General features: G+C 35.6%; 1 protein-coding gene and 1 pseudogene across 1 annotated transcript; one reads left to right on the top strand and one right to left on the bottom strand.

Annotated features, from left to right (window-relative positions):
- Positions 1-34334: 34334 nt before the first annotated feature.
- TACR3 (tachykinin receptor 3) lies at positions 34335-112896 on the bottom strand. The gene is made up of 5 exons (XM_039223755.1): positions 112349-112896; positions 82960-83148; positions 79739-79889; positions 36833-37029; positions 34335-34647 (listed from the first exon to the last, which is right to left on the bottom strand). Exons 1-5 carry the CDS (start codon positions 112894-112896, stop codon positions 34335-34337), a joined length of 1398 nt encoding a protein of 465 aa, XP_039079686.1.
- Positions 112897-116748: 3852 nt separating this feature from the next.
- Positions 116749-117244, top strand: LOC120225567 (annotated as a pseudogene).
- Positions 117245-144179: the final 26935 nt, after the last annotated feature.

Raw genomic sequence — 144179 nt, 5'->3', positions numbered from 1 at the left:
TTTCCCTCTCTCTTCCTCTTCTAGGATTCCTATGATACAGATATTATTCCGTTTGATTGTATCGCTGAGCTCTCGAACTCTTCTTTCCTGTTCCTGGATCAGTTTGTCTCTTTTTTTTGTCAGCTTCTTGTTTTTCTATAATGGTGTCTTCTAAATCACTTATTCTCCTTTCTGCCTCTTCAAGCCGTGCATTGGAGGCCTCTAATTTATTATGTATCTCATTTATCGCATTTTTTAATTCTTCATGCCTATTTTTATTTTCCATTCTGTCTGTAGCCATAGTTTCTTTGATGTCCCCTATGGTTTTTCAAGCCCAGCTATTAATTTTACCATTATTATTCTAAAATCTTGTTCAGTTATGCTGCTGATATCTGTTTTGAGCAGTTCATTAGCTGTCATTTCTTCTTGGAGTTTCTTTGGAGGAGAGGTCTTTCGTTTTGTCATTTTAGTTAGCTTTCCAGCTCTTGTTGGTTTTAAAGACCTGTTATGCTCTCTGTATGTATGAGTGCTGCTATATCCAAGAAGACTCTTTGACTTTCCAGGGCCTATCCTTTCAGAGAGTGTTCTTTGAATGGTATCTTTTGGTCTTTCTTGTTGGGACCTTGGTTATTTTATTTTCCTATTCGTAGTGATAGTTGGGACTCTCCACCTTTTGTACTCTGGCTTGTTTCTTGAGGTAGCTGTTAGAAGGCTTTCTCATTGGATTCTGCATCCTTTTTCTCCCAATCTCTCAGGTTTTGTATGGTTTCCAATGGCTTCAGATCTTTTCTGTGTGAAGTATGGGTGCGAGTGCAAGTACGGAGCTCCTTACTTCTCCGCCATCTTGCCCCTCTGGCTTATAATATTTCTATTCTGTTCTTCCACTGTCCTGTGAGCATGACTACACAGGACAATGGACCCCAATTAGGACTATGTGACACTGATGTCTACATCCATTTGAGATGAGATTTTGACTACTCTATGTGTGAACATAAGTTTATTTCTCTTGCATAAATAGCCAGGAGTGGGATTAGCACATGTGTTTTACTTTTATGAGAAGTTGCAAACTGTTTTCCAGAGTGAAGAAGCTTCATGCATATTCTTCATTACTTGGATCGTTTTCTCTGTACCAGTCATATGCTGATAACCAGGACCTCCCAAGAATAAAAGGATTATGTTAATGAGGACTATTTTGGGAGTAGGATGAAATTAGGAGGAAATAGCTTTCCAGAAGTGAGTTCCTCGAGTTTCAAGGAGCATAGGTGTGGAATGTATACATCCCTGATTTTCAGTTTAGTCCAGATTTCAGGTAGGGACGTAGTCACTGTGGCCAGCATTCAAAAGAATGCTGCTAAATTTTCTTTTATAATAGTAAATAGCATATGAAATGTCATCAAGTTCTATGTATTGTTTTTTAACTCAGTGTCTCAAGGCTTGGTTCAAGATCTCACCATACATATTTAGCAATAATTAGGGTTTATCTTGGGATTTATTAACCCAAAGCATTCAAAATTTGTAATTATATAAGTATGCATAATTTATAGCAGGGTTACTTTGCATGGGGATCCTTTAGCTCAAATTAATGAATATTTGTATAATATTCAATAGTTTTACCATACAAAATAGCTATTTTGTAATTATCTCCTCTCATAGGAGAAGAAAAATTTTGGCTCAAGTTTACTTCCACTTGGGAATCCTTTAGCTCCAGAGGTCTTGGGATGCCTCACATGAGGTCTAGACAAATGAGAACTAAGTACCAGTTGTTCGAGTTGTGCTCTCATCTATGGGAATAGGTTGAGAATGATTTCGGCTAAATCCCACCAGAGTTATCCATGAAAGATTGCTGAATAGGGCTTAAGGCATAAACTCAAGGCCATCAGCATCCTTAAGCCTTTTAAGGATGTTAAACTGTTTTTACTTCAGTTTTCTCCCAATTCTCTATGTTCATTTGAAGTTTCAAGTCACTTTGTTTTTGTTGCACTAATGCCTTTGCCTCTTCTTTCTGGCTCATTCCTTATTTACCATGTTTGGGGCAGAGCCCAAGTGAAGCTTCTCAGTGAAGCTTCCAGTAGCTCCTTTGAATCATATTAGGAGTAATGTATTTTGCAAACTAATCATGTGATCTAACTTTGATGTGCATGTAGTAACATTATTAAGATAGTATTAAGATACCATGTAGTAAAAGCACATAAAAGCCATTATGCACATGTAGAACTAAAGAAAAGATACTCTTTTCCAACATAATTTTTAGCTCTTCTTTCCTTTCTGAATAACAGCAAGTTGGATTTGGCAAAAAAAAAAAAAAATGTTGAGGATAGGGAGTATTTCTGTCTTACTTTCAGGTTTTGCTGCATGATATGGATATTTAAGTTTAATAGCTTTCCTTATCTTGACTCATTAGACTTCATAAATATCTTTATTCTATCCTTGAAAATCCATGAGGATTCTAGAAAAGCTCCTGACTGGAAATGGCGTAGTATTTGGTACTTCAATCTAACTTCAGGTTTTCTGTGCCACTGTGGCTGCCTGATTTCCTTTCCTCTTCTTTGTAACTCTCCTAAAGGTCTTGGCAAACTGCATCTTTACTCCGATCTCTTTAGAGTCACATTAAGTTTAAATACCAAAAACTCTTTTCCCTAGCAATTATTTTCCTGTCTCAAAATTACATCTTTTACAGAATGAGGTTACGTAGGGAAGTATCTGTTAATACATATCAGCTCAGATCAATATGCATGCTTAAGTAGTTTTCTTAAGAGTGGTAATTAAAGGAGTAACTTTTAACTTTCTGTAAAGAAAATGGTTGCTGAGTGAAGTTGAGTAAACGCAGAGAAATAATTGTGTTTGCAGCTATTAAAAGTTTTTAGGTATTAATGTCCACGTAGTACAACTATGACTGACCAGATCTGCTTAAAAGGGTATCCTGTAATTCTTTTAGTAGAGACTGTTTTGGTACAAACTAAGTATAATACTGATCCTAGTGATACGGCCTAGGTTAATCTGCAAAGATCGTACATCTTAATTCAGTTTTAGGGCATCCTCGGCAAGATGATTTTGATTAATTAACATCAGCTTCTTGACGTTAGGTCTGGAATTTAGTGCTCTGAATTTTAAATACCAGTAATTTTGTGATTTTTGAACTATCCCATTTCTCTGCTCTAACTTTTGTTTTTCTGGGGGATAAATTACTTGATATAATGATAGTCTTTAAATATTGTTTTCCTTCAATAAAACTGCTCTCCTGCATGAATAATTATTTTTTATTTGGAGGTTATAATTCAATGCCAACATTGTTTATTTTATAGCTCATATTTTTTATCTTTAGCCGTTGGGAGCTTTTTTAGGTTGTCTTCCGTATATTTTTTGAAATATCAAATTTTCCAAGCTCATCTTGAATTTTCTCTGCCTTTAGCCTTAGCATCGGCTATTTTCCAAGGAGAAATAAATTATTCATTTTAATGAAGAATGATATTTAGAGAGCGTTATCTGGGCACTGCGTGTGCTCATTGCTGCTGGGGGGGGGGGTGTTACTGCCACCAAGGCCTCTAAACGACAGGGTAAGCATATATTTGTACGTATATGACTATGTATACACATATATCTGTGCTTGTTTGTCTTTGTGTATATAATAATTATGAATTTATAATAATATATCTGATTCTAATGTAGTACCATAGGGTTCATTCTAGCCTTCCTTCTTGCTTATTTGTAACTTATGTTTTTCTGACAGTGAGTACCCTGACTCTTATCTATCTATCTATCTATCTACTATATATAGATAATATACCATATATAGATAATATACTATATATATATGGTATAATAATTCCAGAATTGTTAACCTGTATTCTGATTCTGTGAGAATCAGATTTGTCATCAAGAATATAGTGTTTAGGGGGGCGCCTGGGTGGCTTAGTCGGTTAAGCGTCTGACTTTCGCTTAGGTCATGATCTCGCGGTTCGTGGGTTCGAGCCCCGCGTTGGGCTCTGTGGTGACTGCCAGCTCAGAGCCTGGAGCCTGCTTCGGATTCTGTGTCTCCCTCTCTCTCTGACCCTCCCCTGCTCACGCTGTCTCTCTCTCTCTCTCTTAGAAATAAATAAAACATTAAAAAGAATTAAAAATAAAAGAATATAGTGTTTAGGGGCGCCTGGGTGGCTCAGTTGGTTAAGCATCCAACTCTTGGATTTGGCTCAGGTTGTGGTCTCATGGTTTGTGGGATCGAACCCCATGATGGGCTTTGTACTGATAGTACGGAGCCTGCCCCTCCCCGGCCCCTCCCCTACTCTATCTCAAAATAAATAAATAAACTTAAAAAAAAAAGTACAGTGTTTATATGTAGTTTTGGGGGTCTTTAATCTTACAGTATCCGGTCAGTACACTGTTTTTCAAAGTTATTTAGATAAACTTCTCCCCGCCAAACCCCAAATTCCCTTCAGCGAAGTTACACCAGATATTTGTAATGCAGTTAGATTAATTTCAGAATGAGTTACTGTGTGATAATGAAGTTATAGACATTATAGCTTATATAACCAAAGAACATAGTAGCAATGCAGTAGAGGTACTGAGAAAAAATGAGTTAAACCTGAACATGTACACTTTTATACCTTAAACTGTACTTTAGAAAATTCTAGAACATAACAGAATGCACAAGCATGCTTTCCATTAGCTATCAGAGTGATGATGTCATCATACATCGTTTAGTCTCTGGAAAATTGTACCATACATTTATGAAGAATGGGAGTGAAAAGGACAACTTACATTTTAGCTTATTATGAAAATAGCCATGTGTCTGTCCACTGCCACACATTGAGAACTACTGTATTAGGCTGTGACTTGTCACTGACAGGTTGGATTAAAGGAGAAATATAGGAAAGAGTAACTAAAGGTTCAAATTCTTAGGTGTCTCAGTCATGGAACTTTAGCAAAGTGAGAACATCTTAGTCTTTGTTAAAATAATTGAGAGGCAAACCAGAGCCACTCTGTATACCTTTGCTATTTGTTTTTACCAATAGGGCCCATGAACTTTTTTTTTCTTCCAAGATTTTATTTAGCTTCAAGTTAGTTAACATATAGTGTAGCATTGGTTTAGGAGTAGAATTTAGTGATTCTTCACTTACATATAACACCCAGTGTTCATCATTAAAAGTGTCCTCCTTTATATCTATCACCCATTTAGCCCATCCCCCACCCACATCCCTCCATCAACCCTCAGTTTGTTCTCTTAATTCTCTCTCTTAAGAGTCTTTTATGGTTTGCTTCCCTCTCTGTTTTATTTTATTGGCCCATGAACAGTTTGATAAACATTTATTATCAAAATTTGGTAATGCAGTAGAGTTTTGTCATCAGTGAGCAGGGAAGCCAATAATCAGTTATCTAAATAGAATGAAAGGGTTGCTACTAATTATTATTCAGAGCGAACAGATGCAAAACAGGTTTGTTCCAGGGGACAAACCAGAATATAAAGTCATCTTATATTTGAAACATATGTTCTGGATCGTGGTGGGTTTCCAAATCTGTGAGCACTGTAGTTTATACATTTCTCACATTAAAGACTCAGTAAAGTTTAAATTCCTGAGGGTTGCTGAATTTGTATGATAAATAGCAACATTCAAGCAAGGATGAGATTTGAATGATGAAATTTTGGTTGGCTCACTCAGTAACCAAGTTACTTCTGTGTATCAGTTTTGACATAATGCAATCTATTTTATATACGATGGAATTGAATGAAATGAAATAATGAAAAGCATTATCTGGTCCTAAATTATATGTAGTTGCTGTTAGTATATTCTCTTGACGGTACGAAGGCTTCTCATCAATGCCCAACATATAAAACAGGTACCTGTTTTCATAAAGAGGTTATGAAAAGAGTAGGAGAACGAATCTCTAGCCCAATAGCTTCTTATTATTGGTGTTATAATTTTGGTTATATGTAAATGTGTTATATTAAACAGGAATAATGTTGACAGTCTTATGAAGAAAAATATTTAAGATCGTATCTTTATAAAGGTATATTTGGTGGCAGAGATGGCCAATGAAAACACATTTGATACAGTTTATCTCTTTTTTTATCTACTAGTGGCTGAAGACCAATGCAAATACCTTGAACGGAAACAACAGAATGAAATATTTATGAGGATTGGTTTAGAAAAATCTTTGGGAAGTAGTTACTCTCTTTACAATGTTTTCATTTGGGTTTTGCAATGCTGAGGGATTGTTATGTGTGGTGTTTATTCTTTTAAGAGAGAAAGAATCCTCCCCAGACAAGCAGAGAGCTGACACATGGACATGAAGGAGTGGTCTCAGAGCGGCCACTGTCTTGCTTTGGGTAGTCTTGAGGCAGCTACCCCAACTTACCTTCAGTTGGTAAAGAATGGATTATAGTAATACTGCACTATTCCCCAAAAGCCTTTAACAAGAGTAATTAATATGAATTATTGCAAAGCAGCAAGTTTCTATTTTATGGCCCTCCATGGGCCTGAGTATTCAGTTTCCAAGTTGTTTAGGATCCTCACATTGCCTTCTTTCTTATGCTGCATGTCTTTTTGGATATTTCTTCCTGAAATCATGCTTTCATGGAGAAAGGGAAAATTGGTTAGTCTTTTTTTTTGTAAGCTTTTTTGTTAGTAAGTCAGGTTAATATCCAACATTTACTGAAAAACTATTTAAGTGTGTTTAAAATACAATAGCCATTTCTTCCCACACTCCTGAAAGACTATGTTTTCAAGTCACATTCCCCCAAAACTCCCAGTCACAAAGTACTCCATCTGCAAAGCACTTTATTCTGCCAAGCTTTGGATTGGGGGATGCTGAGCTCATTTCTTTAATAGAATGTCACATTTAAAGCCTTTATAAACAAGTTCTAGCTCTGCGTGTTTTCTTTAAATTGTAAAAAGTAATAAACTGTGATATATAATTATTTCAATATACATGGCTTCTAAAAAAACCTTTTCATTAAAATTCTATTAAATTAGTTCAAAGTCTCTATAGTTTGATTGAATCTGTGGAGCTTGTCTTTCTTTTAGTCACTGTTTTTCCTTTTGTTTGTCTGTTTTAATTGTTTTTTTGTCTAAACCTCCTGAAGTTGCTTTCTTTGGGAGACATTTTATTACTCAATTAAAGATGTTTATTTATTGTGTGTGTGCGTGTGTGTGTGTGTGTGTGTGTGTGTGTGAAAGAGTAGGGGAGGGGCAAAGAGTGAGGGAGAGAGAGATTGAATACCAAGCAGGCACCCTGCTTCATGGAGCCCTACACAGGGGTCCATCCCAGGAACTGTAAGACCGTGACCTGAGCCAAAATCTAGAGTCCTACACTCAACTGACTTGAGCCAATCAGGTGCTCCAGGGAGACATTACCTTTACAATGAAGAAATGTAGGATGGTGGTAAGGATGTGAGCTTTGGGTCTGCTTAGGTTCAAGTGAGGATAATAATTGGGCCTTCTTCACAGGCAAATTACAAATATTAAATAAGTTGATTCATGTAAAGTGCTTAGAATTATGATTGATATGAAGTAAGTATTTAATACAATTTTGAGGGCCTACTATAATTCAGCGCTGGTGGTAAACACTCAGGGATATAGCTAAACTAAAAAGAGAACAGGTCATTGAGAACTGAGTTTAGAAGGTGAAGTGCACCTTGAAACAATAAATGGAATGGAATGCAAATGGAAACTGCATTGTACTGACATCATACTGGTTACAGAGGTGGTATAAATGTCGGGTAGTTCTTCAAAGTCTTCCTAGAGGGGTAGTATTACAACTCATCTTGAACTTAGGCTGGATAATGAAGAACAATCAGCAGGCCTTTGTGACTTTGGAAAGGCAGCAGGTGGCATCCTGGGCAGGTGGGGTCCCGATGCCCTTGCTGGAGTCCTCCCTAGGGGCTTGCCCGGGGTCATCTTCTCAAGGCATTCTAATGATTTAGAAAGTTCAAGGAATTAAACGGCTTTTTGCCCAAACTAGGTAGAATAGATTTATATATTTTTTTCAGTAGAACCGTGATAAATATAGTGGCTTATATTATTTTTTTCCATATCACTTTTAAGAAATCATATTCCTGACAGCTGTCTGCTTCTAATCTTGGTCATCTGTTTACTGTCAGTCTACAAATAAGGTAGGCATCACATCTATACTTCTTTTTTTAAAAATTTTAATGTTTTACTTATTTCTGAGAGAAATAGAGACACAGTGTGAGCAGGGGAGGGTCAGAGAGAGAGAGAGACACAGAATCTGAAGCAGGCTCCAGGCTCTAAGCTGGCTGTCGGCACAGAGCCCGACGCGGGGCTCGAACCACGAACTGTGAGATCATGACCTGAGCCGAAGCCAGACACTTAACTGACTGAGCCACCCAGAGACCCCACATCTATACTTCTTAAATGCCAAGTCCATCCTTTTTTGGATCATATTTTTAAAGTGTATTTTAAATATACATTAGTATCTATTTGTACATTTCAAAGAACTTAACCTTAATGAACTCCAACTTGCTTAAATGTGAAATATAGACACTAATATCTATTATATATGATATATATAATATACATGTTACATATATGCTGTGAAGAGACAAAATAATTGTTTTCATCAAAATGCTTTGAAAACTGCAAAGGATTGTGGTAAACATTAGACACTAAACCTATCTTTTCTATGATCAAATCTTCAGTATTTTTTTGTAGTAAAGCACATAAAAGGTACTGTTTCTGAGATCACATAATTAGCGATAGAAACAGGCATAAAAGTACATACATTAACCTAAATATTTGGTAATCTAAGTGGAAACTTAATGCACATCTCTGTTATACTACCATTTTTCTCTGTATGCTTGTTTGGAAAAATACATTAATGAAAGCATTATGGTGCAGTATGATTTTTTTTCTAAATAGATACTTCAAGTCTTTAAATATTTTGCATTTGTTTTCTGATCATTCTAGACATTTTCTCATCTTGAAGTGTTAAAGAAACCCTCTGAATTTGTAGGATTTTCTTGTGCTTCTATTGTGTGAATTAGTTCTTTTGTAATGTGTTTTTGTAAAGTAATGTAATGAGGTTTTGAGAACATTTTTATGGCCTAAGAATCATCTTAACATGTTTGTGTGGTTCCTTTAAGATTCTTATTGTTTTTAACATTTTGTAATAGACTAAACAGGATTATATTCAAGTCCCTTACTGTTGAACACAGGCAAATGATTTCACTGCTACAAGAACCTTAAAGGACTTTCCAAATAACTTTCTAAATAAGCAGCAAATATGGGGCACTTGGGTGGCTCAGTCAGTTAAGCGTAGGACTTCTGCTCAGGTCACGATCTCACAGTTCGTGAGTTTGAGCCCCACATTGGGGTTTGTGCTGACAGCTCAGAGCCTGGAGCCTGCTTCAGATTCTGTCTCCCTCTCTCTGCCTCTCCCCTACTCATACTCTGTCTCTCTCTCTCTCTCAAAAAATAAACATTAAAAAATTAAATATATAGCAAATGCAACCAATAATTGAGTTCTCACTTAGATTAAAAAATAGTATCAGTGATGTCAATATCTTCAGTATCTTTTATCTCATTTTACAATTTTTTTTCTTTTTCTAATGTAGATGCAGCCATATACATCCTTATTATCTGTTTTCATTCCAATGGGAAATATATAAGCACCAAGAACCAAGTTTGGATGAAACTGTTATTGTATTGAATCCCTGTTAGAATATTTAATCACATAGTTAATCACAGATTGACTCAAAATACTAAAGTTATGAGTTCCTTTAAAAGAATACTTTGAAAAGGATTTTGGATATCCTTTTATGTGGGCAGCATTCAAGGAATGCAAAAACTGTATGTGACAGAGACCATATATTTCCCTTTAATAGTAATAATTTGTTTCCTTAAAAAATCAATAAGACAAAGATAAACAACCACCACTATATCTACTAGTAAACTTTTCTGTAAAAAACACAACATCCAATAGCTCTAAAATTTTCTTAAAATGACTGTTTAGCTCCCATTGCCTCTGGGCTGTTCCCATCTGGGTTGGCCTTGCTGATCACAGCTAGGTTTACTTACGTATCTATCATCATCATCTGGTGTGGTGGCTAGGCCTGACTGGTTCTCCATGGCCTCAGTCATATGTTTGGCAAATGCCTGGAATGACCAAAGAGCAAGTGGACCACATATCTCTCAACATGGGTTTTAAATGCAGCAATATGGCAAACCCTATTCTTGTTCCAAGCATTAAAAACAAATTCTTGGTAACCTTTTGCTTGCATAATAATACTTGCTAAAGTTCCATTAGGTGGATTAAGTCACATGGCTAACCCAGATTCAAGGACTGGGGAAATGGACTCTTCCTCTTGATGGGAGGAGAAGAGTTGGTGGGCATTTATGTAGTCTGTCTCAACATCATTCAATACCCTTTGAAAATATTGGGGCGCCTGGGTGGCTTAGTCGGTTAAGCATCCGACTTTCGCTTAGGTCATGATCTCGCGGTTCGTGGGCCCCGCGTCGGGCTCTGTGCTGACTGCCAGCTCAGAGCCTGGAGCCTGTTTCAGAGTCTGTATCTCCCTCTCTCTCTGACCCTCCCCTGCTCACGCTGTCTCTCTCTCTCCCCTAAAAATAAATAAAAATATTTAAAAAAAAAAAAAGAAAGAAAATACAATCACTCTCCAAATTTCTGTAAAGCTACATGCACAAAGCTGCAATGATCAAAGTATTAGTAATAAAGTAGATGACCTTCTATGGACTAAATGTTTGTGTTTCTAAAATTTGTATGTTCAAATCATACCCCTTAAGGTAATGTTATTAGGAAGTGGGACCTTTGGGAGGTAGTTAGGATTAGATGAAGTCATGGAGGTGAAGGCTTCATGAATGGGATTAGTACCCTTATAGGAGTCACCATAGAGCTCACATCTGCTCTCTGTTCTAGGCCATGTGAGGGTACAACAAGAAGTCAGCAGTCTGCAACCCAGGAGAGAGCTCTCACCAGAGCCTGACCATGCTGGCACCCCAATTTCTGACTTCCAGCCCCCAGAATGGCAAGAAATAAATTTCTGTTGTTTATGAGGTACTTAACTGTGTTACTTTGTTATAGCAGCCTGAACTGACTGAGAAGATGCCCTTACTGCTGAGAAGTACTTTCTGTAAGATTAACAAGACACTTATTGTAGAGAAGCTGCTATTAATGTGCACATATTAATGTGCACACCCTAAGAAATCATCTAAATCTTAATTCTTCGCAGAGGTTTGGTCAGAAGTTAGTTTTTCAAAAGCTAATGTAGGTTAAGCCCATAAAAAGATAAAGGTACACTTCCTGGATTGTATTTTCTTCTGGAATGAAAATATATTTAATGATAATTGTATATAGAGATCTCTATGTAATATATTAATGTATTATATATAATATATAATAACATACATATTTTATTTTCTCTAACAATTATTGGTATATTACACTGCAGGGTTTAATTTTTTAAAATATCTATGTTTATTCATATTGGTGGGAACATGTACAAAGTGGCCATGATGACAGAGATGGAGTCTATGCCTAGGCGTAACATCATAGGTCTTGACTTATCTAGGTGGATATAGCTTTGTGGCTGTTGAATGTCTAACCTTCCAACAACCAATGTTGAGCCCCACATATGGGAATGGTTGAACAAATTGGGTTTTTTCACTGCCAAAAGGCCAATACCTCTTTTGAGAGGAATATAAACATACTGCAGGTAATGGTTTGCCTGCAGGGTCTCAGCCATCACCTGTATCTGAGAGTATTGTGTTTGAACCACTGTCATGGAATTCTCAGAAAGCATTATATCAGATGAAGAGACCCAATTTATAGCAATGATGTATGGAAATACACCTATGAACACGGAATTCACTGGTCATATGACATTTTGCACCATCCAGAAGCTGCTGCCTCATAGAGGGTTAGAATAGATTGCTGAAGGTCTGGTGAAGTTTTGTTTAAAGGTAATATTTTAGTAGCATTGGGAGGCATCCTCTAGATCTCTGTCTATACTATAAGTAAAAGACTTTTGTATGATTTTGATCCTCAAAAAGGATAGTACTTGGATCTGGGAAACAAGGGTGGTATAAGCTGGACCCATCATTGCCATCATTCCTATTAACTAGGTTGGAGAAATGTGGGTGCCTGGTTTCTAGAACTCTGGGTTATTGAATTATAAATCACAAATTCCACATCTTCCTCCTGGCAGAGGTAACTGACTCTTATCATCAGGGGAGTGTATGGATATTATTACAAATTGAGGGCAGGAAGAAATGTATTTGGCTAGCCAGCAATCCACTGAGTACTGCCCTTCTTAGTACTCTCCTGCACAGTTTTTTAAATAGTCAAAATAATTTATTTTGTTTATGAATATGGGGCTTGACTTGGCCCAGGTAGGCTGTTCTTACTCAAGTTTTCTCCTACTGTTGTGTTCATATAGTGGCTAGGACTAGAGTCATCTCAAAGACTTCTTCACTGATGTTTTTGGAGCATAGTCTGGGGAGACTCAAACAGCCGTGGGCTGAAAAAGCTGGGAGTCTTCTGGCATCTCTCTCTCTCTCTCAATAGCTCATTTATTTTTGTTGCTGTTCGAAAAATTGCTGTTGCAATACTTTGTTGAATGAATATACTACAATTTATTGATCCATTCTACTGCTGACGAGCATTTGCATTTTTTCTAGCTTGGGGCAATTATGAATAGTACTGGTATTAGCATTCTTTTTAAAAAATGTTTATTCATTTTTGAGAGAGAGAGAGAGTGGGTGGGAGAGGGATAGAGAGGGGAAGACAGAGGATTTGAAGTGGACTCTGGGCTGTCAGCACAGAGTGGGGCTCAGACTCACAAACTGGAGATCATGACCCGAACCAAAGTCAGACGCGCAACAGACTGAGCCACCCAGACACACCCCTGGTATAAGTATTCTTAAATGCATTTCGTGGCACACATATGTGAACATTTCTCATATATATACCCACAGGTATATATTACAGGTTTAAACTGAAAATTAATATCTTTCAAAAACTGTTCTAGTATATGTTTGAACAGAGTAGTGATAAAAGTTTCAACTGCTGTTCCCTTTGCTTTCTTTCTTTCAACTGTTTCTACTTCTACTATGAACACAAGGGTTTTTAAATATCTCTGTGATCTGGTGCTAACCACAATTGTGAAATGAATCATTTGCCTTCTTGAATTTGGCCATCTTTTAAATATAAATAAATCCATCATTCTCTGGATGAAATCGTTGACTGTGTCAACAGTTTTCTGTAATTGAAAATCTTTGAGTTGTGCCTGGAATTTATAAAATCTTTTTCTTAGGATGTAGTCAATCCATCCATCATCCATCTATTCATCCGTTCACTATTTAGTTCAGTGGGCCCAATGAATCCTAAGAATCTTATAAAAAACAATATACTTAATAGTGACTACAACATCATTCACCCCTATGATGGGAGCAAAACAAGTATGACCACTATCATTACTTCTGATATTCAGTATTTTGGTTGAGTTCTTAGCAAGTGTAAAAAGGCCAGAAATGGAAATAAATGTTATAGAACTAGGAAAAAGAAATAAAATTGCTATGGTTTGCAAGTGATATAGTGCTGTTAATAGAATATCCAAAAGAATCTGTAGACAAATATTTAGAACATGAGTGAATTAATAAGGGTATCCAGATTCAAAATCTACATACAAATATCAATTTAACTCCAATGTACCAGAAACAGATGGGTATAAGATAAAATTAAAAATTGATACCATTAGCATAGTATCTTAAAATACCTAATGTTTATGAATAATTCTAATGATTTCTACACAGAAACTTACAAATTATTATTGAGAAAATGAAACTAACTTAAAGGAATAGAAGTGCATATGTTCAATAAATGAAAAACTCAATGTTTAGGTGTCAATTTTTCTCTCAATTATTTTAATATTCAGTGCAATCTCAACTGAAGGTGAACAGACTTTCCTGTTAAAAATGACAAGCCAATGCAAAACTTTAGTGAACCTAGGGTAGGCAAGACCATCTTGAAGAAAAGGATTGGAGGGATTTCACCTAACACATATCAACTTACTAAAAGCAATGGTATTAAGACAGTACTGAACACAGATAAACAAGTACACCAATGGAATAGAATAGAATCCAGAAAAATACCTACACATATTCATACTGCCAAAAAGTGGCATTTCAATGTAATGAGGCAGGAGAAAGATGGTTTTTTTAATAAGTGGTACTGAAGCAATTAGACATATGTAAGATAAAAAAAAAAATCTTGACTCCTACTTCACACCATACACAGAAATCATTCCATACAGATTGCAGATCTAAATGTCAAAAGTAAAACAAAAAAGATTCTGAAAGAAATCCAAGGAGATTATGTTCATAAGTTTGAGGTAGACAACCATTTCTTTAAAGACACAGAAAGCGCTAACCATAAAGGGAAAGATTGGTAAGTACTAGTGTATTGAAACTAATAACTATTATTCATCGAAAGATATTAGTCAAATGTTAGAGAATTCAAGCCACACAGTAGAAGAATATATGTAAATGCACATAACTGACAAGGTACTCACATTTAAAATGTATGGATATCCTACAAATCAATTAAAAGAAACACGTAATCCAACAAAAAATTGAGCATGTGTCTCAAGTAAGCACTTCATAAAAGACTAGATTAATATGACCAATACATTTTTTAAAAGGTACTTAACTTCACTGGTCCTAAGTAAAGAATTAAAAGAATAATATAACTTAATGTCCTGGCAGGGGCCAGGTCAGCTATTGTGAAAAAGACAGACAACCCAAAAGTTGTTGAGGATGTGGAACAACCAGAAACAATAGAAGAATAAATTACTGCAACCACTTTTGAAACTTGTTTGGCAGCATCTACTAAGGCTGAAGATACATATCACCTACAGCTCTATGACCAGTGCATCTGAAGACAAATGTAAGAATACCTCATAGCATCACTTTTCATAATGACCCAATACTGGAAACACCCATGTTCAACCACACACTGTAATATGATAACCACATACAATGGATTACTATATCACATTAATCTAACATACCAACTTTCAAATCTCATACAGTAAAAGAAGTTCCCAGTGACTCTTTTCAAATGTTACTTAAAGTTTTGATTCCAATTTTATTTTTGGTGATGAGCTATGGATTTGACATAGTCTTAGAATAAGAATAGAAAAATTTCTGTCATCATATAGTAGATCATGTGTTATACATTAGAGATGGTGTGTAGGGAAATAACTTGGGTGAAAATGTTCAATGTCTGTTTCTGATAACTGGTTTAAGTGTTGTACACAATTTTATAGAAAAAGTCATATTTCATATAAAATTAACCTTCCTCTTATTAACAAAAGTTTGCTAGATACATGTCATGATCATTTCTCAATAAAATGAAATGTATAGCATTTGTAGCTCAAAAGAATGAGACAAGCTGAATTGTGTTTCAGCTTTTTAAAACTGCATAATATTTTTTCTCCCTTGTAATACCAAGCACCTACATAAATTTTCAGTGTAGCATTATAGCGCTGTGATTTCTGATATATATACATTCTATACAATGTCCTGAGCCTTAAGCATTGTTTGAGAGATAGGATTTAATATAAATAATAAGGTTATAATCCAGGCAAATAAACTGTAAAGGGAAGACTTTCTCTCATAATGCTTCTAATTAATAGCTTACTTATTTTGCTATAAAGGATGGATTTTAACTAGAAGCTGGCAAGGAAATTATACAACTTCTATTCAATCTTCTTAAAGCAACTGTCTAGCAATTGAGTAATCTAAATGAATTGGAGTTTGTGATTCTGATTTTACTTCTTTCTGTGTGTTGTCTCAAATTTTATTAGAAGCTGACTGAAGCAGATAGTTATTATTATTATATTCTAGGAATTGCTTAGAAACTTAAAACTCATCATATCTAATTTAATTCCTAGAAAACTCTTGTAAAATAATTATCATTCCCATTTTACCAAAGTAAACTAAAATTCAGCGAGATCATACACTGGGATTTGAACAATGGCCTCTATGAATCCAAACTTTATGCTTTAATAATTGCATTCCTTTGTTTAATTCCTTTGTTATTTTAACCATTAATTTCTCATTATATGTCAGTCATGGCCTTGGATTTTGAGATTGCATTTGTCAATAAGCCAACCAAGATTCTTGCTTTCATCAGCTTTCAGTCTGATAGTAGAGACAGATATAAAGCAAATGAGCAAATAAATAAACAAGAAGGATATCAGATAGTGATAAATGTATGAAGGAAATTAAAAGAAGATGATATGATAGAGATTGAGAGATCAGGGACTGTATCTAAGAGGATACAATTGTAACTGAGATCTGATTGACAGTAATTACCTACCCATGGCAAGATCAGAAGGAACTCTTTCCAGGCAGAGTTCCTGGAAAGAACAAAGGCATTACAACTAATGTAAAAGCCCAAAGGCAAGAATCCAGTCCTATGGACGGAGGAGGGTTAATATGGTTGAATTAGAGTGGGTGATGTAAAGCATAAAGCAAAATGAATCAAGGAGGCAGGCAGAATACAATCATTTAAGACTTTGTGAACTAGGGAAATAATTTATATTTTAAGTGTGATAGAAAACCACTGGAGTTTTTTTAACTGGCTGTTGTGTGGATGATAAATTTTTTATCAGAGTAAAGCCTAAGGATCCAGCTTGGGGATCTCTGTAGTGATATAGATGAGAGACAATGTTAATTAAATGTAGGAGGTAATGCAGATGGAAAGAAAGTTTTTAAGGCAGAGTTGACAGGACTTTTAAACTGATTAGATTGGTGGGAAGGAAAGAAAAGAATCAAAGTTAGCTAATTGGCTTAAGCAACTTGTTGGATGGTAGCACCATGTATTGAGATGTAGATCAGAGGAAGAGTTAGTTTTGGGGGTGTTATGACCACCTCCTATTGGTCCCATTGGTGAAGGAAAGATCCTATCCTGTAAAATCTAGGAGATGGTCAAACACATAACACCTGATACTGGACAGATGAGATTGACAGAAGTTTCTGAGTCATGTATCCTCAGCCCAGGGGAGGAGGGCACTGCATGCTGGGGTAGGCCATATAGGTGTTGTACTTGAGAGGCAGGTGAACCAGGACTCTGGAAGGCAGGCCTTGTAGTAACAGGTGGGTTCAGGGCCCATGGTTCCTGCAGAGGATATGATTAGCTTGTTTGAAGAATTTCATGGGTTAGCAGGAGGTGAATCTGTCAGGTTGAGGACCACGTGGCAGAGCCCAGGGGGCGGGTGGTGCAGCTGGTCCACCTGATAGGGGAAGTACTCAGAAGGGGAACCTGTCCCACTGGGTAGGGACACTTCTGGCAAGAGCAAAGGAGCTCACCGTTAGACTTTTGGGACCCTGTGAGACTCAAAGACATCAAGACAGCACTTAAAATTTTATTTTATTTTATTTTTTTAATAGTTTATTGTCAAGTTGGTGTCTTTTGTTTTGTTTTGTTTTTATTTTTTATTTTTATTTTTATTTTTTTCTTGTAATTTTTTAAAATAGTTTATTGTCAAGTTGGTTTCCATACAACACCCAGTGCTCATCCTCACAAGTGCCCTCCTCCATGCCCATCACTCCCCTTCCCCTCTCTCCTACCCCCATCAACCCTCAGTGTGTTCTCAGCATTCAAGAGGCTCTCATGGTTTGCCTCCCTCCCTCTCCCCAAGACAGCACTTGAAATTTTAGTTCTTTTTTCTAAAAAAAAATTTAAATGTTTTATTTATTTCTGAGAGAGAGGGAGAGAGAGACAGCATGAGCAGAGGAGGGTCAGAGAGAGAGGGAGACACAGAATCGGAAACAGGCTCCAGGCTCTGAGCTGGCTGTCTGCAGGGCTTGAACCCACGAACCATGAGATCATGACCTGAACCTAAGTCCGACAATAACTGACTGAGCCACTCAGGTGCCCCTAGTTCTTATAATACAGAGGGATAATTGAGTTCTTTTGGCCATATTATATTTGAGATGCCTGTGTGAAGATTCTGTTCTCTTGGAAATATCAAGTTGGATAAACAAAACTAGAACTGGAGTTAATGATTTAGGAGATAGGGATATGTATCTAGTGGTCAGAATTGGAGGTAATGCTTTAAGATATATAACTAGAGATCAGTATTGGAGGTAATGATTTAGGAGATAGGGTTATGTTAAATGATAGGCCTGGGTGGGAAAGTATGTAGACAAAGAAGAGAAAAGCGCCCAGGATTTAGCTTTGGATACATTTCCACATTGAGAGGAATATCAAAGAGACCAAGAAGAATAGCTGGAGGGAGAGGGAGAACATGGGAGGGTGAAGTACTGTGATCCAAGAGAAGCACTTCAAGCACTTCAAGAAGGAAGCAAATGCTCCTGAGTTGTCTTGTAAAATAAGTAATCTTTGGATTAACAATCTGATAATCTTGAGCAGAGAGTATCTGTGGAGTTGTGGGAAATGGAGAGAACATTGGGCATTATTTGCTGGTCCTCATTTATAGTTCAGTGAAACCATGGTGTTTACTAGTCTCTAGCATTTTGTTATTGTTTAATTTTGACAGGAGCAACAACAAAAATCCCTTATGGAATCTGAGGCATGTGCATATAGAAAATAAGCATTCATTCTTTTTTCCATAGGAAGTTCACCTTATTTCTCTTTCAGAGGCCACTGTACAAATTTGTGGGGTGTTTCTTATCTAACAGGGTAAGTGCTTATCACCTAAGAAAATGCAATAGGGCAGAAAACTACCACAAGGCCCTGCCTCCTTGCATGTCACACTCCCTCAATACCTATGCTGAGGCCTTGCTAACCTTGTAGTTTCACAAACAAGACAGGTTCCTGCTTCAAAATATTTGCATATACTTTTATCTGTGCCTGAAAAAATAATCTCTCATTTTCTTCTGGATAATCAGGATCATCCTAGGTTTCTGTTTAAATGTCTGTTTCTCGGGAAAACTTCCCTGGCCTCTCAGATTAGGTTATGTTTCCTGGCTAAGCATTCTCCTTGTGATTTTTCCCCTTTACAACTTTTTGATAGTCATAATTAAATGCATATCTAGGTAATTATTTGAGTACCATCTCTTCACTTGTGCATAAGTTCTAGGAAGTCCTGATCTCTACTTTGTTCTTAATGATATTTCTAGCGTTTGGCACAAATCCTGGCATAGCATGAATGAACACTACATATTTTGCTCTCTTCTCAGTCAGAAGTAGAAGTGGAAGGGATTAATTTAACAGTAGGATAAGAACAAAGCCCATTTCAATTTTTTAATTTTACCTATGCTTAAGATAGCTTATTGGACTAGTTTTTTTTAGAGTATTAGTATTGTGTGTTCAACTTCGCTCTTAAAAAACTATTCAAAATTTGAACTGTCATATTAACTTAAATAATAATAATTCCAAGGAGAGCAACACTAATTAATATATAATTCTGCAACAAAAATATTTCTATCATCTATCTATCATCTATCTCTTATTCTAATATTGCATATGTCTCTTAAATAGTAATAAATGACAAATATGGGAAGAGCTTGTTAGTAATGGAATAATGCCTCAGAGTTACTTCATGCATGATCTTCACTACAGCTTTGACTCATTTGAACTTGATGTCACTCTGTTCTGATCTCTCTATATTTCTTTCTTCCACCTTAAGCCATTTATCTCTCCACTGAAACTTGACCCTTTTCTTTTCCTTCATCTCATCCTTGACCTTAAGAGGTTGGTGTCAGACATTGAGTGAACACATCTGTTTTAAATAGTATGGTAATAAAACAAAGCTGAATGTTTCATATTAAAGTCTTCCTGACATAAAAATAAATTATTGCATTACTGTTTCTGGGTCAAAATAAAATGTTTTGTACTCAATAAGTCCAATGGCTTATACCAATAGTGTAGAATAATAAAAAATTATTTTCACTGCTTGTAATGATTCAGAAAATTCACTGCACACTGAGTTTGGTCTGAAATATTATAGACAGGAAAGTCCTTGGTCATTTGTAATCAGATTACTGTCCATTCCTATGACTTTGATGCATGGCTGGAAGAACCTAAGGAGAATGTGAGGAAGATGTGAGCACTTCTTTGGTTGCGTGAATCTAAATTGGTATTATAAAAGATAACTGGCTCTATCTGGCAGAAGTAATTTATTATTTGGCATATTCAAACCTCAAGGCAATTTTAGTGTTGCCTAATAATGTACCATTATCTTTACTTTTTTTAAAAAAATTAACGTTTATTTATTTTTAAGAAAGAGAGAGAGAGTGTGTGTGTGAGCAGGGAGAGACAAAGAGAAAGGGAGACACAGAATCTGAAGCAGGCTTCAGGCTCTGAGCTGTCAGCACAGGGCCCTGATGTGGGGCTTGAACCTATGAACCATAAGACCATGACCTAAGCCAAAGTGGGACGCTCAAATGACTGAGCCACTCAGGGCCCTCTATCTTTCTACACACTTAATTTTGAAAGTAATTCAGAGTTAGTGGGAAAAACATTTGTGGATTATTTAGGCCTCCTTGCCTCTGGGCACTGTAAGGTTAAGATAACAGAGGGTGGTGAACCAAAGACGCTCGAAAACGAGACAAAGGAGTCTAGGGAATGGACTGAGCACACCTTTATTGTAAAGAGCTCTCGGGTGAGGTTCCACGGCTTGGGGGTAGAAGCAAGCTGGGAAAGTCGCACCCTGAGACTGGAGAGAGGGGTATACATAGGACTGTAGTTCTGGGTTGAAACCCGTGAGGGCAGATTTCGCTTTTCCTGGGTTGGGTCTCATTTCTGCTAAGGTCTTCTGAGAAACCAGTGGCGGGAAACTGGGAGCGGGAAGCTGGTGGCAGAAAGTCCTGAGGCGGTCATAAGATGGAGTCCGATCCGCGATCTTGGTGTCTTTTTCCAGACCCGTCAGACCCCACATCTTGGTGTCCTTCTCCAAACCCACCAGACCTGTCAGCCACTCTGTTTTCTATGCTTGACTTTTCTTTCTTTGAGAATGCCTATTTATCCTTCAAGATACAGCTCCAACATCATCTGTGAAAATTATTCTCTATCCATCTCTTCTTTCCTTGTAACGTTTCCATTTAGGCAGAGGTGCTCTCCTCTGTTCTCCATGACATCTTACCATATATTTTCAAACAATTTATTATGTTGTGGTGAAATTATTGTTCATAAATGACTGGGTTTAACATTTTGGGGATTCAACAAGAAAGATGCTACATTTATACACAGTGTCTTAGTCACAGATGAGAATTACAGTCTGAGAAAAAAAAATAGAGAAAACCAATAAAAGAAAATGACTGTATAATAGTCTTTGTTGTGATTCTCCATTCTTCAGTTTCCTGAATGATTGTTTTTCCATGGAAGAAATTAATGTGCTAGTTAGCCAATATTCCGGCGTTTTCCCTAGTTCCCTGTGAATTTAGCTAAAATAACTCTCCTGATTTGGAATCAGCCCTGGGATACCCTCAGGTTTAGAATAAGAGCCAGGACTGGAGTTTATTCATCAGGATAACTAGACCTCATGAAATATCTTAACATCTCTGATCAGTGTCTTCTCTGAAAACACTATATATTTGAGATGCTTGGAAGTAGTAGTTCATTTACTTCAAAACTACCACCTTAAATGCATAATACTCATATTTTAAAGGTTAATATATCAAAATGTGTCAGGGTTGTTTGTTTCTTAAGATTATTGTCAGCGACAGACATAGGCAACCTTTTCTTCACCAAGTTCATGTGGCTGGATCTCACAGCCTACTAGTTGAAGGCATAGGTAGTTTCTGGAGTCAAACTGCCTGGGTTCAAAGTTAAGTTTTACCAGTAGCATACTGTGATTTGGGCAACATGTTTAAAATCTGTTTTAATTTTTTTATTAAATTAATTAATTTCTTTATTGCTTTATAAGATTGTGTGAAAAATTAATAAGCTATTTATGACTTTAAAAATATATGGGGCGCCTGGGTGGCTTAGTCGGTTAAGCGTCCGACTTTCGCTTGGGTCATGATCTCACGTTCATGGGTTTGAGCCCCGCGTCGGGCTCTGTGCTGACTGCCAGCCCAGAGCCTGGAGCCTGTTTCAGTCTGTGACTCCCTCTCTCTGACCCTCCCCTGCTCACGCTGTCTCTCTCCCTCTCCTAGAAATAAAAAAAAAAAAAAATATATATATAGACTAAGTGCTCTAATTGGTAATAAGGAGGGTGAGAGTGATTGAAGTTGGTGATGAACTTGATTTGCTGAAATAAACACATTAACTTAAAAAGAAATCCCCTACTAAATCGGCTTCTCACAAATATTTGCTGTTCAAAGCAGACAAAAAAAGAGGAATAAATTGAGCATTCTCTAAGTCTACATGGAAAGGAAATCTTCATGTCCTTAGTAAAATACTTTGGACATTTGGGAATGGCCTATGCCCTAAGAGTCTATATACTCACTATATTCTCTGAGTATGATCATAATAGTAAGCTGAATTATTATTATATAACATATAATTACATTTATGCTAATTATAGAATGCTTAGGTATTTTTAGTAGCTTTCACTTTTATCTATAAAGGGTTGTCCTTCATAGTCTGCTTTTCTGTTATCATATGAGGTAGGTGGGGATTACATTTTCTATTTGACCATGATCTCCATGGACTCTGACAGGCATTAAAAGGAAATAGCTGATTCATGGTTGCAGGAGCTCCTTTGATTTCTGAAAGAAATCAGGAGGTGAAATCTGAGAGAGGTTAAGTCAGGAGAGGAAGCAGCCATATCTAAATTTAAGGTAATGTTTTTCAGCCTGAAGAGAACAGCTAGCATGTAGACTTTAGTTGTCATACTCAGGGTCAAAAGAACTTGAAAAGAAGTTGCTTAATTTTGGTTCACTAAGAATTTGAACCTCCAGGTCTGAAAGAAGTTTTCCCATAATCCAAGAACAAAGAAGGATACTTCCTATAAAATATTTCTTGCATGCATATTCACTTGAAACTTGAGAACAATTTTTTATAAAGTACTTAAATCTTCTATATTAAAAGTTCCATTCTTCAATGTTCATGCAGGACTTATTAAAATATTTGTTAATTGCCTAAGAAAATACAGCACCTTTCAGTATGTAAGAGTGAGCAATTGAATTACAGACCAGAGTATTAAGAAAAACTTATGTGCAATTGGTAAAAAATAAGTGTAATGATTAATGGTTTTGCATACTTATTTGCTTATAAAGAGCATTTTTACTTATTTTATGCGTTAATATCCATAGTTAATAGTAAAGGAAGCTAATGATGTTTCATTTTTCCATTTGAGTACATACATATGTTTATGGTGCATGTGTTTTTAGATATGACAGCCATTAAACTGTGATATTAAAAGAGTCCATTGCCAGGAGAAGAGGTATACCCAATACTTATCCTCTAGAATTTAATCATTGCTAAGGAACAGTGCTGGCTGTGTGCTTCTCATATTCCCTTTTCTGAATTTGAGTTTGTAATTATGTTTATTCTGTCCCTTCTCCACCATTGCATACTGGATGTGGAGTGGGGCAGAAGGCTTAGATTTCCGTCAAAGAATTATGCTGCCCTGTCACAGTTCAAAGTTGTTGCTAAGAAGCAACTGCCTAGCCAAGGTCTATATTTCTATATTTCCATTAAAATAGGTAGCTTCACCTTTTTTCTCAGAATAATGCTCTTGAAAATTTTGTAAAATATGGGTAAAAATAACCACAAAGATAAATGGAAAATTGCAAACTGTGCTTGTACTAAATAAGATATTTACATAACATTTAAATACATTTTCTTTCCCCAAGCACCTGTAGCAGACATCTGTCATTCTTACTGAATACCTAGTGTGTGTATTTGGGGAATTTCCACCTAGAAGGCAGAGCCTGTCTCCCATTTTTGAGGCAGAAAATCTAATACTCATTTTCAACTGGGCTTGGAGCTAAGGGCAAGCACCCAGCCTAGGCTATGTCAATCAGATGCAACCACTGTGGGCTTTGGATTGAAAGCTAGTGAAGCAAAGCAGCAGAGATGCAGGAGGACCCATTCCAGTGGAGGTTGTGCTACAGTGGCCCTGACATGCGATTTCCAGAGGCTAAAGCAGCAGTGATACTAGCAGCAGCACTGGGTGCCTGGTTTTGGTGATGAAAATTTTGCCAATAACAATGATTGTGCTCAGAATTTCTGGTGGGAGTATTGCTACTTTAACAGCTCTGAGATGTTCTTTTGTCTATTGCCAGTGACTGCATTGCCCCAGGCCTGTAGTTGCAGCTCTGAAAGAGAGTTTGTGAGTTACCTAACATGTTTTACAAAATTCTTTTCCACGAAGATTAACTGAGTTCATTTCTTTCTTTTTTTTTTAAATTAAAAAAATGTTTTTAATGTTTGTTTTTGAGGGAGAGAGAGAGACAGAGCACAAGCGGGGGTGGGGGGTGGGGGCAGAGAGAGAGACACACACAAAGAATCTGAAACAGACTTCAGGCTCTGAGCTGTCAGCGCAGAGTCCAACACAGGGCTTGAACTCATGAGCTGTGAGATCAAGACCTGAGCTGAAGTTGGACGCTTAACCAACTGAGCTACCCAGATGCCCTGAGTTCATTTCTATTGCTTGTAACTAAAAATACTGAATCAGTGGATTACTTTTTATTATATGATTAGAAGCTTATTGCAACATCCTTCTGAGTTTAGGGTAAATTTTACCTATGTTCTAGGATTCTCTGAAGGAAATACTTGAGTTCAATTTCAAGGTCTTTTGGGTTCCTGGACTCAACCCCAAAGTGTGTGTGTGTGTGTGTGTGTGTGTGCACGCGCGCACGCACTCACACACAAATGGGGTCTTCCCACACAATATGAAGCAATTCTCAGACACTAGCAGGGGTGTCTGAGAATTCAACTCAATTATGATATTGTCGACCTGGAGGTAGCATCAGAATCCACAGGTTAGAGGCTAGGTCCTGTAAAACTGACGGCGTCTCCAACGGCCTCCACTTCACATGCCAGTCTCCAGCCAAGGTTGCTACATCTGTTCCTTACCCTTTGATGACAGATTGGAGTTTCTAACAACCCTCTCCAATTCAAGATGTCAATTGGGAGTCCAGGTTGTTACCTATACTTCTGACCAACCCCAGGAGGTTCCCATCATTTCCTCCTGGGGTTCAATTACTTTGCTTGAGCAGCTCACAGAACTCAGAGAAATAGTTCACTTACGAGATCACCAGCTTATTATAAAAGGATATAACTTAGGACAGCCAGAGGGAAGAATGCAAAGGGCAAGGTGTGAGGAAAGCAAGTGGAATGTCCATGCTCTTTCCATGTGAGCCACTCACCTAGTGGAGAATGTATTCACCAACCCACAAGTTCTCTGAATCTAGTGCTATTGTGTTTTTATGGAGATTTCATTATATAGGCATGATGGGTTAAGTTATCGGCCATCTGCAGTTGATTCAACTTCATTCACTCTCCTCTCTCTGGAGATAAATAGGTGGGACTGAAAGTTCCAACCCTTTAATCATGTGGTTAGTGCTCATGGCAACCAGTCCCAAGATTTATGTGGGGTCCAAAAGTCACTGCATTAACAAAACACCTCATTATTGTCCAGAATTTAGAAAATTCCAAGAGGTTTACCAGCTTTGTGCTAGAAATGGGACATACAACCAAATACATATTTCTTATTATAAATCATAATACTTCATAGGATAATGTCCACAATAAAGGCAAACAATATAAAGAAATTCAGTTGCATTTGTAAAAGAAGAACCAATCCTTCCACTATTTTGTAAGGTCCTATTAAGATCTGTTCAACCAACAGTTTTGCTTGCTGATTTGATGGGTTTTTCCCTTTGGGCTCTTTTATGGATCTAGGATATTGATATTCCCATTAGATTTGCTCCTCAAAATCTTTCTTCCTTTCTGTTCAAACAGTTTTATTGATGTATAATTTATACCTGGTTAAAGCATACAATCCAATGTTTTTTAGCTTATTTTCAGAGTTGTGTGGCTAACACAAAAATGTAACATTAGAGGATTCTCATCATTCCCCAGAGAAACCTTGTACCGACTAGCAATCACTACCTTTTTCCATTCCTTTCTCTCCCCTCCAGCACTAGGCAGCCAGGGAACAGCAAATTTACCTTCTTTCTTTCTAGATAATCTATTCTGTTCATTTCATATAAGTGGAATCATACATACAGTTTATGGTCCTTTGTGACTGGCTTCTTTACTTAGTATAATCATTCTGAGGTTCACCTATGTTTGTAGCACAATTATTATCTCATTACTTTTTATAGATTGCCAAATATTTCCTTTTATTGAAATATCATGTTTTATCTATTCATTTATCAGCTAGTAGGCATGTGGATTATTTCCACTTTTTGTGAATTATGAATAATGCTTCTTTGAATGTCTGTGTACAACTTTTATGTGGACATATGTTTTCACTTCTCTTGGGTAGATCCCTAGGAGTAGAATGACTGGAACCTAGGGAAACTCTGTTTGACATTTTGGGGAATCACTGAACTCTTTTCCACAACAGCTGTACCATTTTTCACTCAACTCAATTTCAGTATATCCACATTCTTGCCAAACCGTGCTGTTGTCTGAATTTTAATGATGGCAATCCTAAGTGGATATGAAGTGGTATGTGGTTTCCCTAGTGACTAATAATGTTGAACATTTTTCATATGCTTATTGAATATTTTTATATCTTCTTTGGAGAAATGCCAATTCAGACCCCTTATCCATTTTGTTTAAAAATTTTTTAACGTTTTATTTTATTTTTTTAGGGACAAAGAGAGACAGAGTGCAAGCAGGGGAGGGCAGAGAGAGAAGAAGACATAGAATCCCAAGCAAACTTGAAACTTAACTGTCAGCATAGAGCCCAATGGAGAGCTTGAATCCATGGACTCTGAAGTCAGATGCTCAACCGACTGAGGCACCCAGTCACCCCTTCATCCATTTTTAAACTGAGTTGTTTTGTCTTTCTGTTGTTAAGTAGCAGACAAAATATTATTTATATATTTTGAGTATCAAACCCTAATCAGACATATGATTTGCAGACATTTACTACCATTCTCTAGGTTGTCTTTTTCCCTTCTTGAGAATGTCCTTTGATGCACAAAGGTTTTAAATTTTGCTAAAGTCCATTTTATCTACTTTTTTCTTTCTTGTTCATGTCTTTGGTGTCATATCTAAGGAACCATTGCTAATTCTATTGTCATCAAAATTTACCTCTATCTTTTCTTCTAAGATTTTAGTACTTATGTTTAGGTCAAGCACGCATTTTGGATTCAGTTTTGTATTTTGTATTGTAATTCTTTGCAACTTTATTTTTTTATTTTATTTTATTTTTTTTTTTGTGAATCCATTTCTCCTAATTCCCTTTGTTAAAGAGATTATTCTTTCCCCATTGAATGGTCTTAGCGCTCTTGTCAAAAATCAATTGTTCATAGATGTACAAGTCTGTTTCTGGACCCTTAGTTCTATTCCATTGGCCCAAGAATATGTCTATTTTTGTGCCGGTACTCCACTGTTTTGATTATTGTAAATTTGTACTGAGTTTTGAAATTGAGAGGTGTGATTGAAGCCCTTCAACTTTGTTGTTCTTTTTCAAGATTGTTTCATCAGTGTGGCTACCCTGTAATTTCATATGGATTTGAAGATTGACTTTTCCATTTCTGCAAAAAATGCTTTTTATAATTTTATTTTATTTTATTTTATTATTTTTTACAAATAGTTTATTGTCAAATTAGTTTCCACATAACACTCAGTGCTCATCCCCACAAGTGCCTTCCTCCATGCCCATCCCCCCTCCCCCCCACATCCATCAGTTCTCAGTTTTTGTCAGCATTCAAGAGTCTCTCATGGTTTGCCTCTCTCCCTTTCCCCCACCATTTCCCCCCTTCTTCTCCCCCTTGGTCCTCTGTTAAGTTCCTCCTGTTTATAATTTTAATAGGGATTGAATTGACCCTTTAGATTGCTTTGGATGGTATTGACATGTTAATACTAAGTTTATTTATATTTGTTCAACCCATGAACATAGAATGTCTTTTCATTTATTTGCTTGCTTTTAACTTCTTTTGGCAATGTATTGCAATTTTTGGTGTACAAGATTTTCACTCCCTTTAGTAATATACTATTGGATTTAGTTTCCTAAGATTCTGTCAAGAATTTTTGCAACTATACTTATAAGGCATATTTGTAATTTTATTTTCTTGTGGTGTTTTTATCTGGCTTTGTTATCAGGTTAAAGCTGGCCTCACAGAATAAGGTAAAAAAGTAAAGCTTCCTCTTCTATGTTTTGAAAGAATTTGAGAAAGCTTGCTGTTATTTTTTCTTTAAATGTTTGCCATCTGGTCTTAGTCTTTTTGTATTTAATTTTTTTTTTTTAGAAATTCCGTCTTTTTACTTGTTATAGGTATTTGAGATGTTCTATTTCTTCTTGAATAACCTTAGATAATTTGTATGTATTTAGGAATTTGCACTTTAGCTAGATAATCTAATCTACTAGTCTTTTATCATACTTTATCATTTTCATTTCTAGTTTTAGTTATTTGCATCTCTCTTTTTTCTCTGTCTAGCTAAAAGTTTGTCGAATTTGTTGATCATTTCAAAGAACCAGCTGTTGGTTTTGTTGATTCTATTTTTCTGTTCTCTATTTCTTTTATCTCTTCTCTAATCTTTATTATCTCCTTCCTTTTAGTAGTTAGTTTAGTTAGTTTGTTCTTTTTATAACTAGAAAGTGTGTAAGCTTGAGCAATTAATTTGAAATATCTCCTTTTTTTTAATGCAGGCATTTACACCTGAAAATTTCCCTCTGAACACCACTTTCACTGCATCTCATAAGTTTTGGGATATGTTTTACTTTCATTCATCTCAAGTATTTTCTAATTCCTCTTGTGATTTCTTCTTTGATCTTTTGATTGTTTAACAGCATGTCATTTAATTTCTATATTTAATTTATGTCCTGATGCTTTGGTTATGTGGGGTCTTGTTGAGATATCTTGCTTCTTTTTTTCTCTTCTGTTTATGGTAAGTTGGTAAGATATGGTAGGGAATACTTGGGTTGTATCTGAGTAGGGTAGAGGAAATGGATCAGAGAAGATGTCTTTGCAAATCTTGGAAATGGATAGGTAATGTGGGCCATTGCTATCACCTAACACAGAATTGTCTTTGGGTATTCTTCTCAGAGCATATGGGAGAAGGCACTCAGAGAACAGTCAAGGACACCTACGAAGAAATTTTTCTGCATTCTCTCCTTCATCTATTTTGAAGTTTATCATTCTTATTTTTCAACCTAAAATGGCTGCATATTTCCTATGAAGTGAGTTTAGCTTCACATGTCCAAAGCCACTACTTCTATTAATTGGACATTTCTAACCCTTCACCTGCACAGCTTTCCCAACATGGAGCCCAAGGCCAGATAGCAAACTCCCAGAACACTGATCCACAATCCATGAGATCTTGTGCAGACTCTGGAAATAGTCCATGGCTAAGTGATAGGAGGCCATATGACTATTTATGCCCTCAAAGAGCTTTGGTTGGGAGCAGAATGATACAGGCATGAAAAGGTTTCTGGAATATTCTCTGCATGCACACAGTGATACTAATGATGTTTTGGACATTTGTTCAATGCTTGGCTCTGCCCTATTCATGCATTAGCTTAATCTTCACATCAGCATTCTGACGAAATTATTGTTTTCTCTCTCTTTTTTTTTTATTGATGAGTTAAATGAGGCTCAGTGCAGAATCACTTGCCCCAGGTCCTTCAGCTATCATTTGGTGGTACTTAGGTTTTAAACTTGTCTGTTAATTGTTAGAGCCCTGAGGTCATGGCTCTAAAATGCTATGCGATATACTGAACTTCACACTCTTTCCATTCCACATTCCAGTTCACTTGTTCTTGATCTCCACACCGAATATTTTTCTACATTTTGATAACTTTTCTTTCCGTAGATGCTTTTATCCTGCATAAGGTTAGCTTAGGAAAACTAGATATTTTTAATGAGAAAAGATAAGGAAGGATATTTCTGAGGGTGAGTGTGCTCAAACAAGACAGAACCTTCCATAATATATGTTTTGTTAGCCAGTAGGAAAATATTAGGGCTGCTTTCATTTTTAATCCAATTTTTAATATTTTAAAGGGAAAGAAAAGCAAAAGCAAATCTGTCAGATAATACCACATACACAAAGGGTATGAATATATTAAAACTATTCAGTACAATTGCCGCAACTTAAAAATACTTTATTCACTCACTACAAACTTTATATTCATTTATTTCTTATATACACAGAGTTTTCACCAAGCTATTTTACAACACACAGTCACTGACCTTGTACAGAGAGCTGTTGTACTTCATTCTTCATTCGTGCTTGGCCCTAAGGGAAATTATTACAATATTATCAACATGGCCAGTGTCTTACTTCATTTCTGTAACTTTTGGAATACTATCAGCAACAAGTGGGATCTCAATTTGTTACCATTAAACATGTGAGAAATTGTAACTGTCCTGCTCTTGCATTTGATGGAATCATTTACCAGACACTAATCAGAGGCTTTCTGCTGAAATTCTGCATCAACAAAATTCAAGTTCAAATCAGAGCTGGCCAGCATTGATTTTTCATATTTATTTTGTGCTTCTGAGGTTTGATATTAAACTTCTTGGCATTCTTCTGTGTGCTTTGTAAGAGTGGAGGTCACTTTGAAGTTGGCCGGATCTCTGTTGATAAGAAATTGGCAGAATCTGGAAAGGAATACAAATTTGGCTGCTGGGTCAGAAATGTCACCATCATGAAATTGGGAGATGGAATAATGTCGCAGCATACTAAGCTTGCTAAAAAAATAAAAGCTGTTAGATAGGATTCTACAATAATCATGTTGCTTTAATTTTTTCCTATACAAATAATTTCAAAAACATTTTTTTCCAGATGCAAAATAATGAAAATACAACATTCATTATTTATTTTTTTGTCTTTTAAAAATACTTAAAATGATGCAAAGCTTTTTGATTCTCTCAGATTTTTCTCAAAATATTTTGTATTTTTTTCTGTCACTGATCTAAGTCCAAAATATCCTAGGATGTTTTAACTATTTGCCTAGGATTTCTAGCCAGTTGTTTACCTTCAAGCAATGAAAAAGATTTGCAGTGAACTTTAACCTCAGAAGGTAGGGTGAATTTTGGAGACAAATTATTCCAAGCCCTGACAAACGTGAAAATATCAGCATAGCTTTATTTAAAGTACCTCTACTGAAAGTTATTTCTATGTGTATTATTCTATAATGTCAGTGTCAGAATTCAGACAAAAAGGTTAAAATCTTCTCTCTTTCATACTGTTCTTGTTTTATGATTATTTTTTAAACTAATGACCTTAAAAAGTTTCGTTTTACAAGTTTTCATTTAAGAATCACAGATAGTGTGTTAATGATGTCAGTTTCCCCTTCAAAGTATTAGAAGGTACTATCTGGACCACAGGTATATCTGTCACACTCAAAGGATGATACTTGCTAAGCACAGCAACAGCAAATCTACTGAAAAAGACCAAAAATCAAACAAACAAAAAAACACAAAATAAACCAAACAAACAGCAGATTGAAGCAACATTTTTCCTTCGATGTTTTAGCAAATTATATTAAGTGTTCCTACCATGTGTGAAGGCCAGAAGGTATGTTTTTCAACTTGTACGTGGTGGTGGCTGACTACCGTGAATCTGAGGGCCAAACTTCACATCCACATTCTGCAGCTGAAGGCGGGCCTGGATACCTAGAATGTTAATTAATGCTAGTCTCATAATCATTTGTAAGTTCAAGGAGATAGTGTGTGCTTTAGAATATTAGACTTTTCCTTGACACTTTCACATTGTATGATAAACATTTACATGTTTTGGAATGAACATTTAAAAACATTATATTCAACAATGAGATAGTAAATAATAATAAATTTGCTTATCCAAAGCACGCACACAAGCTTCATAGTCTAGTGAACTGTTTGTGGCAACTCTGTAATAACCACTTACTATTTTAGCATTCAATTTTGAATTTAATTCTTCGAAGCTACATGCATTGAGATGATTGTGTTTGCACACTTGTGTGTGTATGCATGTGTGTCTGTTTATTGGTGTAATCAGAAGAAAGCAGCGTAAGTACATGGTGGAGTTGTTTAGACTTTTAACACTTTGTAATAATCAAATATTTCTGGCTTTGGGTTCAAAATAGGAAAGAGGATTGGCAAATTGTTTTGAAGAACAAGATAAAAGCAATTTTCAAGAGGAAATCATAGTCTATTGCTGTCACTACAGTAAATCCTATTCAAAACAATTGTTGGTTCTATACTGATAGAAGTATAACAATTCATTAAGAATTACAGGTAATTATTTTAGACAGATAGCTTTAAAAAAATCTAACTGAATATTTTAAACTTTCTGAGAAGTTTGTGTTGTACATCCACATTCTCAGAAGGTTTCTGCTTTTTTGAAGAAGATTGATACCTTTAATTCAAGGAATTAATTCACTGAGGTCTGGAAGATAAATCTAATACTTAAAGTATGTCTTATTTTGTTACGGCTCTCAGAAATATGTGAGTAAATTTTTTTTATAGTAAATAGATGCTTCCTTAGGACCATTAGCTCACTTCTCTCTAGGGGGCTTCTGAATTATTTTAACAGACAAAGGAAAGATCTCTGTGGAGAGGTGTATATTATACTCTTGTTTGCCTAGTATTCGTTCACATATATGCAAAATATTTTCCTGCTTTCTATTCTAACAGTTGATTCACCTTTCTATATGTGTTTATTAGTATCTACAGGTAGTACATAGACTTCCTTTTCTAAGGACTTTCATTTGAGTATATTTTCTGATATTTTTCCCTAGTCCTTACAGATTTTTCAGTGGGAGGAGAGAGAGGATAAGGATGCTACAGAATTGATGAAGTTGATGTCCAACTTAAACTTTCTTTTCCTTTGAGTTCTGGAAGAGAAACACTTCTTTGGCTCTGGTAGATGTTCCTGTTTGCCATAATAATTATGAGTTGCTATCTTTAATTCTTGCCAACAAAAACTGGTAACCCAGTTTCAGAGACAATTGGGATTTTTCCTTCTTCATTAGAAGGCATCTAAAGATGCTTTATAATCTGCCTATTTTCTTTAAAAAAATTTTTTTTTAATATTTCTTTAAGTTTTAGGGAGAGAGGCACACAAGTGCAAATGGGAGAGGGGTAGAGAGAGAGAGAGAGAGAAAGAGAGGGAGACACAGAATCTGAAGTGGACTCCAGGCTCTGAGCTGTCAGCACAAAGCCTAACATGGCGCTTGAACTCACAAATGATGTGATCATGACCTCAGCCGAAGTCAGATGGTTAACTGAGGCACCTCTATAATCTGCCTATTTTATAAAAATTTTTAAATATTTGTGAAAAATAAAGATGATCATATTTACTTTGTCCTTTTAAGCTCCTAACTTTGACTATTTCTTAGCTTGGTACTTTAAAATATGTAATGGTCAAAAAGTAAAGGATTTTTTTTTCTTTTGATGCCACCTTCTCAAAAAAAAAAAAAACATGATATGTCTGTTGTATAATAATTTTACTAGATTTCCTTTCCAGTTACATTTCATGGAGAAAAATCTTAAATCTTTAAAATTTTTCATTCTACCAAATGAGTTCATTTGAGCAAAGATTTTCATTAATTCCTACTCTTTGAGGCTAGTTTTCTTTCCTTGTAATGAGAAAAATGAGTCATTTAACTTTTTTCTGTTTTATAGCTATAGATGAAAATATTTCATTTATATAGATTTTGTTTGTAGTCACAACATTGTGTTTTTAAAGCTTCTTTAATCTCTTGGAAAAATCATATGTCACTTTAGTGTAATAAATACATAATGAAATTTTTAAATTTCTTTTATTTTTTAAAATTTATATATTTATTTTGAGAGAGAGAAAGAGAGAGAAATCATGAGTGCAAGTGGGGGAGGGGCAGAGAGGGAGAGAGAGAGAATCCTAAACAGGCTTCTCACTCTCCATGTGTAGCCTGACTAGGGGCTTGAACTCACTAACAGTGAGATCATGAACTGAGCAAAATCAAGAGTCCCATGTTTAGCCAACTGAGTCACCCAGGCGCCCCTATGTTACATGTTATAAATGAGAAAAATGGAACACTTTAGGAGTATTTTTCAGATTTGTGTTTAGTTTGTTGCATGTAATAGTTTAGAATTTTCAAAGCATAAACTGAGAGCCCATTTTACTTTTGAGGGGGTCAATCTCTTAACAGTGTCTTTGTTACATCTCTATGCTACCTTTCTCAACTGGAGCATAGCTGCTCCAAAATTACCCTCTGCTTCCAGAGAGTAGGTAAGACAGGACGGCTAAACAGGAGAATGGGGACTTATGCGGCACCATGATACCCTAACACTACTCTTGCACGTCAGGAAACGGATTTACGAATATTCATCCACGGAGGTATAGGGTGAATTTATGAAACTTGAAGTGGTGGAGGCAGATTTGGAATTCCTGCGGGGGCAGCCACTGAAGCTTGGGTCTCTTGGGGTCGCTCTCTTCTTCCGACTGGATTTGGTGTTGTCGGCGCCGCTGGGCTCTAACACCACCGTCATGGACTCCATCCTGGTCACCGTGTAAAGGCTGCTTTGCCGAGTCGGGTGAAACCTGGTGGTCTTGAGCTCTAGCTCATCATAGCTAGAAACTTCAATGAAAGGACACCAACGAAACGCTCTCTTGAAGCCAGCTCGAAATCTGAAGAGAAAGAAGCAGTCCACAGAAAGCAAAAGCCATGTTTTCAAGTGGAAATTTCCTTCAATTGCCACAAAAGCCCTATGTAAGGCAATTAAGTCAGTTTTTGAATTTGAGTTTCTAGTCAAACTCTTAAAGTGTTTGCCACAGTGTTGGTACTAATCGTTTAAGTTTTCTTCCTGAATTGAGTCTTAACTTCCTCTCAGTGAGAAGCAAGTCACTGAATAGTAAAAGTTGTCCAGCATCAGGTAATCCATATGCCAAAGAAACAGTGTACATTTGTTCAATAATTTTATACATCTGCATAAGCATGCTTGTATTAGGCTTGCCAGTTAAGGCACTTAAAAATGATGTATTTTCAACATCGTTTCTTTTAGAAGTGATTACACATTTATAAATTAAAGTCTCATTCAATGTTAGAATTAATTACCAAAGTTGATGGTTCTATTCTAATCATATATGAAAATACACAACCCTTTGCTTTGTAAACCATTAAATGAAGTTGATTAAAAACAGATGTATTGCTTGTGGGGTGGCTTGAATTGATATATGGGTTATGCAGTTAATGAAAGAAAAGAAGAATTAAGTAATTAACAAACTTAAAGCACAGTGTAGTGAAGGCCAACTGGAAAGAGAGCTTAGAATTTAGATCATAGTTAATTACATGAAGTTCTCTTTCTAGTTGTGATTAAAACACATTGATTTATTTATTTTTTTAATTTTTAAATGTTTCTTTATTTCTGAGAGAGTGAGCACACAAGCATGGGAAGAACAGAGAGAGAGAGAGGAGACACACAATCTGAAACAGGCTCCAGGCTCTGAGCTGTCTGCACAAAGCCCAACATGGGGCTCGAACTCATGAACAGTGATATCATAACCTGAGTCAAAGTCGGACGCTTAACCGACTGAGCCACCCAGGTGCCCCAAAACACATTGGTTTATTAAGGGAATTATCAATCTTACAAAATTTAACCCTGCCCCTCCATGTTCTGACCATATAACCGAGATGATTTTATCTGGAAACCACATTTTACCTTTCTTTCCAGTCTTAAATTTGACTACAGTCAAATATTGCTTTTTAAAAAGTTTACTTTAAAAGTAGCTTTTCCCTGGGGTGCCTGGGTGGCTCAGTAGGTTAAGCCACTGACTCTCCATTTGGGCTTAGGTCATGATCTCACAATTTTGTGAGTTTGAGGCTGCCAGTGCAGAGCCTGCTTGGGATTCTCTCTTTCTCTCTCTCTCTGCCTCTCTCCTGTTCACACATTCTCTCTCTCTCTCAAAATAAACTTATTTAAAAAAAAAACTTAATTGTGGGGATGAGCACTGAGTGTTATGTGGAAACTAATTTGACAATAAACTATTTGTAAAAAAAAAAAAAAAAAAAAAAAAAAACTTAAAAGTAGCTTTACCCTGACCACCTTCATTTCTTCACAACTCATTTCCCCAGAGGCTGCACCCCCGCCTCTTACTCACTGACCTCATCATATAGGAAGGAGGAATTAGAATTCTCCTTGCCCTGACTGTTGCTTCTAGAACCCTCACAGCAACGTCTCCTATTTTGAAGTCTATTTACAAAACATCCTTGTTAGTAGAGTCCATTCACATATGCCATCATCTCTCCATCTTATAGAAATTATCTGTACAGTTCTATGAATTATCTTCATTACTTTGAAATGGGCATTTTTTTTCTGTGCAGACAAAATTCTGAAGGGTTTCAAGGCAGAAATAAAAATATCCCAGTTAGAACTTCTAAGCACATTGTTTTGAGAATGTAAGTGCTACGGTGGGATATTTCATAAAGTAGGAGGATATCTAGAAAAAAAACCATGCTCTGTACTCCTCTCAGTGAACTTTTCAATTTTCCCTTCTGTTTACATAAAAAAATTTTTTTTTAATGTTTAATTTTGAGAGAGAGACACACAGAGTGCAGACGGGGAAGGGGCAGAGAGAGAGGGAGACACAGAATCTGAAGCAGGCTCCAGGCTCTGAGCTGTCAGCACAGAGTCTGATAAGGGATTTGAACCCACCAACCATGGAGATCATGACCCGGGCCAAAGTTGGATGCTTAACCAACTGAACTACCAAGGCGTCCCTTCCTTTTGCATTTTTAATTTGAAGGTGGAACAACATATGCTTTCAGCTAAGCCAGGAGTGAAAAGAAACTTCCATTTGGTAATTTTGTTTTTACCTTTTATTCAAACAGCAGTAGATGATGGGGTTGTACATGGTTGAGCTCATTGCCAGCCAAAAGCTAGCCAGGTAGACCTGTTGGATGTATTTCCATCTATTCAGCTGTTGGTAGATTGCTGTGAGGATGAAGTAAATATGATAAGGCAGCCAGCAAATGGCAAATGTCACCACGACAATTATCATCATTTTTACAACCTGGAAGGAAAGAAGGAAAGAGGTCAGTTTTGGAAAATTCTAAAGTCATTACATATATTAGGTACAGTAGCTTACTGCAAATCATATATTTCTGCCACTATAGTTAAATACGTAGCATGCTCAAGTCTTTATATTAGAAAAGTGGGAGGTGATAGAGGGAGGGCTACCTAAGGTAAGTCTCAAGAAAGCCTGCTAATGTCACTAATCCTTCGTTACCTAGACCACGTGGATGGGTGGCACTAACTCAAACAGAAACAAATATATCTTAACTGGCCTGAAGAAAATAAATGTTTACAAAAATCCAAAGAGCTTAGGGGAGAAAAGAGCAAGATATGGCTGTGTTAGCCTGCACAGTAAACTAGCAGAGATATTATACTTAGACAAACTGACGGCTAAGTCACTGTGGCATATTAGGCTGTAAGGGCTGGGCTGGTTCCTCAGTAATTTCTACAGCCTGACTATAGCTGAAGACTATTTGGTTTTCCGTGCTCTCGTACCATGCTCACGAGGCAACCTTCTGAATATTAATATGGTTTCTCTTGTAATCTGATATTGGGAAAGTTTTCTCTGGATAGTGAGGATGAATAGTCACATTAGTCTGAGAAAATATCATTAACTTTTAATTTGTAAATGGGCAATAGGCTGGTTTATACATTAGGTATAATTAGATATAGAATGAATGAAAAAATGAATGATTTCGCAATAGTGGGCTGAATGGGAGGATGTTTTATGTGTCCCTCAATGAAATAAAATCTGTCCATTGTCTGTGACTATAAGAAAGGTAAACTCAAAGTAGCTTGGCTTTGTGTGGAAAAGGAAAGAATACTACTATAGTATGATTATGTCATATAACATTTCTCATTAACCATCTATCTACTAAATTTGTTCATACTTCCTTCGGCAATTTGGAAATAGTAAACTGTTTAGAATAATATATGTTAAATAAACTAACAGGAGTTTATCCATAGTCAGATCAGAACTCAAATCAGAGAAACTCCTGACATAAATGGCCTATGAGGCTTCTTAGAACTATGGAAACACACTATTTATGGCCTGGACTTATCATTTCTCTGCAAGTTAGGGATTCAGATGAAATGTTGGCAAGAGATATGATTCTAGAACAAGGCAAATCATGAAGTGGATCACTGTGGAAGGCAAAGCTTTCCCTAGGGCTTCCCTTTAACATCAAGGTGACTGGCATTGAGCTGATGAACATCGGTCATCAGAGCTGAAGATTCAGGTCAATAGTTCACAGAATGTCATCACTGGCTGGACCATCTAAAATGCTCTTTAAACTGCATTTTCCCCCTGAAAAGCTATGTTCAGATTTCTCCATTTATCTCCTATTTCTTATTCACATATTTGTGGAATACAAGTAAGACTCATATTTTATTAGAATTTACATTTATACAATGTTTCACATATTTAATAACTTATTAATTGGTTTTCAATTGTGCTTTAGGAAACTGAGGTAAAGACCAAGAGATCTGACCACTGTGATTCATGAAACTAGGCTAGAGTTTTCTTTAATTTTTAATTTTTAAAGTATATATTTTTTATTTCTTTTATTTTGAGAGAAGGGCAGAAGGAGAGACAGAGCATCCCAAGCAAGCTCCATACTGTCAGTGCAGAACCTGGTGCAGGGCTTGAAAGCCTGAAATGTGAGATCATGACCTGAGCCAAAATCAAGAGTCACCAACTCAGTCAACCAACTGAGCCGCCCAGGTGCCTCTAGGCTAGAGTTTTAAAACTAAGTTTTTTTCCCCCCTGCTTACAGTTAACATTTATTGAGTGTCTGGTAGCTCTCAAAAACAGCATAGAGAAAAATAATGAATAGAGGACCAATTTCTTATCCTGAAGAAGCTTACAATATAAGGAAAAATGTAAATTAAAAAATGCATGGAAATGTGGTGAATATAAAAATGTATATAAAATTGAAATAATATTTATGAGAACTTACTAGTTTATTATAAGCAAGAATGATTCAGTGCTTGGTGACTGTAGGCTCAGGGAATATAAGACAGAATGAAATGAGTTCTATTGCCTTTTTATCTTGAATATATGAACATTATACTATTCCTTGAACATGATAGGCAAGCTCCTGCCCCAGATCTTTCTCCCTCTAGAACATTCTTCCCCTGATTATTCCCACTGGGTAACACCCTCATCTCCTTCACGCCTCTGCACAGCTGTCACTCTCCACTCTCTTTGCGACTCCTATTCTGATCAACCTTGTGAAAATTGCAGTCTGCCTTTCCAGCACCCAGCCCCTTAGCTTGCTCTTTCTTTTCAGTTTTTTATGTTTATTCTTTACTTTTTGTCTCCACACGCTAGAATATAAAAGAGCAAGAATTTTCTTCTTGCTTTGTTTGCTTATGCATTTCAGACTCATAGGCTGGACCTCACATATAATCAGCTCAAAAATTTTTTGAAATTAATGAATGAAAACGAATCCAAAAAGAAAGAAACTAAGGGGAATATAGTTGGTTATGAGATGTCCATAATTTTATTCAGTCATTGATTTCTGCTATCATTTATGCTCCAAGTTTAAAATGGGCATGTATATATAAACTGAGTGTGATATTTTATTGCTGTTTTTTTTTTTTTATATTTCTAGGCAAACAAATTCAAAAGAGTATGAGCATATGAACAATATGTTGTTCATACCAAAGTATTATTTTGGGTGCATGAAAGCATTAAATTTTATTCTGAATAAGTGTTAAAGGCAAAAAAAAATCAGTAACCATGTGAACAAGATACAGGCTACTATGTTAAATATGGTATGAGCAATATGCAAAAACATTAGTTTTTTTGCAGGCTGACCACAAACGCCCTATGCATGAAATTGTTTTCCAATAATAGTTAAGGACCTACAAAGGCTTTCAGAGTCTTTTAAGTGACTTCCACCACATGGAAGAAGTCCATAATGAGGAAAAGTTAAAGCGTATGTGGAGAATTAAATGAAAATGCTTCCGGAAGAGAAGTTTCAGGTAACTTCTAATTCGTATAGATAGAGCCTTACGGACTTTGTTATAAAACATTTTGAAACTTATTTGACAGTGTTTAGGAAAAATCTAAAAGACTCTAAAAGAAAAGATCTTTAAAATGAAACACGTCTATAATATACTTCATTCATCTATTTCTATAAAATATATTTTGACTGTTACCTTCAGTCTCTGCTCACAAAGCATTGTGGAATTATTTCCAATATCCGACTTTCAGGACCCAGGTATAATGTAAATGTAAAAGTGGGCTCTTGAGTGGGAGTAACTGCATTATTTGTGAAGTGCCCAAATCATGAAATTGCAATGCTACTCTTTAAATTGGTGAGGAAAAGAGCACTTTGAGGCACAAACTTTGAGTGATGACAGATGTGCACATGCTGTGAGCAGTTCCCCTGTGTCTCATGGCTGGACAATGGGACTAGCACATAAATACTAGGCAGGAAAGGCATTTAGTTGATAGACTTTCTAAAAATGCTGAAAGTTTTAGGCAAGATAAAGAGACTGGGATAGCAACGATTCAAATCTTTCACCATGTCCTAACAAATTTTGTTATGACTTGATAAAAAGATTGATTGATGTTGAGTATTTCATGAATCCAAGATATGACCTAGCCTCTGAGGCAAGGGGATCTGTTTTCCGTGGCAACATGGACAGTCGAGGCTACCCACCACTGGCTTTGGCACAGACACTTCCTGGAAGGAGGAAGAAGAGAGGTGGACAAGCAAACATAGACAGGATTGAAATGCGTGTCTTGGTTAGTGAAAATAAGCTTTAGCCACCTTTTCATAGGGTACCAAAGGGAAAAAATAACTTTGATTTTTATATCCTGTACAGGTTAGGCTGGAATGCCTGCAGCTGTCCTTATCTTTCATATTAAATTAGTGTAGGATGGATGATTTTGAGGTTTAGATCATAAAAGAAAAAAGAGGTAAGTCTAGGAAATGAAATAAAATACTGACTACCATAAAAAAAAAATCTAAGAGTCATATTCTTGAGTGCATTCTCCAAGACAGATCACATACTGGATCACAAAACAGCCCTCAATAAAAATGAAAGAACTGAGATCATATCATGTATATTTTCAGATCACAATGCTATGAAACTTGAAATCAACCACAAGAAAAAATTTGGAAATACTCCAAATGCATGATGGTTAAAGATCATCTTACTAAAAAAAATGAATGGGTCTACAAGGCAATTAATGAAGAAATTTAAAAAAATATATGGAAGCAAATGAAAGTGAAAACATGACAGTCCAAACCCTTTGGGATGCAGCAAAGATAATCCTAAGGGGAAAATACATTGCATTCCAGGCCTATCTCAAGAAACAAGAAAAAAATCCCACATACAAAATCTAACTGCATATGGCAAAGAAATCTCAAATCCAGCAGAAGAAGAGAAATAATAAAGATTAGAGCAGAAATAAACAATATAGAATCCAAAAATAAAAACCCCAAAATGAAAAACAAAGCAAAATTTAAAAAAATAGAACAGATCAATGAATCTAAGAGCTGATTTTAAAAAAAATAAACAAAATTGATTAACCCCTAGCCAGATTTCTCAAAAAGAAAAGAAGAGAACCCAAACAGATAAAATCCTGAATGAAAGAGGAGTGATCACAACCAACATCCCAGAAATACAAACAGTTATTAGAGAATACTATGAAAAATTATATGCCAACAAACTGTACAACCTGGAAGAAATGGACCAATTCCTAGACACACACACACTACCAAAACTCAAATGGGAAGAAATAGAAAATTTGAATAGACACATAACCAGCAAAGAAATTGAATCCATTATCAAAAATCTCCCAATAAATAGGGGCACCTGGGTGGCTCAGTTGGTCAAGCATCCAACTTCCACTCAGGTGATGATCTCATGGTTCATGGGTTCAAGCCCCACATCAGGCCCTGTGCTGACAGCTCAGACCCTAGAGCTTGCTTCAGATTCTGTGTCTCCCTCTCCTGCTGCCTCTCCACCTCTCGTGTTTGTGTAAATAAATTTTTTTTTTAAATTTAAAAATTCTCTCAACAAATAAAAGCCCTGGGCCAGATGGCTTCCTAAGGGAATTCTACCAGACATTTAAAGAAGAGTTAATACCTATCCTTCTCCAGATGTTCCAAAAAATAGAAATGGAAAGCTTCTGGACTCATCTATGAAGCCAGTATTACCTTGATTCCCAAGCCAGACAGAGACCCCACTAAAAAGGAGAATTACAGGCTATTCTCCCTGATGAACATGGATGCAAAAAGTCTCAACAAGAATACTAACAAACTGAATTCAACCGTATATTATATTATTATAGTGAAAAAAATTATTCACTATGATCAAGTGTGATTCATTCCTGGACTGTACGGCTGGTTCAATATTCACAAATCAATCAATGTGATACATCACATTAACAGAAGAAAGGATAAGAACCCTATGATCCTGTCAATAGATGCAGAAAAAGCATTTAACAAAATACAGCATCCTTTCTTAATAAAAACCGTCAAGATAGTTGGGATAGAAGGAAAATACTTAACATAATAAAAGCCATATATGAAAATCCCACAGCTAATATCATCCTCGATGGGAAAAAACTGAGAACTTCCCCCCTGAGGTCAGGAACACAACAGGGACTTCCACTCTCACTCGTGTTGTTTAACATAGTGTTGGAAGTCCTAGCCTCAGCAATCAGACAACAAAATGAAATAAAAGTCATCCAAATTGGCAAATAAGAAGTCACACTTCCACTTTTTGCAGAGGAAATGATACTCTACAAGGAAAACCCTAAAGAATCCACCAAAAAGCTGGTAGAACTGATACATAAATTCAGTAAAGTCTCAGGATACAAAATCAATGTACAGTAATTGGTTACATTTCTATACTCCAATAATGAAGCAACAGAAAAAGAATCAAGAAGTTGATCCCATTTACAATTGCACCAAGAACCATAAAATGCCTAGAAATAAACCTAACCAAAGATGTAAAATATTTGTATGTTGATGAAGGAATTGAAGAAGACACACACAAAATGGAAAAACATTCCATGCTCATGAATTGAAAGAATGAATATTGTTAAAATGTCAATACTACCCAAAGCAATCTACACATTGAGTGCAATCCCAATCAAAATCGCACCAGCATTCTTCTCAAAGCTAGAACAAATAATCCTAAAATTTATATGGAACTACATAAGACTCCAGACAGCTAAAGAATGTTGAAAAAGAAAACCAAAGCAGGAGGCATCACAATCCTGGACTTTAGCTTCTACTACAAAGCTGTACTCATTAAGACAGTATGGTATTGGCACACACACAAAAAAAGACACATAGATCAATGGAACAGAATAGAGAGCCCAGAAATGAACCCACAAATGCATGGCCAACTAATCTTTGACAAAGCAGGAAAGAATATCCGATGGAATAAAGACAGTCTCTTTAGTAAATGATGCTGGAAGAACTGGAGAGGAACATGCAGAAGAATGAAACTGGACCACTTTCTTACAATATACACAAAATTAAACTCAAAATGGATGAAAGACCTGGATGTGAGACAAGAAATTATCAAAACCCTAGAGAAAAAACAGGCAGCAATCTCTTTGACCTCATCCACAGCAATTTCTTACTCATCACATCTGCAAAGGCAAAGGAAACAAAGCAAAAATAAACTACTGGGACCTCATCAAGATAAGTTTCTGCACTGCAAATGAAACAATCAACAAAACTAAAATGCAACCAATAGAATGGGAGAAAATATTTGCAAATGACATATTGGTTAACGGGTTAGTATCCAAAATCGATAAAGACCTTACCAAACTCAACCCTCTCCCACCCAAAAAAATAATCCAGTGAAGAAATGGCAGAAGACATTTTGAATTGATTTTTGTGCATGGTGTGAGAAAATGATCTAGTTTCATTCTTCTGCATGTTGCTGTCCAATTCTCCCAACACCATCTGTTAAAAAGGCTGTCTTTTTTCCATTGGATATTCTTTCCTGCTTTGTCAAAGATCAGTTGGCTGTATACTTTTGGGTCCACTTCTGAGTTCTCAATTCTGTTCCATTGGTCTATGTGTCTGTTTTTGTGCCAATACCATACTGTTCATAGCAGCACTCTCCACAATAGCTAAAACATGGAAAGAGCCTAAGTGTCCATCAACAGATGAATGGATCAAGAAGATGTGGTTTATCTATACGATGGAATACTACATGGCAATGAGAAACAATGAAATCTGGCCATGTGTAGCAACATGGATGGACCTTGAGGGTGTTATGCTGAGCGAAATAAGTCAGGCAGAGAAGGACAAATACCATATGTTTGCACGTATAGGAGGATTAGGAGGAACTTGACGGAGGAACAAGGGGGAGAAGAAGGGCGGAAATGGTGGGGGAAAAGGAGAGAGGCAAACCATGAGAGACTCTTGAATGCTGACAAAAACTGAGGACTGATGGATGTGGGAGGGAGGGGGGATGGGCATGGAGGAGGGCACTTTGGGGATGAGCACTGAGTGTTATGTGGAAAATAATTTGACAATAAACTATTTGTAAAAAAAAAAAAAAAAAAGAAATGGCAGAAGACATGAATAGACACTTTTCCAAAGAAGATATCCAGATGGCCAACAAACTCATGAAATAATGCCCAATGTCACTCATCATCAGAAAAATACAAATCAAAACCACATTGAGATAACCACTTCACACAGGTCAGACTGGCTAAAATGAGCAAATCAGAGGACTCTAGATGCTGGCGAGGATGTGAAGAAACAGGCACCCTCCTACACTGTTGGTGGGAATGTAAACTGGTACAGCCACTCTGGAAAACAGTGTGGAGTTTCCTCAAAAAATTAAAAATAGAATTACTGTACAACCCAGTAACAGCTCTACTAGGAATTTATCCAAAGTGTACAGGAGTGCTGATTCATAAGGGCACCTATACCCCAATGTTTATAGCAGCACTTTCAACAATAGCCAAATAATGGAAAAAGCCCAAATGTCCATCAACTGATGAATGGATAAAGAATATGTGGTTTATATATACAATGAAATAATACTTGGCAATGGGAAAGAATGAAGTCCTTTGATTTGCAACAATATGGATGGAACTGGAGGGTGTTATGCTTACTGAAATAAGGCAGAAAAAAACAGATACCATATGTTTTCCTCATATATGGAACTTTACAAACTTAACAGATGACCATGGGGGAAAGGATGGGAGAAAATAGTTTCAAACAGAGAGGGTGGAAAACTCATAAGAGACTCTTAAATACAGAGAACAAACTGAGCATTGATGGGGGTGGGAGGAAATGGGTGATGGGCATTGAGAAGGGCACTTGTTGGGATGAGCACTGGGTGTTGTATGTATGTGATGAATCATGGGGATCTGCTCCAGAAACCAAGAGCACACTGTATACAAGTTGTTAGCTACCTTGACAATAAATTATATTTAAAAATAAAATTAATAAAAGAAATTATGTCAAGGGACACCTGAGTGGCTCAGTCAGTTGAATGTCAGACTCTTGATTTCTGCTCAGGTCATGATCTCCCATTTCATGAGATTGAGCCCCATGATGGGCTCCATGGTGACAGTATGGAATCTGTTGGGATTTCTCTCTCCCTTTCTCTGCCCCTTACCCACATACATGCACTCTCTCTTTCAAAAATAAATAAACTTAAAAAAAAAAAAAAGAAATTATGTCAAGCCTAAACAAATGGAAAAAAACTCTATGTGTGTATGTGTACAAATATGGAAAACATTTTTGTCTGTGTCTGTGCATGTGTGTGGTATTGAATTTGGATTCTACTTCTTTACATATTATTGGTCATGCTTCATTTTTAGTGTGTTTTCATTTTTTCCGCTGGAAACTTAGACTTTGAAATTGTAAGAATTTTACAATTGTAAAATTGTAAGATTTTAGCCTATGATGATCTAAAGCCAAAGAAAATGATGCAGCCATAAAAAGGAAGTTGAGGTGAAATTAGAAAAGGAAGTATATTAAAGCAAGAAGAATAAAGACTGATGTTAGGGGATCCTGGTTAGAGATAAAAATGTATGGAGGCTTCTTATGGACCAAACTGTGTTCCCCCATTTTTAAAAAATTTATGTCTTATTTAGTTAGTTAGTTAGTTGGTTAGTTAGTTATAGCTTTATTGAGATTTAATTGATATATAATGTGTATGTTTAAAGTGTACAATGGGATGATTTGATGTATTGAGAGATGATTACCACAATAAAGTCCCTCTCCTCACATATAATTAACTGTTTTTGTATTTTTGTGTGTGGTAAGTACATTTAAGATTTACTAGCAACTTGCAAGTATATAACCCATTATAGTTAGCTACAGTCACCATGCTTTCCATCAGAGCCTCAGAATGAATTAACTTGATAACGGTCAGTGGGAGACATGTAGGAGAGGTATTCCCAGCTGCTTGTGTCCACAAGCCTCCGGTGGAGTCCGTGATGGCTTAGTAGAATCCAAGTCCCTTTGATAGGTTCCATTTTCCCTGATTGCTGTTTTCCCAATCACTCACCAGCTTCTTAGTTCTGCAGCTCGTGACCCAGTTCCCTGGATGGAGAGAGACATAGCCCTTTCTGGCAGCACCTTGAAGAGCTGGGGCAGTGGATACTCAGTCACTCAGGTGCTCTCATTTACCCCCTCAGGAGGAATCACCTCTGAGAAAGACTCCATTGGCATTGGGCTGGGTCCCTTTCAGGGAGGGGCAATGTGGGTGCAAACTGTTTCTCTTAACTTACAGCCAAGGGAGCTATAGCCAAGTTCTCAAGGGTATAGAGATGTTTCTGGGTCTATAGGTGGGACTTGTTTCAGCCTCCTGGATGCAGGCCTGCCTTCTCAAAATGACTCTCCTCTTTCTTGGACTGCACCAGAGCTTCACAGTGCCCATTTGGATCCTTAAACTCCCAAAGAGGCACTTTTGCCTGTGGATAGATGCCAAATTGTTACTGAGTAGGGATATGACAAGACATGTCTTTATTTGGTCATCTTGCTGATGTTACTTTTCAAAATTCCTGTTGAAGTCCTAATCCCCAGTACCACAGCATGTGAATATATTTGGAGATAAGGTGTTAAAAGAGTTAATTAAGTCAAATGAGGCCATTAGGTTGAGGCCTAAATCAGTATGACAGGTGTTCTTGAAAGAAGTGACTAAAACACTAACACACAGAGGGAAGACCATGGGAAGGCAGAGGTTAGCAGCGATCTGCAAACCAAACAGAGAAGCCTGAGAAGAAACCAACCTTGATGACACCTTCAACTCAGACTGGTCGTCTCCAGAAATGTGAGAAAATGCATTTCTGTTGTTTAAGCCACCAGTCTATTGTATTTTGTTATGGCGGCCTGAAAAGACAATAACGGTGTTTGAAATGCTGAGGACGCTAGGTGATATGACTTCACACCAGCAAAATAGAAGGCAAAATACTATGCAGGGTCCCAGAAAATAGAGATTTCTAGAGAGGGTTGTATTGCTTGTAGAATTGCTTTTAGCAAATCAGAAAAAGACTAGGATCTACATTAACATCATTGAGCCTCTCTTAGGTTATATATGGTCTTCCTTATGAGCACTGTTTTCCATGATAATTCCCTTGCAGCAGAAATAAAGTCAAGCACATAGAAAGCTTGCTTGCTGAATGAGATGATAGATTTTTCTTGGTTTTTATGCAATTCAAAATCCAATGGATTGAGGCAAAACTTCTTTGTTATCACACTTAGATGTTCACCTCTGAAGAAGCAGGGCCATTGTAGCTTGTTAGGTTAGAGGAAGAGAATTAAAATAGAAAATAGCCAGAAAACAATTTCTATGGTTTACAAAAACAGTAGAAGTAGATTTCTTTACCAGAATTTCATGGGTATCCAAATAATCAAGAGCAATTTTAACGAAGTGTTGTTTTTTTTTTTTTATTTTTTAATATTTATTTTGGAGAGAGACGCAGTGCAAGCAGGGGAGGGGCAGAGATGATTACATTACAAAAATGTAATAAAAGCATACTATTCACAACATATGGACAAAACATAAAAATACTAATTCATAATGGATTATGAGAAGGTGGGAATGGCATTCGAAATTCTTTGATCAGTATCTTGTGCTCTTACCTACGAGAGGGGCTGGGTTATTACATCTTAACTGGAGTGCAATAAAGAGCCTGTTCCTGACCCTGCATTTCAAATTTCTCCCTTATAAACTCTAGAAGGTACCGCAGTATTTTCAAACTAATCCTGTGCTCTACTTAATGACTTTTTCATCCTACTTTTTAAACTTCTATTCCCTTATCTTTTCCCTTTTTACCTTCCTGTGCCAGTTTCTGTGGATACAGACTGTGTGCTCCAGAATGCAATGCCCAGCATGAGTGCTGTACGGTATGCATTGGCCAGGTAGTTCTAACACTCAATTTGAGACTCAACAAAAGAAAATCGTGCTGATAGCAGCATTGTCCTTGAGAGAGTCAAGGCCAGCAGATGCATTTGTGGGTAACACTGATGGATGACTCAGTGGAGTTGTGTTCATTTTTTTAGTAACAGGCTTAGTGTTTTTTATACTCATTTAAAAAAACTTTGAAATGTATGAACTTATCTTACCTTCATAATAAACCTTTGACCATATAGCTTATTTATTTTATGGATGAGAGACTTAAAACCAAGGAGGTGGAATGTTTTCTCAAGATCCCAAAGACAGGTTCAGAGCTAGGACTCCTGGGTCTCTTAATTCTTTACTGGCTAAGGACTCGTTTTGCATACATTCTGGTTCTCTAGACCTTTAGAAAAATAGCCCTTGCTTCTTTCTCCATTTTGATGCTCAGGGGATGCGTAAGTGAAGGGTAGTCAAACAACCGTAGTTTGCTAAGGATCTACCCACTTGAACTTGATGTGAAATGAGATATTTTCCTAAAGCTGGAAGATGAAAGAGTGAGAAAAGAAGTTGGAATGGTGGAGTGGGCTGGGAACTGGAGATTGGAATTCGGTTTGTCTAATGCTATGTGGATATGGGTAGATTTATGTGCACTAAAACTATGAAATAGGGACTCAGTACTTTAACTATTTTATGTGCTCATGTGATACTTATTTCCATATACTTCATTTATGTAGAGTATGTTTAAAGACAAATGGAAAAGTATAAGTTCTTAACAATCCTATACTCTTTATACCTGGTAGCCATAAAGCAGGTCTACCGAGAGGACTTCTTTAGTCCCAAATCAATAGTTACTGTTAGGATTTAAGATCCTTTGACATTCACAGACGGAGAGAGAGTGAAGAGGATTTCTGCCTCAATTACCTTTCCAGGGAAGTGAGTGTAAAAGAACAAACAGCTGCAATCAGCCACCACCCTGCTGGCAACATGGCATAGGGTTATTTCCTTTTCTGTGCCAGGAGTTGCTGGGGGAGATCTGGTAGCTTGGGGGCATGCCTGGCCAGGAAAAATGGCTAGGCTGACATCATTTGCCAGACTGAGAGATTTTATGTCTTGCTCTATGTTGACATAACTTGTCTTTTTAAAACCACACTGTTATTAATATATTGTCTGAAATGTGGATCCAGCCGTGTTTTAAGATACTTTTGCAGTTGGTTTTTTATCTTGAAGGTGCACATACTTTAATTGCTTTTTGAAACCGCATAAGTCTAGAATGTTTAAGATTATGCTATTCTATACCAAATCTGGTAGAAAATAAGATCAGCACTGAAAAATAATATTTTTCTCTATAATATATGACAAACTAAGAAGGCATGGCTTATAAATAATGTTTTTATCTTTATGTGTGGTTACCTTGAAATAAATCTATGTGATTTGCACATGCTTATCACTTTGCCTAGAATGCCCTGTTCTGATATCTTTCCACATAAACTTCTCTACTTATCTTTTGGGCATAGTACTTGACATTGAATGTATAATTACTTGTTGACTGAAGGTATCTGATTTTCCCACTCATTGTATGAACACTTTAATTGCAAGAAGCATCATTTATCTTTGTTTTACCAGTGTTTTGTCCTATTATGCATGTAATAAGATTTCAAAAATATATGTTTTTGAACAAAGAAGGCAGAATCTAGTTTTTTTTTTTTCCTTTCCCCCTTATGCTGTGCCTTTTATTCCTAAGACTTTTGCATTCCATAACTGGAAGCCTGTATCTCCCTCTTTCCTTCACCTAGTTACACATCTCCCCATCCCTTCCCCTCTGACAACCACCGGTTTGTCCTTTGTAATTACAGGTTTGGCTCTGCTTCAAAAATGTTATTATTGCCCCCGACTTTTGTGTTTAGCAAGATGTTTGAAAAGAGTAGCTATTTGAACCCTGTGATGGCATAACCTTCAGAAAGAAGTCAGTTATTTTTGCTTACTTATTGTACACTCAGATTATAGTTGTTGTACAATAATGCCATTTTTCTAAAGAAACCAAGGTCCTAGACTCTAGAGATACAGTGCTAAATTAAAAAAGAAAATAGTTATCTATTTTCACAGCATTTACATCCTATTAATGAGATATTTATTAAATAGTAAATATAAAAACACTATGAAATGACAAATTATGATAAATTCTATAGAAAAACAATAATCAGGGGCACCTGGGTGGCTCAGTCAGTTAAGCATCCTACCTTAGCTCAGGTAATGGACTTGCCATTTCTGAATTTGAGCTCTGAGTTGGGCTCTGTGCTCACAGCTCAGAGCCTGGAGCCTGTTTCATATTCTGTCTCCCTCTCTGTCCCTCCCCACTCACTCTCTTCTTTAAAAATAAATAAACATTAAAAAATTTTTGGAACGAAAAAATAATCATGTTTAGATTTGTAGAACATTATGGAAGATCTACTTGAGGAGGCACTATTTAAGCTGAAACCCAGAGGATCTACAGTTAGAAGAATAAAAGGCACATCATTTTAGGCTCTGATAATAGTGTGTAAAGACCAAGATGTGGCAGAAAGCTTGATGTGTTCAAACAACTAAGAGCCAGTGTTACTGGAATATGGTGTATGATGGCAAAGTGGTACAGAGCAAGGTTGGCAGAGTAAGTGACAGCAAGGTTCTGTAGGACCTTGTAGCTTATTTTCAGGGTTTGTGATTTCTTTTATTTATTTTTTTTGCAATTTACTTTATTTTTTTCGTAAGAATATTGGGAAGCTACTGAAAAATTGCAAGCAGACTGTGTGAGTTCATTTACATTTTAATGCTTATTTACTTATTTTGAGAGAGAGAGAGTCCATCTGGGCTTGCATGAGTGGGGGAAGGGTAGAGAGAGAAAGAGAGAGAATCTCAAGCAGACTCCACATTTACAGCTTGGAGTTGAGTTGATTTATATTTAAAAAAACACCATATATTTAAAAACACCATTTGTCACATACAACATGGTGGCTGTAGTTACTAACTGTACTGTATACTAAAAGATACTAAAGGAGTATATTTTAAAAGTAATTACAGGAAAAAATAATTTTTTTACTAGAAAATAACTTTTAACTCTGTGTGGTGATAAATGATAAACACAATGTAGTGAACATTTTGTAATACATACAAATGCCAAATCATTATGCTGTACATTTGAAACTAATATAATGTTGTATGCAAATTATTTCTCATTAAAAAATCATTGTGGCTGCTGAGCAAAGAATGAGTTTGGGGTGAACAAATGCAGACCTGCCAAAGTGAGCGAGAGAGACTGTTGTGGTAGACCTGTTGACCATGATAGAATCTTGGAGAATTATTTCAATGGACATAGAAAAAAGTACAGATATGGGAGATATTTTAGGGAGGAAAACCATTAAGATTTAGTAGTGGATCAGGTGAGGGAGAAAGAACAAGGGAGCGTTTTAAGAATGACTCTGCTTAGGAATCGGATAAATGAAGGTTGCCATGCACTGATATTTGGTTGAATGTAGGAAAAGTCAGACATGGAGACTCAGAGATCAGTTGTGTATCTTATATTTTTAAAATACCTGAGAAATACCTGAGATCAGTTGTGTATCTTATATTTTTAAAATACCTGAGAACATCAAGTATGTAACTGATCATATAAACTTAGAGCTTACGGAAGTAATATTGATTTATAATATGCACTTCAGAGTCACTGATCTATAGTTGATACTTAATGTAATGGGGCTCAATGAATGAATATAGGAATATAAGAATGAATGAATAATATATATTAAACATATTCATATATATGAATTAATTATATATATGTGTGTATGTAAATATATATGTAAATATATATATTTCTTGTTGGTTCTGTTTCTTTGGAGAATACAACTATGATATCCATTACACTGCATAGCTCCCTATTATATACTGCAGATTTCCACATTTTTGGCTTTTCTAGAAGCAGCCAGTTTCTAAGCAGTTTCATATAAAAATATATTTGATCTAAGAAAGAATATGTTTTTTCCCTGATTATCCAACTCTTTCCTCATCAGTGTAGCTAATGGCATTATGGCATTGCTTCATACTTATTAATTATTTCTGCAAATATTATTTTGTTTATCTAAGGGGTCTTTCTGCTCTGCTTGAATGCAAATCCCATGAGGGTCTTGAACATTCTAGTTTTGTTTATCCATGTATCTCTAGAGTTTAGAACAATAATACACACAGCACATGGTTACTCTTTTTCAGTTAAATAAATAAATCTATATGTGAATGGAATAGTATTTAATATATAATATAAAATATAAAAAATAAAATAAAGTATAACATATATTTTAGAATTTTTTCAAAAATGAAATAATTGGCATTCTTATACATAGTCCAAGGCTGTGATAGTCCGAATAAAATATACCTTTATCTTCCTACAGAGAGAACGTTATAAAGTTTCTCTTTGGATTCTCTCTAGATTGCAAAACTAATTAGTATTATATGGACAATTTTGCACTGTGCAAAAATGGTCTTTGGCATTGTCATATTTTTTTAACAGTCATAGAGTGTGCTGATGCTAATGAGTCTTCACATATGCAAAGTGTGTTATTATTTACTCTCACAACATGGGTATTGAGATAGAAGAATGGATGAAGATCCAGGAGATAAGAATTCTAGTCACACAGCATCACTAGCAAATTATCTGTGTGATCTTGTGCAAGTTATTTAATCTCCCTAAACCTCAGCTTCCTCATATGTAAAATGAGACTAACCTCATAGGATTGTGATACAGATTATTTAAAATAATGCTTTTTAAGCATTCTATGGGGGAAAACTGTCAAAACTACTATTTGAATAGCTAATAATAAAGTAATAACTGTCTTAGCTCAGGCTGCTATAAGATATTACAGGGTAAGTGGCTTAAATCACAGACATTTATTTTCTCATAATTCTAGAAGCTAGAAGTCCAAGATCAGGATGCCAATATAGTCTGTTTCTGGTGAGAACCCACTTCCTGATTGTAGACAGCCTCTATCTTACTCTTTGCCCACAAGATTTCTTCATGTGTTCACAAAGAGAGAGTGACCTCCCTGGTGTCTCTTCTTTTGAGGGCATTAATCTTACTGAATCAGGGCTTCATCCTTATGACTGCATGTAACCTTAATTATCTCCCTGTGGTCCCTATCTTTAAATCCAATCATATGAGGAGTTAGAGCTTCAAAATGTGAAATTTTTTGAGGGGGGGGACACAATTTGGTTTTTAGCAATAATAAATGTAAGATACTATATTTTCAATTATTCATTTATGGAAGCGTTCAGTTCTTTTATCTTTTACACTTTTCCTTTGAGTTAATTATCTATTGATGTCTTCTAGAAAGTAATGTTTTTCTTTTGATATTAGTTTTAATATTTATGTTAATATATTATGATTCATTGTTTGGCCTAGGAAGAATAATTTCCAAATTTGGAGACACACAAGACACAGAATTTATTTAAGGAATTGCGGAAAGGAATTCTTTCCCTGATATTTTGAAGATTTATTAAGTTGGTTCTATTTAGTGTTGAGACCAAAAAAATCTTAATCGTTCATCAAATGGCTGCTCAGTAGTGTATGTTTAAGCACACACTCCCTGGAATTGTTACAAGGAAACCTTGAAGTCTTCATTGCACAGAAATGTACTACAGTGTCAAGAGCACTAGACTGTAAGACTTGATTTAAATCTAGGCTTTGCTCATAAACAGCTATATGACCTTCAGAAAATCACTTAATCTTTCTTCATATCAATAGTGTTACTAGTAAAGACAAGACAAGAACACTCTTTATGCAGGGGATTGTGAAGATTAAATGGAAATGTGGATGCCAGGCTCAGAGCATACTCTGGGCATGCTGAGATATTCATTTTTATTTTATTCCCAAATCTGGCTAATTTATGTGTATATTTTAAATCATTGATACCCTGACCTAAATTGACTACGAACATGTCTTTTTTAAAGGCAAAGAAACGCTATGGCAGCAGACTGGGGGATAACGGGTAAAATGCAGACTGAGTACTCTAGAGCCAAGAAATTTTGTCAAATTTTATAACAGAAAGTGTGCAGACAATAGAAGTTTAAAAAACAGCTCTTTTTTCATCATAGTCCCTGTTATCTGTGCGTGTATGTGTGTGTTGTGATTGTGAATGACAGAGACAAAGGTATTAAGAGAGAGAGAGTGAAAAAGTGAGAAGTGACATCAAATCCATCTTTTCCATTACAGTTTAAAAAAAATAACAAGCCTGATTATTTTATACTTATAGTGGTTTTGTAATTCTCCAATATACCATATTTCTATAAAAGAATAGGATAACAGGTATCTCCTGAAAACCTGTCCTATATGAAAAACTATTATATTACCAGGAAGAAAAATAATAATAAATGTTCAAAAAAAGAATAATAAATGTTCTTTTGTTGATACTTGTTTTAGCTTTATCACTGGAAAATTAGTAATGTGAAATGTACTTAATAAACTATTAATTGCACAATAAAAATACCATAAAAGTTTTTAAAAAGTTAAAAGACACTTTGACTGTAATGACCATTTAGTTGTTAACTATAATATGTAAATCATAAAATCAATTCAAGGCATATCATCTCAGGGTTTTTTTTTCTATTAATATTTAAACTTTCAGTTAGTTTGTGAAGTTTATCTGAGAAAAAAGAACATAAACCTATGTATCTACTTCTTTAGATGCATGAATAACTTCTGGGAAAAAGTGATATTCTCTGCTCTAATGATTCCAGAAATATATTTTAAAACAGAAAATTTAAGTCTTGCTCATCATGTGTCAGGAAAATTGGAAGTGATCTAGAAAATTAATTTTTTTGGATTCAATTAGATCAGTAATGTCAGAAACTAATGACTTGTGTTAGAGGAAACCCCTAGCTGGGATATTGGAGAATATGAAATGAAACATTAGTCCAAATTTGTGGGTCACTACATAGCACAAAAGATACAACCAAAGATAAAGGACACGACATATTGTAAATTTGTTTCCAATAAAAGAAACATTAACATATAATATGTATATAATATATACAAGTATATATAGAGGGTATATTGTATTGCATACAGTATATAGACAGCTTGTATACACATATGTATATGTATGTACACATATGTATATGTATGTACACATATGTATATGTATGTATATGTGTATATGTGTGTATGCACATAATTCATTTTTCTCAAAAACAATTATAAATTCTTTTAAAAATATATAAACAATGGTAACAACAGCAAAACTGTTTCATAGCACTGAAGAGTGATCAAAAAGAGGGTAAACCTGGGTGAGACATATATAATCTTGGTTTTATATACATATGTACATATATATATCTGCAAACCTTTCCTAGGATCTTAGCTGTCCTAAGGACACATGTGCAGGACCAAGGCTATGAGCAACTTGGGAGGTGAACAGTAGCTGAAAAGATGCAAGAGTGGAGAGATTTTAGCAGTCACTTCTAATGGGGGAGAAAGAATTTTAGAGTTTGAATCTCACCAAATTAGATGGTCTCAGTAAACATCTTGGGTTTTTCCAGAAAAACTAGGTCTTAAAAGTAAATACTATGCCCACAGTTAAGAGATTAACCCTAAAACTAAGGGCAAAACTAAAATAGATTTACCCTAACAAAGTATAAAACCAACTTCTACAAATTTGAATGATCCACCAGTAATTTAACTGACCTCTGGAAGAAAATACAGCAGTTTCAGATGAAGATACTAGCATACAGAGTCCCCTAACATCCTATCTCACGATATCCAGTATACAACCAAAAAGTATCATATTAAGCACATATAAAAAATGTGATCCCTAATCAAGGAAAAGATGAGTCAATAGGTTCTGCAGTTCATATAAAAGGCCTTTGAATAACTATGATAAATATGTTAAAATAGTTACAGGAAAGGGTGGTTATAATGAATTAAAAGATGCAGGCTCTCAGGAGATATATTAAAACTGTTACAAATGAAAATGTTATAACAGTACCTGAAATCAATACAAGGTATTAGATTTTATTTCAGTTATGGTTATGTGAATATTAATAATTACTTGATAACACTTGATCATTTTGTCAGTATTTCATATTACTTTCCAAAATTATACTCCTATAATAAGATTTTTTTCTATCACTGCTAGAAGAGAAAACTAATTTTCTTAGAACCTTTAAACTAGCAAAATCTTTGAAATGTTGAGTTTCCATTAATTGCTGCTATTTTTGGCTAGAGTCGATTCTTGTTAGCACCTTATAAAACATGAAAATTAGTGTACAATGTCTTATCAAAAATTAAAAACCAGATCTGGAGAGCCAAAATGAGTCATGATCTTTTAATATTTTGAGGAGCCTGAAATTAAGTCCTCCATTAAGAGCAACCTCTGGCCGCACATAGCCCCAGTTCCAGGAAAAGCTTCAGCTAAAGCCACCCTCGGACCACCCTCGGATCAGCCAATCAAAAGAAATGTGTAACATTCCTGTGGTCTGAGTCAGGGTTGGTAACTGCAGATAGTTACTTTGTACAAACTAGCCAATCACTCACTGCTTGCCTAAACCCCACGTGGGCCCTTGGAACTCACCTCATAATTGGTCATTTTTAAAGGATTCTCAAAGGTCATGATTGGGTCCCGCCAAAATTAACGGATGCCTCACAGATACTGAATGGTCAAAACTGTTACCATGGGTGCTGTACAATTGTAATTGGAGCTTATGTGATGATGCTATACATACAATGTGTGCACCGTAACACCGCCCGTCCCTTACCCTATAAAAACCCTGCTCACTATGTTTCCGGGCTTCACCCTGCTGACACTGCGCCGGTTGACGGATGAGCCCCTGCTCAAGCTTGTAGTAAAGACCCTAATGTACTTGCATCGATGTAGGCTCCTTGGAGGTCTCAGAGGACTCGCGATTCGGGCACAACAATTTGAGTCATAAATATTAGAATACCATGATTCACTTGAGTAATGGCTTAAGACACACAAGCAAGCAACATATAGCAACCTTTGATTCCTTTGAAACATCCTATTATTCACATTAAGTATAAACTTTCACATATGCTAACAATTATTTTTAAAGTAATGACTCACTTGAACAAAGGATTAGAAGAATTAAACTATCATCTGTCCTCACTTTGAAAGAAATTATGTTCATCAGGCATCTGGGGGAAATGGCAATTACGAAAGAAAATATACCTTGAGACCTCGTGAAGCTTATAGGTAGAGAAGAAAAATGAGGAGTGAAAATAATGCAAATTATTGAAAATTCAGTGTCTATGAATTTAGAAGAATCAAATTTTCACTGTTTTTCAATCTTCCTTCAAGGACATTTGGTCATCAGAAAGAAAAGCCAAGGAAACAGATTCATTAATTCATTTTAAAAGAATTTATAAGAGTTCCTGAATTATGATAAATAATTGTTAAATATCTAAATTGTTAAATATCTAAAGGTGAATAATACATGAACCCTGCTCTTCAGCTTTGTAGAATTTGTTGGACGGAATAGTTAAGCAAATGGATGTTTTCTATAGAATGTAGTAAGCTGCGTGCTTGAGTTTTCCATATGATATTGTGGGTGACTGAATGCAAGCTGGGAGTGGAGGTATCAAAGAGGCTCCATAGAAGAAGTGGCTGTGATATAATCAAAAGACAGGAAATAGCCAAGTGACGGGAGCAGAAAATGGGTGAAAGAGTAGGGGAGAAGAGTGTCCTGATCACAGAAAATAAAATATGCAAAATTTGTACTTAACCCTAGTAGTACAAACTGACCAACTTGGATGTAGTGTATAATATAAGATGTGCTGGTGACGAAGCTGGGAGGGGTAGATGGAAATGAGATTAGGGAGGGGCAACATGCAGTTAACAGGCCAGAGAAGCCATTAAAGGATTCTATGGAGAGCACTAATAAATTCGTATCTTAGAGAGATCACTTTAAAGACGGTATAGAATGGGTTTATCTGAGTGAAACTTAATAGAGGCAAGAGGTTCGTTAGTAGACCAATATACAACCTGGGGAGAAATTATGTATATCTAAACAAGAGTAGAGCTGGAGCTTATGAAAGAGGGAATCTGAGTGCTTTCAGAGTTAATTTGAAGAAACTTGTTATTGATTCCATTTCAGTTGATGAAAGGGAGATGTTACAGATTATTTCCAGGTTTTTTATTGTTGTCTTTTGTTTTATTTTTGTTCTCTTTTGTCTGGGCCACTCTACAGCTATTAGTAATATTCTATGAACTGGGGAAGAAAAATTTCAGAAATAAAGATGATTATTTCATTTTGACCAGCTTATTTTAAGGCGTCATTATTTTACACATAGGACTGGGGTGAGAGATGATTAATAGAATTTTAGTCTGGAGTTTAGAGCCTGGACCTCAGAAGAAAAATTTAGATATGGGCATAATGTTTATGTAGATTTAGAAGTAATTTTCAAGGTTGTTGATGTAGATGAAATTATCCAAATGAGACTTCATATGAAAACTATAAAAATAAGAAGAATGGGCCTTTAGGGTAAAGGGTAGCATTTTAGAGGCAGTTAGAGGAAGAAAAGCCAGATAAAGATACTGAAGAGGAATGGCCTGAAGTGAGAAAAGAGACAAATAACAAAGGAGAGGCATGTCAAGTGGCAAGTGATCAGAGATATCTTTTGCTTCAATCTGGTCAAGGACTGAATATATCCAATGAATTTAGCAACAAAGATGGCAAAAGTAACTTTAGCAAGAATAGTTTCAGCAGAATGGTGAGTAAAAGATTGGAGTAACAAGAGGAGTAAAAGATTGGTTAACAAGAGGAGAAAGTGGATGTAAACAACAAGAGATAGAAGAGATATGAGCATGCTTGAATTTGAGGGGAATCATAGTAAAGTGAAGGATGGTTTAATTGATGGAAGACTACTTTTGAGAGGGAAGTGCCAAAGATCCAGAGACCAAATAATGTGTGGATAAAGAACATGAGACCACTGTGGCCAGAGGAAGAGCACAGAAGCTTGATGAGGTGTGCAGACAATGACCCTTGTGAGCAATCGGTGGTCACTTGAAACCCTAAGCCCCACCTGAAGTGAATCCAAGTACAATGCTGGGAATCGTTCAGTACTACAGAAGAGCTGTGTTGCCATGGCGCTAAGCTTAAGGAGCAATTAGACCCAGAAGTGACCATTGTTAAGGCCTTAAGGGAACGGCATTCACCAGCGTTAAGGAGCCATACTTCCTAAAATTAAAATGAAATGCATATTAAAGTTTGAATCAGAATGAATTGGAGGACAAAAATCAGTGGGAATGCTGTAAGGCCATTTGCTGGATCTTCCTGTCTTAAATGGGAGTACACCTACAATTCTCTTAGGAAAAGGATTCAAGGGGTGCTTGGGTCGCTCAGTGGGTTAAGCATCCAACTCTTGATTTTGGCTTAGGTCATGATCTCAAGGTTGGTGAGACTGAGCCTTGCATCAGGCTCCGTGCTGACAGAGTGGAGCCTGCCTGGGATTCTGTCTCTCCCCCACTCTCTGCCCCTCCCCTGCTCACTCTCCCTCTCTCACTGCGCCTCTCCTACATGCGTGTACTCTCTCTCTCTTTCAAAAATAAAATAAAAGAGAATTCAAAATAATAAACTCATCATTTTTTCCTTAAAATTAATATAAACAAAACTAGAAGCTAAGAAAAAAAAAACCTTAGAAGCTATTTCTTTCATCCAACTAATATAACCTGTACTTTAGTTGGATGAAAAAAGCGGATCGTGTCTGAAGCAACACATTTCAAAGAGATGAGAATCTGATCTGTGTTGTTCAGTCACCCGAAGTCAGGGATTCTGTGACTTTCTTCCAAAACTTTTTGTAAATATTAACAATTTCACATGCTGGAGGAAGTTCCTTTTGCTTATGGCAAAATACTTTTTGGTTTGTTATGTAATGGAATATAATCAAACAGCCATTTGCGTACCACGTATGTATTAAAAAATGAAACCACTATAGTAAAACATTCCTAAACCATGCTTCCCTTTCACTTGAGGAAGGCATGGGTAAAAAACTTTCACATTTGAATCATTTTCTCGAAGCTGCCTAAATTCTAAAATGTCTTATAGGAGGACAATCAATAGAAACTGAGTTATAAGACCTATGGTCTCCCACTCAGTGTATTACAGGTGATCTCCAAATAAATACAAGTTGATTTATTAATTGTCTCCAAGCAGTGGAATTAGAGCCCCCTGTATAGAGTCCTTCCTAGTAAAAATCCTTGGTCTGGTAGTGAAATGTTCTGTGAGATGTCCCGTGAAATCTTATGTCTAGAATATAGACTGGGTTTATGATGGAAACCTGGCTTATTTTCTCAGTCAAGTGAATGAAGCAGTGTCTTCTAGTTGTCATGAAGCCTTGTTTGAAAATAAATCAGTCTGTGGTGTTCAAGTTGGATTAACTGTGGTATATAGGCTTATGACCATCAATCATCAGTTTTCAATTTCCGGTGAGGCATTGTTAATATAAAGGAGATTACTATCTCATACTTGATCTTCTGCCTTTTATTCAGTATGGATAACATTGGAGGACCTGTTGTTTATTCTAATTAATACTGGAGTTCCTATTCTCTTTTGGTATGCAACTGCTATTCCACCCATTGTTTTCAGTTCTTTTAAGATGTTCTTTTCCTATACAGAATTAATATATGAAATATGTATGTATTCCTTTAAGGTGTCAGTGAAAATCATTCTTCTCAGCTGTGCTTAGATGGCTGTGGCAAAAGGCTTTATAAATTCCTATTTCAGAGATTTGTATAATGCTGCCAGATCAAGTTGGAGAATGATGAAATAATGAGGCAGAAATAATCTGAGGATAATACCTGAGAATGAAAGCATAAGAAATATTCACAATATACGACTTCACCAGTTCTAAATATTTTCAAATAAAAACAGATTAAAGAGAGCTTTGGAAGGAATATAAGTGATTTTTTTAAATACATAAATTTGGAAATACACTGAGGAAAGCATATAGAAGTACAGAGAATCATAGTCCTTTAGCATTAGCTATCTACACAAAGGAGTGAGGTGTCTATGAAATCTTTTCAGAAATGAAATGAAAATGAAAAACAGGAGCAGAAAGACATCTGAAAAAGACTTTGAGCAAATAATTAGAATCACATACATAAAGGGTTTGTGCAACGTACTGTGACAGAAAACAATGATGCTGACAATGACAACAACATTATCTTTCTACTTGTAATCATCTCCTGACTTGCGGGAGAGCAAAATCGAGTATAAAGTAGGATATATTGTTTGCTAAGAAGGGTAATAGACATAGATGAGAATTTGCCAGTTTGACTTATTTGAATTATAGGAACAGTGCTACAGTTTGAACTAAATCTGGGATAGTGCTAAATTTGTCTTTAAAAATTGTGGGTGCATTGGTCTTTCTGGAGCAGAGAAATGGTTGGAGCAAAAGCTGTAAGAGAGAAAGGTGGAGAAGGAGAGACAGGTACATAATTACCTGGTTGCTGATTTGGGAAGCTATGCCAAAGGAGTTTTATGTTTTGAGAGACAAATTCTCATTTTCCACTAATCTAGTCCTTGGGAAAATGTACAGTTTTCACTCAGGACACGCAAGAAAAAATTATATACATGAAGTTAGTTAAAAACTAGGTCACATAACTAATGGTCAACGAGAATGGGAGATTACTGGAAATTGGCTTTCATTAACCACAGGTGGGAGGTGGGAGAAAGAGTCACAGAATGCTGGGTTGGGGGGTGCAGGCATCCTGTTGGGCACTCTGAATCAGTGCAAAGATTGTGTAAGGATGGGAATTAAAAATAGTTTTAAAAGGAACTGTTTTCTTTGAGGGAAGATTAAAAAAAAAAAAAAAGAGGGCTGGAGGAGAACTGGGCAGTAAAAGGGGCTCTCCAAAGCAAAGTACCAAATAAAGATGAAAAAGAGTAAAATGTTCAAGTCAAACAAACACAAAAATGGTTTTGACTTTCTTTCTGCTGACAATAAGCCTGTTGGAACAAAGTGGGGTAGGCTAGCACTACCCTAGCCCTCATTTGGTACACTCTTAACTTGTTAAGGAACTTGCATAAGACTGGTGTCCTTAGATCCGGAGGGAAGTCACAGGAAGATACTAGAGGAAGATGGCCATCTGCAAGCCAGAGAAGGAGACCTTAAAGAAAGCAAACCTGCCAACACCTTGATCTTCTGAGGCTCCGGAGCCTTGGGAAAATAAATGTCTGCTTTTAAATCACTTACTCTGTGGTTGTTTATTATGGCTTCTCTAACAAATTCATACATTTTCCTTCTACCTTTCTCCCCCACATCACCTCACCACTCCTAAATCATATCTGGAAGATATTATGAAGTATAACTGATATGTGTATTCTGTTACCTAACCTAGATAGATCCACGGTGAGCTCTATACTTACACATGTGGAATTCACAGAGCTGCTCCAGTGGATAAAATGGCTAATTTAATCTGATATCTCATACTAGTTGCCTCCGGCAGAGAGAGCCCTTGATTATGAACCCCTGTGTCTTACCTGTCAACCAAAGGGGTACTAAATAAGAAAAGCTTGTTCTTCAGTGTATTCTTTGGGTCTTTGGAAGTGAGGTTTTTTTGTTTTTGTTTTTGTTTTTAGGAAAAAGACTTATAGCTGAGGTTACCAGCTGAGGGCATGGGGCAGAATGGGAGGTCTGTGGAAATGTTTGCTAGGCTAGCAAGTCTGCTATGGAGATGCGCAATACTTAAGCATAAAAGTATACCCCTGCTATCCATCATTCTGTTAACTGAACTTTTTTATTAATTATTTTACATGGTCAGGCAATTTATATTTGATATTGATAAAGTTAGTCCTGCAAAACATTGATGTGTTTTTCTCCTTTATGAAAAGAGACATTTTTTCCCCAGCATAGTTTGATATTAAAGAGATTTAGAATTGTATAATGAGTAGCTTGCCAGAATACTGTATCAAGAATCTATACAATAGGGAGAGTCCTATACCATATTTTACTTGTGGAAGGGCTAAGAAATATTTTTATTTAATGAAATATGAAAACTTTTCAAGAACAGTTTAATTCATTCAGCAAAAGGTAAGTAGACTTCATTTTTAGTGCTGCAGATATTAACATAGTTCTGAAGACATTCACTCTATTCTGCAGATTTAGACTAAAATCTTTCCTATGTGTGTTGAGATGAGGGGCACAGTAACAGGGTAGAGCTCAAGAAGTCTAAATTCCAGACCTCGTTCTCCCCTTTAATGATTTTGATTTTTAACAAGTCACATCAGGTGACTTCACATTTTATTATCTATGTAATGAGTAGGTAGCTGATTCAAAATCTTATTCTTTCATGCATGCATGCATCTATCCATCTATCCAAAGGCATTATGATAAGCACTGAAGATACAATGGTGAGTAAGGCATGTCTCTTACTCAGTATTTTACAATAGATTTGAGGCTTTACCTGTGATAAAGTGACCCACATTTTTTAGGAACACTATAAGCATAAGTTTAAATTAATCTAATTTTAATCTATCTTATACTTTCAATACTCTGGTTTATCTTCAGATCATATAAATTGTTTGCCTTTTAATCTACCTTATTCTTTCATTCTCTACTTTTTAGAGTACTCTAATAGTTCTTGAACTTAAATACAGCTTTATTCTAAAATGAAATATTGTAAATGATTATTAAATAATGTATCATTGTTGACAAAATGTGGATATTTCACTTATGCACGCATATCCTAGCTAAAACTTTTTAAGTTTACTTTAAAAACTACTCAATAGTTTTTACTGCTATTTATTGCTATTATTCAAGGTGAAATAGGAGAACATGTATAGCATTTAGAGATGGATGTTAGTCTTGGGAAGGGTAAGAGACATTAATGTTTATAAAGATTTGCTTTATCAGGTAAGAGGTGGGAAACGTTGAAATAAATTCTGACAAGAATCTTGTCAGCCTAAAAGCTGTACTGAAAGTGGAATTAAAAATCATGAACAGAAAAGAAAATAACACATTAAAGAACAAAGACCAATCTGTTTCCAGATAAGAGATTCCATGTAGAAAGACAGAAGATCATGTCATCACTAAATAAAAATCTAACAATGGTTTATTCCATTATGAATGAAACATTCATGGATAATTGAAGGAGATGAGATGCACTGTGAGTTACATGGACAATAGAATATGACTGATTTAACTTATGGAAGGAATTTGTTTTTTTAACATTTATGTATTGAGCATTCATTGCAGAAAAAGCTAACCAATGTTAGAATGGTAACATGAATTATTTCCCTCCTTTTAAAAATCTCTTTTACTGACATTATACATAATGTACTCTAACTGTATAAAGGGAGATAAGATAGCAATGGATTATTTCCTTGACTTTAGTCTTAGTTTAGGATCCAAATCAGATTCCTCTACTCACTCAATACATAATTTTAAGCAAGTTAAAGTCTCTAAACCATAGTTACAATATAATAGAACAATAGAATAGTTAGATAGTATAATAGAATCTCACAGTTAATGAGACTATTAAATGAGATCATATACGTGACTCAAGAGTAGATAGCTGATTCAAAACATTATTCTTTCATCCATCCATCCATCCATCCATCCATCCATCCATCCATCCCTCCATCCATCTACAATCTATCCATCCATCAGTACTTAAGCTTCTGATCTTATTATAATTAAAAATAGTTAACTAAATAAACATTGACTATCAATGTTATCAAATCTAGATTTTATAATCCTAATGGCCTCTTATTTCAAAATGAATAAAGTAACAGAGGTCCATGGTAGCTTATTTACTATGAATTTGAATGAGAGGATTTCTATCTTCAGTTGAATCACTTAAAAAATGGCCACGTGGTTTTGTGAGCTCATTGTCTTAGGGTTTAGATTAGCTGTATTTGCTTTAATTTTTTTTTTTTTTTTTACCACAGGTTTCCCTAAGTTAGCTCTTGTTCCAACAAATGGGGTCTTTTGAAATGGAAACTGGAGAAAGTATATAAATACGAGTCAGTATCAATCAATCTGTCACCATGCTGAATAAACAGCTACAGTCATCCCCTGCTGACAAAATGTCAGAAGCTGAAGACTACACAGGATTATTAACATAGCCTGTATGATAGTGATGCAAAATTAAATAGGAATAGAAGAAAATAGGTGATATTCACTCTCCTTCTTTTGGAAGCACAAAAATAGCTGCATAAATGATCACTTGGCATTTCATCTCTTTCAAAGAGTATTTTACTAACCTGTTATTAAGTGGTTACCTCTAGTAAAGAAGAACAATGCTATCAATGGAATTTTCTGCATTGGTTGAAAGGTTTTTTTAAACTGAATTGGAAATAATAACAAGTTGAAATAAAATAAATATAAGTAGAAGCAGGTAGTTCTGGCAAAAGGATTTTTCTGTGCTCCTCTGACTTGGGCTTCAGGTTGTTGGTGTGGAGAATGGAAGGAAGGAGCAAGAGAGATTAACAAGAAGACTTTGCGCTCATGATGCTCAGCAGATGATTGTGCCTATGTTCACTATTATCATCCTTTAGAGAGTGTGATAGAATGCTCTTCTTAAGAAAATTTCGAATCAGAGTACAGAATAGATTGACTGAGACTTGTGCTCTTAGATTACAGAAGTGTGAAACATTGCCTCCAGTCATCTTCATTAGCACGAGTAAGTGCTCCCTCTGCTGGAACATACCTCCAACTGTATACAGACCATTTCCACCTTGCTGGGATCTCCTGAAGTGAATTCATCTTCACTCCAAACTGCTGGATTTGCTCACAGGCTTGTATTCCTTATGAATAGCATCTTAATTTTCTCAGCAAATTGAGCCTTTAAATAGGACTTTTAATTTCTTCCCTCTCAGTCTTCATATCTAATCAGTCACCAAACTCCGATGATTATTTTAAGTTTTTCACATTGATCTCTTTCTATTTCACCTTTACCTTCCCTAACTTTGACTCTCTTGCTTAAGTATCTCTAAAGTAAGATAAAACCTTTCTTATATACCCTGGATCATTATTGTGAGGGTAAAGTAAAATAATGTATAGATTGTGTGTTATAAAGGTTATGAAATTGGGACATTTTTTTCATCATAGATTCTGAGCTGGTTTCAGGTTCCATTATTGCTTCCTTGCCTTACCATCTAGTGCAGTGCTGTGGTATATGTAAAGACATTATGTACATTTTTTATATGAATACATATTTATATAAGTAATGGACACAGAACTACTGCAGATAAACATGAACTTGTACTAGAAGCATAAGTTGATACATTAAGTGTTAATGTTTCCTATGATTTTCCTTCTTGTTTTCTGCTCCATTAGTGTTCTTATGAACACTTGCTTAAGTATATGTCAAAGCACATATTTTTTCTTTCCCTCAACTAGATAGGACTTTAGGGTAGGGGACAGAGGTGAAGGGGTGACTGAGATCAGAGAGAAAGAAATGTAGGGACTGAAGTGTTATAAATTAGAAGCATCAATTTTATTTTTATATATGTATATATTTATATATTTTTTATATAATAAAAATATTTATATACTTTCTATAAAAGAATAATATATTTTATTTTTAAGTAGAGGGAATCCCTACTGAGCTCTCCTTTAGTGTGGGTCTTTCCATCCACATATCCCTGCCTGATACACCATGATAATATATATGACTTTGGTTGCTTGAGTGGGGTCAGACGTATGAGAAAAAACTTTGGTGTGTAACTAAAATCAGCTGCACAGAACTCATTAGAAAATTTACTATGAACTCGGGCCACTAGCATATCTGAACTAAAATATATCCTCATTTATAGGATTTTGTAAAATTCCTATATAATTTTATTCCTATATAAAATATAATATATATTAAATAAAATCACTTGTGAACAATGCCTGGTATACACTAGATGTTGAATAAATATTTGATGGATCTCAATCATGGATATTTATAGTTGGAAGAGAACCTAGAGTTAATATATATCAATCTTCTCATTTTACAAACAAGACAATGAGCCCAGAGAAAAGTGGTGATTCAAACAAGAGAATGCTGAAATATACCAGGTCAAGCACTCAGCTGTCCTGAGTCCCAGTTTTCCTCCCACTGCATTACAAAACCTTTCATCTCCTTTGGTTTGTATTATATGTATCACTCTCCTTCCTAGTTTTCTCTCCTTCCCTTACTCTCTCTCCTTCTCTCTCTTTTTATCTTGCTCTCTGGCACATATAAAATGTGCTCACTTGGATTTATAAGTCTACATTTTCTACAAATATAAGAAACTTATATTTATCTGTCTACTGATATTTGACAGTAGCAGTGTAATTATTGTGAAATTGTTTCTAGTTATTACAAAACCATTAATTACTATCAGCATGTTACAGCATATTATGTTAACTAAGGGGAATTTTTTGGGTAGGAGGTTGTTTTATACATTTTTAGAATGTTAAAAAAGGTTCTGAATCAAAACTAGGGGGAAAAAACTATATGTTGAGCTGATATGCAATTTTTAATGATCAGAAACACATTTTTAGGGCACATTTTTACGTATCTAAAATAAATGTCTCTTCAGTTTGGTAACTGCATGTAGTCTTAGTTTACTGATGAATTGTTTATTAAGAATTAATTTTTAAGTTGATTGCTGGTACTAGAAATAAATTTTAAGTTGACTGCTAGAACTGGGAAATAATTATTTTTTCAAAATATTATTATATATTGTGGTTAGTTTAATCTTCAAATACCTTTTAACTCAGAATATGTCAATAAATACAGGGCATCTGGTTAGCTCAGTTGGAGGAACAAGTGACTATTGATCCCAGGGTTGTGAGTTCAAGCCTCATGTTGGGTGTATTATTAAATAAATAAAACTTAAAAAAAAAAAGACTGTCAGTAAACAATACAATAATGTAATTCAATTGTACCATTGGTAAATAAAAAAATTAAAAAATAAGTAAAGGATTACTTTATCTTATTTACTTTCCCACCCTTGAGCAAATGATCAGTGTAAAAGAGAGGTTAAGAACACCCTCTCTAGAATCAGATTTGTTGGCTTCAATCTTTATCTTTCAATAGATTGGGCAGTTCCTTATCCTATCTATTGACTGCTTCTTCATCTCTACAATGAAATAATAATAGTTCCTTCCTCATGTGGTGGTAAGAATTCAATTGGCTAATCTATTTAAAGTATGTAAATCATGTGTCTGGCACATAACAATCACAATAAATGCTTGCTGCTTTTATAAAGCTACCATAAGCGTTATTCTTTTTATTGGTGATCTTAATTAGGTTTGTTTTTGTCTCAGGAATAGATGAAAGTAAGTGCAGACTCGAATTGCATATTCATGAGCATTAGGTACCAGACACTTTAATACATATATTATCTTGATTAGCCCTCATCAAAAAGTTTCTATAAAAGAAACTGTATTTTGGTATTTTATAAATGAGAAATGGAAGGTGAGAGATTAAGAGTCAGAGAACCAGTAGCTGACAATCCAGGAATCAAACCAACCAATCTGACTACACAGTTCATATTTGCTTTTTTTTCCCGTTAACACTGCACAAATATGGTACATGTGTTTGCATTAGGTGTGATGTCAGAAATTCAAGGAGGTCATGATGGCCCTTTTATTACAAAGAAATCTTTACTTACGGTTCAAGAAACTTAGCAAAAATAAGTACATATGTGACACAATACAGTTAAAATACACATGACACATAATAAGAATCGAGAACAGAGAAAAAATATTTCAAACACCAGAATTCTATAAACAAAATGTTAAAGGAATCTTACTTTTTGTAAGAATTTAATGGTAGAATTACTAATTTGCTTCAATTTTTACTATATTATCACAGTAAATGGGAGTAAACACTCATTGTGAAATAATTCGTTGGTTTATTGTTCTTATGCCTTTTTAGAGCAGCATTGATGAAAATAAGGCAGTCACTACCCAGATGTGGTGATTTGAGTTTCATTTTTCATTAATAAAATAAAATAAATTAATTTTAGTTTCTTGTTATAGTAGCTGTACTTTGTGTTCATTCATTGGGTACACGTGGCTAATGATGATCACATTGGACACAGCAGATATAGAACATTTTCTTCATTGAAGAAATTTCTATTGGATAACACTCTTCTGAGTAAGTTGGGATGTGTAACAGAATGACCAGGCAGAAAATTTTAATGAGCAAAATATTGACTAAGGGTAGCTGCCAATTCTTTGCGTTGAATGTAATGGAAGGAATGGTTATCCTTCATTCCATAGCACTGAATGAGCTCCATGTGCACAACTACCAGCTGTATAACTTTGGGCAAATTTTCATCTTCCTAGAGCTTTAGTTTCCTGATTTATTGAATGGAAGGAAACACCTTCCATGAGGCCTACTTACTAGGGAAATTGTGAAGGTCAGTACAGACAATATATAAGAATGCATCTTGTATAATACAAGTAATAGACATAAGGTATCCATTCTGAAACCTGGGTCTTTCAACTAGGTCTCTAAAAGAACACAACCCTAAAACTTGTGTCCAGGATTCAAGTCCAAGTTCTGCCACTTCCCAGTTTAATGAGTTTGATACTTGGTTTCATTTTTCTGTAAGGCAAGAAAAATTCACATAGATATTGTGAGAATTAAATAATATATATGTGGAAGGATGTCGGTGTAGGGGAGTGGATGGATGGATGAAATAAATGAAGGGGATTAAGAGCACACACACAATGTAAGTCAATATTATGTTTAAAAAAACAAATGGCCAACTTTATGCCTCTTTGCTTTGCTACCACATGATGCTTTCTGATCTCTATAATTCTGGCATATATATTCATGGTAAAGAGCCTAAAGTAATAGATATCAATTACTGAGAACAGTTCTAGGAGTTAGGCACTTTTTGGAGACTTAACATGTATTGCTTCATTTAATCTCTATACAACCACGTGGATATGGACATGCACTTATTATTCTTTTCACTTCATTTTATAGGGGTTGTAGCCTTTCTGAGGCTCAGATAGGTTATACTGCCCAAGAAATGCCCCAGAGTCAGCATTTGAACTTGGCACACTGAGAACCTCTGTTCCCCGTCATTACATTCAATTGTCTCAAGCAACATAAAAGAAAGCTATTGGTTTATCCACTTGTCAGCCCTTTCCATTTCTCCTTACTAAATGTCCAGTTCTCCCTAAGTTAATAAATGTTATCATCTAATTCCAAAAACAAAAATCATTTTTAAATAGACAAAATGTTTTTATAAAATTTTTATGTAAAAGTAAACAAGTAAAAATAGCTAGGAAGTCTGGAAAGAAAAGAGACAAATGGAGTGGAGAGTTGCCCTATTAGATATTAAAATACATTATAAAGTTTCATTAATTTAACCAATGTGGTGATAAGCATGAACAGCTCCATAGAACAGATTAGAAAGTCAACTGAGTCTCAAACACATTTGAGAATTTAGAATATGATAATTGTGACATCTTAGTTAGTGTTGGAAAAGATGGATTATGTAATAAATAGAGTAGATACAACAGAGAAGCGTTCAGAAAATAAAACTGGAATCTCATTCCACAACTTATCTAAATAAACTTCAGCTGGATCTAAGTTTTAGATAACACACACCAGTTGATGAGTTTTATTCAATCTCATCTATCCATATAAAGAGTGATTTTGTAAAACCTAAAATAATTGATAGTATTCTCGTGTGTACATTTGTGTGTTTGTGTGTCCTGAAGTATTGAGAATTGTAAGACAGTGGTCCAGTTTCATTCTTTTGTATGTATCTGTTTAGTTTTCCCAATATCATTTATTGAGCATGCGGTCCTTTTCTCATTTTATATTCTTGACTCCTATGTTGTAAAATAATTGACCATACATGTTTGAGTTTATTTCTGGACTCTCAGTTCTGTTCCATTGATTGATGATGCTAATGCCATAATATTTTAATTACTATACATTTGTAATGTAGTTTGAAATCAAGGATCATGATACCTCCGGTTATGATACCTCTAAGTTTGCTATAGTTGGCTATTCAGGGTTTTGTGTGTGTGTGTGTGAGTGTGTGTGTGTGTGTGTGTGTGTGTGTGTTTCCATACATATTTTAGGATTGTTTGTTCTATTTCTGTAAAAAATGCTATTGGAGTTTTGATAGGAATTACATTGAGTCTATAGATTGCTTTGGGTAGTATGGGCATTTTAACATATTAATTCTTCTAATCCATGAGCATGGAGTATCTTTCCACTTATTTGTGTTATCTTCAATTTCTTTAATCAGTATCTTATAGTTTCAGTGTACAGGTCTTTTAACTCCTTGGTTAAATTTGTTCTTAGGTATTTTCTTCCTTCTGATACAATTGTAAATGGGATTGTCTTTATTTTTCTTTCTGATAGTTTGCTATCAGTGTATAGAAATGCAACAGATTCCTGAAGGTTGATTTTGTAACACTTGTTATAGATTTCATACCCTAAGCTTAGTTGTCAGAAAGCCATGATTTCTGAAACTGGTCCACATCTTCCCTGCACCTGTGATTGCAGAATGAGAAATATTAATGGGTAATCCATCAAGAAATCTTTTCAAGTGATTGCCAAGCACTGAAGAGCTGTAGATATTGCCTCCTAAAGTGCCATTTTTTCAAAAAGGAGTAAACCCTTGCTCTTCTTGAGTATTACTGGAAAAGCAGGAAGAAATATATAGAAACTTTTCTAGGCTTTAAAAAATGATTCCTATTCACTGCCACCCATAGAGAACAGGTAGAAGATTTAATCAAAGGTTTTAAACCAAGTGGCATTTGCAGTCAATGCAAAGCTTAGGTGTAGGAGGCACTCCTGATTGCTGGCTGTACCCCCGGACTGTACCTTCGAGGGGGTAGAAGTTAGTGAGACCAAACAGGTATTTTTCTTTAAGCTTCACTGTTTCAGTTAGAAGTACTTCATAGTAATATTATTCCTATCTATCATAAATTTCACATATTTTTTGACTTTGTTTTGATCTTTGTTCTTTTCCTTGAAGACAGTAAGGTTTTTAAAGACTCAATGATATACATTTTTATCATGTCCTGATGGACTAAAATATTTAGATAATTTCCAAAATTAAAAAAGCAGATATGTTCTAATGATTCTCATTGATCCACCAGCCAAAGCACAAACTTTCCTCAAAGTGCCTGAATGAAAATTAATTGATAAATTATCAAGATCTTCTATATAAAAGTGCTTACAGTATTTATTTTTCTTTATTGAGGAGATATTTTGTGGCACATGACAAAAACTTAAAAATATATTTTATAGTTCTTGATTTCATTTCCCTAGAAAATCCTACTACTAAAATACTGGTTTTGTACCTGGATGATAATATACATTTGAAAAGAAAGAACACATAAGAACATGTATATTTCTTAAAATAGAATTGTTTCAAAAGGGATATATGGTTTTATGATTAATAATATGAATAATAAAATTATTTTACCAAGTTATTGAGGAAAGATGCATGGAAATAAGTGTAAATGTGTCACAGAGGCATAGAAATGAAGGAAGGACATAAAGATAGGAAAGTCACACTGCATTATATACAAGCTTGTACATCTACATAATGTATTAACATTTAAAGTCTAAATCATATAGATAACATCAAGTTTTTTGATTGCAACAAAGTGAAGTACATAAAGATAAAACAATTGCTTATGGGGAAAGAGTCAGACATAAAACTTCTAGTTTATTCACAAAGCCAACATTTTAGCAGATTCTCAATTAATCTAAACATTTGCCACTGCTGATATTGTACAGTGAGTTCTCTTTTAGAAAAATGTGCATATATTGTGTTACTTTATTTGCTATAGCTGCGTAGCTAAAGGAAAACAATTGTTAGGAACAAATTTCAGATTAATATCATAAAATGTGATGTAAATATTAAAACACAGAGAAGGAAATGTGTTACCAAATTATTGATTGACCTTGTTTGAATGGAAATTTTCTAGGAATAAGAAGTATATAAGCTGAATCTGAAAAATTGAAAGTAACTCTTTTCCCCCCTTTGGCTGAGCTATTGTTATTACTTTGGTTTAATATCATCACAGGAAATTTTCCATTTATATTTTTTGTTTAATTAATATATAGGAAAAAACAAGCAACTCTAGGCTTCTTGGAAACTGATTTCATCCTTAATGTAATTTATTTCGACTCTGTATCTTGATAAAATTTGCAGCCATCTTAAATACTAATCCCTGATTTATTTAAAGGAGTAAAATGAGAGTGAGGTGTAAATGTCCAGAATTGAATTCTGCATTCAATTTTAGGTTCTCCATATTGAAAATGATAGACAATGGCATGAGAAGAGGAAAATACCAATAAGAATCAAGGGCTTGCTAGGTAAAGGCATGATGCTAGGCATTAAAACCAAAGAATTTTAATCCCAAATTAAAATTTAATCCCTTCTTCAAACCTCCATAGTCTTCAGTAAGCAGGACCCAATATAGTTAAAGAGATGTATCTAAGATCACATTTTGATAGGGCAATAACTAGAATAGAGACCACTGACATTTAAGCCCCTGCTGTTTCTGGTCAGCCATGGGAACAAGACCACATAGTGCAGACAAACTATCATGCATATGGCACTGTGTTCTTGGCCTTTCTAGTTGTTAATTCAGTCATCCAATATTCTCTTTCTATCTGTAGACTTATTTATTATGGCCACAGAATTAATATTCATGTTACTAATCAATTCTGAATGAGCTAGTGTTAAGAGTAGAGCTCTGTGGCATTCCCCTCAAACCCTCCATTTAGACTGATTTCGTCCTATTCATCAGCACACGTGGAGCATCCAAATTCAATCAATATTAATACAATTTGCAATAGGGCCGTTTTTCTTTACCCGATTTATAAGAATATCACAAAACAGCATGTTTTCTTCTGATATCTGACTAACTTTGTCAATGGTCTTTCCACAATAGGAACTTTTAATAAATTACCTTTGATGAATGAATTAAAGTTGATCCGATATAGTTCTTATCATTGGTTTTCATTATCTTATCTACGCATTTATTTTTCTTATAGATACATTTAATAAATATAATTAAAGTATTAAGCTATATTTTATGTCCAATGCATATATCTAGTAATAAGTATAATTTATTTTTTCCATCTTGCTAATCACTGGGCTTCTGGAATTTAAATTTTACAGAGTTACTTCAAGGTGCCAGAAGACTGACACATATATTTTGGGATATATTTTGTCATTGCCTAGAATTTAATATCATTTATAGGGGAATGTCATGGTTTTTTTTTTCACCCACATTGCCAAAAAGTGCTCAATTTATGAGCATACTGTGAGAGAGAGATGGAAAGCAACTCTTCTCTGTTTCCAAAGTGAATGAGTTCAAATGGTAGCTGTGTAGATTTAGTTGTAGATAAGATCCTAAACCAAATAAGCATTACAACGACTTATGAGATAGCATCTCTAGTTTTCTTACTTCTAGAAACTGAAGGAAATGGAACAATATGAACAAGGCTGAAAAAAGTCAAAGCATGTTTGATTTCTTTTACCAAAATATTCTAAATATGAGATGTTAGCACCCCCTACTCATTTCCTCCTTAGACTGCATTTGATTTTAATCCAGAAGAGCAGTAAGGAAGGGATTCATGAATTTTAGGTTCTAATCAGAGCTATCTTTTTAGGATTGATTGATTTAAAACTGCAAATGTATTTTAAATCAGCTTGTGAGTTATGCACTTGATATTTAAATTTGTATATGAGAGAGAGAGAGAGAGAGGGAGAGAGAGCACGCGCCAGTGCCCAAGCAAGTGGGGGAGGGGCAGAGAGGTGGAGACAGAATCTGAACCAGGCTCCATCCAGGCTCTGAGCTGTCAACATTGAGCCCCGATATGGGGCTCAAACCCAGGCGTCCTGAGATCATAACTGAGCTGAAGTCAGACGCTTAACTGGCTGAGCCATCCAGATGCCCCTACACTAGATATTAAAAATCTGACCTTTTATATGCCAACATAAATAGATACAGTTTCAAATTTTGGTGTATAATTGTTATGACTTCAAGTAGATTGCTTTCATATGTGGTATTTTAGCCAGGATTTTAACAGGTAGCCAAAATCTGTGACTATATCCACCAGTAAGTAGAATAAAGTAGACCAGGGTCAGTTTTTTTCTTCTAGACAATTATTCTCACAATGGAATGTAAGAATTAGTATAACAAGTTTAGTAAACATGATTATGTTAGAAAAATATTCTGTCTTAAAATTTTGTAAAAATATTTCTATTCCAATTTTCAATTTGAATATTATAGCAATGTATGAAATAGTACACATTTCCCGAAAGAGGGCTTTGGCAAGAATATTAACCAATTACTACAAAAATAAATAGAACTAATGAGAGCCAAGACTTTTGGGATTTTGTGATATTAATCAATACTTTATAATTTGCTACTATTTGAAAATACTTTTGTTTAAAGTGCTGAGATTCTCAAAAGATACAAAATGCTGATTCGAAAGGGCACACACAACCCAGTGTTTATTATAGGACTACCAACAGTAGCCAGATTATGGAAAAAACCCAAATGTCCATTGAATGATGAATGGGTAAAGAAGATGTGGTGTATATATACAATGGAATAGTACTTGGTGATCAAACAGAATGAAATCTTGTCATTTGCAGCAATGAAGATGGAACTAGAATGCATTATGCTGAGTGAAGTAACTCAGAGAAAAATAAATATCATATGATGTCACTCATAATGTGGAATTTAAGAAACAAAACAGATGAACATGGGGGAGGGAAGGAAAAATAAGCAGCAAAAGAGAGAGAGGTGAACAATCGATAGGAGACTCTTAACTATAGAGAACAAACTGAGGATTGCTGGAGGGGAGTTGGCGGGGGATAGGCTGCATGGGTGATGGGCATTTGAGGAGAGCACTTGGTAATAGTACTGGATGTTATATATAAGTGATGGATCACTAAATTCTATCCCTGAAATTATTATTATACTATATGTTAACTAACTTGGATTTAAATAAAATTAAAAAATTAAATAAAGTGCCAAAATTCTTGTTAACCACTTTATTATATTAAAGGTACATTAATATTTCAATATGCATATTTAAATAGACTTATATTGAAAGCCAGTGGGTATATAACATAAATAATTTAAAATCTAGAATATTTACTATAAATTAGGAATAACTGGTTGTGCAATGAGGTATAAAATGTGCTTTGAAGTTGTAAAATACACTTATACAAGAGTTTGTTAATGTAATTATTAACATTTTTTTGGAAGTCTAGTTCTATATATGTGACTCAAACGTCAGGCAATCCTACCAATTACCTCCTAGTGTTTAGTGAGCTTCTTAGAGCCAACAGATTTTAATACTGATTTTCAGCTTCAACACTCCAGTTTTAATGAGGAAACATTTCCAGAAGTATTAACTCATTTCTCAAGACTAATATTTAGTCTTTTTACCTGGTGTTGGCTAGAACTACTGATATTATTTTCAACCAATATATATACCTATGTAGGACGTATGTAAAGATTGAACAGGAAAGTTAATCTTCAATTATCGAAAGTTTCATATTAGTTTAATTTTTAGATTGATAAATTATCTTTAACTTAGACATAGTAATTTATTTTATTGACTGTTCGTCAGAGAATTTAATCAATACTTGAAATTGAGCATAATTTCTACAGATTGGACGAGAAAGAGGAATGAAAGCAATGTTTCTCAACAATTGCAAAGATTTCAGTGATTTGAATAAAATTTCATAAGCTTTCATTTATACTTGTTCACGTGTATTTGGGGGTTCCACTACTCATTTATTACCAGGAAGCTGGCTGAGAGTTGCTTATGGAGTTGTTTTCCCCTACAGTCATGATGAATTTGCGCTATTTTAACCAGTATTCTCTTGTTTAATCTCTGAAGTCCAATCTATATTATCAAAGATGTACTCTTTGATAATAGCATATTATCATATTATAAGAATATAGCATGTAATTAAAAATGCTCATCTAGAGCATTTTTGACCCAAGTTTTCATATTAAAATATAAAAACCATATGGGGTGCCTGGGTGGCTCATTCATTGAGTGTCTGACTTCGGCTTGGGGCATGATCATGGTTTGTGAGTTCGAGCCTCGTGTCAGGCTCTGCACTGACAGCTTGGAGTTTGGAGTCTGCTTTGGATTCTGTGTCTCCCCCTCTCCCTGTGCCCCTCCCCTGTTCCTGCCTGTCTTTCTCTCTCTCAAAAATAAGCATATTTAAAAAAAAAAACACCAAAACATGATTACTAAATAAGAAAACTATATTCCAAGCCATATCAGACAATATTTTAATTTTAGATACAAGTAAAGAAATTAAAAGAAAAGCCAGCTCAATTTTGAAATTTTAAATTTTTAGACAAAAATGAGTGTTACTTCTGAGATACTGATGACCATACTAATAAATGTCTGTGAAAGAAATCCAAGGACAAGCTGATTTATTATGAGAAGTCCGTGGCATGAATTTCATTTTGTATTATTTTAGCCCAGAACACTGTCTCAGAGAAATATGGACTGGAACTTTTAAATGTCTGATTTTTTTGAAATGTTCTAGAAGGGTCATTCTCTCAGTTTGAATTGAATTTATACTTTGAAATCAAAGAATAATGAAATAAAAATTAAGTATTTATGCCTTACTTTCATCAGGTATATGAAGGCAAAGACAAAAATACTTTCTCTTCCTTTTCCTGCCCCTGAGACTCAAATAAAAAATAAAGAGGAGCACTCAGATTAACTTTTCATTTCTTGCTAGAAAATATTACATGTATATGAGGAAAAGAGAACTATAATCAACAAATACTGGGCTTATTTTAATTTGTTTAGGAGTAAACAGGGAAAAAATGTTAAAAAAGGAAAAATATGCCTAAGCCATAAGAAGGAAATGAAAGATGGGAAATTAGGTGGGTAGTACAAAGACAGACATTATTCTGAAATACACATCAGTTATTTAATGTGATGATACCTAAAATATAGTTATAAGGAAATAGTACCTGCAAAGAGTATCTTGCAATATGAGCAAGATGTTAGAAAGTGAGGGTTGAAATTACAAAGTAGAAAGAGAAACTCTTAATTTAAGGTCACCATGTTGTTGAAATTTTTCTAGGTTTAAGTTTTTTATTATTTATTTTTATCTTTTTAAACGTGAAAGGCATAATTTAATTTTTTGTGGACTTCATTTTTAAAGTAATGCTTTGAAAGAGAAATAAATCCATAATATTATAGGTTGAAATGACTAAATTAAAAGTGAACTTCATCCTTACTCTTTTGTTTCCAAATACTAGAGACCATGGTGAAATATTAACTGAACATAAGTCTTATGTTCCACTATTTACCAATAACAGAGGAAAAACATATCAGTACTAAAATAGAATCAATTTTCTACATTAGATTTTAAAATCTGATTGATCTTTGTTAAGTGAGTGTTTGTAGGTAAGTGGTTTTTAAATTGTTGAGTGTTTTCTAAGGTAAGTGTCTGTGTAGTGGGTAGTAGTTCTACATGAATAAGTGAATCATAAATGGAATAAATAATAATTGGCATAATCAGGAGGACTCTTTTATCTTTGGGAAAGCATCTCTGATTTGCATTAGGAACACATCAACTAGAGAGAGGAAGATGGAATAGATGACTTGATTCTTTTTAACTCCATACATGTTTTAAAAATCTCACTTATTGAGTCACATGATGATACTAAAAACATTGTTAATGAAAAAATAATCTTAGTAAAATGTCAATATAATAATCTTTAGAGGCTTTTTTAAAAATGTGAATTGTTCAAAAGTAAGCTTTTTCATGGCATCCCATAAGTTGTAGAAGAGTATTAATGCAGCTCTCATCTCTTAATCAGACATCCATGATGGCTGTGTACAGATGGAGATGAGGAAGGGGAGGGATGGGGAAGGGGGGAGGGGAGGGGCAGGAGGCATGGGAGAGGGATAGGCAGATAGATACTAGGAAACTATAGCACTCACTAAGAGAGATCCCTGGGATAAAGGAAGCTGCTGGAAGATTAGGGAACATCAGAGGCATTCTGTTCAGTAAAGGACAAAGAGAACTACAGCTGCAGAAATATAAGCACTGGGACTTAAAGTGAAATTTCAGGGGTTTCAGGTGGAGGAATTGAGAATACTCTATAAAAGGTAATAAAAGTCCTGTAAAAAATTGACTATCTATTTCAGACTGATTCTGTACATGGACAGTGCTTATAGAAGACAAAAATAAATTAAAAAGAAAAGGCTGATAAAAAGAAAGAAGAAGACAAAAAATAGGAGTAAAGTATTAAATCGTATTGTATTAAAATACCATAAATAGCTTTTTCCCCTCTGATGGGCCACTTACACAAGTGCTGGGTAAAATTTTATGTACAGTACCTTTCTTTTAGCCTTTAGCTGCTCATGGTACTTGTCACAGGTGTCTCCTGGGATCTCTCCTCCCCAAAGAGTAATTCCAACAATGGTGTATGTGACACCCATGATGAGCAATGGGAAACAGTACACCAGTATAATGACAATAATATGGTAACTGCAAGAAATAAAGCAAACAACAAACATATGCTGAAGAGTGTCTTGAGATGCAGTATGTGGGGAACTTTGAATTCAGTTCCTTTTAAATCATAATTGAAAATTCCGAAGATTATTTCCACATTTTTTCCAAGTCTTAATTCCACAAGTCTATCAAAATATCATGCTCTTGTCTACTACATTCGTCCAAATGCTACCAGCTGATCCTTGTCAGTCTTTGATTCATGTACAAAAAGTATAGCTGCGTTGCGTGCTAATTTAAACTGCCCACACTCTCCTTGCCTAGCGGTTCTGTATGAATGCCATTTCTCTGCTTGGTAATGGTTGAGCTAACCTAATTAAATTTATCATCAGAGAGAAAGAGATGAGACAGAATGAATAAACCAACTGACAGGTGCTTTCTTATAAGATTATACCATATACCCCTGCAACATCAGTCATATTTGAAATACATTGGTTTTTATCCAAATAAAAAAATCTAACTAGATATTCTAAGCCACATTGGATCCACAAGATATGTGACTATAGTTTTTAAAAATCAGGTAAAGACACTTACATGCATTTCTAATGTCATGACACATTTGATAGAATTATTAATTTGGTAAATAGCATACAGGTGTGTTAGTCACATCAGTGTCATGATACTATAAATTAGCAAACTAAATTCTATGTTTTCATAAATTTCAGTCAAAATGATAAAGATGTAGGGGCACCTAGGTGACTCAGTCAGCTAGGCATCTGACTCCTGCTCAAGTCACATTATCACGGTCAGCACAGAGCCAGCTTCTTATCCTCTGCTCCCTCTCTCTCTGCCCTTCTCCTGTCTTTCCCTCTCTCTCAAAAATAATAAATAAATATTTATTTATTTATTGTTTTATTTATTTTTGAGAGATCGAGAGAGACAGCGTGAGCAGGGGAGGGTCAGAGAGACAGGGAGACACGGAATCTGAAGCAGGCTCCAGGTTCTGAGCTAGCTGTCAGCACAGAGCCGGATGTGGGGCTTGAACCCACGAACCATGGGATCATGAACTGAGCCGAGGTCGGACGCTTAACAGACTGAGCCACCCAGGCGCCCCAATAAATAAATATTTAAAAAATGATAAAGATGCAGTTGGGGAGGAATAGGAGGGCAACTGATAATATCATCACACAATTAGAATTTATATAAAGTGTTGTGTAGCTTCCTCTGTCTTAGGAAGGCTTTAAAGAAATTAAAGAATTTGGTATACTAGTCTTCTCAATACCTGTTTCTTTGTAAAGGGAATCTCAAACCTCCTTGCTTTCCCGTTTCCTGATTTCTTATTAAGTATTGAGTTACAGTCAGTGGGAAGTGATTCAGTCAACAAATAATTTAATTATTATAATTAATTTTATTTTGTTATACAGCTAAGATTTATGAATATCAGATAGAATAGCAGTACTCAGTTTAATAACTGTTGCCTCCTTTTCCTTCAATAAATACTTCCTAACATTTCTCTTGAAAAACCTGGACTCTGGGAAGTCAGAGAAAGACAAATACCATATGATTTCACTCATATGTAAAAGTTAAGAAAAAAACAAATGAGCAAAAGGAAAAAGAGACAAAGAAATTAAGAAACAGACTTTTAATTGTGGAAAACAAACTGATCGTTACTGGAGGGGAGGTGGGTGAGAAGGGGTGGGTTAGAAAGGTGGATTAAGGAGTGCACTTCTCCTGACCAGCACCAGATGATGTATGGAAGTGCTGAATTACTGTATTGTACACCTGAAACTAATATAACAATGTATATTAACTAACTGGAATTAAAATAAAAACTTAAAAACAAATCTGGACTTTGGGAAAAATTTGATAAAATTCTCTGCTTTAAAAGATGACTGTTACATTAAATGTCAGACTTCAGCTCAGGTCACGATCTCATGGTTTGTGAATTCAAGTCCTATGTCGGGCTCTGTGCTGACAACTCAGAGCCTGGAACCTGCTTTGGAGTTTGTCTCCCTCTCTCTCTCTGCCCCTCCCTCACTCATGCTCTGTCTCTCTCTCTCAAAAATTAATAAACATTTAAAAAATTAATAAAAGATTACCATTACGTTTGCATCATTTTTTATTTTTTTAAAAGAAAACAGGATACTACATTAGATTTTATTGAATTAAAATTTAAATTATCAGAATAAAAATGCAAACAGTTGCCCACTTGCTTTTTTTCCTTTTGCTTTTCTTTAAAAAGTTTTTAATGTTTTTTTATTTATTTTTGAGAGAGAGATAGAGACAGCATGAGCAGGGGAGGGTCAGAGAGAGAGGGAGACACAGAATCTGAAAACAGGCTCCAGACTCTGAGCTAGCTGTCAACACAGAGCCCGACACCGGGCTCGAACCCACAAACTGTGAGATCATGACCTGAGCTGAAGTCAGATGCTTAACCAACTGAGCCACCCAGGCACCCACCTTTTGCTTTCCTTAAGATGTGTGTAAAATATGAAATAGCAAATTCTATTGTATAGCATTCATATTTATTTTCCAACCTAGTGTTTATGTTCCTTTAATGCTAAAACAAAGGAGCACAAGTAAGAACCCACCAGAGCTGCCTTTCCCTTGCCAGGCCTTTAAAAGGACAATCAACACCTTTGGGCTTCAGTTCTTCCCTTGCCATTCTTTTCTCAATCATTAACAACTGTTTTCCTTTGTGCATTGCTTTCATTTCCAGGAATTTTATCACTTCCTCCAGGAAACTCTCTAGAATTACCCCATATAAAAGTCGTCCCCTTTTTCCTATTAGAAACCTTTGTAACTTACAAAACATATTGACCATATTATATTGTAGTATTTTGAACTTTTTTTCTAAGACTTTTAAAAGTAATCTCTATACACAATGTGGGGCCCAAACTCACAATCTCGAGGTGAAGAGTTGCTCTACCAACTAAGCCAACCAGGCACCCCATGTATTATTATACTTCAATATGTCTCTTTTCCCAAGTGACATATGAACCCTTGAGGGAAATGTTTATATCTTATTTGCTTAGTTGTTACTCCCAACCTATAGTTCTTCAAGTGCTCAATAAATTGAATTGAAAACCACAATAGAGAATTAACTTACGTGAAATGTTGTTTAGGACCCTCTGGCCATTGCACATAGCAAAGAGTACGGCCTGGCATGACTTTGATTTTGGAGTAAAGACACTGAGGGAAGGCAAGTAGAAATGCTAGAATCCAAATACTTCCAATGACGATCTTGGTTGCAGTGGCAGACAGTCTGGGTTTCAAGGGATCAATAATGGCCATATATCTATATAAGAACAAACAAAACCATTTTTTAAAATAGTTTATGGTCAAGTTGGTTTCCATATAACCCAGTGCTCATCCCCACAAGTGCCCTCCTCCATGCCCATCCCCCCCTCCCCTCCCCCCCATACTGATCAGTCCTCAGTAGAGACAAAACCATTTTGTTGGTTCTCTTACTAGCAGAGTTAAAAATGGAGTTTCAAAGGAGTTACCTGTGTCTGGTAAGCAAGTTGATGAGGATTTTGCTTTATAGAGGCCGCGCGGAATGATAATCATGGCATAGTCTCAGGAATCAGACAGATTGAGGTTCAAATCCTATTCTGTCACTTATTCAAACTTTTTGAAACTCAGCTTCATTATTTTAAAAATAGAAATAAGAACACCCACCTCATGGGGTGAACTCAAGATCAATAGAAATCATGTAAGTGAAAGGTATTGATTATTTGGTGCTGTGCCTTAGCCCGTTATCAGAATTCATAAACGTCTGTTGAATGTAACTGGAAGAGTGCATAGTAAGTGCTTAAAAATATGACTCTGTACCTCAAGACCTCCATTTATCTTCTGTATGTTTAACTTTTTAGAAGAAAATTCTAGAGAACTAATATGGCTAACACCTATCTGATTGACAAAAATGAGGAATCCCCATAAAGGATATCACCAAGAAGTCCAGGATTCAGATAATAATGAATAAGTCAAGTTTGACTGAGGCTATGCCTTGCTGTTACCTCTGAAATTGAATTAATGGTTTACCGTGAAAATCTTCATAGTTCCTATGTAACTATAACATACTGGTTATAGAAAAATATATTTGAGACTCTCAAAAACACACATATGATTTTAAGAAATTGGAGACTCTGAATATGGTAACAAAAATCAAGTTTTATTCACTTGGTAAAATATGAACAAAATGTCTGGGAGAATTAGTTTATGGATTTAAATTGGATAGTATGCCTAATTGTCAAATTCTGGCTAATTGAGTAGAAAATTAATTATACATTATACACAAAATTAATTATATTTTTACATTTCTACTAGCAAAACGTCGTTGCAATTGTTTTTGCTATAGACTATTATGGATTTCTCAGATATATTTTGATTTATGCAAAATTTTCAGAGGCAACAATATAATCAAAAAATGACTGTTACTTAAGCCTAAAACATTTTAATCTTAAGAATAAATATTTCAAGATAAGAATAATTTTTTAAAAATTTGCTTATTGCTCTTTGTTTTATTACTATTAGGCAGAATTGGATCTTTCATGGATATATTGGAACTTATTTATGTACGACTCATCATATTAACTTTAATTGAAAGTTACTTAAAGGGAATATCCTTAATTTATTATGTATGACAACTAGGAGGTAAAAATGAATATTAGGTATGAAAGAAAATCATGAAAACAGTGCCACAGTTTTGGAAATAAAGTGAACCACACAATGAAAATAAAATGCCATTGTCTGAAACTGAAAATTGTTTAATAATTTACCTCTTATGCTTACGCTGGTGAATAATAGCAACATTTACAGACAGTCATCCATGAGCAGGCTATTTATTATATACATTATATGTATTAAACATACAAAACAGTCTAATCAACCAATAGAATCAACCAATTCAATAATAATAGAAATATTATTATTTCTATTTTACAGAAAAGGAAACTGAAGCTTAAAGACATTAAGTAGATTGCTCAAAATGGCCCAGATGGTAAGAGCTGGAATTCTAAAACAGTTCTGCCAGTGTTCAAAGTCCATATGGATACAGATGAAGACTTTGAATATGGCAGTTCATATAAGGTATTGGGGAAGAGAAGGAAAAAAATAGAAGGTAGATAGCATCCAAAGAATTCCATTTTGGCTCTGAATCCAAAAGCGTTTATATGCAATATTAAAGACAAAAGTCAAGCATAGAAAGGCAATAATTACAGTTGGTTATTTCTGTTCCCACTGCTGTTGATTATGATTTACCATAGCATTTCTCTCATTATATTGACTTGTTGCTTAACGGGCATTTCTAGAGTCAAGCACAGCCCTTATCAATAAATTTTGTTGTTCTTAACTGAATATTCCTCAGCTTTATCATAATCTTTTGCTTTTTTGCTTGTCTGGAAGTTTATGAATGCAGTTTGGATGTTTAGAGAGTTGATTTTTTGAGACTAAAAAGAGAATTTGAGTGACATGAGCAGAGTTAAAGTCCTGTACAACTATTACAGCACAGATAATTCAAAATAAGGTATAAGTTGCTTATTGATTTTGCTGGTGAATTACTCTGTATTACAGAAATTATTTCCTGAGGCGCCTGGGTGGCTCAGTTGGTTAAGCGTCCGACTTCGGCTCAGGTCATGATCTCATGGTTCATGGGTTTGAGCCCTGCATCAGGCTCTGTGCTGACAGCTAGCTCAGAGCCTGCAGCCTTCTTCAGATTCTGTATCTCCCTCTCTCTGACCCTCCTCTGCTCATGCTGTCTCTCTCTCTCTCTCTCTCTCAGAAATAAATAAAACATTAAAGAGATTCAAAAAAAGAAATTATTTCCTAACAGGTAAAATATTGTTTTATTTGAGTTATATGAAAACAATCAATTTATGTTCATATTAACTAACACTTCAGTGAAAGCAGAAATTTAAGAACTTCAAACTGACATTTTTGTCATTTCTGGTCTGATCTGTTATTCATTCAACCAAACATTTACTGAATGCCTACTGTGGTATTCCAGACACTATAGTGAAATAACAGTGATGAGAAATGACCTTCACAGAGCTCACAGTCTAGTGAAGTAGATAGACACTAACCAAATAATGTAAAATAAACAAAATTACCGATATGATAAGTGTTGAAAACCAAGGAATATATGACCATGAGAATGCGTTTCCTGGGAAAAACATATTTAGATTGTGACTCAGTCTTTCCTAAGACAAGTCATTCTGGGTTGAAATTTGGAAAGGTAACTAAGCAAGGGGGCAGAAGAGTAAGGGTTGCCAGGAAGATTTCTGGAAGAACAGACGACATGTAAAAAAACTCATACGTAAACGGTGAGTTTTTATTGGTTGAATTGTGTCTCTCTAAAAAGATATGGGGGTTAAGTACTAAACCCCAGCACCACAGAATGTGATCTTATTTGTAAACAGGGTTTTCATATAGGCAGTTGAGTTAAAATGAGGCCATTAGCGTGGGCCCTAACCCAATATGACTGATTTAAAGGAGAAATTTGGGAACAAAGAGAAGCATAAGAGAATGCCACATGAAGATGGAGGCCTGAATGATGCATCTAAAAGCCAAGGAATTCCAAAGACTCTCTGCAAACCGCAAAAAGCTAGAAGGAGGCAAGGAAGGATTTCCTTACAGTTTTCTGAGGGAGCATGGCCCTTGCCAACCCCTTGATTTCAGACTTCCAGCTTCCAGAATTCTTAAGACAATAAAATTCTCTTGTTTCAAGTCACTCTGTGGCACTTTGGTACAACAGGTCTAGGAAACCAAAGCAAAGGTAAGGATGAGGCAGCGCTGTGCACTTGAATAGAGCCTACTGTAATGGAAACAGTGAATGGAGGGAGTGGTCTGAGATAGAGTTGTAGGGTAGGTTGTAGGTTTTTGTTCTATGGCAAGTACTCAGGGTGATCAGTCTAAGGAGGGGAATAATCAGATTTTAGTGAGGAGATTTTTAGTATGAACAGACGGAGGCAAAATAATGGAAGCAGTGGGAATAAGTAAGCTGGCTATTGTTTTGTTTTGGGTGAGAGATGATTGCTGCTTGGAATAAGATGTTACCAGGGAGATGGGAATCACGGTAATGGTTTGAGGCAAATAAAGGAATGTTAAAACACTGTAGAAAGGGGAGCCAGTTGGCCAGAGAAGTAGGTACAGTTGCCAGGCACTGCTGACAAGACTAATTTGAAATTGGTAATTAGGAATTCTTTGGGGCATCAATATTTCCTATTCTGTGACTCTCTCCAGCAATAATAATTTGCTCAAAAGTAGGCATGAAAAAAATGGATCCTTAGGCTCATCCAAATGAGTATCTTCTGGACCCTGAGAAGAAATAATCCAATCTGAGATATAATATCATTCAAATGATTGTCAGTACTTTATTTATCCTTTAAAGAAATATGTATCTTTGGTATGATCACATTAGGTTTTTCTCTGAGCTTCTCACTGCCATTCTTTCCTTACTAAACAAATTCTCAAATACATTAGTCTCCTTAGTATGATCATTTCATATGTAATAGCCAAGATTGGATTCTTCACTCTTTCAATTAGCATATCACTAAAACAAGTTTAAAATCAGTTTTTATTATCTTTTATAGAGTCTGAAATTCTCAGAAGCATCCACTGAGAGCTCCTATTTTAAATGCCATCTTTTATCAGTTTTCCCTTCCATTCTAAGACAAGACCACATTCCTTTACCACTTATTTTTCTGATATAATTGATGGGTCTTTTCTGATTCTTTGATGTCTAAAATAGAATATTTTGACATAACTTTACTTACTTTCAATAAGTAAGCCTTTTCCATTTTGCAATTGTTCTTGATATCTGGTATATTTCTCCCTTTTGTTAGCATTTTTAGTAAGCTCTGTTTCTGAATCTTTATATGCTTCTACACATTTAAAAATTTTGGTATGAAAAGCAGAGTGCAGCTTTCAGATATACACTTGATTAACAATGGAAAGTATATTTGCCTCAAATGATACGGATTTTGCTGTTTTCCAATTTGCTTCTGGCCACAGTAGACAATGTTTTAGTCTGTGAAGCTGATATACATAATGTTGTCTGCCTATTGTCTGCAAAATAAGGATTAGTTGTAACAGCTGTTCATGACCCATTCAGTTTCAACTTCTGGCCTTTGGAACTAAGGCATTTTTCTGCTTTGAAAAATCACTAGAGAGAAATATAACCTTTTTTGAAATGGCATTTGTAGACAAATTTTATTTAGTTCCTTTTCATAAGTATATTAAATTAGAGTGAGCCAGTTAATTAATTTGTCATAAAAGTTGTCTTAGTGAATTCTGAAGGGAACATGTGTTTATTAAAATAAGCCTACATAGGGGCTCCTGAGTGACCTAGCCGGTTAGGTATCCAACTTCAGCTCAGGTCATAATCTCATGGTTTGTGAGTTCGAGCCCCACAACAGGCTCTGTGCTGACAGATAGGTCAGAGCCTGGAGACTGTTTCTGATTCTGTGTCTCCTTCTCTCTGAATCTCTCTCTCAAAAATAAATATACCTTAAAAATTTTTTTAAGTAAGCTTATATATACATACGTTCAAATATATGTACACATATAATAGGAACTTCAAGAGATATTCAAGCAAGAAACAAATAATTTATGTATTTACTCAGATTTTTTATAAGTAAAATTATAAACTGGCATTTGAGGAAAATTATATTTAAAACTAATTCCCCATGAAAATAGTTTTGAACTTTTGGTGGATTATTTTCCTGAAAGCAATGCCTTCATTAAAATATATTTGAAGTTGAAAATGACCTACAAATATTTTTAATATTCAATAATATTTTATAGAGATAACACAAAACACTAGACATGATTGTGTATAGTGTAACTATACATGATATTCTATTTATACTATAAGGTAATATGCTTCCTAAAATGCATACAAAACCCTTTTTCAGGGCAATAAAAAATGCAATCCAATTTTATTTCATTTTATAAGGAAAAGAGTTTTTAGATGAAGAGAGAATTCAAAAGTTTGCCCCAAAATGGAGGAATTAGAGTAAGAGGTAAAGAAACTCCTAGGTAAGGGCAATAGACAGGTCATATTATAGTCAATGGGTAAAGGAAATGAAATTTCTTAACCAGAAAAGACTTAAGTCTTTAAAGACTTAAAAAACAAGGGGGGGTCGCCTTGATGACTCAGTTGGTTAAGCGTCCAGTTTCGGCTTAGGTCATGATCTCATGGTTTCTGGGTTCCAACCCCTCATCGAGTTCTGTGCTGACAGCTAGCTCAGAGCCTGGAGCCTGTTTCAGATTCTGTATCTCCCTCTCTCTCTGACCCTCCCCTGCTCAAGTTGTGTGTGTGTCTCTCTCTCAGAAATAAATAAAACATTTAAAAAAATAAAAAACAAAATAAAGACTTAAGACACTTGCAAGCTTTAGTCAAATGTTGGGGCACCTGGATGGCTCAGTTGCTTAAACAACTGACTCCTGATTTCATCTTAGGTCATGATCTCACAGCTGTGAGGTTGAGCCCCAAGTTGGGTTTCATGCTGGGCATGGAGCCTACTGAAGAGTCTCTCTCTCTCTCCCTTTCCCTCTGCCCCTCTCTCCCCTGCCTCTCTCTCTCAAAAAGAATATATATAATATATGAATATATAAATATATTATATAAATATATAATTATTAAAATATACAAATGTAAAATAAATGTTAATATATTATATATAATAAATATACATAAATGAAGAGCTAGCTATAGTGTAGATAGCAGAACAGTTTTAGATTGGCACAGGAAGTAGAGCTCAGACTACGTTTTCTGGACAAAGATGAATCATAACTCTCTAGGACACGATGGACTATCTCCAGTGGTAATATGTTTTTTTTTCTCTCTCTGTTGTTGAAGGCACTGAGGAATCAGGAATAGAATGAATCACCATTTATTGAGTGAATTAAGGGATTATAAGTTTCAGGTGAATTGTTGAAATAGATGAAAGTAGTCTCCCACATAATTTTGAGATTCTAATTTTAATCAGAGGGAGGTTGTCTGAAAACTAATTATAGTTCCAGGCCCTTATAATCAGAATTATGACAGGAAGCAGATTGTTGGGACAACTAGTGAAGTAACTTATTAGTTTGTGTAATTTTCAGAGTACTACAATATGACTCAGATATCAAATAGTATTGAGCCAAAATTGCCTTCCATTAGCTTCCCCTTATAATTACTTGGCTTCCCTTTTCATATGCTTTTTATACTTATGTGATTAAGTAAAACTACATATTACAACTGGTACTGTAAGTCAATAGTTCAGGAAGACAGTTTTCTTTCAAAAATTTTTTAAACATTTATTTATTTTTGAGAGACAGAGAGAGACAGAGCATGAGCAAGGGCGGGGCAGAGACAGAGAGAGGGAGACACAGATCTGAAGCAGGCTCTAGGCTCTGAGCTGTCAGCACAGAGCCTGATGCGAGGGTCAAACTCTGGAACCGCAAGATCATGACCTGAGTCGAAGTCGGATGCTTAACCCTCTTGCAGATATTTTTATCAACCAACAGCGACATTAAGAGCTTTGTGAGAATGGATGGAAATGATTTTATATATACAATGTGAATGTCTTCAGAAAAAACATGAATATATTTTGCATATACTATGGATATATGAAACAATGTTTATGTTTCAATAATAGGTTTTTCACTTTTGGAAAATGAATACTTTTTTGAGTCTGCTTATTATAAATATTATTTGTATGTATGTGTGAGTTACTCTGAGCCCCTTCTTCTTCTCATTTCCTTTGCACAATTATAAACCTTAGCAGTCCAGCTTCTGACATCACCAAATCTGTTCCATTCCTCCCTTCTGACTCTCAGCACCTGGACTATTGCAACGTCACCATAATGGGTTTCCTGGATGCTACTCTTTCTTAGCTTTCTTCACAATGTCTTTCAAGCTATCTTTCTAAATTATTTCACTATTTCTTCATTTTTGACAGGATTAGCTGCAATTCTACACATCCTTTTCTAGAGTTGAACTAAATATCTTACCTTTTGCTCAAACTTACTATGTTGTATCAGTCAGAGCTCCAGGAAAAACAGATGGCACACTTGAGTGGGAAAACTGAAGAGTTTAATAAAGTGGCTATCTACAAAATTAAATAAGTAAGCCATTTGCAACCCCTATTTTACAAAGTTGTTAAAGGAAATCAACTTGAAATGAACATTCCTGGGACTAGCTACAGCAGGGAATGGGAGGCGTGGGTGGTGTCTTCCTGCCCAGATCTCAAGGATGAAAAGATTCTATAATCTGAGGAGATGAACACTTGACAAGAGCTATGGATACTGTTGAGGACTTAGCCAATTTGCAGCATCCCTGAATGGAAGGAGAGTGGTGGATATGTTCTAAAGTTCCTCTCCTCTCTTCCTCCCATGTCCTTCAAGTGTCTCCCACTAGGCAAAGCCAAAGAAGAGGCCAGAGAGCAAGGGACCCTTTTGATGCATTTAGTCCACAAAAATAGCCTGGTGGGGAGGGGCAGAAAAAAGAATAGAATAAGTAGAGACTAGAGTAGATCTGACCTGAAAAATAGAAATTGTCTGCTCACATATCCTTTGATAATTTCATGTTTCTCACGTGGTAGTTTCTGTGCTGGAATGATTTCTCCAGTACAAACCTATCCCATCAGGGTGGGACAGTATACAGGTTATTTCTTTTCTAAATCTCCATCTGAAACAAATTTCTATACAGAGAGTAATGCAATTTTCTATGCAACTTCAATAAGGACAACTAATGTTCAATGATTCAATGGTTAAATGGAAATATTCAGTGTTACACCTGGAGATTTTTAAAGTTCTTTGTGTGTACTAGGAATTAATTCCTGCCAGTTTTGTCTAATGTGGATCTACATCACATCAGACAGTTTTCTGAGGTAAATAGTGGCATGTAGCAGCTCCACTAGATTATCTTTAAAATCTAGAAATGGTGACACCCATCAAGCAGAAGGATTTCCAAATCTTTGAGTATATACACTGTGATGATGTAAAGGCCTATTTAACTGTGCAAATGGAAGAAAACACGTCATAGATAATCTTTAAACTTGGATAATAAAGATGCAAAATGAAGGCTTTTTCATATCTTATTTTTCTTTTTAATTATATTTTCATTATATCTTATGAAGGTAAATTGTGCTCAAATTATTCAATGATAGGATGTGATAGGAAAGCAATTTAGAAAAAAACTTCTTCTGTTCATCCATTTAGCCAGTCATATAAGAAATATGTAGAGAGTGCCAAATATATGCAGGAATATAGATGGAAATATAGATGCTATGAATATAGTAGAAAACAAAATAGTAGTAAATACTGTGAAGAAAAATAAAGCAGAAAACATGGATAGAACGTAACATGAGGCTACTCTTTGGATGGTGATCACTCAGTTCACACAGGAGATACACTGAGAAAATGAAAATGTAGCTATTTACTTCTTTGAAAGAGTTGCTTCTTTGTCCTCTTACAATGCACCTGTAAATATAAGATAGTTTTATCTTAATAATTTTTCTTCTTTGCAGGCCATAATTCTTCCAAATCCTCCAACAAAATAGAAAACTTAGATCAAATTGAAGAATTCTTTAAAAATGTTTTTTTCATGTTTATTTATTTTTGAGACAGACAGAAACAGAGCACAGGCAGGGGAGGGGTAGAAAGAGAGAGGGAGACACAGAACCTGAAACAGGCTTCAGGCTCTGAGCTGTCAGCATAGATAGAGCCTGATGTGGGGCTCAAACTCATAAGCCTGACGTGGCTTGGGAATAGTGAGATCATGACCTGAGCTGAAGTCGGACACTTAACTGACTAAGCCACCCCCCCACCCCAAATTGAGAATTCTTAAAAGGAAACAAAAGACTGAAATTGAATCAATACAAGTAGAAAATCTGGGTATATGTGTAACAAATAAAGATATAAAATTAGAAATTAAAAATCTTCCCACAAAGAAAAATCAGTATCAGATTGTTTCAATGATGAATTTGCCTAAACATTTAACGAAGAAATATTAACAATGCTTCACAAATTCTTCCAGTAAACAGAGGAGGAAACACTTTCCCCTCTCATGGCATAAGGTTAGTATCACCATGACACCAGAGCCAAAGGGAGTGTAAAGGTACAAACTTCCAGTTACAAAATAAGTAAGTCGTGGGGATGTAGTGTATAGCATGGTTACTATAGTTTATACTCTTTACATAGTTGAAAATTGCTAACAGAATGGATCTTAAAAGTACTCATCACAAGGAAACTATTTTAACTGTGTGCTGACAGATAGTAACTAGGCTTATTGTGGCAATAATTTTACAATTTATACAAATATCAAATTATTATATTGTATACTCAAAACTAATATAATATTAGATGTCAGTTATTTCAGAAACATACAAAAGGTATCATCCATCATGGAAAAGTGGGTATTATTTTGGAAATTCTAGTTTGGTCTGAAAATCAAGTAATGTAGTATACCATAGTAATAGGATAAAGAACAAAGACCACATGATCATATCAACAGAGGCAGAATAGAATTTACCAAAATCCAAAATCTTTTCAGAATAACAACTCCCCACACACAGGGAATATAAAGGAACTTCTCCAACTTGATAAAATGCATTGATGAAAAATCAATGATTAACATCGTACTTGTTAAAAATTTTATTCTTTCTCCCTATAATCTGGAACAAGGCAAGGATGTCCCATTTCATCAGTTCCATTAAAAGTTGGGGGTGCCTGGGTGGCTCAGTAGGTTGAGTGTCCAACTCTAACTTGGGTCATGATCTCACGGTAAGTACCAGCTCCACGTGGGGCTCTGTGCTGACAACTAGGAGCCTGGAGCCTCCTTCGGATTCTGTGTCTCCCTCTCTTTCTGCCCCCTTCCCCACTCACTCTGTCTCTCAAAAACAAATAAAAAAAAAAAAGAATTAAAAAAATAGTTGTACTGGAGGTTCTAACCAGGGTAATCAATCAGGCAAATGCCAAACAAACAAAAGTAAAAGAAAAAAATAAAGAAAAGAAAAAAATAAAGAAATAAAAGTCATCCAAATTGAAAAGGAGAAATAATGTCTTTATTAGCAGATGGCATGATTTTCCATAGTGAAAACTAAGGAATCCACAAAAAACAAAACTCATGAGAATTAATAAGTGCAGCAAGGTCACAAGATACAAGTTCTGTCAATTGCATTTCTACATACTAGCTGTGAACAACCTGAAAATGAACTTTGAAAAATTCCATTCTGCAGCACCAAAAATGAAACCATTATTACACTGCATGTTAACTAACTTGGATTTAAATAAAATAAACAAAATAAAAAAGCTAATTCTAAAAACAATTTGGAAATGCAAATCTTCTAGAATAGTGAAAACAATTTTGAAAAATAAGGACAAAGTTGAAGGACTTACACTTCCATATTCTAAAATCTATAACTAGGCTACGGTAATCAAGATAGTATAGTACTGCAGAAAAATAGACATATAGGTCTATGAACTAGAAATATTTATTTATTGGTTGATTTTTGACATGAACTAGAAATATCAACCAATTTATTGGTTGATTTTTGACACATGTAACCAAAGCAATGAGAGGAACTGTAGTCTTTTCAAAAACAGTACTGGGACAATTGGATATTCACACAAGAAAAGATGATTTGTCCTGTTATCTCACATTATACACAAAAATCATCTCTGAATGGATCATATACAAATGTTAAGATCTAAAACTATAAAACTATCAAGAAAAAATATAGATGAATCTTCACCACCTTGAAATAACTAATGATTTCTTAGAAAAAAACCATAATGAAGGGAAAAAATGATATATTGTACTTCAGCAAAATTAAAAATTTTTGCTCTTCAAATATATCATGAAGAAAGGGAAGAGACAAGCCAAAGACAGGGAGAAAATATATGCAAATAATATGTCCAGTTAAGGACCTGTGCCTAAAATATACCAATACTCTTACAATTTAATAAGAAGACATATAACCCAGTTTAAAAACAGAGAAAATAGGGGCACCAGGGTGGCTCAGTCAGTTAAGTGTCTGACTCTTGATTTTGGCTTGGGTCATGATCTCATGGTTCATGAGTTTGAACCCCACAGCAGGCTCTGCACTGACAGTGTGGAGCTTGCTTTGTATTCTCTCTCTCCCCTTCTCTGCCCTCCCTGATTGTGGCTGCTCTCTTCTCTCTCTTTAAATAAATAAATAAATAAATGAATAAATGAATAAATAAATAAATAACACTTTGAAAAATAAAATAAAAACGGAGGAAACAATTTGAAATCTACACAAAAGACTAGATATTGTATGATTCCATTTATACCAAATTCCAGAAAACTAAATCTATTGCAGGAGAAAATAGCATCGTGTTTGTCTAGATCGGGGTGTGGAACATGGGGGGACTGCAGTTAGAGGGAAGTTTTTCTCTAGGGTAATGAAAATGTTCTAAAGTTAGATTGTGTTAATGGTTACACAGTTAAAAACTTATGAATAATTATTGAATTGTGTACTTAACATGAGTGTATTTTAGGGAATGTAAATTATGATTCAATAAGGCTATTAAAAATATATCTCAACTGTAAGAAAACAATTCAATTTACAAATGGGCAAATGGCTTGAATTTCACCAATGAAGAAATAAATATTAATGACGAGCACATGAAGATATCTAACATAATTATCCGTTAATGAAATGTGAATTAAGCCCACATTGAGATACAACCACATGCACCACTAGGATTGCTAAAATCAAAACAAAAATACTGACAATATTATTTGCTGATGAGGATCTGGAACAAATAGAACTCTCATATACTGCTGGTATGAATGCAAAATGGTACAGCCACTGTAGGAAACAGTTTCATAACTTTTTTTCTCTTTTTTAATTGAAGTGTAGTTGACATACAATATTATATTAGTTTCAGGTGTACATCATAGTGATTTCACATTTATATACATTGCAAAATGCTCACCAAGATGAGTGTCATTACTATCTGTCATCGTACAACATTATTACAATATTATTGACTATATTTCCTATATTGTGCCTTACATCCTCATAACATATTCGTTTTATAACTGGAAGTTTGTACCTCTTAATCTCTTTCTTCTAGCTCTCTCACCTACCTACCCACTTCCCCTTCAGCAACCATCAGTTTGTTCTCTATTCATGAGTGTTTCTGTTTTGTTTGTTTTATCTTTTAGATTCCACATATAAGTGAAATAATATATTTGTCTTTCTCTGTTTGACTATTTCACTTAGCATAATACCCTCTAGGTCCATCTATGTTGTTGCAAATGGTATGTTTTCATTTCTTTATTATTTTTTCTCCCCCATCCTTTTTTTTAACAGCTGAGTAATATTCCATTGTATACATATACTACATCTTTATCCATTCATCTGTTGATGGACTCTTAGGTTACTTTCATATCTTGGCTATTATAAATAACACTGCAATGAACATAAAGGTACCTGTTTTTGTTTTTGTTTTTTCAAATTAGTATTTTTGTTTCCTTTGGATAAATATCCAGAAATGGAATTGCTGGATCATATGGTAGTTCTATTTTTAATTTTTTGAGACACTTCCATACTGTTTTCCATAGCGGCTGCACCAATTTACATTTTACCTAACAGTGCACAAAGGTTCCCTTTTCTCCACATCCTCACTAACACTTGTTATTTCTTGTGTTTTTGATGACAGCCATTCTGACAGGAATGAGGTGACATCACAATTTCTTATAAAGTTAAATATACATTTATTATATAGTGCAGCAATCTCACTCTTCGTTATTTACCCTAGAGAAATGCAGGCTTTTGTTCATACTCATTTCTGTGCATGGGTGCTGTGGCAGCTCTATTCATAATTGCTCAAAACCAGGAACAACCCAAATATTTTTCCACCCAAGGGTGGATGAACAAACAAACTTTGGTACATCCATACAATGCAATATCCTCAGCAATAAAAAAGGGCAGGCTTTTGAAGCACTCCAAAACTTAGATAAATCTCAGAGATGATTAGTGAAATTATCCAGTGTCAAAGCTTATACATTGTATGATTATGAACAAACTAGAGTGGTGGATGATAAATCAGTGATTTCCAGAACTTAGGCCAAGGAGAGGCCAAAGGTATAGCATGAGGGAAAAATTGTTTTGTGTTCTGATTGTGGTGGCTCTTAAATGAATCTATACGTGCATTGAAAGTCTTACATTTGTATATCAATTAAAATCAGTTTTACCGCATATTAATTTTGAGATGAAATAAAGTTATGTAGTTGGAATTTAGATTCCCACACATCATAGAAATCAGATTTGTGATTTCTGATTATATTAGATATTCTTGGCATAAAAATATTTGCATGGAGGGGGTTATCACATAAACATTAATTCCCCCAGAAAAGATTGGCTGTGTAACTATCACAAGCATTAGACTTTAGGGCATGAAGTGATACTTCAAATATAAGAATAACATTTCATAATGATAAAAATAAATTCAACAGGACAGCATAACAAATCCTAGATTTGTATTAACATTGCTATAAAATATGCAGATCAAAATGGACAGAACTACAATGAAAAATACATTCCCATAGTTAGACTATCACAAACTTTTCTCAGTAGCTGATAGAAAAGAAAACAAAGCAATGATTATTTAAAAAAAAAAAAAAACACCTAGTAAAGATGAGGAAGAATTGACCATGATTAATGAACTTGATATAACTACAGAGGAGACTTCATCACCTCGGACAATGTCAATGACTTTCTCCATCTCCATTTATTTTGAATCTTTACATATGTGGGGCTTGTTGGATTTTTTAGAATAACCTATCAGAGTGTTTTTCCCTGAAAATTAATAAATCAAGTAGAGGAACTGTATCCAACTAGCAGACGACTGGGAAATACTGTACAAAGTGTCAGTAGATATCCTTTTTTTAATATATAACTCCAGAGATTTGCAGGAACGGGTACATGTAAAGGAACTCAGAATGAGTTCTAAGGAACTGGTTATAGCAAAGGCAGGCTATATAGAGTAAATCAACAAAATAACAGAGCAATGAGAAAGCATATGAACATTCAGGCCTCACTACAAAATGAAGTTGTGGAAAAATAATCTTATCCTGCTTTATAGAAAGTTCACAGTTTTTCCACAGATACTAGGGTATACTAAGAAAATACAAATTCCCCACAACCTTGCCACTAAGAGACAACATTGATATATATTCTGGTTCATTTCTCATTTCCTTTTTCCTATTTTATTTATGCATATGTGTATTTATGCATATATCATTATATCATATTTTGTATATATTTAAATAATTACCTACATTCTCTTTAATTAATCTTTGAATATAAATATTTTCAAAACATTCTTAATCACCACATAATAGTCTCAAACATGCATAAGAAACTCTATCTGACCTATTGTAATGTGACAAAAATTGCAAACAATGAATCATTCTTTGCAACTTTACTTTCATGGATAGATACCTAGAGGTAAAATTGTGTCTAAAGTAATGAGCAATTTCAGTATATATATTACCAAATTGATTTCTCAAAAAGTTGTTCTAATTTCTATTTCTACTTGCTTCTCTCATTAGCACTGTATTAATATGAAATATTTTAAGTGAATGTGCATTTCTTTGATTATTGTGAAGATACATATATTTTCACTTGTTTATGTAATAGTTATATTCTTCTAAAATTTTTCATGGTTTGCATTTTGCATTAATATTATCTTATTGATTTATCGGATTTCTTTAGAAGTAAAAGTTATTAACCCTGTGTCTATCACTTATATTGAAAATAACTAAAACAGTTTGCTTGCTATTTAATTATGCTTTTGATTTTGAGGTTAAACTGTATAATGTTTTGGTTATATAGTTTCTAACAGTCAAATCAACTGACAGCTTTCTCTGTATCTTCTGCTGCCCTGTTTCTTAGAATTTTTTTTCCTAGCTAAGATTATTTAATGATAATATTTTGTTTCTTCTTCATGGTTTAATTGTTATATTTTAGCTATTTATTTGATATTTATATTAGCACATAGTATAAAGTAAGACTCTAACTTGTTTTTTCCCAAATAATTAGACACATTCTGAATTTCTTATTTTGACTAATGTTTTAGTTTAATTCATAGTCAAAATTTAGTTTTGACTAATTTTCTTTGTATAATCTCATATGTATAGGAATTTCACTTTGTATACTCTTAACCTGACTTTGTTTTTGTTCAAGTTCCAAAGTTTCTCATTTATTATAATTTATAATATTTTCTCATTCTCATTAGCAATTTCCTGTATTATTCATTAATATCATTCATTAACAAACAGTTCTTGTCAGTCTAAGCAACTTATTCTCAAAAATTTTGTAGACTATTTTAGATTCTATTCAACTTGCACTGTGGTTTTACTAGAATTACATTAAGCCTTAAAACAGTGTATACATTGTTTTGCTATTTAGTTATTTTTACTATCTATCTTGTTTTCAAACTCGTGTGTGCATGTGCTCGTGTGTGTGTGTGCATGCGTGCATGCATGTGTGTAAATTTATTTCATGTAGTTCTCACGTACTGTGTTTGGGGATAAATACTTATCATGTTAAGAAAGTATCACATATTGTAGTTCACCAAGAATTGTATTAGGAATGTAGTTCACCAAGAATTGTATTAGGAATGTGTATTATCTTGCATGCATTTCAAACTTTATTTAGATGATTATTGACTTTTTTTTTTATATCATATATAGTTTCTGATATTCAGCTGTTCTTATGTATCTGGGTTGTCTTTCCTTGCAGATGTTTCCTTTCTCGCATATTCCTTTCCCAGTCTATTTGCAAAGGTATATGATTTGTATCTCTGACAAAGTTACTTTTTTAAAGTTTTCATTTAAATTCTATTAGTCAACATACAGAGTAATATTAGCTTCAGGTGTACAATACAGTGATTCAACGCTTACATATGACACTTGGTGCTCATCACAAGTGTGTTCCTTATCCCCATCAGCTCTTGAACCCAACCCACCACTCTCCACCTCTCTGGTAATGTTCTTTACAGTTAAGAAGCTGTTTCTTGGGTTGCTTCTCTTTTCCCTTTGCCTGGTTGTTTTGTTTCTTAAATTTCACATATGAGTGAAACCATATGGTAATTGTCTTCCTCTGACTGAATTATTTCACTTAGTATAATACATTCTAGCTCTATCCATATCATTACAAATGGCAAGATTTTATTCTTTTTTATGACTGAGTAATACATTAGTTATATTTGGTGAATAGAATGGTCTATATGTGTCAAGTAGTGAAATAGTGTGCAAATATCTGAGAGAAGAGTATCTATTTATTACCAGACTAGGCAATTAGGTTGTGGTATTTGACATATAAGCAATTATCACTTTACGAAGTATTAGGGAGACATCATATTGACCATGCAAATTGAAACTGCAAAGTATCTTAATAATCAATGAGAAAAATGATGAATTTTCTGTGACCTTTAAAAATTTCTGTCAAAAATTTAAAACTTTCTTACTTTCAGTTACAATACATAAAGAAATGAAAAAATAGTAAGATGACAATTTCATACAGTGTAATTTTAAACATTAGATATGTTAAAAATTGATTTTTTAAAAAAATATAAGCATAGTAGGACTTCTGGTTTCTGGTTCTGTATGGAGGAAGATTGGAAGTTACTACTCCATTCTAACAAGTAAAATGGTACACAAACTGAAAAATGAACAACTTTTCTTGGATCTGTAAGAGAAAGGAAGATGCAGTGCTCCAAAGATTGGGAAGACAGATAGGCAAATATCTGAGCAGAGGCTCACAAGCAAAAACTCTGTTGGAACTAGAGTTGGGTAGGAAAACCTGAGCTATAGTAGATGAATTGCTGGAAGCCCAGAGTGGACATGACTGAGAGTTAAAGACTTCCCTTATGAATGGGTCCCCCACAATATCATCAGATTTATATCCAGGAATTTGACCATGTTACCTCATTAATTATCGGAGGAACACCCCCTCATTCTCTGGAAGGGAAAGGGACCATTTTGAAATGTATCATAGACTGTTCTTCTTCGCAAGGCCTGCCCTCAGGAGAAATTAGCTAGTCAGAGCCTAAACAGACAGTGCTATCAGAGTCCAACTGTCCTAGAGGAAGCATATTGCCAAGTCCAGCCCCATATAGCAGTTCCAAGTAGGGGAAGAGAAGTATCCAGCTCTAACCCACTCTAGCCATCCTGGCCCATCTCAGGGGGTATTAAAAAAAAAAGAAAGGAGAAAAATACTTGTGAAGTTCACAGGCCAGAAGCATATGCTCATTCACACTGAGACCATGATAGGACTCTAGATACCTGCCCTTTCCTCATACTTCACCACAACATACGTTAACATGACTTAGTAACTGTAATTTTAGCCATGTTCTTGAGAGGACTGATATTATATAACTAAATCTGGTAACTGAAATTTGTGCAAAGTATAAAATTGGTAATCTATGTATACAAATATTTATTATTTATTTATGTATTTAATCCTTAGCATGTGTATTCTGTTTGTGAAGTGCTAAAGCTATAAAATTGGTATCTATTTATATGTCTTTAAGCAGATCTATTTCACTCCTGTTCATTGAAGATATTTATCAGCAATGGTTCTGTGACTAGTGAATGAGGATTGCCAGTAATTTCTTGGATAAGAAAAATATTTTAATCTATTGTTTTTTACTTTTTTATTTTATTTATTTATCTTTTTTTTTTTTGTTTTGAGAGAGAGGGCATAAGTGAGCAAGAGACAGAGAGAGGGAGAGACAGAGAATCCCATGAGGGGCAGAGAAAAAGGGAGAGAGAGAGAAGTAAGGCTCACCTGAAACAGGACTTATGCTCACCTGAGGTAGGACTCAAGCTCATCAAGGCAGGTTCAAGCTCACCTGATGTGGGGTTCAAGCTCACCCGATGTGGGGCTCGAACTCATGAGCTGTGAGATCATGACCGGGGCTGAAGTCAGATGCTTAACTGACTGAGCCACCCAGATGCCCAAAATTTATTTTTTTAAATAATATTGGATTATACTCATTTTGTTGGATTCTGAAATACTAGAGCCTGCAATATGAAATTAGGATTATGTAAATCTTTGTTGAAAAGATCTTGAAAATATTTTGATTTAAGGAGTAAAATATTTTAAACTATGAAAACATGATGCATAGCTTAAGAATTCTGAATTTATTTTATACCATGTAGTTAGCTTATTGGGAGAAACTATCTACATATATCCATTCAATTTGGAGGTATAAAAATCAATACACATGGTAATATGCCATCTTTTAAACATAACAGGTTAATTCATCTGAGAATTCAGAACTTATTAATAGTACTTATCCAACATAAAGACTCAATTTTGTGAGTATTTCGTTTTCTTCAAAATTGTTCCTTTGCCTATTTGAAAACCTCCAAGTCTTTTTCTTCATAGATAATTCAGCTTAATAGTGTAATCATGCATTAGGTTGGTAGAGTATTTAAAATGTTTTGTTTTTATTTAAATATTAACTACTCATAGTCAATTTATTAGGAGATATTTTCTATTCTTTTTTACAATGAACTTTAAAAATGCTTCTATAATTTCGATTATTTTCTGCTCTAACACTCTACATTGCTTCTCCCTATGATGTGTTCTCACGGTTACCACAAACTTTATTATCCATTCATTCACCTGAAATATAGACCTAGCCTGATCCTCATGGAACCCAGTAGGATAGACAGGCAAAAAATAATCAGCAATGAAGATGAGCTAATTATATGGTATTTTAGAAGGTGACACATGTGATACAGAGAGAATAAAACAATTTTAAGTAAGGTAGTCATGATTCAGATGTAGTACAGGGAATGAACAATGTGACTATCTGGAGAAAGTGTATTTCATATGTGTGTAAGATCCTGGAGGCATCTGGGTTCCTCAGTTGTTTAAGAGTCTGACTCTTGATTTCATCTCAGATAACCATGATCTCATGGTTCTTGGGATCGAACCCTGTATCAGTTTCTGCACTAGCAGTGTGGTGCCTGCTTAGAATTCTCTCTCACACTCTCTTTCAAATATAAATAAACTTTAAAAAAGATAATGTAAAAATCTGAAGTTGAAATATGCCTAGTATATTGCTGAAACAGAGGAGACTAGTGATGGTGGAAACGTAAGATGCAGGAGATAAGATCAGAGAGTAACAAAGGACCAGTTACTACAAATTCTTACAGACCATTGTAAGAACTTTGATTTCTACCCTGAGAGAACTGGGGAACCACTGGAGAATTTGTTGAAGGGGGAATGATCAGATTCATTATTAACAGGATCACTTTGGTGGTTGCATGTAGAACAAACCAGAGAAACAAGAGTGAGAGTAGGAAAATGGGTTAGGTGAGAAACGAATTGACTCAGTCTAGGGAGGTAGCAACAGAGATCTTATGAAGTGATTAGATTCTACGTATATTTGGAAAATAAAGGTGCTAGATTTGCTGATGGATTGGATATGGAGTATGAAAGAAGACATGAGGCAAAAATACTTCCAAGAGTTTTGAACTGAGGCTCGGTTTTCACCTCAGAAGGCTGCAGTAGTAAGCTTGGAGGAATATCAGTAACTCAGTATGGATGTAAATTCTGGGGCTATCTCAGTCTCAGTAAAGTCTGAGATGCCTTAGACATCTGAATAGTGAAGTTGAATAGGTTGTTAGATTTAAAATTCTTAAATACAGCTGAAGGGTTCAAGATAGATATATTAATTGGTTTCATTAGGGTATGGGCCATATCTATCTTGTTTATTCAAATGTGTACCATACCTATACAATGTTTAGTACTTGGAAGGCACTCAAGGAATATCTGCTGAGTGACTACAAATATAGTGAGTTATGTGCTGGTAAATGTTTAACTACAAGCACTCTGAGGAAAAACAATCAAACTAAACAAAACTTCTGATTTTTAGTGTTTTTAGATTTTCGAAGTGTAAATTCCTACCATGATTTCAAGCTACAAAAGCAACATCACTAAATGCAGAGTTGAGAATAAATGTGTGTAATTGATTCCCTCTAGCCAGCTCTTGAACACCGAGCCTGCTCTTGCTTAGTGATATAATCATATACATATTTCCTTACTTTACAGGTGTGCATAAAAGTGAATTTTAAATAACCTTGACACTTGGGCAGATGGGAAGGAAAATATCTCAGAGAAGATAAAAAAGCTCAAAATGAAGGATTTAAGCAAATATTTAAAAACCTATGTCACATACCAAACTAAATTTATCCTTATACCTTTAGCCAGGCTTTTAAATTATTCCACACAGCTGACATATCATTATACAATTCCTGGGAAAAAAACTTCACAGCCTCTAAAATAATCTATTATAATGTTAACAGTACTCTCTTGCCAGAGATTTCTTCATAAATTTGAATTCAGCCTAGAAACTGTGTTTAGTAATGTTGCCATAACACATCTACCACAAGAATGTCTGTACAAAGGTTAATCAAGTTGTTGTTCTATTCTGGAGTCAAACTGTTTGGCATATACCTTAGAGTCACTATTGGTTCTTTAAAACTATGTATTTTAATTAGTATTTTAAAAATTTGTATTGTGGTAAAATATACATAAAATTACCATTTTAACTATTTTTTAAGTTTATTTATTTTGAGAGAGAAAGAGATAAAGAGAGAGAGTGAACTGGGAAGGGGCAGAGAGAGAGGGAGAGAGATTCCCAAGAAGGCTCCATGCTATCAGAGCAGAGCCCAATGTGGGGCTTGAACTCACAAACCATGAGATTATGACCTGAGCTGAAAGCAAGAGTCAGATGCTTAACCGACTAAGTCATGCAGGCACCCCTGTTTTCTCTTGTTTTAAGTGTACAGCTCAGGTATTAAGTATATTCATATTGTTGTGTACCCTTCACCACCATATCTCCAGAACTTTAATTATTTGTTTCATGTAAAAGGAGTGCATTTTGTTATAGATAATTAAAAAAGAAGAGTACAAAGCAGAATAAAATTATTGAAGGTCTCACCATTCAGAGCAAGTCAGTCTTACTGCACATATAGAATTATGTCAGACTGTTAAATCCATAGTCTAAAAATTCTTCATGTGTTAGACATCCTGTTGAGTCTAAAATGGGATTCAGACTCTGTGTCTAATGAAGTGGTGGGTCTGCAAACCCCAATTGTCTATTTTACAGCATTTATTTAATGTACCAGTGATCAAACCTCAATAAATATGATTTATGTTCTGAGTGATGAGGCATGGAGAAGAGGATATCTGGAGAATTCCTCATCTTGGACATACCATTTATTGCTGAGCCGCATGGACAGAGAGTTGGAAGTAGAAGATGAAGGAATATTAGTCATTAAGAAATTGTTAATGGAGCAAAGATTAGAGACAAAATCATTCTTCTAAGTTCTCTTTTCAACACAAATAGTCATAACAAAAATTTCAAGCCGAGGGCAAAGTTTGTGACTTATGAGTTTTGCAGATTTAGATGCAATTTGCCTGAGACAACAATCTGGAGCAGGACATGGCTTCCCCCTCCAGAGGAACTGTTATGCTCTGGACCAATGTGAGGACACTTCTTTTCTTTTTTCGCTAGTGAAGGATGGGGAGAATAAAAACACTAAAGAGGACTACTGATGAGCTATGGTCAGATCTCCCTAGGGACTCTGAAATCATTGGAGACTAGCAAGAAGTGGTTTATAAGTAAAGGTTATAAAACAAAAAAAATTTTTTTTGGATATTTATGCTAATGTTACGACAATTTATACATGTGGAGACGGGATAGCATTGATGTTGTATTCAAACATGTGATTTTTAAATTTCTACATGGAATTTCATTTTTAGATGCCTCATTTTTTATTTGATCATAATCTCTTGTTGGGATTTTAATGTTTTAAGTTCTTTGAATTTTGGTTTAAAAAATATCCTTGAATATATTGGCAAATTGAACTCCTGAAAATTTTTGAATAAATATACACAACTATTAGGCTAAACCATATAAAACAGTAATTGACACTTTAAATTATAAAAAATGGCAATTTCATAAGGTTCAGCCTAAAATGTGTAAAAATGCCCCTGTTCACTAAGTACAAATGTCTGCCAATTTTAATATATAAAGATTTATATCTCATTACTTTAATTTCCATTTCTTTAATTACCGTTCTAATTCATTTATTCAGCAGTCTGGATTGTGTGTTTACTGTGTGCAAACCAGTATGACAGACTTAAGTATACAAAGAGCACTAAGATCAGAATCAAACCTGTCTTCATGGAGTTTACAAGTCTATTAGAGGAAATTATTAATCACATATTCTTAAATATAAATATGAATTTTAACATGTGAAAAATGCTATGACTGACATGCGCTAAGAGAGTCTAAAAAGGGACATCTATTTAAATTGAGAGGCTCATAGAAGGTTTCCCTGTGAAAGTGACATTTGAGCTCTTATCTAATAGAAGAGTACATTTAGTTTACGGGGAATTGGCAGAAGGCAATTTGAAATGGTAAACTGTGTTCAAAGACTTTGTGGCAAAAATATAGCATCATACATTCAGGGACTTGAAAGAGGATAGGAGTGGCTGGAACAGAGACTAGGCCAGTTGAGTTATGGTATGAGATGAAGTGGGACAGGTCAAGGGATCGGTCATTATTGTCTGGATTAAGAATGTTTTTTTTCTCACATGAGCAATTGGAAAACATGGTAGGATCTTAAGCAGGGGTGAAGAATCCTGTTCTTAGGTTGTGAAAGCATCATTCTTTGTTAAAATAAGACCATGATGGTCGCTTGGACTTGGGAACTGGGGATAGAGGCAGAGAAAAGGTAATAGATTTGGGAGCTATTTGAACAACTGAATGGATGCTTGTGCTGTGTGTTGAAATAGGGAAACACTGGAAGAGGAAAAGGTTTAGGGGTAAGACAACATGTTTGGTGGAGTTTAAAGAGCTTTTCAGACATCCAGGTGAAAATCTCAGGTAAGTAATTGAATATACATGACTAGAGCTTGAAGAAGGTTTAGATAAAGGATTTTCAATTGTGAGCCATTTACTTTCTGAGTTTCAAACCAAATATATGTATTATTTATTAAAAATTAGAGAATATTACAGAGTAAGACAAATTTCCAATTTGCATATCAAATAACGTCTAGTATTCATAATTTGTTCAATAAATGTTTAGTAGTTGTTAAATTGAAAATGACATAATAACTTTGGGTGCCTGGGTGGCTCAGTCAGTTATGCTTCTGACTTAGGCTCAGGTTAGGTCGTATGGTTTGTGGGTTCTAGCCTCACATCGGGCTCTGTGCTGACAGCTGGGAACCTAGACTCTGCTTCAGATTCTGTGTCTCCCTCTCTCTCTCTGCTCCTCCCCTGCTTGTGCTCTGTTTCTCTCTCAAAAATAAATAAATATTACAATATTTTTAATGACATAATAATGTGACATTATTTTAGTAATTTAAGGAAGGACATCTATATTTATGCATGTATATAATTTACTATGCACCAGAGTGTGGTATATACATTCATGCATATATGTATGTTGAGAGTTGGAATTTTGGAATTTTTGCACTGTGCATATGTGCCCTTAAAATGGATGAGTGACAAAATACATTGCAATAAAAGACTGGTATAGAGGATAGATAAGGACCAGAGATTGGCGGCTGGAAAAAAGATGATTTGGAGAGTTTTAACTATATATTACAACTTTGAGTTAAATATACTTCTCAAGGTATATCCAAAGTTCAGGTGAGGAAAATACTTCTGGCAGAAATGTGCTTTATCTCCTCTTGTAATTTCTTCGGTGAATCAAATCTGGCCACCTGGAAACTGTTCAAATACATATTTGGTACCCTGAAGATTTCATTCACTGAATTCTGCTTTGGCAGCTGCCTCTAGCTCACCCAGAGGAACACCTAACAAACACCTGTAGGAAAACTGCTTTTTTTTTTTTTTTTTTATTTCTTGGAGAGAGAGAGAGAGCGAGAGCGTGAGCAGGGGACGGTCAGAGAGAGAGGGAGACACAGACTCTGAAATAGGCTCCAGGCTCTGAGCTGGCAGTCAGCACAGAGCCCGACGCGGGGCTCGAACCCACGAACCGCGAGATCATGACCTAAGCGAAAGTCGGACGCTTAACCGACTAAGCCACCCAGGCGCCCCCATTTTAGTTTTTCTTATATCAACTTTCTGTTTATGTCTTTCATTCTTTTTATATTAGTGTTATATTGTTTTAGTGTTTAAGAATGTGTTAATTGTTTTAAGGTCTTGTTTTTACACTAGGTCTGTTAAATATTCTGCAAACTCTTTCTCAACATATGCTTTCCCATTATGGTGAATGTAACCTTAATATCAACTGGAGTTCTTCTAGTTATATAAGAGTGCTTGTGATGACATGCTATGATGATCTGATGTTTTACCCATTCAATTAATGTACCTTTATTGCTTTCACTATGTGCTTATGACTGATTTTATAAGAATTTGCACTATATGGGCACCTTGGTGGTTCAGTAGGTTAAGTTTCTGACTTCGGTTCAGGTAATGATCTCACCGTTGGTCTGTTTGAACTTTACGTCAGGCTCTGTGCTGACAGCTGAGAGCCTGGAGCCTGCTTCAGATTCTGTGTCTCCCTCTCTCTCTGCCCCTCCCCCACTCATGCTTTGTCTCTGTCTCTGTCTCTCTCTCAAAAGTAAATAAACATTTAAAATATTTAAAAACAATATCCATGCCAGGTGTGTCCTTGGATTTCAAGAATATAAAGTATTTTTTGCTATCTTGTTAATGTTTTTGGACTATTAAATAAAATATACTGAATTAGTTCCTTAAGGTTTCCAGGTAAGAAACAGTGAATTTCATTTTGAAAATTCTTTAATTAAATATTCTAATCAATACTGGCCTATAAGCTTGGAAATTGTCTATATATGTTAATAAACCTTCCTAGAATTTCTAACTTGATCTCAAAAATACACTTAGAAAATGCAAGAAAACATTTTCTGTTTTTTAGTATTCCCACATATCAAGTGGTATATGCCATAAATGAATGAAATAATAAAAAAATAAAATAAAATGGCAATATTTTTATATTATATTAATTTTCTAATATCTACATTCTCAATTAAAACAAAGGTAATATATATGTAAGATGTGTTTATTATACATGTAAGAGATGTAATATATATGGTTATATAATTTATATGGTATAAGTACTAAATTCTAATTTAAATGAAGGTAATAATTTTGTCTAATTAAACTCTTCAATCATCAGAATTCCTTAGAAGCCATAATAGTGTAGAGGCTGAGAAGAGCACAGGCCCTTGAGTGGATTACAGTGATTTGAATCTTGGGTTTATTGTATGATCTAGGGAAAGCTTAGTATCTTTTAGATAACTGTTATATTTAAATGTTAAAATTCAAAATGGCAAATTTGGGAAGGATGGTGAAGAGAAACAGTGACCTTATTGGGAAATAATTCCAGTGTGTGTGTGTGTGTGTGTGTGTGTGTGTGTGTGTGTATGTGTATGTTATGAGTATGTAGGGATGCTGAAGTAGCCCTCTAGGCGAGAGGTAACTGTGTCAAACTGAGCCAATAAAAACAGTTTTGCAGAGAGATTTCTAATAAAGCAGAAGGTAACGTGTCTCAGGACAAGACCAGAACCTGTGACCACATTTTACAAAAAAAAAGGAAAAAAAAGGTGGAAATAGAAAGCAAGCAATTCTTTCGGTGTAGAACGAGTACCAAACACTTAAAGAAAAATGCAATGCTTTTTACTCAACAAAATGTGTGACCATTACCTTGAGCTTCTCCATTTATGAAATATAGGTATTCATTAAGGGAATATCTACAGTCAGACCTAAAATTACTAAGTTCACAGGAGATTGCAAGCATTTTGCTGCAGTTGAAGAAAAGCCATTAGCGTCTGAGTCAAAGCTGAAATAGTTTTCAAGCTCAGAGGATCTTTTGATTTTATGCATAGAGGGACAGAATGAGTTAAATATGTTTTCTATTGAGGCTGGAGGGATACAATTCAGTTTATATTAAATGAGGATAGAAAACACAATTCAATAAGACAAGTGTTCACATTGCAGTTTAAATGTTGTATTCCTTTATCAATAAGGACTAATTAGGGAACTAATAACCTATATGATTGTTTCAATAAAGCATTAATTATACAGGAAAATATAATTTCTGTGAGTAGATACCGTTACCTATGTTCTATATGAAGTGGGGAGTCCATGCAACCATAATCAAAGGCACCAAGACTCACTGAAATATGTCTCAGGAGATCAACCATGTAAACTTGAATCTATAAGGTAACTGCAAATACCACAGGACTACTTTTTCCAGTTCATGTTTGATAAGACACTGGTGCAGAAAGAGTCTGTGGAACGGTAAACTTTGGAGATTCTGATAACCTACATTTCTATAGTCTGTGATTCTAAAAATTCTTAGGGAGGTTTTTCTATATTTCTGTATTTCTTTTCATCAGTGGCCTGCCCAAATAATTACTATAAATAACAGTTTTTAAAAAGATTTTCAGAATCTGAGGTGAGCATGCTTCAAGTTTTGTTGCAAATTGCATGCTCCATAAATTTTGTATTGTTTTGGTGATTAAATAATGCTTTCTACTAAAGAAATGGTAAAGAATAAGTAGTGAAATACCCATTCATTTCAAACCAGTGACTGAAATAGCATTACATTATCAATTAAAATAACTCCAAGACCACTTCAGATTTTGTGTAAATGGAAAAATACCCCTTTTTTACCCTTTAGACATGAAACATCAATTTCACACACACTAACTTTTCATCAAATATCATAATGAATTATTAATATTTCAAGAAGAATATTCAAGAGAATTTTATAACATGATATGCTGATGCCCCTCCTGATCACATTAAAAATCACATGCTTACAAGGAATGAAAAAAAATAAAGGAAAGGAACCCAAAACAAAACAAAAAAAGGAAGATGCTCAGACCAAAGGAACATTCGTTTCTATCTTGGTGAAGCAAGATAAGAGGCAATTTCTCCTGACCTTCAACTTGGAGCTGAGTTTTCAGTTCCTTCTTTATACTCACTCTGACCCCACAAAAGTGAAAGAGTGAGATACATATGGAAGATCAATCAGAAATAAAGGAAAGATTAGCAATTCCAGAGTCTTGAAAAATGTGATTTTGTGCTTATTTATCCTCGTTAGTAGCAACTAATCTTTGCTCCTTCAATTTAATATTCTAAGCCTAGCATGTAAAAGTAGTTCTTCAAGATTTATGTTTTCAATACTTTTGTGCTCACTGTTTCAAAATAGTAAATACAGAAGATGAATTTATGGAAAGAATTGGTTTTTGTCTTAATTTTTTCTCATAATAGTGGCTTAATGTAGTGAGAATGTTGCATCTCATTTTATTTTAAAATAGTTTCGTTAATAAAGGAAGAAGCACACTTTTCACAGTTGACAACATTGAGTCTTGAAGTTAAAGTCGCATTACCCCCATACATCCCTCATTAAGTTGCCAATCACAAAACAGGGACTCCAGATCTGGGATCAACTGATGGTGTGGATTTTTTAGAATAATATTGAATTGAAGTATAGACAACTTTCAATAATAGGTAGGGGACTACCATTGTCTTAACACAAGTATGCATAGTTCACAATATTCAATAGGAGAGAGCAAATACATACAGACAGTTTAAAAGCTTAGATATGAGAGTAATATTGGCGCTTCTTTTAATTGCTTAAGAGTCTCAGAATCCCCACTGTAGATGGGGGAACATTCTTAAAAATGACCTTAAGAATTTTAAGCATTCTTTAAAACAACTATATATAAAGTGCTGTCTTGTAACCATTTATTATTTGGAATTTTTCCCCCCATTATCTGAAAATTTGGTTGTATGTCGTCTCCCAGGCACAGGGTCTACCCAGCTTATAGCGTCCCCAGATTATTAAAAGTGAAATTTAACCCAAGACACTGTAGAAATTTCCAGCATACGGCAATCTTTGGGAGGAGCATTATTACTTCTGATGGATGCTCCGTGACTGGGAGGCCAAACCACTACTGGCTTTGGAGAAAGGATACGGAATAGGATGGGTGGGGATGAGGACCAGCAGACCAGAGAGAGGAAGGAAAGATGAAGGGTGACTCATCGTCCATTTCTCGGACAGAATAGTGACTAACAGATACAGAGAATGCAAGTTTTGCAGCAATTGCTTGAAGCCATTTGGGAAAACTTACTTGTATTAAATGTTTCTAGCTGAGTTTGTCCTACTTGGAATGACAGATTTTACCTATCTCCCTCATTGGTCTTCTCTGTCCCTCCAGATGCCATTAACAGAGATTAGGGGGTTTGGGGGAGAGTGGGGGGAAGCAGAAACTGGTTCAGCCAGTTGGGGGACTACCAATGTGTTAGTGACTTCTTTCTCCAAGAGCTCTTTCCTAGTCCCTTTCCTTTCATTAAATCCATCTTGTCACCATGTCATTGGTAACCTTGTCCCACTGCCCAGCTTTTCTCTCTCCCTTCTCCCTCCTTCCTCCCTATTCTCTCCTCACCTGTCCACCGCAATGGCCGTCATAGAGTAGATGCTGGCGAACACCGCTGTGATGGGAAAGAAGTTCTGGAAGCGACAATAGTTGGCGCCGAAGTACCACTCGCTGTGAAGCGCATAGATGAAGTTGACCAAGGTGTTGAAGGCAGCCATAGAGGCGTCGGAGAAAGCCAGGTTCACGAGGAAGTAGTTGGTGACGGTCCTCATGCGCTTGTGGGCCAGGATGATCCAGATGACGACGAGATTCCCGAACACCGCCACCGCCACGACCACGCCGTACGCTAGGGACCAGAGCGCGATGCGCCAAGACGGCTGCACGAACTGGTTGGTGAGATTGGCCCGGGGCTGCGAAGGGGGCGGCGAGGCCGCGGGCAGTCCCAGCGCAGAGGCCGAGGCCGAGAGGTTGCCGGCTTGCACCAGCAGGTGCAGCCACTCGGGCTCAGCCACCCCCGGGGCGGCCCCAGCCGCCAGCGCAGCGCTCAGGTTCCCGGAGTCCGCGCCCGCGCTGCTCGGGCGGTCCGTCCAGCTCGCGGCTGCGGGGAGAGACCCCATCGAGGCGAGTCTGCAGCCCCGATCGCCCCCCTCACCGACGCCAGCCGAAGTTCTCCGCTTCCAGGTCCCTGTGCTGCTGGGCGGCCCTCGGCCCCGCTGGGAAGCAAGGTAGAGAGGCGACCGCAGCCCTTGATGGTTAAGAAGCGCTTTGAGCCAGCAGGTGATGGGTAACAGGGGAGCCACTTTCTCCGAGGAGTTCGCGGCTCTCGAAGGCAGGGAGGATGAGGCCGTGGAGAAGGGAGGTGAGGAGCTGTCACCAGGGCGAACTCCGGGAGCGCCCTGCGCGAGTTCGCGGGCACTGGCTGGAGCGCCGAGGTTCAGGCGCTGCAGCGGGCTTTATAGTCTCGTACAGTCCCCGCTTCGGTGACGTTGTGGGGGCTGCAGAGCTGACGAACCCCTTCGAGGGCTACGATTGCTCTCCTTTCCCCAGCCGCGCCGTTTGCATTTCATTCATTCGCTACTCGTAGCCACGCAGCAGGAGCTTCGCGGGGTGAGAGCTCGGAAAAGGCTGCACCTTCTCAGCTGTAATTAAAATCTGTACAAGATTGTTTTTCCTCTTTTAATTTCAAGATATTTTACTGAGGTCTGTGTTCTCAGACATCTATTATGGGCTGCTTTTTTCTAAACCCGTTAAACCACCCCTAAGGCGAAGGCTCCACGCAGAGAGATTTGTCAGAAGGAGCTTGTGTGGGTATCACCTGCCGCAGGATGGGGGCACAGCTAGACGCGCATTTTGTTAGGGGTCACTGGCTTTTGGAATTTCTCTCCACTTGCTGCTTGTGTGTTTCTGTTCTCGCTTAGCAGATACCTTTTCCTCTCACTCGCATTTGCAAAGTCTACCCGTTTCTCCTCTTCCAATTTCTGTCACCAGAAACCAGTCTCCTCCACCTTCCTCCCTGGCAGAGGTAACGGTTTCTCCCAGAGGATTCTGCTCCTGTTGGAAAGCCATTACTCACTGAGGGTAGATCAGAAATCCCGAGATGTAGATTTCCTTGAAATACGATGAGGAGACTTGCATCTTTTCATTTCTCTGGTGCGAACGTATCTCGTAAGCAACTTAAACAGATCCATTTGGTTACACGGCTTTGGACATTTGGAGCCTTCGTTTTTGGGCCTGACATGAGGACGCATTGATAAGGTTGAATGACAGTAACCTTCGTTTTCTGCGCAGACCAGAGGGCCTGACTTCTGAGCTTTGGCTGGGAGCATGTGAGCAGCAGGGCTCTGTGAAGGACAAGCAAGAGGAAGTAGTCTGTGCTTGGATGTTACAGGCAACTTATCAGTATGCTCCAGAGCAGTAACTCTTCTTTACTACTTTCTTGGGGTCAGGAATAATGGGATTTAGGGTTAAACATATTTTAGCAACTCCCCCCAAACACTGAACTCTTTGAACCTCAGTTTCCTCATTTGAAAACGAATATTAAAAAATTCAAATTTACAGAGTAATTATGGAACAAGTAGTTTCAGCAGACTTTAAACAACGGGGGGCAAGAGGGAGACCTTAGTAAATGTTAGCACCCTTTGCTCTTGTTATCTCATTTCATCTAAACATTTTCAAGTTAAATAGACTAGCATAGCAAGTTTTACTTGCTTCCAGAAAACATAGTGTATGACTTGTGAACATTCTGTATTCTTAGTTTCCTGGTGTAGAACATATTTCTCAAAAACTGCAGTGATTATTGTTTTTTTAAAAAAAATTTTAATGTTTATTTTTTAAGAGATAGAGCATGAGCAGGGGAGGGGCAAAGACAGAGGGAGACACAGGATCTGAAGCAGGCTTCAGGCTCAGAGCTATGAGCACAGAGCCTGATGCGCAGCTTGAACCCATGAACCGGGAGATCATGACTGGAGCTGAAGTTGGAAGCTTAAACGACTGAGCCACCCAGGCGCCCCACTTCAGTGACTTTTGTACAAACAGACCTAGGATGACTAGTGAAGAATATTGTTTTCCTTATTATAGTTTTATGACAAACAAGATAGTGTGTAGAAATAATTGGAAGCAACCTGATAATAAATATATTGACACAACTCTGCTTCAAAATAAATGCATGCTGAAAATGATAATTATCAAAGGTTTTTATTTACTGTTTCTTCTCAGTAATGCCTATGAAAATATATGATAAATCATAAGTGAATTTGATAGAGATTCCAGATGTCCTGGTTATTAATTCTAAACTAAACCATATGAGAGAGAGGGAGTCACAGACTGAAACAGGCTCCAGGCTCTGAGCTGGCAGTCAGCACAGAGCCTGACGCGGGGCTCGAACCCACGAACCGCGAGATCATGACCTAAGCAAAAGTCGAACGCTTAACCGACTAAGCCACCCGGGCGCCCCTCTGTGATTCTACCTTTATTGGGCTTTTCCATGAGTAGAAATGATAAGAAAAAAGAGATAATGATGGAATTAGAAGTTCTTAATAATAAAAGGGACTTAATGAGTTCTTTCAGAGGAAGAGAGGAATGCAAGGCATGGTTTTCCTTTTAGAGCTGCCATCCATAGAATCTATCTGTATTTCAGTAGAGGTTATTGTTCGTTTATTGCTTTAGTCATTCCCCCCGTCGGTATTGAGTATACTTCTTCCAGGAGCTATGCCAAGTACTAGGGAAGTAGCAGGTAAAATGAAAGATGTAAGCCAGATATGAACCCTGTCCTCACTGAGCCTTTAGTCAAGCAGTATTTTTAACATTATAGCAAGTATTATGAACAGTGGAATAGGAAGTAGAGGGGAAAATGGGAGTGTGCAACTGACCAGGGGTACGTGTTCACTGGATTCTGGATTCTGTCAACTTCTCTTATAGAATTTCTTTGTGAGAAAAAGATATATGCACCCCTCTGTTTACTGCAGCATTACTTACAATAGTCAAGATATGGAAGCAACCTAAGTGTCCTTCAAGAGAAGAATGGCTGAAGGAGATGTGGTATATACATGCAATGGACTATTACTCAGCCATAAAAAATGAGAACTTACCATTTGCAACAACATGGATGAACCTAGAGTATATTATGACAAGTGAAATGAGTCAGAGAAAGGCACATATCATGTGATTTCACTTATATGTAGAATTTAAAAAACAAAACAAAACAACAAGAAAGCAGAAGCAGAGCCATAAGTCTAGAGAACAAATTGTTGGTTGCCAGTGAGGAAAGGGGAGGATGGGCAAAATGGGTGGAGGGTAGTGGGAGATACAGGCTTGTTATGGAATGAGTAAGCCACACAGAGATGAAAGGTACAGCATAGATAATAACATCAATGGTATTGTAAGAGTGTAATATGGTGATAGATGGTAGCCACCCTTGTGGTGAGCATAGCAAAATACAGAGTTGTGGAATCCGTATGTTGTACACCTGAAATTAATATAACATTGTATGTCAACTACACTTCAGTTAATAAAAATTTCTTTGTATGGATGAAATCAAATGCCAAAAAAAATAGACTTATCAGTAGATTATGCATTGAAAATTGGGAAGATTTAGAAGATAATGGCTAAGAAAGGTTTCTTAGCCTAATTCCTAAGACAATTTGATGAATAATCTGCTCATTATAGCTCCAGAATCTGAATCCTGTCCCTACCTGAGTACACGCTGCAGGTTTCCCAACCCCTTACCATAAGAAGTTCAAAAGTCTTAGCCTTGGACTCCTAAGGGAAGGAGAAGGGGTAGAGGAAATGTTAACATTCCAGAAGGCAACTCTTAAGATCCTATACTCTTCCATTCAAAACTTGGGAGTGTGGCTTTCCTGCCTCCTTTCTCCTCCTCCCCAGTGCTGCTCAAGCTATCCCATGCTAGCTAGACCTCTGAGTGCCTGCTAAACTAACACCACCATCGTCTCTCTCCACTGCCGTCTGTGATCATCTACCAGGATATCATCTGTCATGATGAAATGTTCTCTGACCTCTACAAGATTCAAGAGATTGTGGACCTGCTGTGTCTGGGGGTTGAGAGGAAGATGGTCAGGAGGACAGTGGGTAACACTGGTGACTCACTCACTGGTGAAGTGCTTTCGCTGCAAGGCCCCAAGGGTGAAGGTACTGGAAGCACAGTAATCATTGGTGTTGAGATTGCCGTGAACCATCACTGGTAGGATACCAGCTTCACAAAGGGGCCTACAAGAAGTCTATCAAAGATTATATGAAATCAATCAAAGGCAAACTTGAACAACGGAGGCCAGAAAAATAAAATCTTTTATGACCGGGACTACAGAACAGAACAAGCATATCCTAGCTAATTTCAAAAGCTACCAGCTCTTTATCTGTGAAAACATGGATCCAGATGGCATGGTTGCCCTGCTGGACTCCCACAAGGATGGTATAACCCCATATATGGTCTTTAACGATGGTTTATTTTTTGTATTTAAAAATTTTTTTAATGTTCATTTATTATTTTTGAGAGAGAAACAGTGCCAGCGGGGTAGGGGCAGAGAGAGAGGGAGACACAATCCGAAGCAGGCTCCAGGCTCTGAGCTGTCAGCACATAGCCTGATGTGGGGCTCAAACTCACAAACGGTGAGATCATGACTTGAGCCGAAGTTGGACGCTTAACTGACTGAGCCACCCAGGCGCCCCTAGGAATGAAAAAATGTTAATGAATTTGGCTGTTACTTTGGATGTATCACCTATTGTCATAACTGGCTAATGCTCTTCCTCCACACAACGCCAGAACTTAGACAAATGGGACTGATGTCATCTTGAGCTCTTCAGTTATTTTGACCTTGATTTATTTGGAGTGGAGACATTGTTTTAAAAAAATGTCATGTAGGTTGTCTAAAAAAATGCATTGAAACCATTTTGAGAGAATGCCTTTTAATTTAATACATATTTAAATCCATCCTGTGTAGTGTCCTGGAGAAGTCAGAGCCTGCTAGCTAGAAAGCATAACACTGCCTGCAGATAATTTCTACAGTGAAAACTACTTCTGAGGCTAAAATATATATTTAAAAAAAACCAAGAGCTGAAAGCCTTCATTCTGAGTTCAAGTAAAGGGAAAGACCATGCTCATAGCTGTGCCAACATTCGAAGTGGATTCCTTAAACATTTCATCACCTACAAACATAAGTAGTTAACTCTGGAAGAGATTTCCAAAAGAATAAAAAGAGACTAATATAGTAGGAAAAAAATCCTCAGGAGTGTGTTTGAGCACATTTAAAACCTACGCAAATGCATGAGGGTACTAGGAAATAAGTCAAGCATGGTATCATGGGAGGGAGAGGTTAATAGATTTTTACATAACAGTCATTAAGTCTTGGTTTGCCTGCAAAAATGTTAATACAAAGTATGGTCTTTTATGTGAATGTTTGTTACTTATTCCTAATGACCAAGAAATGTTTACTTATTTTATTATGCTAATTGATTACATTTCTTTCAAATTTTATTTATTCTTCATATTTTTGCTTAGAAGACATATTGGTAAGTCCCCCAGTACTTAGCTAAACATATAATAATAGAATGGAAACTGATGACATGCTTATTCCTCTCTTTTTTCCTCCTTGTTTTCTCTTACAACTTAAGGAAACAATATGGCATATTTCATACTTGTATTTTTCTTTTTAGAATCCTCTTAAAAATAAGCATACTAGGGTAGAATTTCGGGTATTAGTGCTGGCCAGTGGAAGAATTATTTTCAGAGAGAAGAGCTTGTCAGAATTCCAGATTTGTCTGACAACAACCTTCTCTTTGATAGTTCTCCCACACTTTTGGTTTCAGTATGTTCAGTGTTCCCACTGTGTTGAGATTCTCTTTTCTTATGAATTTCACATCTGATAGTCCACACTTTGACTCCTGCTTTGTACATTTTTCCCTTTATTATTTCATCATAGCTGCTCTGCAATTACATTGGGTCATTTCCACTTTCTGAGTTGTGGGCTCTTACAGTTTACTGAGTATTGCCGGTAATCAATCAATAATCATCAATCAACACAACTCCACTCTATTGTGTAGACAGATGCTACTTGAAAATTCTTGCTGTCTACCACACACCCTTTTCATGTGGGTCTGTGATCAGCTTCCATTTCCCTGAATCCCAACTTGCCTTCAGTGTTCTTCTTTCTCCATCTCCATCGCCCTTCTGCTCAGCAAATTGTCTCCAGTTTATCTGAAAAAAATTAAGAACATCAGCCAAGAATTTCTGTGTATTTCATCCATCTTTTCATTTTATTTGTTATCATTTTGGTGAAAGTGGTTTATCTTCTCCTGGAACCCACTCTTTTTTTAATTTTTAATGTTTATTTATTTTGAGAAAGAGAGAGAAAGGGAGAATGAGTAGGGGAGGGGCAGAGAGAAATGGAGACACAGAATCCGTATCAGGCTCTAGGCTTTGAGCTGTTAGCACAAAGCCCGATGCAGGGCTGGAACCCACAAGAACCGACAAGTAAAATCACGATCTGAGCTGAAGCTTGATGCTTAACTGATGTAGCTACCCTCCTAGAACCCATGCTTTCATCTGTGCTACCTGTTCTTTCAAACTCTCTCTCTTTTTTTTCCTTTACGATTGAAACATATCTAAGAATCTACATTAATATAGCCCTTTTCTGACCACATTTCCTTTTAGTTACTATTTTTCTCTGTCTTTTTTTATTCCCAAATGATCTTCCTTAACAAAATATCTAAACTCAATATTTTTACTTCCTCACAATAATATTCTTAAGTATTAAATATTAATACTCTTCTGTCAATGCACTGTCCTATCAATTACCTGCATTTTAAATGAAACTGTCACTTTCTGGCCTTAACTTCCTTGACCTCTCTGTAGCATTAGCATTTGACATTTATATTAGTTTCCTAGGGCTGTCATAACATATTACCACAAACTGAGTGGATAAAGACAACAGGAATTTATTCTCTCACAGTTTGGGGGGGGTGGTGGTGGCTAGAAGCCTGAAGTTAGGATGTGACAAGGTTGGTTCTTTTTGGAGACTCTGAGAGAGAATCTATCCATGCCTCCTTCCTAGTTTCTTTTGTTTCCTGGCACTCTTCGGTGTTCCTGGGCTTTTAGTTGCATCACTCCAATTCTGTCTCCGTCATCACATGATGTTTCTTGTGTGTCTTTATATCACTTTTTTGTGTCTAAATTAATGTCCTATAATGAGATTACTATTATTAAGGTGAACCCCAAACCAGTACAACTTGTCTTAACTTAACTTGATTACATCTGAAAAGGCTCTATTTCCAAATAAGGTCATATTCACAAGTACTAGGAATTAAGACTTGAATATATTTGGGTGGCGGGTGAGGGTGGGTGGGACACAATGTTGAAGGTCATATTTAAGGAATGTTTTAAATTGGAGGCTAACAGCTCATCCGTTGTATATAGATTTGCAAATCAAGTGCTCGGTGGGAAGCAATGAGTAAAGAGACTATGAGTAAAGATACCATGAATCACTCCCCGCTTCAAAATAATAAGTGTTTTTAGAACAATGGCCCCATGGCCCCTGTGGCACCTGGGTGGCTCAGTTGGTTGAGCATCTGACTTCCTCTCAGGTCAAGATCTCTCGTTTTGTGGGGTTTGTGGGTTGGATCCCCATGTCAGGCTCTGTACTGTCAGCTTGGAGCCTGGAACCCGCTTCAAATTTTGTGCCTCTCTCTTTGCCCCTTCCCTGCTCATTCTCTGTCTCTGTCTCTGTCTCTTAAAAATAAATGTTAAAAAATAAATAAATAAAACAATGACCCTCAATGAAGTGTATGAAGTACTTAAAAAACTGGAAAATATGTAGAAGACGTAAATGTAAAATAATTTTGGCATATCCAAAAATGAATCCTAGTATCTTCAAAGATGGGTTTTTCTCCTATCATGAGAAGAGGATGTTATAAATGTTCTAAAATTAGGTAGAAGTGATGGTTGCACAACACTGTGAATGTACTAAAAGCTATTTAATTGTACACTTTAAAATGATTAAAATGGATATTTTGTGTTATGTGAATTTCACCTAAAACAGAAAACAGTTCCTAAAAAGACCAAAGAACTAAGAGTTCAGAAGGATTCATCATGTCACAATCAAGATTTATGCAAAAGAAAAAAATCAAGACATATTAAAGGGAAGTTACAAGACCACTGGACTTCTAATAAGGAAATGATATTATATGGAACAGGCAAAAAAGTCAAATCACCTGTAAATTTAATAAATTAACCTAGTCTTGAAATTTTACACATTATCTGCTGGAAGAGAGTTGAGGAATTCTTAAAAATTCTTAAGGAAAGAAAAATGTATTCCAAAAAATTTATCCCATCAATTAATCTCTTTTTCAAATATGAAGCTATCAGAAAGACATTTTCAAACATGCAGAGATTCAGATATTATAGCACTGATGACAAACAATACTCCAGCAAACCAACCAACAAGCAAGCAAAGATAATCTCTTTGGAACTAAAACCCAACCAACAAAGGTGGACTGGAGTAGCTATCATTTGAAGACTAGAGCCATGGACCAGAGTTGGGTATGAACCATGGTGATGAGTTTGAGGTGATCTATATACTCACCACCAATGCCTCTAAACATATGCGTGGACAACATAGTCACAGATTACATGAGGAGTAGCTACTACAGTTTGTATGCAAGAGAAAATCACATTATCAAAGTTCCCCTAAAGAATTCTCTGTATCATCTGTAAAGTATGATATATGTACACACCATATTTCCTAAGGAACAAAATAGCTTTTCTTCAGACTGGAATCTATTGCTGATTCTTCAGTTTAGCATAAGATAAACTATTAGATTGTATTCAGAGTCCAGATGGTATACAGTATGCATTTTAAACACTAGTATCATACTTAGTTGTACAGAACTTTTACACAAAGAGAGAAGAGAATGAAGAATGACTGAATTGAGATTTATTTCTCCTATCTCCTCTACTCACTGGGACTATGCTAAATCAAGAAAATGGAAAGTATATTCGCTAAAAATGTAAATTCTTTCTCTTCTTCCTTTTTTTCCTCCCTACTTCTTTCCTTCCTTATTTCCCAAGTATATTTGTTGGAATTTTAGAAAATTAAATGCATGTATAATATAATTCCATAGAATAACATAGCGATGATAATTTTGCTACTTGCATTTATATCCTAAAGTAATTTGGAGATTCTTTAAAAAGAAACGAAACATACTCATACAAATTCATTAAAAGAATTTTAATAACATTACGATTTGTTTACTTTTTTTTCAAAGAGGAGAAAGGTTTCTACTTAAGTAAGTATTGGGGTGGTAGATTAGACATCTGTTGGTTATCTACAAATATTGGCATTGCCTCTGTTGATTTAAGAGATACAGGTGACATAATTAAGAGAAAAATTCATCTTTCAAAACTCATCAGAGTGTCTATTACTCTAAATTAAAAACTGCTAAATATGTGTGTGAGTGAGGGTAGTTGGATAATTCAGCTTTTTCTTAGTTCTCAAAATAAGAGCTCTTTGGAGAACTCCTATCTGTTAATTAAATCAAAGTTAATCTGTGCAATTATAAGATTCCATGATTGGTATATAATTTCTGTACTACACATTCACTTACTATGATTTAAAGGAGGAATAGGAAATTAGTGTGTACAGGAGGGCTGATATCTGTATTTACATATGCTTCATTTGGTTGGTATAATTTTTATTTCAAATATTATCACTGCATAAACTCCACAAGAATGGAAGTGTATCAAGGAGAAAATAGGTAAAATTTGCTCATAATAGTGCACAAAATTTTCTGAATGCACATTTATTTGAAAATGTTTTTAGTGGTCTAAGATTTCTAAGAACATAATGTAAGAAAACCAGCATTTTATGTGGCTTAATCTATATATGTATATTTATGTGGATTATACATATTGCACTAATATATATTTAATATATATTTAAATTTAAATTAAATATATATTAAATATATATATATTTATAATATATATTATATATAATATTTAATATATATTTAATATATATAATATAATATATTTATATTATTGCACTAATATATTATTTACATTTACTATATTAAAAGGTAAAGAAAGATGAGGCCATTGGCAATACTTTTAAAAATATACATATAGGGGAGGTGTTAAGATGGGGGAGAAGTATGGGGACCATGGACTTTCCTAGTCCCTCAAACACTGCTATATTGACATCAAATTACTTGGAACACCCAGGAAATAGATCTGCAAAGCAGTAGAAGGATCTCCACAGTTGGAGGGAGACAGCTTGGCAGATGCAAGGTGCATGGATGTGAATTATGGGAGAGAAAACTGTGGAGCCTTGGAGGAAAGGGAACACTTTCTGTGGAGAGACAAAAGGGAGAGAAAGAAAGTGGGGTTGAGAAAGTGTGGCATCGAGTTAGCATAAGAGGGAAACCTTGCTGGACCATGGACTGTGGAACAAGAAGTACTGAATGTCCCAGTTGTTTTTTTTCAAACAGCTTTTGGAGCTCAAACTTTGAGGTGTTGGAAGTGCAAGTCTGTCTCCAGAGCGTGTGCATTCCTGGGGAGGAAAGAGCTGGCTCCGGAGTGCATAGCATAGTGTAGACATCTCTGGGGTGCACTGGGAGAGAGCAGTCCCCTTCTAGGGGTACTTTTGGAAAAAGCTTTATTGCCTCCCTAAGGACAAAAGGCCCTTTTGGCATCAGCCAAAGGCCTTTCATCAGCAGGGTGGAGAGGCTCTACTCCAGAGGAGGAGAGTGGATCTGTGCTGGGTCCTTTAAGACTTTGGGTTTTGACCTTGGGCCAATGTGCCAAGGAGAAGGCACAGGATAGTTGTGGCACAGGACAAGCTGACTGTCATCGCTATTCTGTTAGGGCTGCCTGAACAGTGAGGATGGAGATTCCCCAGTTTGCGGTTAAAAGACTGAGGTGGTGCCATTTCCCCCCCAACACCAACACTGCAGGACTTCAGAGAGCAACACAGCTGCCCCATTGGATGCGGGTGTAACCAAACCCGGTCCCTCCATGCCTGGCAACTGCTTATTTACAGGGGCAGCACTGGCTCTGAGCCAATGCAGCCAGCCTCTTCTCCAGACCATCAAGGCCGCCACCCCCTAGACACTAACAGACAACTTTTCCTTTTCTCTTTTTTCCTCCTTCTTTTTTTCTTTTAGAATCAGGAGCATAGTTTCTGATATTTTTTGTCATTTCATCTTTTTTTTTTTTTTCTTGGATCAGGCTTTTTAAATTCTTTTCTTTTTCCTCCTTTTCTCTTCTGCTTTTGATTTTCTTTCTTTTCCCTTGGATACAGCCTTACAATTTTTTGGTTCTGTGTGTGTGTGTGTGTGTGTGTGTGTGTGTGTGTGTGTGTCCTTTCCTCTTTTTATGGGATTAGGCTTTCCCCTCATCCACCCCTTTGTTTTCCAGGGTTACTTCGACAAATAAATCAAAGGACACCTAGTTAAAGGTCCAAAGACTCGACCACTGCAAGCAAGGAGGAGCTCTGCAGGGGACTGACAAGTGAGAAAGTGCAGCCTAAACGCAACAGCAGAGTGCACACAGTATAGACCTGAAACACTTCCTGGAGTGTCAGGCCCTGGACAACTTATGACCCCTTTTTAATTTAATAGTACTCTCAGGTGCAAGAAGCATAACGAGCTTTTAAAACATGCAAAAGATAAAAACTTATCCAAAATAACGAGAAGGGGAAATTTTCCTCAAAAGAAAGGTCAGGAGGAAATCACAGCCAGGGACTTGCTCAAAACAAATATAAGCAATATATCTGAACAAAAATTTAGAATCATTAACAACTTAGGAAACAACTGATGTTGGTGAGACTGTGGAGAAAGTGTAACCCTTTTGCACTGTTGATGGGAAGGTAAACTGGTACAGCCACTCTGGAAAACAGTTTGGAGGTTCCTCAGAAAACTACAAATAGAACTACCCTGCAACCCAGCAATTGTACTAGAGGGTGTTAATCCAAAGGATAAAAAAATGCTGACTTGAAGGGGCACATATACACCAATGTTTATAGCAGCAGTATCCCAACACTATAACAGCACAGTAGTTATGGAAAGAGTCCAAATGTTCATCAAATAATGAATGGATAAAGAAGACGTGGTGTATATATACAATGGAATACTATGTGAAAGAATGAAATTTTGCCATTTGCAACAATGTGGATAGAACTAAAGTGTATTATACTAAGTGAAATAAGTCAGGTAGAGAAAGACAAATATCACATGGTTTCACTCATATGTGAAATTTAAGAAACCAAACAGATGAACATAGGGGAAGGGAAGGAAAAATAAGATTAAATCAGAGAAGGAGGCAAACCATCACAGAGAAATACAGAGAACAAACTGGGGTTTCTAGAGGGGAGATAGGAGGGAGGATCGGCTAAATGGGTGATGGGCATTGAGGGCACTTGTTGGAATGAGCCCTGGGTGATATATGTAAGTGATGAATCACTGGGTTCTAGTCCTGAGACAAATACTATACTGTATGTTCACTAATTTGAATATATGTATTCAAGTAATATAACATATATAATTATATATAAAGTATATATACATATACATACATAATTGAATTTAAATTACATATATAATTATATATATATACATACATACATATATACATACACACACATGTAGGCTCTCAGTGGGTAATCTACATTCACATAAAGTAGATTTGGTCATGGATATGAAAATTTTCCTACCGTGATTAGTTTGAAATTATATTAATAATGGTCCATAGGTACTTCCCTCACACAACTTGTATAAACAAGTGTTTAGCAGACGTGCAACTTCCATGGCTGCCTATACAGTTGGGAGTCAGCAGGTGTTATTTTCCTTTTATTTCTTGTAGGAAGTTTTATCATGTTCCCTGGGAACATTTAGAGTTCCTCTGTATCCCAACAGCTAAAGATATGACACCCCATACTGAAGTACCTGTAGGTGCTGGTTTGCATGGGATTGGCAAATGAGGGAATGACAAATCTATTGCTGGGAAGCTGGTGCATTTTTAATATGTGCTGAGGCTGCCTCAGTCATGTTGAGTGGCCTGCACTGGAGTCCAAAGTCTTTCCCCCCATCCTGACTGCAAGTTTTGATAGTGCTCATGTTATTAAATTGTACAAATTTTAAGGAATGTCCCTGTTCCTTTTCCCCCCATATGCCCTCCTTATTTTTAATGTAACTATTTTTACTTTCCTGAAAAAAGTCTTTCAGGAACACACATAAGACATTATAGTACATTTGGCCCTTGAACAGCAAGGGTTTAAACTGCATGGGTCTGCTTATATGCAGATTTTTTGCATTAAATACAGTATAGAATTAAAAATGTGTTTTCTCTTCCTTATGATTTTCTTAACAATTTCTTTTCTCTAGTTTACTTTATTGTAGAAATACAGTATATAATATCTGTAACCTATAAAATATGCCTTAATTGGGGCGCCTGGGTGGCTTAGTCGGTTAAGCGTCCGACTTTCGCTTAGGTCATGATCTCGCGGTTCGTGGGTTCGAGCCCCGCGTCGGGCTCTGTGCTGACTGCCAGCTCAGAGCCTGGAGCCTGTTTCGGATTCTGTGACTCCCTCTCTCTATGACCCTCCCCTGCTCACGCTGTCTCTCTCCCTCTCCTAGAAATAAATAAAAAACATTAAAAAAATAATAAAATAAAATATGTCTTAATTGACTGGATTATCAGTAAGGCTTCTGGTAGACAATAGGCTATTAATGTAATGTTTGGGGAGTCAAAAGTTTGGAGTTTTGACTGTGTAGGGCGTCAGTGCCCCTAAGCCTTGCATTGTTTAAGGATCAGCTATAAATGTGTATATAGTCCAAACATATATTTAGAAATGCAATGCCATAATTGTTAACATCTTTATGAGTGAGGAAACTAACAGAGAAGTGATTTGAAACTTAACTGACAGGGCCAGCATTCAAATCCAGATTTTTCAACAGCAAATCTCACAGTCTTAAATCAGCCACTCTTTGGCCTCAATTTGATTGGGAAATTATTAGAAGAGACTAATGTGATTTTCTATAATTGTCATACAGGTTTCATATAATCATTTCTATACACATCACATGTGTAAAATACATAGGGTGAAATGAATAAACAATACATGAGCATTCTCTAAAAAGTCAACAAATAAATGGAAAATAAAAGGGAATGTATTTTAAAATTATTTATATTTCAGTGTATATTTAATTTATATTACAGTACTAGTTAGATATATTTTTAAGTTTATTTATTTTTGAGAGAGAGAGAGAGAATGAGTGTGGGAGGTGTAGACACACACACACACACACACACACACAGAATCTAAAGCAGGCTCCAAGCTCTGAGCTGTCAGCACAGAGTCCAACATGGGGCTCAAACACACCAACCACAAGATCATGACCTGATCATGACCTAAGCAGTTGGATGCTTAACTGGTTAGTCACCCAGATGCCCCAGTATTTTGAATGTAAATTAGTCTTATCAATATTTCAAAGAAACAAAGGACCTCTGAGGGCATTTTACTTGAGAGTTTTATTATTAATCTGAAAAATTACAGGTTCTTGACAAGGGTAAATTGGTTGACATAAAAATATCAGGTATTTCTAGGAAACTGTGGCCAAATATCTAGTGATGATAGAGTCTAAGATTCACAAAATTATATGATTAGGGGCAGGAAGTATTTCTCTCTCTTTTTTCTTAAAAGGAACTCTGATCTTAATATGATAGGTATATTTTAAGAAAAAAATCCATTTTCTATCCTATAACGTAAATTGATTTTAATTTGATGCTCTAAATATGAGAGAACTATATTACAGGCATATCTTGTTTTATTGTGCTTCATAGATACTAAGTTATTTATAAATTGAATATTTGTGGGAAACCCATGTCAAGCAAGTCTATCATCACCATTTTCCAACAGTGTTTGCTCACGTTGTGTCTCTATGTCATATTTTGATAATCATCACAGTATTTAAAAGCTTTTAATTATCATTATGTTAATTCTGATAATATGTGGCTGGTGATCTTTGATGTTACTATTGTTATTATTTTAGGATGTCGTAAACCTCATCCATATAAGCTAGCAAACTTAACTGATGAATGTTATATATGTTTTGGACATTTCCCCATATTTTCTCTTTCTTTGAACTTCCGCATTCCCTGCAATTCAACAATATTGAAATTAGGCCAATTAATAACCTTACAATACCCTCTAAGTTAACCAACTTGTGAATGCAAAGGAAAAGTTCTTGAAGGAAAATAAAAGTAGTATTTCAGTGAACACATGAATAATAAGAAAGTGAGAAAGACTTACGGCTAATATGGAGAAAGTTTCAGTGGTCTGAATAGAAGATCAAATCAGTCACAACATTCCCTTAAGCCAACGCCCAATCCAGAGAAAGGCCCTAATTCTCTTCACTTCTTTGAAAGCAGGGAGAGGTGAGGAAGCCGCAGAAGGAAAGTTGGAAGACAGCAGAGGTTGGTTGCATAATATAAAAGTGCAAGGTGAAGCATCGAGTGCTAATGTGGAAGCTTCAGCAAGTTATCCAAGATTTAGCGAAGCTTACTAATGCAGCTGGTAACACTAAACAACAGATTTTCAATATAGACAAAGCAACCTTCCCTTGGAAGAAGATGCCATCTGGGACTTTCATGCAGCTGGTGACTTTAAGTTGAATCCAGTGCTCATTTACCATTCCAATAATCCTGAAACCCTTATGAATTATGCTAAATCTACTCTTCTTGTGCTCTGTAGATGGAACAGCAAAGCCTAGATGGTAGCACTTCTGTTGACAATATGGTTTGCTGAATATTTTAAGCCCACTGTTGAGACCTCCTGCTGAGAGAAAAGATTCCTCTCAAAATATTAGTGCTCATTGACAATGCACCTGGTAACCCAAGATGTCTAATGGAGATGTACAATGAGATTCATGTTGCTTTCATGGATGCTCATACAACATCCATTCTCTAGCCCATGGATCAAGAAATTATTTAAATGCCCAAGTCTTCTTATTGAAGAAATACATTTTATAAGGCTATAACTGTCATAGATAGTGACTCCTCTGATGGATTTTGGCAAAGCAAATTGAAAGCCTTCTAGGAAGGATTCAACATTCTACATGCCATTAAGAAAGTTCATGATTTAAGGGAAGAAGTAAAAAATATTAATGTGAACTGGAGTTTGGAAGAAGTTAATTCTATTTCTCATGGATGATTTTGAAGGGTTCAAAGTTACTTCACTAGAGGAAGTAACTGACTGTGTGGGAGAAATAGTAAGAGAACTAGAATTAGAAGTGGAGCCTGAAGATGTGACTGAGTTATTGCAATCTTAAGGTGACACTTTAACAGACAAGTTGCTTCTTATGGATGAGAAAAGAAAGTAGTTTCTTGAGATGGAATCTACTTCTGGGGGAAAAATGTGAAAATTGTTGCAATGACAACAAAGAATTTAGAATATTATATAAACTTAGTTGGCAAAACAGTGGCAGAATTTGAGAAGATTGAGCCCAAATTTGAAAGAAATTCTACTTGTAGGTAAAATTCTATCAAACAGCATTGCATGCTACAGAGAATTTTTTTTTTTTGTGTAAAGAAGAGACATTTGATGCAGCAAACTTCACTGTTGTCTTATGTTAGGAAATTACCACAGCCACCCCAACCTTCAGCAACCATGACTAGATCAGCCAGCAGCCATCAACACTGAGGCAAGACCCTCCACCAGCAAAGAGATTACAACTCAACCGAAAGCTCTGATGATGGTTAGCATTTTTTAACAATTAAATATTTTTAATTAAGGTATGTACACTGTTGTTTTAGACATAATGCTATAGCACACTTAATAGAGTACCGTATAGTGTAAATGTAACTTTTATATGCACTAAGAAGCCAACAAAATGTATTTGTCTCCCTCTATTGTGATAACTCAACTTTACTGTGGTGGTCTGGACCAGAACCTGCAATATATACCAGGTATGTTTGTAATTTGGAAACAACTCTCATAATCTTATTATTTTTTTTATTTCCTGTGGCAAAACAAAATTTCCAAGATAGCTTAATCTCTAGATTCAAAATGCTTATAGGATTTTTGAAAATGCATTAAGTTTCTATAAAATAAAGTAGTGTGAAAATCTGAAAAAACTGAGAAAAATAACATTTAAAGGTTTCCAGGAATAACATTTATCAAAGAATGAAAAGGAAAGCATTATTTCATCTAAATGAATATAAATGGTTCTAATCCTAGCATCTCTTCTTTGTTCTCCAAGTGAGGTGCAAATATTCCTTGTAGTGCTGTAGATTTATTAGGATGTGGGGAGACTTATTATAACTTTTAATATTTTTATTATTTATCCCATCCTTGAAATGTTTTACACTATTGGTATATGTTTGAAAATTTACATAACATATTAACATAGTAGAACAAAGGCATAAATTATACAGTAATGATTGTGTGTGTGCCCATGCAACTATTTTCAATTAGTGAAAATCTGTTATAGAAGATCATAATGCTAGACTTCCTCTTCCTGTCTCTTTTCTCCCACTGCTACCACATTCTCCAGCCATAGAAAAGGTGCATTGCTTTTGGTCCCTGGAAGATTTGCCCCTGTTGACTTACCTGTATACATACCTTCTCTTTATTCACTAATTCTAAATGTTGAATGTTTCAGCTTCTTTCCTGAACTTCACCATTATTTCTTTCTTTACCTTTCCTTTTTCTCCTTTCTCCTTTTTGTCCTATCTCCTTTCCCTTCCCATCATTTAATTTATCCTCCACCAGTTCATTAAAAGAAAATTTTAGATCTTTCTTATTTCCTTGTGTTTAACTGTATGTTGCAGGAGAACTTTTGTTGTTACTGTGGAGAATGAAAATTTTGTTAAAGGCAGTAATCATCACTGTGAGTTTGTACCAAAAGTGGCAAATATTTAGAGAATGAGATACTTATTGTGCTTTGAATACCATGGTAACGAAAAAATGCTTGATTATTAATAACCATTTTTACAGAAGTCCTTAATTATGAGATTATTTTAGAATTCAACAGACCACATCTTACATATGAGAAATTTTTCCAATGATAACATTTATTGAATGGCAACAGGGATAACATGGCTAGAATTAATTTGGTTTTCATATCAGATTATGTCTATATAGACAGAAACCATTAATATTAGTATATTTTGCTTTATTTAAGCATATAGATAGATAGTATGTATCTATAGATAGATACATAATCAATGATGGAATAAAATTATTTTTTCTTTGCCATGAGGTAATTGCTTTTTCATAGTAAATGCACATGTACAAAACTATATGTATGTACATTTTAAATATATGTAAATGTTGGAGGGCCTGGGTGGCTCAGTCTGTTAAGTATAAGACTCTTGGTATCAGCTCAGTTCATGATCTTGTGGCTCCTGTGTTCAGGCCCGCATTGGGCTCACACTGACAATGTGGGTCCTGCCTGGGATTCTCTCTCTGCCTCTCCTCTGCTCTCTCTGTCTCTCAAAATAAATAAACTTTAAAAGAATTAAATATATGTAAAAATTATACAGTAATAGAATTATATAAGATAAATTAATATATATAAAATATATAATAGTAATATATAGTATAATAATTTTTATATAGTATTTATTATATGTGTCATAATATGTAGTAATATTGCTTGCTCATGTATCTGTCATCATTTTCCCATCATCTAGGAAGCTATGGATGAGCTATATGGCTGTCAAACTGGGGCAATAAGTGTGATTCTGCCTTTCTCCGTGCCCACTCCCACACTCTTCCCACTTCAGCATTGCCCCAACTTCTTTGATGAAATAGTTTAGTACTTTGGATCTTCAATTTTATTTTATTTATTTTTTTAAAATTTTTTTTATTTATTTCTAGGAGAGAGAGAGAGACAGCATGAGCAGGGGAGGGTCAGAGAGAAAGGGAGACACAGACTCTGAAATAGGCTCCAGGCTCTGAGCTGGCAGTCAGCACAGAGCCCGATGCGGGGCTCGAACCCACGAACCGCGAGATCATGACCTAAGCGAAAGTTGGACGCTTAACCGACTAAGCCACCCAGGTGCCCCAGTCTTCAATTTTATTTTTAATTTCCCCTGATGTATATAGCTCTCTGTTTTAAGAAATTGTCAACTTTAGTACATATTTGTTTATTTTTGATTATTTTAAGGTAGTTTTAAATACATCGCAAAATTCATTTGTCACCACTATTTTTTCTTATTCTTCCTTTATCTTTAAATTTCATGGATTGTACCCCACTTCCATAGTCGTCTGTAGATACTATTCTATGATTTTTCAACTAGCAGTATTATAAATGAAGAACTCCTATATAAATTTGATTTGGAGCATTAATGTTTGTACACAGGCTTTTTATTTTTGTGTGTAAACTTGTATGATTCTATTTATTCTTAGAGTTCAGTGTTTTTAAAATTAGAAATGACATGACTAGTTGTGAATTTTTTTCATGAGTTCAGTCATTTCAATCTTTAAGCCTAAATGTTTCTCTCCATCTTGAGAACATTTTCTTATATTTTTGGCCTGATTTCCATCCCTCTGCATCTGTGCCTTTTTTAAACTACTATTATTTGTACTTTAGATGCTACTAATGTATTCTCTAATCTCCTCATCTTTTTCTTTATTATGTTTATTTTTTTTTTACAATTTTGCTGTGTGATTTACATATTTTTAAACTTGATTTTCCAAGCCATTAATGTAAATTACAGCTGTTTCCATCTTGTCATTCAATTCATCTACTGACTTATTTAGCTGGTAAATCATATTTTTTGTTTTGTTTTGTTTTTGGATTCAAAGACTTTTTCAAGCCACAGCAAAATTTTCTCAGTTCCTGTCATCATCATCACCATCATCATCATTTTTAAGGTCATGCTTCAGTTTCTTCCATCAGATCTACTTTGCTGAATATTCTCCTGTCTCATTTTTCTCTCCCTTGGCAACTGGCCAAGACACTAGGCAAAGGCTTACTTCCTTTGACTTTTCCATTGTAAGAAGCAGGGATGAAAGAGTAGCTCCTTCTGATTCTTAATTGCTTTCTTGGGGCCAGAAAAACTAAACATGGTTGAACCACCTGATATTATTCTATTCTTAAGGGCACCTGCAGATCTCTAGGAATAAATTCATGTCCAGACAGTGAATTGTGACTTTGCAATATAGTGTTTTTCCCAAAGTGGTCTCCAAGCACACCCCTCTCCCACAGGTGAGTAGTGCACCTGTTATCAGTCGAGACTCTAACAGACCTGAATCAGACACTCTGAAAGCCTCAGAAACCACTTGGTTCAAGAGAGAAAGATTGAATGGAGAGGAAACAAGGAGGGGGAAAGGCCTGCTTGTTTAATTAGTTTTGTTCTCAGAATCCCTTTACATCTACTTCAATAGTGTTGTCATATGAAAGTATAAATTCAAGAATATGCTTATATTCTTCCTGAGAACAGAGTGTGAGCTTTACATCTTTTAAAAAAAAAAATCTCTTCAGTAGGAGATACACAGCATACAATGTTAAGAGGTAAATAAAGATGGCAGAGGCTAGCATTTCAAAATTGCACTTACGAACATCATTGTATGTTCCATCATTTAAAAAAACTGTTTATTAAGCCTCTACTATCTGAACTTGAAACAATTTTTTCCTCATACAATGTACATCCTTTCAACTTTTGCTTTTCTTGGGGAGCTAGAGTGGCTCAGTTGGTTGAGAGTCCAAGTACATCTCAGGTCATGATCTCACAGCACATGAATTTGAACCCCATATCAGGATCTGTGCAGACAGCTCAGAGCTTGGAGCCTGATTTGGATTCTGTGTCTCTCTTTCTCTCTGAACCTCCCCTGCGCCCACTCTCTCTCTCTCAAAAATAAAATAAACATTAACTTTTACTTTTCTTTTTTTATGAGAAGTTAACAATTTCAACTATTTATACACAGATTTTTGCATTCTGATGTTTAATTTCAAAGCATAACAGAAAAATACATGAAAAATTATATTTTATATGTATTTTTGCATTTTTAAGTTAATATAATAATGTGAATACAAAGAAGCAATCTTCAATATTTTCCCAGGAAAGTGAACCAAATATATAAATACCTTTTACTAATTTGTTTTTTTTTCTTTTTTTCTTTTTTTTTTTTTAAATGTTTTATTTATTTCTAGGAGACAGAGAGAGAGACAGCGTGAGCAGGGGAGGGTCAGAGAGAGAGGGAGTCACAGACTGAAACAGGATCCAGGCTCTGAGTTGGCAGTCAGCACAGAGCCCGACGCGGGGCTCAAACCCACGAACCGTGAGATCATGACCTAAGCGAAAGTCGGACGCTTAACCAACTAAGCCACCCAGGCGCCCCACCTTTTACTAATTTGAAATGAGTTCTTAAGAATCTGTTTTTTTTTGATTCATGGAATTGAAACTAGATAGTATTTTGAACAAAATCATATTTCCACTAACCTACTAGAATAGCTCTATGGAAGGGAGTCATTTGTCAAGTAGTGAAGAAAGGAAATAGCAATAAATGCTCTTAAAGCTCAGAACTCATGTTATCCTTGGCATTAGTTATAGCCAACTTTATCTCCCCACTTTCTACAATATTTTTTAAAAATATTGTGTGGTGTCTCCTATTATAGTTAGTATCCACCAAAGGGTATCACACATAACTTGCTTATTGTAGAGAGATATCTTCTCATTAGTTTTCAGAAGCACACTCCAGAAAAGTTATAGAGCACAAACCATACCACAAAAACCAAGCTAGCAAGAAGAAAGAAACTTGTGGGAATGTCATGTGAATGCCCTCTATTTCTATAAGGACTTGGTATTCGGTACAATTCTTTGTGGAAACATAAGTATAGCTCTACAGATGATATTTATCTGACTAGGATCTGGTTTTGGATATCATATGTAGTTACAACTGCTCTTGGGGGATTTGGAGTAAAATGGAGATTTTCTCTTTGTGTATATGAATGTCTAAGGTTGAAGAAGTAAGAGAGAACCTAATTCAGAATTTGAATGCGATTTTATTCTTAACCGCTCTAAAGTATTTGTATTTTCACTGTATTGTGCATCATTGTAGGAATGCCATGGAGAATTTCTCTCAAGCCTCAGAGGGGATTAACAGGAGAAAGTGAATGGAAGTCCTGTTTTCTGTCTTCAATAAGATTAGATATTATTTTAAAATATTTTATTAAAAAATTCTACCATTACAAAACCTAAAAACAATGCTTGAGAGGGTCTGGTAATCTCAAAAGAGAGAGGTCATGATGACCAATTCCTGTAAGAGACTATTCAGATTGGGTTGAGTAAGTTACAAAACTTGCTGGTCAGAAGTACACTTTAATTGTTCTGAATATTCTAGAAAGCGAAATTATTAATTTACATTTTGGAGAGCTGGAGGAGCTCATATCAGACCAAATTTATTCTTCCTGAGAACTGTTTACAAGATAATGCCAATTATCTTTCTTCCAGGAGGAAATTTAATAGTGTTATTTTGAAGTGCTTCATAGGATTATTACAGAATTGGGCTATTCTTTTTTCACTAAAAAGTATTTAAATTATTCCTTTTCAAGCATGTAAATAAAAAACAATTGCCAAGAATACAACATTCACTAGAGAAGCACAGATTTGACAGAGCTCTCAGATACAGAAAGGCAGAGGACTTCAGCAGAACAAAAATGACTTCATAAACTGCATAGCACTTGAACTGTCTTGAGTTGGATAGTTTCCTAGTCTAAAGCAAAACTTCAGTGGATTTCAATAGGAAGAACAAGCCAATAGACAAAAAACAGCATTTAACGGCTTTATTTTGATCAAGAAGATGAGCAAATGTTAAGACACTAAGTCTTCACTGTCCAGCATGGTAGCCACTAGTTATATGTAATGAGTGAAATATGGTCAGTCCAAATTGAAATGTGCAATAAGCACTTACTATGAAAAACAGTTAAAATATTTCAATAATTTTATAGCGATTACATGTAGGAATGATAAGGACATGTGGTAATGGGTTGTTATCTGTTTCTTTCTGAGACTAGAAAAAGGCTACATAAGAACCCACTGATAATAATTTTATATGCACATATAAGTGACTATATATAGCCCCAAACCTAGAATTTGGTTCAGTCATTTTCAAGAAATGTTATGCTATTTGTAATCCTCCCAATAAAAGGAGTCTTTCAGATATCAAACTTGGTGAAACTTATCTGATTATCAGAGTAAACATTTCCAGGCCTAGAATGGACTAAATAATGTAAGCAATTTACTCCCAGATTTTGGTTAAATGAAATCATTTTCTATTTATAAGGGATCAAAGTTTTGTATCACCTGAGTGATATATAGCACTTTTGTGTCTCTATTTCTTAAGTTAATTTAATAAGTATAATTGAAAATGATTATGGATATTGCACAGAATTTGTTCTTAAGGGAACTAAAATTAAATACTATGCCAGCAAATGTACAATTAATTCATTTTTACATTACATATTTTTGACACATCTATTCTGTGAGTGTAGCACTGTTAGGAAATATAAAACACCAAATGCATTATATGTTAAGAGAGGTCACACTTTGTGACCTTCATGAATGTGTCATGTAGTATTCTAAAGTTTTACACTTACTAACTTCTTATCATCATGGCAACATTATAAGTTAGGTGCTTTTATTATCATAATTTTATAGATGAGAAAATTCAGCCAAAAGAGGTTAAGGTAACGTAACTTGCAGCTATTTAAATGGATCAAGAAGGGTCCAAACTCAGGAGGGTGGCTCCAGCAACGATATATTTAACTTTCTGGATACTGGGAGAAAGAAACTTGTGATGGAGCAGATAACAAGGGAGCAGGACAACAAAAAAGCACGTATGTATTTAGAGAATATTAACTGGCCCAGGCATGGGTACCATGGTTTGTATTGACTCAGATTCTTTGGGTGCAACAAAATCAAGTCTTTCTAACTTAAGATTTTTGGCTTGGTTGCTTTGAAAGGCCATTGGGTTTGCACATTAATGGGAACACTTGAGATGAAGTTTAGAAATGAGCAAAATGAGGCCTAAAAGTTCCAGATTTTGCTGCCATAATTAATACACTCTGGCAAGTCTTTTATTCTATTCCAGTAACTTTGAGTCGATATTAATAAAGATTCAAAGCACTGGACTTTGACCATAAACCATTAATGAAATAAACTGTGAGGACGGAAAGAACTACAATTAAATTTTGAACTTTATATAGTAGATTTGCTTTTGGTAAGTGGTATTCGAGGTGGAATCATGAAACTATATTTTAAAGGTACTGTAAGATAGAAAAAAATATGTGAGTATGAATTATATTTGGAACTAGGGTTCTCGTAATGGGGGATGGGAGCACAAATATTGAATGATAGAGAGATAGGGAAGACTCAGAATGTTGGATTTGAACTGGTGGTATCATTGTGAACTCTGGACTTAATTTCCCCACTCAGCCCACTGACAGAGCCTAGAAACAATGATATCCCACTTTCAGTACGCACAACTAGAGGTTAAATCTTAGTCTCTAAATACTATTGTCCACTCATAGACACCAGGAGTGATTAGAGAATTAACAGCTTTCAGAACTGGGGCAGGGGAAGCACACATAAAACTGTTTCATCTTATCATGGTGAAAGCAAGGAGGTGTTAAAAACTTGATACAATCATAGCAAAAGTACAGAGGACCAGCTTGAAGGGGAATCCAGTGGTGAAATTGGGCCAAATCAGCCTTAAAAAATAATAATGATAGTAATGCATATAATACATTGAATACAATGAAATCATCAGTTCATTTTAATACTAAAAGAAGTGGTGTGGGACAGAGGCTTTTCTTTACAGAAAAATACCACTTAACACATATATAAGGAATGACATGGTTAGGGAAATCATCACTTCGTAGTCACAATATAATATTTGATTCAAGCAGCCAGTATCAACTGATGCTCCAGTGCACACAAAAAGGAAAATATATGCATTGTTTAATTCTTCTATTCAAATATAGGTATTCTTTTAAAAACACATTGTTCAAAAAACAATCTTTCTTATATTCAGAGAGTTTTCAATTTACTTCATCACAAAATTGATTCCCTGGGAGCATGACTTGAAGTAGGTGTTATTTAGTGGCTATTTGGTAGTTTCTGGAGAGATGTGAATAAAGCATGACAATAGCTATAATCAACTAAAGAAAGATCACCACAGAATGATCATTTCCAATTGCCTAATGAAATATGACAGTGATATTCTCTTCTACTGCACTTATTTCTTTCAAAAAAAATGAACCTCAGAGCTAAAATTTATAAAAGAGAAAGATAATATTTACCCATTTTATAGAACAAGTAGTTATGTTCACATAGATAATGTGGTCATTAGTCTCTCAGGTTTGTATCCCTTTTGTAGCACATAAACTCATTAGTTTTTTAAATATTTGAGCCAGTAACGAAGCTCACTGAGCATTAAATTAATAAAAGATGGAAAGCTATAGTTTATTATTTAATAATCATTGTTGTAATGAATGAAATCTTGAGAGACATTACATTTGGTAGATCAGAAATACAAATTTTTATGCAAGTACTTTTATCATATTCATAGACTCAAGTTTTTTTTGAAGTTGCAATGAATGGGGAGGGGCTGATGACAGGCTACTCTCTCTGGATGAGAAACACTAGGGCTCTGAACTTAGAAAATGGCTGTGGATGGAAAGTGCTGGAAACTTTGTGTAGGGAACAGATTAAGAAAACAGAGATGACAATAGTAGGAGTTTTCCCCCAATAATTTAGAGGTGTAAGTCTTTGATAAAATCCTCTCAGTTATATTTTGATATTTTTACTTATTAGGTTTGTTGAAATAAAAAATGGAGATCAGCCTTGAAAATACCCTGATCAGATAAAACCAGTTTAGTCATACAACAAAGCTTAATTTCATTTATTTTGCAAGACTAACTTGACCTTATGCCTCTGCAAATCATAAGCAAAACTTACACTGTTTCCCAAGGTTGACATGAGGTAACCTGGGCCAATTACTTATCGTTTAAAAAAATTCTAATGTTGTAACTAATCCTTGTGAAGAATAAATGATTACTGCTGTCTCACTATATATCACAATATACCCCTGAGCCCCATCCTATGTTTGAGTCTGCGTGCTCCAAATTTGCAAACTATCTTTTTGGTATGTGCACAAGAAACTTTTCTAATTACTATTTTGTTGATTCATTGGTTTTACTTCTAAACTTTTCGTAGTTGTGTACCTCTGGATGAATCATGTTCGCCTTTTGCTTCAATTTCTTAATCTGTATAGACATTACTATTATCTGCCTTTTAGGATTGTTGTATTAAAGAAGATACTTTATTTATTTCACATAGATCTTCCTGACAACATATTTAAGGCTTAATGTTATTTATATATTTGGTTTAATATGGGGGTGAGGGAGGAGAAAGAATGTCCACAAAAATCTGTTCTTTTTTTTAATATTTTTATTTATTTCTAGGAGAGAGAGAGAGAGCGTGAGCCGGGGAGGGTCAGAGAGAAAGGGAGACACAGACTCCGAAACAGGCTCCAGGCTTGCAGTCAGCACACAGCCCGACGTGGGGCTTGAACCCACGAACCGCGAGATCATGACCTAAGCGAAAGTTGGACGCTTAACCGACTTAGCCACCCAGGCGCCCCCACAAAAATCTGTTCTAAATTGAATTTTAGGTTTGGGGACATTTTTCTCTTTCAACAATTTGTTCCTAAAGTTCATCTGTTCCGTTTCTCTCTCAAGAATTTCTATGGCTTTTCTTTCAGTTTCTTATTATAATGTAGGTAGTAGATGAAAGCTCCAGAAGATTCCATTCTCTTAATGCTGATACTGTTGTCAGTTTATATGAAATTCAAATTGTAAGGAGTACTGATATTTTTTAAAATAAATCATAAGCTTTGTTCCCAACCAAGTTAAGTACTAGTTTTTGTAATTTTAACTTTATGCAATTTGTCTAGGTTTATGTAGTTTTCAGTAATGTCACATGTTGTGATATCAGTTATCAACGTTGGATATGTATAGTGTATGTTCATTCATGAACAGAGATAGTAGTAATCAACTAATAATGATCAATGACATTCACTCAATTATCTGAGAAAAGATGGAGTTTTAGTACCTAATATATATAAGTATAGGGAGATATAAGGAATATACATTATGGCAATAAATATATTTGGTCTCTGACATGCTGAAATGGAAAACACCAATTATACTAGGAAACTCTTTAGGAAAAAAGAAATATTTTTAAAACTTAATAATTTACCTCCATTTTTCTCCTTACAGGATGATCAGTTATAATGATTTTAAAAATAATATTTTACCTAAAATAATTTTAAGTTTAGAGAAAATTGCAAAATAGCCCAGGGATTTCACATACACCTCATAACAAGTTTGCCCTACTGTTAAAATTGTATGTTAGAATGATACATTTGTTAAAATTAATTAACCCATAGTAATACATTATATAAACTAAAGTACATCTTTTATTCAGATTTCCTTTGTTTTTCCATAATGTCATTTTGCTACTCCAGAATTCCATCCAGACTATCATAATACATGTAATCATCATATCCTTTAGGCAATTCTAAGTTGTGACAGTTTCTGAAACTTCCTGTGTTTTTAATGATCTGGGGTATTTTGAGCCTTCCGATCAGCCATTTTATAAAATGTCCCACAGTTCATTGAAGTCTTATGATTAGACTGAACTTATATGGTTTGGGGAGGGAGATCACAGAGATAAAGTATCATTCCCATCATATGGTATCAGGGGTTCATGCTATCAATATGACTTATCTCTGTTGATGTTGGCCTTGATCACTTGAATGAGAGTGTTTGTCAAGTTTAGCCACTTCAAAGCTACTCATTTTCTTTCTCTTTCTATACTGTGTTCTTTGGAAGTAAGTCATTATGTGTATCCCATGATTAAGAAGTATGGACTTATGCTCTACCTGCTTAAGAGCAGAGTAGCTACATAAATTATTTGGATATCTTCTGCATGGGATATTTTTCTCTTCTCACCCACTTATGTATGTATGTATGCATGCATGTATGTGTGTAGTTATTTATATTCCACACAGACTCATGGATATTTATTTTATATTTTGGATTATAATTTAATATAATTATACTACTATAATTTATAATTTTTATTTTCTTGCTCAAATTATTTCAGCTTTTATGTAGTAGTTCATTTTGAGAGGAGGGGATCTAGAATCTGAGTCATGTAGGTACTGTGCACTTATGTGAGGGGATCTCCAATAAAAGCCAAGACATCAATGCTCACATGAGATTCCCTGGTTGACAACACTTATCATGTGTTCTCACATGTCATTCTGGGAAAATTAAGTGCATTCCTGTGTGACTCTCTGGGTAAGAATATCAGGAAACATGTGCCTGTTTTCTCCTGGACTTTGCCCCATGTATCATTTCATTTGCTGATTTTAATCTGTATTCTTCCACTGTAATAAAGTTTAATCATGAATGAACAGCTTTTTCTGAGTCCTGGGAGTCTTTCTAGTGACCCATCAAGCCTGACGGTTGTCATGGGTACTCCATCACAAGCTCTTAACATACTAATCATAATTATTTTTATTTCCTTTCTGATGACCCCAACATGTATGTCATATCTGAGTCTAGGTCAGATGATGGTGGTGTTTTTGCCCCACTGTGTGTCTTGTCTTTTTGCATACCTTATAATATTTTGTTGATTATATTCATGTACTGGGTTGTACTGTGTATTAAGAAATAATATGTTCATCTGCCTTGGAGTTGGATTGTATTTAATATTTGTAGTTGTAGTTACAGGGACCAGAGTGTTCGAATTCTTCTAATGTCCTTGTTTTTGTCTTCTATCCTGTCCTAGAGGCTTCCTATTATTGTTCCTGAGAGACAGTCTGTACTTTGGAGCTCTTTCAGTTATTATATGAGAGCCCTTTTGGTATGATGGTCAGATGTTGGGGAGGGGAAACTTTCTATAATCTTTTGATTAAACCTTAGTCATTTTTTTATGTTTATTTTTTTTAATATTTTTTATTTTATTTCTAGGAGAGAGAGAGAGACAGCGTGAGCAGGGGATGGTCAGAGAGAGAGGGAGTCACAGACTGAAACAGGCTCCAGGCTCTGAGCTGGCAGTCAGCACAGAGCCCGACGCGGGGCTCGAACCCACTAACCGCGAGATCATGACCTAAGCGAAAGTCGGACGCTTAACCGACTAAGCCACCCAGGCGCCCCTTATGTTTATTTTTTATTTTGAGAGTGAGAGAGCGAGAGTGCAAGATCCCAAGCAGGTTCCACAAGAAAGCCCACACGCATCTTGATTTTGGCAAGATCATGACCAGAGCAGAAATCAAGAGCCTGATGCTTAACCAACTGATCCATCCAGGTGTAATCTTTTAGTGGGATTTTGACTTGGACCCTGTCATTCACAAGTGTGCCTGACCCTCTTCCACTTTATAGCTTTTTTTTTCTTTTAACTTTTCCCTTCCCTGTCTGCAGTATTGCTAATTCATATCCTTAATGCCCTGTCCCCTTTGATTATAGTTTCTTCCCTATAGGTGAGACCCCTTTGATTATAGTTTCTTCCCTATAGGTGAGACCCCTTTGATTATAGTTTCTTCCCTATAGGTGAGACAAGAAGGTAGGAGGGGCTGCAGTGGATAGGAATTCCATTCCCCCAGCTGGGATAGGGTTTCAAAATTTTGCTTAGGCAATTAGTACCCCCCCACCCCCCAGAAAGTAAGCTCTGGGAGTGTCTCACATTGGTGACTCTTCCCCTTCTCCTGCCAGAGCTACAAAGAGGACTTTCCTGGACCCTTGCAGTGAGCGCCTCTTAGGATTCTTGGAAGGCCTATGGAAGTGCAAGCTCCTCTAAGGCTGCCGTCCTACTTCCCTACTAGTCTATTCTCCGTCTTGAAATTACCATGTTTCTTCACGTTAATGACTCTATACACTTTTGCTTCAGATAAGCAAATCGTGGTTGCCATACTTTTCTGAATATATCTCTTTCTCCAGATGTTTGGGGTGGCATTTGGCCAATGACCTCAATTCTCTGATAGGTCCAAACAAAGTCACCAATTTTCAGTTTATACGGCTTTTTTTTTTCATTGAGAGGATGAGAGTGAAGACTTCCAAGATCTTTAGATGTCAGATGTTGAAATGTCAGATCTTTAGATGTTGAAATTAGAAGTCTTCTAATGAATTTCTAGAACGTATATTTATGCTATGATTTGTGTGCCACTGAAGCAATGATTTTCGCTATGTATTGTTTTATACATATATGTGTATTTCACAGTCTATTCAATAAAACATTGTGTATTAAAATGATTAAGTGAGATTAGAATAGACTACATTTCATATAGGAACATTAAAAATCAAGACAGGTCTTCTAGAAAGGTGAAACAAAAATAGAAAAGGTGCGGTGTTTTTAACACATGGTTGTATTTTCCAGTCAAGGAAGGAGATGAGACATGATTGCTTACTGAGAAATACAGTTTGCAGATGTAGGTAGGTAGTCCAGAGGGAGCAAATGGAGTTCTATTATTTGGATAGCATCATGACAAGACTGTGCCTGTGGAAGCTTATAAGGCGTTATTGCACAAAGAGCAAGAGAGTTAAAAGCAAGGCAAAACTGACTGTATAAACAAAGATTATAATGGTCAAGAAAACATTGTATCAAGTATTGGTTGATGAAACACAGCTGCTGAACAACGAGTATTTCAAAAATTTTCTATTGGCTAAGCCATCTTATTTGTGGCTCAGTGTGCTTCATAATCCTTAAATGTGTTCACCAAACAGACATAACCATTCAGTATAAGAAATTGCAATTTATGGTGTAAGGTATTTTTAAGATTTGAAATAATTTCAGTTGTTTTATTTTTTAAATATTTTAAATGTTTTTTATTTATTTCTCAGAGATAGAGAGAGACAGCATGAGCAGGGGAGGGTCAGAGAGAGAGAGGGAGGCACAGAATCTGAAACAGGCTCCAGGCTCTGAGCTGTCAGCACAGAGCCTGACACGGGGCTCAAACCCACAAACTGTGAGATCATGACCTGAGCTGAAATTGGACACTTAACCAACTGGGCTACTCAGGTGCCCCAAAGCCTCCTTATTTTAAATACAAACTCTAACAAGAAATTGGCAAACCATAATTGGTTCTCAATGGAAAATGGAGACCAGCTGGACATCAGTATTTTTTCCCTGAAGTATATAGGGATTGTTAAAATATATTACATATCTTTCAAGGCCTGATTTTACCAAAAAGAGATGTGTTGAGTAATTAGTTAAAATATATATATATTATATATATATATACTATATATCTATATAATATATATTCTATATATATTAGTTGATTCTTATTACACACACACATACACACACACCTGTGTGTTG

The sequence above is a fragment of the Hyaena hyaena genome, unplaced genomic scaffold (genome assembly GCF_003009895.1).
Source record: "Hyaena hyaena isolate Hyena2069 unplaced genomic scaffold, ASM300989v1 scaffold_1430, whole genome shotgun sequence".
Classification (NCBI taxonomy): domain Eukaryota; kingdom Metazoa; phylum Chordata; class Mammalia; order Carnivora; family Hyaenidae; genus Hyaena; species Hyaena hyaena.
This window is presented reverse-complemented; position numbering and strand designations above follow the sequence as displayed.

Bases quoted from the DNA above. Each gene is read 5' to 3' on its own strand.
- TACR3 (XM_039223755.1), bottom strand. From the start codon at position 112,896: ATGGGGTCTCTCCCCGCAGCCGCGAGCTGGACGGACCGCCCGAGCAGC. The intron at 83,149-112,348 runs GTGAGGAGAGAA...GTTCTTATATAG, and splicing joins ACGGCCATTGCGGTGGACAG to ATATATGGCCATTATTGATC. The intron at 34,648-36,832 runs GTAAAAACAAAA...CTTTCTCTTCAG, and splicing joins TACTGCTGTTTGAATAAAAG to ATTTCGAGCTGGCTTCAAGA.